Here is a 142,471-nt window from a genome sequence, read left to right on the forward strand (position 1 = left end):
AGGGAGAGAGAAAGAGGGAGGGAGGGAGGGAGAGAGAAAGAGGGAGGGAGGGAGGGAGGGATAGAGAAGGAGGGAGGGAGGGAGAGAGAAGAAGGGAGGGAGGAAGGAAGAGGGAGGGAGAGAGAAGGAGGGAGGGAGGGAGGGAGAGGGAGGGAGGGAGGGAGAGAGAAAGAGGGAGGGAGGGAGAGGGAGGGAGGGAGGGAGAGAGAAAGAGGGAGGGAGGGAGGGATAGAGGAGGGAGGGAGGGATAGAGAAGGAGGGAGGGAGGGAGAGAGAAGAAGGGAGGGAGGAAGGGAGAGGGAGGGAGAGAGAAGGAGGGAGGGAGGGAGGGAGGGAGAGAGAAAGAGGGAGGGAGGGAGGGAGGGATAGAGGAGGGAGGGAGGGAGAAGAAGGGAGGGAGGAAGGGAGAGGGAGGGAGAGAGAAGGAGGGAGGGAGGGAGGGAGAGGGAGGGAGAGAGAAGGAGGGAGGGAGGGAGGGAGAGGGAGGGAGGGAGAGAGAAGGAGGGAGGGAGGGAGGGAGAGGGAGGGAGGGAGAGAGAAGGAGGGAGGGAGGGAGGGAGAGAGAGAGAGAGGGAGAGGGAAAGGGAGAGGGAGAGGGAGAGGGAGAGGGAGAGGGGGAGGGAGGGAGGGGGAGGGAGGAAGGGAGGAGAGAGGAGGGAGGGAGGGAGGGGGAGGGAGGAAGGGAGGAAGGAAGACAGAGGGAGGGAGGGAGGGAGGGAGAAAGAGAGAGGGAGAGGGAGAGGGAGAGGGAGGGAGGGAGGGGGAGGGAGGGACAGAAACCTCATAATGACAAAAGAACAAGCAGCCCAGTAAGTGGTGATGTGGAGAACAGAAGAGGTTCTGATGGACAACAGACGTAGGTGACCAACACCTTCAGCAATTATAAAAATACAAGTCAAAACCACATTGAGATTCATGTCACCCCAATCAGAATGGTTACTATCCACAAAGCAAAGCAAAGCAAAACAACCACGAGTGCTGGTACGGGCCGTGGGTGGAAAGCAAATCAGCTCAGCCTTCCTCCTCTGGGCACAAGGCAGAGGGAGGGGGCACACGGGGACCCTGATGCCCCTGTGGATGGCGGTTCCATCGCTGCAACCAAGCACAGGTCAGCCAGGCGCCGTCCGCAGAGGCTGGATGGGAGAACGCGGCCGCCTGCACGGTGGAGTCCTGTTCAGCACAGAAGGGCTGGACCTGGTCCTGCCGTCTGCAGGGAGTTGGGTGGGATATTAAGGGCAGACAGAAAGACAAGTGCCGCCTGTTCTCATTCGTGGAACTAAAGAAAAGATGACCTGAAGGTTGAAGAGGCACTAGTAGGAAACAGAAAGAGGTGGGCAGAGAGGGTGGCCATGACTGAAGTGAGGCAGGTCCGTGCACAGAGAGCCACAGGAGCCACGTGTCTCACAATCCGTGTGCACTCATGATCACGTTTTTAAAAATATTGGAGCCAGGGCTGGGGAGAGAGCTCAGCTGGTAGAAGGCTTGCCTCGCAAGCACAAGGCCCTGAGTTCGATCCCCAGTACCGCAAAAAAAAAAAAAAAAAAAAAAAATTGGAGCCAGCTGACCAGTCAAGTGCTTGTGATGCTCAAAAAAAGGATCAGGGCCGTGGAGGGGGTGGGACGGCAGGCCAGGCCGCTGGAGGCTCCCTGCAGCAGGGGTGTGCGTGCAGCAGGGCTCTGGCCTGCGGCTGCTGACCTGTGGTGTAAAGGCTGAGTCGCAGCACGGGGGTCTCGGGCTCCCCACGTCTGCAGGACTGGTGAGCAGAGGCCCTGGGCACCCCCTTCACAGCTGCCCTGCTGGTCAGATGCAGGAGGCAGTAGGGCAGGACCACGAGAGAAAGCACTGTCCTCTGCAAGGTCTTCAGAGTGGCGGCAGCGGCGCTCGGGGGTAGGCGTGTTCCGGGGGGGCCAGAGCATGGGAGCCGTGTGGGTGAGGGGAGGCAGGACTCGGCTCTGCAGGAGGGAAGTGGGGCCTGCAGGGAGGGGGAGCGGGAGGCCCAGCTGCTGGGGGCTGCAGAGGTGAGAGGGCCTGGGTGGGACAGGTGTGCAGCGGCCCCCTGGCCAGGGGCGGCGCAGGTGCTCCCGCTCACGCCGTCACCTGTGCTCCTGGTCCCCAGCTGCACGCCCGGCCATTCACAGTGCCGCACAGACGCCCTGTGCTTGCCCACAGACCCCGAGAAGCAGAGGCTTCACTCAGTCCACAGACTGGAAACATCACGGTGGAAATCGCAGTCAGAACGCAGCGTCTCTCTGGGCGCAGCACTAACACCGCTGGGCAGTCAGCACCGGCTTCCCAGCACCGCTGTTCTCCACGAACGTGGGCCCTGGAGGGCAGCCTTGGTCCAGGCCCAAAGAGCAGGCTGTGGCCCCAGTCTGGCTAGCAGCTTTGCGCTGGTCACCAGGCACCTGCCTGCCGGCTCTGGACAGCGTGAGCTTCCAGGGCTTGTCTAGTCAAAGCCCGGTCTCCACCCAAACAGCGTGCTTGGGACAGAGCAGGTGCGCTGCAGTAACAGGTGCCGTAGACCAAGCACTTGGGCTTCCTTTCAGGCAAGAAGGGTCATCAGGAAACTCGTGCCCTCGCAGGAAGAAAAGTCAGATGACAGGAGAGGGAAGGCGCATGCAGACGTGAGAGCCTCGTCAGCAGCTGCCCACTGGGTCTCCCAGAATCTCCGTGAGAACAAGGACCCTGCGTGGCATCCACGGCCAGCAGGAGGAGAGGTGAGGTCCGAGTGGACAGAGCGAGGGAAGTGCTGGGCCCCGGCAGGACCATGAGGCTGGGACCACAGGTGAGGGGGACTTTGAGTGGATACCTCTTACAACCAAGCTTCCTTCTGGAAGCTTCTGCTGCTGAGTCTGCGTCTGCTCAGTGACCGCCAGGAGGGCCCCAATCTCACGGAGCAGCAGGCCAGGGCCCGAGAGCAGATGCCCAGCCTCCAGCCCAGCCCTTCGACCCTGTCCCCAGAAGCAAGGCAAGGTTCCAGAAGCACTGACCCCAGAGCCAAGCAGAGACCACTGGTGCCTCCGCCCCAGACACAGCAGTGGACCCCAGCATCCCAGCCACCCAGGCCAGCGCAAGGGGCAGGTAAGCTGGTCCCCATCCTCTTCCTCATGGTGCCTTCAGTGTGACTGGGGGGTTTCGTGGCAGCAGTGTGGGCTGGCTGACAGGGAACACATTGGAAAGGCCATAGCTGTCTGCCCAGGCCCTGGCCTGGCTGCTGCTGTTCCTCAGCTCACCTGGCCCAGTGGGCAGCCACTGGCCTGGGCAGGTACCCTGTGTGGCTCCTGTGTGTCTCAGCCTCACCAGGGAGCTGCCTGCTCAACACCCCGTCCTCCTGTTCCTTGGTCCCATCGGGCTCTGCAGAGGCCGTGGTCCACCCAGGAGATGGCTTCTGCTCTCCCACCCACCACTCCTCCTGGGCACTCTCCTCTCTCCAGGCCTGCAGCCTCCAGGATCAGGTCTAGGAAGGCTCAGGGTCAGATGTGGGCACTGGGAACCCTCCAACGCTTCTTGTTTCTGATGGGGTAGGACGGGGTGGGCGGATACTCTGTGTGGACAGCAGGTGCTGGAGACGCCTCTGATTCAAAGCCAGCCAGCCACATGCAGGCAGCTGGGCACCCTGGGCTCAGAGACAGCCCTGTGGGACAACAGGTCGACCTCTGCCCTACCTGGCTCTCATTTGTTGGCTCATGCCAAGCCCTGGAGGCCCTGGAGGCCCTGGAGGCCCAGGGCCCTCCTCCCCTGGCTGGGGGCTGTCGGTACTACTTCCTGGGCTTGCGGAGGAGCTGGGGGTGCATGTGTGACCAGGGCCTCCGAGTGAAGGGACAGCTGGTACCCAGCACATCGTTCTGGAAGCAGGAGTAGGAACTCCCCCCAGTCACCTCTCTCTGGGCTCTCTTGTGTCCATGGGGCCCCCTGCAGGATGGCCTGCAGTCAGACGGTCATGGGATGGCCACAGCGTAGGCCCCTCACACAGCCGCGCACTGCTGAGGGTTCTGGAGACACACTGGCCACGCTGGTCCCTCCACCTGTCCTGCCAGCGCTGCCCTGCCCTCAAGGAGACACCCCTGGGAGGGCCTCTGGGGTGGGCAGGTGAGGAGCCGCCAGCCCCTGGGGAATCTCCAGACCTGCCCTCATTTTCCTCCCTGACCTGCTGGAGTCCTTCCTACAGACCGGAATGTTAGGTGACGCTCTTTCTGGAGCCAGCTGAGGTCTTTTCAGCTGGCCCGTCCCTTTGTTTCGCCTCGCAGGGTTTTGTGTGGAATCACACTCATGGCGGCTCCTAGGTCTGTGCTGTGCGCAGACCTCCTGGGTCTCAGCACAGCAAAGTGCTCGGGCTTCTTTTCCAGCACACTGTGTTCCTTTCCTCCGCCCACCCCAGTTTAATTTTTTATTTTGGGATTTCAGTCTTCCGTCCCCTGGAGTTGATTCTGGTCAGACTCAGAGGCTGCTGTGCGGTTTCTGGGGACGCTCCTGGCGGGCCTTCGCGTGGCGGGAAGTCCCAGCGACTGCCACGGGCTCTGGTCTGGTGGGGCTGCTCCGGGCAGCCTGCGGTTTCCTCGGAGCTGTCTCACTGTCCGTGGAACCAGCTACTCTGCGGTGCGCTTTTTCTCCCAGGCTCACCCTCTGTACTTTTATTTACTTCTTCACACACAGATGTGGGCCCCATGGTCCAGGGTCATGGGTGGCTGGCCCTTGGAGGCGCAGCCGGGCTCCTGCTGTGGGTCCCCTGAGTCCTTCCTCCCTGTCTCCAGAGGCCCCTTCCCTCGGCCTTGGGCGGTCTTCTCTCCCCTCTTCTCCCAGCTGTTCTGGTGTCCAGTGCAGGGGCGGCTGGCTGGGGGTTTGCTTGGGCGGGTGTGTTCCCACTGCTCTGGTGACCACCTGGCCACCCTGGCCACTGCTGCACTGGCATCTGCGCCTGTCCCAACTGCTCATCCTGCAGGCCCGTCCCTTTGCCTTCTTCACCACTGAACCAGTGAGCACTTTCTCCTCCATGTGCACAGAGGCTGGGCTTCCTTTGCGTCAGTCTGCATCTAGTGAGTCGCCTCACTGCCCTCTGGGTGGCAGCACCGCTGTCCCCACCTCCTCTGCTCGCGAAGGCCCTCACATGCTGGGCACTTCCCAAGGTGCCGTTCAGGGTTCCCACCGCTATTTAGACATTAGAATGGGTGGGGACTTCCTTTTACGGGTCTCTTGGTGGCCATGTTATATTGGCTTCATAAAGAACTCTGGAAGCCCTCCTTCTGTCAATCAACGTCTTCCACCCCCAGCCAGGTCGCTGGGAATCGGGTCTTTCGTGGGCGTCTGTGATGATAAAGCCCAAGAGCAGGAGATGGTATTCCCGGCACATGCCGTCTGTTAACTGGAAGCAAGGTCCAGAGTTTGCAGCTCCCAGGGGACGGGCCAGCTTGGAGGGGCTCCCTCCACCCTCACTGGCCTGGCCCGCAGTAGGGGCCTTGAGGACCCTCAGTTCACCAAAGTCACATCGTCCAGCCTGGAGGACCCAGGCAGGGTGAGGGCAGAGGGGCAGTCTGCAGAGTCCATCAAACAGAGCACATTGGGAAGATGGCGGGGGTGGCCTAGGCCCAGCACTGAGGACAAGGCACTTTCTCCTGCCCCAGAGGGACGTTTAAAGCAGACCCAGCAGGATCCTGGGACCGGGACCACCAGGAGCAGAGAGGGCAAGGGCAGCCCGGGCAGGAGGTTGGGCGAACTGTCCTTTTCCCAGTGGGCTCCCTGTGACATATGGAAATGCCCATGTGCCCTGTCACTGACTCTGCCAGCACCTGGGCCCAGGATGCCTCAGGGAGACGAGCAAAGCCTGGCCTTGGCCCTGGGCCCGGTGAGCAGAGGCCAGGTGTCAGCCACAGCTGCCACAGCAGGGTGACCTGGGCCTTTCTTCGTGGGGGATGTGAACACACTTGTCTGTGATGAACCCACAAGGGCCCTGGGGTGCTGCGGGGCAGAGCCACGCTGAGCCTAGGCACAGAGGAGGGTCCCCCATGGCTGCCAACTGCGGAAGGGCAGGCGTGCATCGACCTAGACTTTGTGATATCCAGTTCCCACTCTGACAGAGAAAAGACAAAGGTTCAGTGTGACCCTGGCCTGGGTCAAGGTCTGGGTGCTACGCAGGGTCCGGGCAGCCAGGAGGCAGTTTGCCTGGACAGGTCGGCCGCTTCTTCCACCGAGCTCCAGAGCCCTTTGCAGTGGTGCAGTGCCACCCTCTATCTGCAGGAGTGAGCATGGTGCCTCCTGGCAGCTAATAAAAGCCTATCCACTCCCAGACCCAGCTCCAACCAGCATGGGGTGGACAGATGTCCCCCATGGGGCGGGACGCACAGCACGACTGTGCTCAGATGCCAGTCTGTGGTCTTGGAGTGGGACCCCTGGGGACAGGCCAGCGCCCTGCTCTCAGATTCATGGGCTGCTCCCACTCTACCTGCTGGGGTGGGGCAGAGTGGCAGGGTGGGGTGCGGAAGGAGCCAGCAGGAGTCCTGAGAATGTGGAGAAGCACCCCCCATCCCGGCCCCCAGCAGCCCTCCCAAGCCCGCCCCTGCCTGCCCCAGGCCCATTCCAGAGCACAGATAAAAGTGAAACCTGAGCAGTAAATGTTTGCAGAGCAGCAGCCAATCAAGGGCCTTGTCTCCAGGGTAACGGGCACACTTCATAGCCCTGTGAACAGATGGTCAGTGAGCAACAGGCGGCATATGTTCCCGTGAGCCTGACATGGGCACAGATGGCGGGTGGGTGGGAGGTGGCCTGGGACATAACCTGACATTTCCTTCTCTCCCCTCCCACCGGGGCGGCATTGTTGAAGAGCATGGAGATCGGCGGGGGCCTGAGGGCGCGGGGGCTGCTGGGCACCTATCACTGACACCCCAGTGCAGCTCTGATCCAGCTCCACGGGGCCCGGACCCTCGGCAGCAGCCCTATGCCTGGCGGCTCCCCCAGGCCACTGCTCTCTGTGGCTTTTTACACCAGAAGCCAAAGTTCCCTTCATGGAGCCAAGGGAGAGCCAGGTCTCCACTAAGTATTTTGAGGATGCAGTGGCAGAGACCGGGTGCTGGTGGGGCAAGGCCTCCAGCTGGTGGGACCCGGTGCCCTCAGCACCAGAGCTGCAGCTGTTCTGCACATTTGACTGGCGCTGGAAGTGGTGGCGTGGGACGTCGGCAGCATGGGCACGGCCCAGGGATCTCCGTGAGGGCACCAGTGATCACAGGCTCTCTCACAGAGCGGCCTTACCTGGGGCCCTTAGCGAACCAGCCCTGCACCCTCCACGCCTCCCCATCGATGGTCAGAGAGCGCCTGCAGTTCCTGGGCAAAGGGCCTGGCTGTGTCTGCCTGGGCTGGGGTGGAGGGCTGGGAGTGGGCTCGGAACTGGATCCACTGCCACGGAGAGGTGGCTCACGCTGGCCCTGGGTTCCTTTCTGCAGTGTCCCTGGGCTTAATCTGTCCTCAGTGGGCGGGCCCCTGGGCCCTCATTCTGTCCCCGGTCTGTCCTGAGGCCCTGCTTGTGCCCTTGACTGAACTCTGCCTAATGCAAAGCCCTGTCAGTTCCCCACTCACTGAAACCCAGCAGCAAGCGCCCTCTGACTTGGGGACCCCAGGGGGCCTCCCTGGCTCCTGCCCGGCTGCAGGAACATCAGCATCAGGTTCTTGCTCAGCTGGATGAATCCCAGTCCTGCGATGGGCTCTGCCCTTGGAGAGGCCTTCTGAATTCCGCCCCTAGATCAAATGCAAAAGAAATCCACCTGCCAGTCTGAATGTTATTAGAAGAAGCTACCTATTAGTCCTCTTCTCCATAACAATAAGGTGCCACCAAGCACCCCTGAGTGACCAGAGGGACGGACTCACTTCCTATGTACGCGAATGCCTGGCTACTGGATCTGGGATGGGGCTGACCTCTCCTGATGGCACCTCCAGTCCCTCGGAGCTGACAAACAGAACTACTCCGGACAGTGCTCGGCGTGGGATGCCGTGGAGGGCCTGGGCTTTGCTACCTCCTTTCTGCCTTTGAGTTGGTACACAGTTATGTTTTCTCCAACTTGTGTTTGTGTGGAAACACCCTGCCCCCATCGTCACCCCTGACGAGCCCAGACCCACAGGGACCAGGGTCACAGCCCCCGACCACAGGGACCAGGGTCACAGCCCCCGACCACAGGGACCAGGGTCACAGCCCCTGACCACAGGGACCAGGGTCACAGCCCCCCGGTCACAGGGACCAGGGTCATAGCCCCCGACCACGAGAAACATCCAGAGACAGCTGGACCATGCACACGGGAACATCCCGGGAGCGGCACCTGAGTGAACTGTCCAGAGGGAACGTCCAGAAACGTCGCCATTCCAATCCCAGCACTGAGAGACGGGCCGTTGCTCAGTGGGAGCCAGCAGTTCTAAAGGCCTGTGTGAGAAGAGGAGTGTGACCAGGCCACCCGAGAACCCTTGGCAGAACGGGCAACATGAGTGCCACGATGTTCAGGGAGTTAAAAGGCAAGGGACAGAGACACCTAGCAGAGAAGACTGGCAGGCCTGGTGGACTCACGCTGGCTTAGGACAGGGAGGACCCAGGTCCCAGTGACAGGAAGGTGGAGGGCGTGGCAGAGGGCAGCGCAGAGGCTGCAGGTTCCAGGGCGAAACTCGAATGGAGACTGGGGGGCCGGCCGGGCAGCACCGGGAGGGAGTTCCAGGACAGTACACAGGCCCTTCAGGCTGTTAGGAAGCCGTCTCCCTCCTGGAGAGAGGGACAGCTCGACAGGCTCACTGCTGGTTTCCTGCCTGCCTGGACCAGGCCACTCTCCACGCCCCAGGGGCGAGTCACGGGTCCCTGTGCTCCCCCAGCGCTCCCTGCACTGCTGCAGCAGGAAGGGGCCGTTGCCCAGGGCCACAATGGAGGGCCAGCGCGGGGGCTCCCCGCACTGCTCACCTGGGAGCAGGCCGCACCCACCATCCCGCCTGTGCAGCTTCCGCCAGCCCGCAAGCAGCTGAGGGCGGGCGCCTCTCAACCAGGTGGGGGGCTTCTGGCGGCAGACCTGCCTGGGAATGCCGCCAGTCAGCTCCAGGGTGGCTGCTTCCATCCAGACTGAGTGGTCAGCCCAAGAACAGGAGGTCACAAATCCCCGCCACCAGGTCTCAGGGAGGGAGCAGCCCAAGCGGCCGCTGGGCTGGCGGGCACGAGGCGGTCAGAACACACTGAAGTACGTCGGGCCCTGCAGGCTGCTTGGGGCAGGGAGGGAACGGGGTGGTCACAGCCCTGAGGTGCCACGAGGTGACACTGGGCTCACTGGGCTGAGGGAACAGGGGTGGTCACAGCCCTGAGGTGCCACGAGGTGATGCTGGGCTCACTGGGCTCAGGGAACAGGGGTGGTCACAGTCCTGAGGTGCCACGAGGTGGCGCTGGGCTCACTGGGCTGAGGGAACAGGGGTGGTCACAGTCCTGAGGTGCCACGAGGTGACGCTGGGCTCACTGGGCTGAGGGAACAGGGGTGGTCACAGCCCTGAGGTGCCACGAGGTGACGCTGGGCTCACTGGGCTGAGGGAACAGGGGTGGTCCTGCTCCTGAGGTGCCACGAGGTGACGCTGGGCTCACTGGGCTCAGGGAACAGGGGTGGTCACAGCCCTGAGGTGCCACGAGGTGACGCTGGGCTCACTGGGCTGAGGGAACAGGGGTGGTCACAGTCCTGAGGTGCCACGAGGTGATGCTGGGCTCACTGGGCTGAGGGAACAGGGGTGGTCCTGCTCCTGAGGTGCCATGAGGTGGCGCTGGGCTCACTGGGCTCAGGGAACAGGGGTGGTCACAGCCCTGAGGCGCCACGAGGTGACACTGGGCTCACTGGGCTGAGGGAACAGGGGTGGTCACAGTCCTGAGGTGCCACGAGGTGATGCTGGGCTCACTGGGCTGAGGGAACAGGGGTGGTCCTGCTCCTGAGGTGCCATGAGGTGGCGCTGGGCTCACTGGGCTCAGGGAACAGGGGTGGTCACAGCCCTGAGGCGCCACGAGGTGATGCTGGGCTCACTGGGCTGAGGTGCCACGAGGTGACGCTGGGCTCACTGGGCTGAGGGAACAGGGGTGGTCACAGTCCTGAGGTGCCACGAGGTGACGCTGGGCTCACTGGGCTCAGGGAACAGGGGTGGTCCTGCTCCTGAGGTGCCACGAGGTGACGCTGGGCTCACTGGGCTCAGGGAACAGGGGTGGTCCTGCTCCTGAGGTGCCACGAGGTGACGCTGGGCTCACTGGGCTCAGGGAACAGGGGTGGTCACAGCCCTGAGGTGCCACGAGGTGACGCTGGGCTCACTGGGCTGAGGGAACAGGGGTGGTCACAGCCCTGAGGCGCCACGAGGTGACGCTGGGCTCACTGGGCTGAGGGAACAGGGGTGGTCACAGCCCTGAGGTGCCACGAGGTGACGCTGGGCTCACTGGGCTGAGGGAACAGGGGTGGTCACAGCCCTGAGGCGCCACGAGGTGACGCTGGGCTCACTGGGCTCAGGGAACAGGGGTGGTCACAGTCCTGAGGCGCCACGAGGTGACGCTGGGCTCACTGGGCTGAGGGAACAGGGGTGGTCACAGCCCTGAGGTGCCACGAGGTGACGCTGGGCTCACTGGGCTGAGGGAACAGGGGTGGTCACAGCCCTGAGGTGCCACGAGGTGATGCTGGGCTCACTGGGCTGAGGGAACAGGGGTGGTCACAGTCCTGAGGCGCCACGAGGTGACGCTGGGCTCACCGGGCTCAGGGAACAGGGGGTGGTCACAGCCCTGAGGTGCCACGAGGTGGCGCTGGGCTCACTGGGCTGAGGGAACAGGGGTGGTCACAGTCCTGAGGCGCCACGAGGTGACGCTGGGCTCACTGGGCTCAGGGAACAGGGGGTGGTCACAGCCCTGAGGTGCCACGAGGTGGCGCTGGGCTCACTGGGCTGAGGTGCCACGAGGTGACGCTGGGCTCACTGGGCTCAGGGAACAGGGGGTGGTCATACTCATGGTGAGCAGAGTGGGGGTCCTCGGGTCCACTACGCAGAGAAGCAGGAGTTTTCACATGCATGGTGACGGGTGGGTCCATGTCCCGGGCTCCACTGGAGTTTGCTCTTCGCTGGAAGCTCTGGGTGGAAGGCTGCAGACCGGCGTGGCCTCTGCCTGGTGGAACCACGCTCCTGTGGCCTTTGCCATCTGCTCCCCAGCCGTGGGCCCCCACCACCAGCGCTGGCTGCCAAGTCTTGCTCTGGTGTTCACGAGGGTGGCCGTGAGTGGCTGTGTGGGCAGGCGGCCTGGAGTTGTGTGTGCGTGTGAGCCGACAGCCGTGCCTGTCCAGAGCCACCTGCTGCCTGCGTCTGTCCTGACGCCACGCTGCCACCCTGCGGGGCTCTGTCCTTGTCCTCACCACACGTGGCTCACCTTCCTGCTCTCCAGCTGTGCTCCGCTCTGGAGTTCAGCAGGGTTTCTGTGGAAGCTTCCACCGCCTGGTCAGGCCGCAGCGTGGGAATGCTCAGGTTACTCAGCCCTGGTCACTTCGCTCCCGAGTGAGGAAATGGGTCTCAGTCATGCCCCAAAGCACAGGCCAACAGCTGTCTCGGAAGCCCGCCAGCACTGGACCAAGTGGACAGAGTGGACGCTCAACTTGTGGCAGAGGAGGGAGAGCTCCTGGAGGCTCCCTTTGGTGGCAGCCACCGGTCCCAGGTCTGGCCGTGGTGTTCTGTGGCCTGTGGGGACTGGCCAGGCCTCCTGCCCTCGCTGGCTGTCCGAGAGGAGAAGGGAGACCCCTGCCGCACAAGGCACGTAACTGGGTCTGAGACGGGATGGGAGTTCCCGAGGGGTGGCAGGTGAGGCGTGGTCTGCACCGAGTCCCTCACCTCACAGAACGAGCGGTTTCTCCCGGGCTGTGGTCTCACGCTGGGTCAGACTGAGCAAGGCCCCGCAGGGCCGCGGTCTTCCCAGCTTCTGGGGCTGCCGCTCCGTGGCTGGAGGCAGCAGCACTGCAGACCTGCCTCTCTGCCTGCCTCTCACCAGGAGCCTGCGGATGATCCGGGTAACCTCCCCGCAGGGCCCCGAGTTCCTTGGCAGCCCCCAAGCTGATGGGAAGCACCATGCCCCTTCCCTTCCCCAGTGGGGGCTCCCAGAGCTGAGCCTGCCACGCGGGGTCGTGGGGTCGCTGGCCTAAACGGGTTGTTCCCAGCACAGCTGTGTTGGTGGCACTCATGCCCAAGATGGGCCTTGGACAACCCTGGCAAGGTCAAGGGGGTGACCCCACCACCAGAAGACGAGGCCTAAGGCAGCAAGGAGCTGGGACCACTGCCCCTGTCTTCACCCCTCACCCTGCCAGGGCCTTCCTTGTGGGAGGAAAGGAGGGCAGGGACCTGGAAGGACGCTAACCCCTGTCCAGGGGCACCTGTCAACAGCAGCAGCAGCTCCCTGGGTTATGGAGGGCCAGGTCCTCTGTGGCTGACCAGGGTCCAGGGCTGGGCCCCAGAGCTGTGCATGCAGAACTGGCCCTGAGCCCTCGGCTGGGCCCCTGGGTGTGGCTCTCTGTCACTGCGCTCTTGGCATGAAGGCTGCTTTATTCATTTCTGCATCGGGGGGTCAAGGGGCAACTGGGCCCTGGCTGTGGGTAGAGAGCGGTCAGCACTGAACTGTCACACCTAGCCTCTCACTGGAGCCTCTGTGAGGGGACACTGACGGCTTTTCAGACGAGACAGGAAGGGCCAGGAGCATGAGCAGCTGTGTTCTCCTGCCTCTCTGCCTGTCCCCGTGCCCTGGGAAGGGATGGAGATGGCGTTCTTATCCGGCACCCTTCTCCAAGAGCCGCTGGGGACGCCTCATTAACAAGTGACACGCACCGCTTGGGGGCATGTTGCACCCACCCACTGGGACCCCACGGGAGAGGCAGGACCCAGGTGGGACTCGAGGCCTGGGCACCCAGCCTGGGCTGTAGACGCCAACTCTGGACAAGCGGAGGGCCACACACTGCACACCTGGACTCAGTGCAGCGGGATGACAGGCCTGGGGCCTGAGGTCTTGCGGGTAGCTCAGGGCAGCTGTGGCCTGGGTGCGCTCACACAGGGCCAGACGTGTGAGAGGGGCAGCAGTCCCGGTCCACCTCCTGCATGCCTGTGCCGCCCACTGACCACCCTCAGCCACCTTCGGCACAGCAGGCTGCCCTCCCCGCCCAGGGGCCTCTGCCCACACTGGAAGCCTGTGTAACATGGGACTGGCTGCAGCTCATGGTCACTGAGACCAAGACAGGGTCTGGCTGAGTCGCTGAGGCTGGCCTTGAACTTGCCATCCTCCTGCCCCAGCCTCCCAAGCCGCTGCCTCCTTTTGAACTGAGCTGTTCCTGTGGGTTGCTGGCGCTCCTGCCTGCTCTGGTTATTATGCTGTGTGAAGACTTTCTTGCACTCATCCTCTTTTCATTTTCTTGCTAGAAACCTCCAATGCACAGACATTGTTAATTTTGGCAAACTCCAATTTATCTGTTTTCCTGTGTTGTTTCTGGTGCCAAACACTTGAGGTCACTGCCAGATCCCACACTGCCAAGTTTTCTTCAATGTTTTCCTACAAGAGCTTCATAGTTCTAGCTCTTGGGTCCACTGGGAGGTGATTTTTACATATGTGGGCATTCAGTTTTTCCAAGACCACTTATTGCAGACTGTCCTTCCCCCAGCAAATTGTCTTGGTGCCTTTGTTATGAATCAGTTGGTGTGCGGGTTACCACGAGGCCTCACTTCTGAGCTCTCTATTCTGTGGTTCTGTCTGCCTTACGCTAATGCCATACTACCTGATCACTGTGCCTCTGCAGGAAGTTCAAGTCTTATGATTCTTTTACTAAGACTATTTTGGCCACGAAGTCTCTGTGATGGGCTGACATATCTGACTCCATAACAGTGAACACCTTAAGTCACATTAAAATAGCCATTGTGTTTCCCTTTAAATGTCCACGTAGGACTGTTGTGACATATCTGACTCCATGGAAATGTTACAGGTCAGGCTACATGGGCAATGACTGAACAGACTCCATTCTACCCTGAGACTCCATGTCATGAGGAAATGCTTCTCCCATGGGAACACCCCACCTCTGTACCCAACAACAGTTGCTTAGCATGACATGTTTGGCAATACAAAATGACAATTCTTATATGATGAAAAATTGTTCTCTTTTTGATTGCTATTTTCCTAAGCAATGTACCATGTTCACGGTGTTTGTCTAGATGTTAGCAACCATTCTTTAATTTGTACCTAAGTGAGGTCGTTTTGACCCACGTCCCCCTCTGCTAATGATTTCAGATCTCACGAAGTTAGTTTGTAATTTTAAATCATAGCAACAGACACTAATGATTAATGTACTGACTTATGGTATAAAAACCCCTGCCACCCTATGGTCAGAGCTGTTCTCCCAATAGCCATTTTGGGGGCGTTGTGTGAGACAGTCAGCCAGTTGGTTAATAAAGATTCTCAAATTTGGACTTGTCAGTGGTGATGGGTCTGTCCTTCAGTTGCGCCCCACAACAGTCTCCTTATCATTTCTCAGGAATGTAAGGACTGGTTTTTCTATCTCTGAGAGGAGGCAGCTGGAATCTGGATGGGGTTGTGTGCATCTGTGGGTGGCTCTGGTCTTAAAGTCAAGTCTCCCTATGCGAGAACACTGGCCTCTTGCATTTACTTCCTTCAGTGGTGTGGCGTGGTTTTAGACACGTGTCTTCTAACTCTGGTTGGATTTTTCACTGTGTATTTGCTTCTTTGAGTTGTGCTGTAAACTGAACTGCTCTCTTAATGTCCTTTTCCAACTGCTCAAGGCTGGTGCCCTCGGCTTCCTGATCTTGTGTTCTGGACGGCTGGATTCTTTCATCAGACCTAGATTTCTTGTGGATCCTTCTGAGTTTTCTACACATGGGATCACAGCATCGGTGCTCATCTCCTTTCTAATCTGGACACCTTGTCTTTTCTTGCCCCTTGCCCTGCTAGGGTCTGAGTGCAGTGTGGTCCGGCAGTGGGAAAGCAGGGATCCTGTCTTGCTCATACCTTACAGGAAGCTTTTTTCTTTCACCATTCAGCATGTTAGTAGTAGGCTTTTCTTTTTCTTTTTTTTTTTTTTTTTTTTTTTTGCGATGCTGAGGATTTGAGCACTCTACTAACTGAGCTATATCCACAGCCCAGTCGTAGGCTTTTCTAAAAATGCTCTTTGCTATGCTCAGGAATTGTCTCTGTATTCCTACTTTTCTGATTTCCTTTTTAAATTTATTAAAAAGGTGTTGCATCTCATCAAATGCCTTTTCTGCATAAATTGAAATGATCATGTTTTTCTTTCTCCCTGTAGTCATGTGGCTATGAATATACCCTGAGCACTGTTTTCATTGCAGTTCGCACATTTTGTTATATTTTCATGTCTCCATTTTTAAATTTTCCTTGGGAATTTTCTTCAATCCATAGGTTGTTCAGGAGTGTGTTAATTTTCATGTATTTGTAAGTTTTTCTTTCCCTTGCTATTGAGTTTTAGCCTCATCCCATTGTGATGGGATGATACTTTTTTAAATCTACTGAAACTTGTTTTGTGATCTAACATATGGTCTATCCTCATATCCTCCATTATTGCCTACTTTTTTATTGAGCTGGGGTTTTTTTTGTGTGTGTATATGGTAACAAAAATGTTTCCTTCTCATTTCTTCCTATATATATTCTTTTAAAATTTTTTGTAATTGTTGATGGACCTTCCTTTATTTAGTAACATGTGGTGTTGAGAACTAAATCTGGTGCCTCCCACTTGCTAGGCAAGTAAGTACTCTACCACTGAGCTACAACCCCAGTCCTCTTTCTGTATAAATTCTGTAACTATTTTGTGTGGTTACTGTGGGAATTACATCTAACATCCTAAACTTGTAAAAATGTAATTTGAATTTATATCAACTTCAGTAGCTTCCGGAGTCTGTCTGTATATAGTTCTCTGTCCCCCCCTTCCCTGTTATTGATACCACAAATTCTATCTTTATATATTGAGTTGAATAATGTAGATAAATGGTTCTTATGCAATTCGAATCATGTAGAAAAAGCAAAGTTACAAACCAAAATTACAATAAAGATAGCTTTTAATAATTGCCCATGCATTTCTTTATGAGGTCTTTATTTCTTCATGTGGCTTTCAGTTACTATCTAGGGTCCTTTTGTTTCAACCTGATGTACCTTCTTTAGCATTTCTTGAGCAAGCCTAGTAGGAATGAATCCTTAGTTTGTTTATTTGGGATATTTTAACCTCTTCGCTTTTGAGTTTTGCTGAATAGAGAGTTCTCAGTTTTCAACTCTTCTCTCAGCATTGTGAATCAGCCAAAGGCTTCTATCCTCCAGGATATCTGACCAGAAATCAGTGATGATCCTATTGAGGGTCCCTTGTAATAAGTGACTGACTGCTCACTTGCTGCAGTCAAGATTCTCTTTGTCTTCTGTCCTTGACAGTTAGAATACAATGTGCCTCAGTGTAGATCTCTTTCCAAATCCTTTTATTTGTAGATTTGTCTTTTATCAATTTTTTTTTTTTAAAGAAATGTGTATTTAAATCTCTTTTCTGCCTCTTTCTCACTCTCTCCCTTTGAGAGTCCCACAATGTGTATGTAGGTTTGCTTGCTGGCGTTCCTTAAGCTGCTCACTTTTCTTCATTCTTGAATTTTTCTAAGCTTGGTAACCTTCTGTCTTCAAGTTTGCAGATCTTTTCCCTCTGCCTACTCAAATCTGTTTTTGAACTCCTCTAAGGAATTTTTCATTTCAGTTATTGTACTTTTCAGTTCCAGAATATTTTAGTTCCTTTTTGTAATTTGTATCTACTGAGTCTCATTTTGTTGCAAATTGTTTAATGGACTTTGTCCATGCCTTTCTCTAGCTCTGTGAGCATCTTGAAAATAACTGCTTTAAGAAGTCTTTCCTAGTAACTCTGATGTCTGGGTTTCTTCAGGGACAACTTAAGTCCCATGATTTTCTTCCTTTGCATGCACCGTAGTTTTGTGTGTGTGTGCCTTGTGACATTTTGTTGAAAGACATCTGAATCTTAAAATGCACCTCTGGAAATGAGATCATCTACCTCTTCAAATTTTTTTTTTTCTTTTTGTGTGTTGAACAGTGCCTCTGTGTTGGTGACCAGCCTGGAGGAACAGCTTCACATCTTCTCAGAGCCTGTTTTCCTGACCACATTGGTAGTTTTACAAACTCCTCTGATACATGGTTGCTTTTGACTGTCTTAATCCTTAAACATCTGGATCCCAAAAGAGCAAAAATAGATTTCTGAAGGCCCAGAGGTGTTGTCCTTTAATTCCCATGGCAGCCACTTTAGTCGGGTGGAACAGTGGTGGTCAGTGGTCTCCTGCCATCTGGCTCCAGCAAGCGGCGCCAGGCAGTACTCAGGACTGGTCTTCCACGGGTCGGGGGCTGAGCAGCCAAATGGATGGGATTAACCACGACTTAGCAGCCCCAAGACTCCAGACAGCCTCTGCCAGGGCAGCGGTCACCAAAGTGCATACAGACACTACTTCCCCAGCTCCACCAAGTCCAGCACACTCCCGCCTACCAATGTTTTTAAAGAGTTCTGATTTTTATTTCCTCAATATTTTAGAACAGTTAATTTCTAAGTAGAAGGATTTTTGCTTTTTAGTCCTTTTTTTTTATTTTTAAATTAATTTTATTATAAGCAGAAAATATGGCTCATAGGATTTGAGCAACTTGGCTTCTCATTATTTTGAGATTGACTTCGGAGTCTAATGTTATGAACTGTTTACTGTTTCAAAAATAAAATAAGACATTTTCTCTTAAAGCAAACTTGACCACTGACTTGTTCAAATGTCATCATTCTTTATTATTATTCTTGGTCTACCTGACACGTTGATTTCTGAGAGAAATGTGCATTAAACATTATATCTATTTCTCCTTGTATTTACTTAAAATTTTGACTTATGATTCCAGCATAAAGATTAAAAACTATGACTGTCCTCTTAAAAAACTTGTATTTTCCTACATTTTAGACACACTGTAGCATACATCTTAGTATACATCGGATCTGACAGAACCTAGCTTCTGAATAAGACAAATAGTATGCCTTTTTACCACATTACCCAGAAACACTAATCACTTTCCTTGTGACAACCTGGGACTTTGGTTTCCAATTATTTTTGCTTAATTTGCTTTTAGTTAGTAACTGCCTGGCAATAACTGTACATTTTACTGACTTTGCTTACTCCTTGCATTCTTGCTAAACGAAGAGCTCATTTTGCTAGAGTACCCGTTCCTCTCGGAAAGGTACGAGGGACGGGCTGATGGGCCACCAGCGCGAAATACAGAGAAGTGTCTGGAGCTGAGGTCACGAGGGCGGAGAGCCGAAGTCCTGAGGAGGCTGAAGGGCAGCGGCAAGGCAGGTGGGCAGCAGCGGGATGGCGCGAGATTCAGTCTGCTGCTGAGTGTGAGGGGACGACTGGGAGGCTGGCCACAGAACCTGCTCCCTGCAGCCAGTGTCGGCTTCATCTCCTGAATGTGGACAGGCCTGTTCTGATCCTAGGGGACAGGAGGGCAGGGACGAGATGCTGCGGGACTTCTGAGGCAGGATTATGTGGGTGCCGGGTCTGCTGCCGGGCTCTCCTGCTCTGGAGACACGTGTCCTGAGAATCCAGAAGCCACACTGAGAAGATGACTAACCAGCCTTTGCAGGCAGATTCCCCAGGCAGGAGCCACAGGCGGGAGCCCAGGCATGGCTGGTGGACAGAGACCACCTCAGTGGTCTCACATTCAGTTCTGGGTGACGCACAGTGACACCAGTCCAAAGGCTGCAGGAGAGTGGCAAGCACAGGTGGCTGGCCATCTGCACCCAGCAGTGACTGACAAGTGAGGACAGAGCACAAGGGCACCTCTGTGTCTGAACGTAATTTGACAGCATCAGTCAAAATTTTGGATACATATGATAACATGCCCTCTATTTACATCAATTTTCGCAAATAGACACATATGACCATGTTTTAGTCAGCTTTTTCATTGCTGTGATTAAAAGGACCCAACCAGCACAGTTATACAGGAGAAAGAGTTTATTTGAGGGCTCACGGTTTCAGAGGTCTTAGTCCACAGAAGGCTGGCTCCATTCCTCTGGGCTTGAATCATGGCGGAAGAGCGTGGCAGAGGAAGCAGCTCACATCATCAGAAAGCCGAGAAAGAGTCCACCCTCCAGATACAAAATATATACCCGAAGCCACGCCCAACCTGCCTCCAGCCACCACTCAGTTAATCCCATCAAGGACTAATTCACTGATTAGGTCAAGGCTATGAACCGGCCATTTCTCCTCCACACCTTGCATTGTGTCACATGTGAGCTTTTGGGGAACACCTCACATCCAAACCAAACACCGCCCATGCAGTGGCAGAGTGTCATTTGTGGAATATTAGGTAAAGAAATGTTTCTGAACACCTCTGGTCCTAAACAAGTTCACTTGACTCTAGAGGACACTTTCTCAATAATACAAATGCAGGAAATGCAGTCTCAGCCCACTCCAGACACACAGGCCTGTCCAGTGCCTGCACCTCCCCGGGAGGTCTGCCTGTGCCTGTCCATGGGGGCACAGGTCTCCCAAATGCCTTCCTTTCTTCACAAAGATCCTGATTAACTGGATGTTGAAATGTCTTCCAAATAAAAAAATATGAATTATGAGTAATCAAAACAATCTCTGCAATTTAAAATTGATAGATTCTATCAGAAAACTGGACTCAGAAAAAACTTATAAACAACATTAAGATTACAGAACACCTAGCGCATTGGTGTTCAAATGGAATGAGGTTCACATGAACACAACAGATAACTTAAGCTTGTGAACTGAACAAATACTTTATTGACAAGTCAGAATTTAGGTATTATGAAGGGAAATGTCTTTCTCAGAAGTCCATTCTCAGTCTAAGGGGCGAGAAATTTACTTCACAGAAACACACATAAGCAGCAAAGAAAGAGGATTTCTAGAGGCAGCTGTGGTTTCCAAGGAGCAACAGAGAACGGGCAGGAGGGGGGTACTCAGGTGTGTAGCACCCACAGAGTGGGCAACGCCCATCCCCACAGCCAGGAAGCAGAGCCGTAGATGCTGTGATGGGCTTGAGTGAAGCACAACCACCTCTGAACACCCTCAGCCGTGAGCTGGACCAAGGGGCGCCTGGGTTTTCAGACCTAAGAAGTACAGATGTGCACAGAAGTTTGGAGCCCACATCCTGCGCTGCTGAGTACAAGATAAGCAGGGCACTGAGCCCAGGGAGCTGCTGGGCAGGGTCCTCCACCAGGTGCAGAGGGGAACCTGGGGGTCAGTGTGCCTGGGGGCTTGTTTTGAGCTTAAACCCAGCAGCAATCAGAAGGGTGTGTCTTCCAGGAACCAGAAGGGAGTGTTTCCTGAGAGAATCAAGCATCTCCAGAGCTGCGCTGTGGCCTGGGAGGGACCCCGGCAGGGGCGGTCAGCTCTCAGGCCCCAGTGGAGACAGGCAGCAAGTCTGAGTTATAAGATGCTGTCTTCTCAGTCCCACCCAGGTGCTTTCCACCTCCGCTCCCCAGAGGTGAAGCTCCCAGTGTGTGGGGATCCAATTTCCAATTCTGGGGTTATCTGATAATTCTCCTGTAGAAAGGGTTACTCTGAACTTGGATTCATTTAAAAACATTTTGAAAAAACAAAAGCTCGTCACCACTCACAGGTGAAGAGCACCCAGTGTATCATCCCCCGGAGGCACTGCCCAGCTCCCCTCTGGTCACTGGGAACCAGCCTGCCCTCCCATGCACTGCTGAAAGAACTGAGAAGGCAACTTGACCATGAGCCCCACTCCTGTCCTGACCCAGCGGGAGGGCACGTGGACTTGTTCCTTCCCTTTCTTCTTTCTCTCTTTTCTTTTTTTGGTACAAATGCTGAGCCACACCTCCAGCTCCCGATTTTTAAAAAAGTCTTTTTTTTTTTTTTTTTTTAATTTTGAGACAGGGTCTCTCTAAGTTGCTGAAGCTGGCTTTGAACTCGTAATCCTCCTGCCTCAGCCTCCCGAGTTGTTGGGATTACAGGCGTGGCCACAGTGCCCAGTTGTTTCTTCCTTTCTTTCAAATATTTCCAAGAACCAAGAGAAGAAAGAGTTGGAAACCTGTCAGAATTCCAATGAGAAAACAGTTCATGAAATACCACATGCTGTTAGACACCACTTTTCCACACTGTGCGGCAATGTGGAAAGCATCCTCACAATCTAGTGTCCAATTAAAGAGCAGGGTGCACTTAAGACCCCCACTTACTGGTCACACAATGCCAAAGTGAACGATGACTGCTCTGGGCCGTGCGATCGGCACACCCGTGAGGAGACCCACAGGAGAAGCCGCTGGCAAAGGGTGTTTTCCCTTCTCAAGGAAACTCTGGCCCCACAGTCACTCCCTTCTTGCAGGTGAGGCTGGGCAGGAGCTACATCCTCCTCATTTTAACTGCAGAAGCCAAACTTGTCTTGAACTCAGGAGACAGATCCAGCAGCACATGAGCCCTGGGAAGCCTGTGCAAGACCCAGCAGCAGACGGCTTCTCCTGGCGCTTCTGGGGATGCAGACGGGGACACTAGTACCTCCTCCATTGGTCCTGCTCATGGGGTCTGCTTCCTGCACCAAACAACATGACAACCTGAGTGAGAAACAAACCTTTCCAAACAATCCAACAGAAAGCACTGCACGTTTCTGAGCACATGAGAATGGAACCATACTCTCTCTTCAGTTGTGGCCACCTGGCATTAAGTTTGTTCTACAATCATCCATTATGTGGCCAAAAGCTTAGTCCTTGTCCCTACTGCCAATCCAATAATGAGGACATGGTTTTGAGAAAAAGGAAAAAGAAGGTTTACTGCTTTGCTAGCAAAGGAGAAGCACAGGGGACTCCTGTCCCCAAGGTTGTGATTCTGTCCATCAGCAGGAACAGGGGGTTTTTAAAGAGGGATTCAGAGAAAATGAGATTAGAGAGGAGAGATTAGAGAGAGATAAGGGAGGAGAAGATCAGTGGGAAGATGATCATGGAGAAGGTGGCTAGGGAAAAGATGATCGGGGGAAGATCAAGAAAAAGAAGAAACCATGTAAGATTCAAAGTGACAAGGGATACAAAGCATCAGGTGAACCCGTTACATTTCCCCACTGTCAATTTTTAGCCTCCATTTCTGTGGAAAGTGGGCAACAACATCTCCAAGCTGCTTCCTGCTGAAAAGGGGTGAAGTTGGAGGAAGTAACCCCAAGTCCTTGTTCTCCATCAGGTGGGGAAGTGGACAGTTAACAGTTAAGGGCATTCAGCACCAGAGCAGTCCAGAGGTCCACAGTGGCAGATGGCAGGTGACTGGACAAGGTACACACAGGGCAGGGATCATGCTCAGACAACAATAAAGACAACAAAGCTTTACTGTTTTGTAAATAATTAGCACAAAAACAATTAGTATCTTGGCCAGTCTCTGACAACTGTGAGGACAGTCTCATAATCTTATCAATGAAAAACAGACCAAGTTCATCCATGTAGGAGGTTAGAAGACTTGTAGGTCTCAGATCCAAGATGGCAGACTAGAGGGAGGCTGCGTTCCTTGTCGCTCTGTAACTTGGGTTTCAAGCAGAGGATATCTGTTTCTTGGTGAGGCAGTTTTTGCTGCCTATTGATCCCCTGCTGTTTACCCCATTTGTCTACGGTGATCACCCGCAGTCTGCCAGCATACCGACGCGTTTTTTGAGTGCAGATTGCTCACTGTCAGGTGCCTATCATCCGCCATTTGCCTGCCTCTTGCCTGTCCATCGCCTGCCTTACACCTATCCATCACCCACTGCACAAGGTTCACCACCCGATTGTCCAACAATAGTCAGCAAACTGATCACCGACCACCCAATGGAGCGCCAGCTGCCTGCTGTTGCCTGGAAGTTCACTGTTACAGTACCTGCAGGTTTGATTACACGTGGCTGCGCCATTTTGAGACAACAGCCAGGTCCCGTAGGACCCCTGGTCAGACTGACTGAGTCCCGTCTCCAGGACCCTTCAGCCCGACCAATCACTCCCTGCCTCCAGGGCCCTCACACCGACTGACTACTCCATGCTGCCAGGACCCCCAGACCGACTAACTGCGCCCTATCACCAGGACCCAAGACCGACTGATTGCACCCCGCCTCCAGGATCCCACAACCACACCAAACACACCCCACCTCTAGGACCCCTGCCTGACCAACTGCACCCTGCCTCCAGGACCTCCAGCCGACCACGTCTACACCCGAGCTGCAGCTCCCCATTTGCCAACACACTTGGAAGCCAGAGCGCTCATCTTGGATAATCCTGGAAGCTGGAGCTCCAATCTTTTTGTGGGGCAAATCCTGGCCTGATGGAGACTTGAAGCTCATTGCCAGGTACCTCTCATGCATCAGGCTACTGAACCCTGGGAGGTTTCGTTACTATATGACTGTTATAGTGTAGATTTTCTTTTTTCTCCTTATCGAACAATTTTAAGATTTTATTTCTTTACTTTTCTTGCCCTCTTTTCCTTTTGGTTACCTGTTCCCTCAGTCTCTCCCTTTTTGCATGCTAACATCCAATTTCTTTTGATTATACTCTCACCCTTTCTATTATCTAGAACTTCTGTATATTCTTTTCTTATTCCATTAACAGCTACATCCTACATCCGTCTGCATCCTCTTTGTCCTCCATTAGAAACTGCAGACCTTATTGCAAATCTGTTTGTTATACTGAAGATAATAATTGAACTCATTCTGTTTATTATGACAATATTGTTAATGTCCTCATAGGGGCTATTTGGTCTAGGATTGCATAGTGTCTGAATTGGGCACTGCTAATATTGATCTCCCCTTAAAGGAAAGGTTTTTGAAACCTATAGGGCCACTATAAGCCTAGAGCGGGGAATCTGCAATACTCCAGATCTGCACTACTAGAGGGGAAGATACATGAACAACATGAAAAAACAAGGGAAGCAAATGATCCAAACAAATCTAGATTCTATATTAATAGAATCCAATGACAGTATGTTAGAAGAAATGTCAGAAAAGGACTTTAGATTATACATGATTAAGATGATTCGCGAAGCAAAGGATGAGATAAGAGAGCAAATGCAGGCAATGAATGATAATACCAATAAGTAGTTGAAAGAGCAACTGCAGGAAGCGAAAGATCACTTCAACAAAGAGACAGAGATTCTCAAAAAAGACCAAACGGAAATCCCTGAAATGAAGGAAACAATAAACCAAATAAAAAACTCAATGGAAAGCATCACCAAAAGACTAGACCACTTGGAAGACAGAACCTCAATGAAGACAAAATATGTAATCTTGAAAATAAAGTTGCCCAAACAGCGAAGATGGTAAGAAATCATGAACAGAATCTCCAAGAACTATGGGACATCATGAAAACACCAAATTTAAGAATGACTGGGATTGAGGAAGGCACAGAGATACAAACCAAAGGAATGAACAACCTATTCAATGAAATAATATCAGAAAATCTCCCAAAACTGAAGAATGAAATGGAAAATCAAATACAAGAGGCTTACAGAACACCAAATGTACAAAATCACAATGGATCCACACCATGGCACATTATAATGAAAAGGCCTAACATTCAAAATAAAGATAGGATTTTGAAGACTGTGAGAGAAAAGCATCAGATTACATATGGGGGAAACCAATATGGATATCAGTAGATTTCTCAGTCCAGACTCTAAAAGCTAGAAGGGCCTGGAACAACATATTTCAAGCTCTGAAAGAACATGGTTGCCAACCAAGAATCCTATACCCAGCAAAACTAACCTTCAGATTTGAAGATGAAATAGAATCCTTCCATGATAAACAAAAGTTAAAAGAATTTACAAATAGAAAGCCTGCGCTACAGAATGTTTTCAACAAAATATTCCAAGAGGAGGAAATGAAAAAAAACAATGTAGGTCAGCAAAGGGAGGAACTACCTTAGAGAAAAATCCACTCAAAGGAGAAACCAAGTCAAGTTAAAAACCGAAAATAAGCCCAAATGACTGGGAATACAAATCATATCTCAATAATAACCCTGAACGTTAATGGCCTAAACTCGTCAATCAAAAGACATAGACTGGCAGAATGGATTAAAAAGAAAGACCCAACAATATGCTGCCTGCAAGAGACTCATCTCGTAGAAAAAGACATCCACAGACTAAAGGTGAAAGGATGGGGAAAAATCCTACCATGCACATGGACTCAGTAAAAAAGCAGGGGTTTCCATCCTTATATCAGATAAAGTGGACTTCAAGCCAAAGTTAGTCAGAAGGGATAAAGAAGGACATTTCATACTGCTTAAGGGAACCATAAATCAGGAAGACATAATGATCACAAATATTTATGCCCCAAACAATGGTGCATCCCTGTACATCAAACAAATCCTTCTCAATTTCAGGAATCACATAGACCACAACACAATAATTCTGGGTGACTTTAACATACCACTGTCACCACTGGATAGATCTTCCAAACAAAAAACAAACCAAGAAACCATAGAACTCAATAACACAATCAATAACCTAGACTTAATGGACACATATAGAATATTCCATCCATCAATGAGTGAATTCACTTTCTTCTCAGCAGTACATGGAACCTTCTTGAAAATAGACCATATGTTATGCCACAAAGCAGCCCTTAGGAAATGCAAAAAAATTCAGGTACTGCCTTGTGTTCTATCAGATCATAATGGAATGAGAGTAGAAATCAATGACAAAATAAAAACCAGAAATCACTCCAACATCTGGAGACTAAATAATATGCTATTGAATGAAACATGGATAACAGAAAACATCAGGGAGGAGATAAAAAAATTCTTAGAGGTAAATGAGAATGATGATACAACATATCAAAATCTCTGGGACACTATGAAAGCTGTACTAAGAGGAAAATTCATTGCATGGAGCACATTCCAGAAAAGAATGAAAAGTCAACAACTAAATGACCTAACATTACAGCTCAAAGCCCTGGAAAAAGAAGAACAGAATAATAGCAAAAGTAGTAGAAGACAGGAAATAATTAAAATCAGAGCTGAAATCAATGAAATTGAAACAAAAGAAACAATTCAAACAATTGACAAAACAAAAAGTTGGTTCTCTGAAAAAGTAAACAAAATAGACAAATCCTTAGCCACACTAACAAAGAGAAGGAGAGAGAAAACTCAAAATTCATGATGAAAAAGGAAATATCACGACAGACACCACTGAGATACATTAACATAATGAGAAGCTACTTTGGAAAATCTATATTCCAACAAAATAGAAACTACCGAAGATGTTGACAAATTTCTAGAGACACATGCTCCTCCCAAACTGAACCAGGACATACACAATTTAAACAGATCAATATCAAGCAAAGAAATAGAAGAAGGCATTAAAAACCTACCATCCAAGAAAAGCCCAGGACCAGATGGATTCTCAGCCTAGTTCTACGAGACCTTCAAAGAAGAACTCATTCCAATACTTCTCAAAGTATTCCAAGAAATAGAAAAGGAGGGTACTCTATCAAACTCATTCTATGAAGCTAATATCACCCTCATACCCAAACCAGGAAAAGACACATCAAGGAAAGAAAATTTTAGACCAATATCTTTGATGAATATACATGCAAAGATCCTTAACAAAATATTGGCAAACCGTATCCAAAAACATATTAAAAAAATCGTGCACCACGATCAAGTGGGGTTCATCCCTGGAATGCAAGGATGGTTTAAAATCCGTAAATCAATAAACGTAATCCATCATGTCAACAGACTTAAGGATAAGAATCATATGGTTATTTCAATTGACGCAGAAAAAGCATTCAACAAAATACAACACCCCTTCATGCACAAAACACTAGAAAAAATAGGGATAGTAGGAACATACCTGAACATTGTAGAGGCTATTTATGCTAAGCCCACAGCCAACATCATTCTTAATGGAGAAAAACTGAAAGCATTCCCTTTAAAAACAGGAACAAGGCAGGGATGCCCTCTTTCACCACTTCTATTCAACATCGTCCTTGAAATACTAGCCAGAGCAATTAGACAGACTAAAGAAATTAAAGGGATATGAACAGGAAAAGAGGAACTTAAGCTGTCACTATTTGCTGATGACACGATTCTCTATCTAGAGGATCCAAAAAACTCCTCCAGAAACCTTCTAGACCTCATCAATGAATTCAGCAAAATAGCAGGCTATAAAATCAACACACATAAATCTCAAACATTTTTATACACAAGCAATGAAACACCTGAAATGGAAATGAGGAAAACAACTCCATTTGCAATAGCCTCAAAAAAAAAAAAACCCGGGAATCAATCTAACCAAAGAGGTAAAAGATCTCTACAATAAAAACTACAAACCATTGAAGAAAGAAATTGAGGAAGACCTCAGAAGATGGAAAGATCTCCCATGTCCTTGGATAGGCAGATTAATATTGTCAAAATGGCCATACTACCAAAAGTGCTATACAGATTCAATGCAATTCCAATTAAAACCCCAATGAACCTTATAGAAATAGAGCAAGCAATCATGAAATTCATCTGGAAGAATAAGAAACCCAGAATAGCTAAAGCAATCCTTAGCAGGAAGAGTTAAGCAGGGGGTACTGCAATACCAGAACTTCAACTATACTACAAAGCAACAGTAACAAAAACGGCATGGTACTGGTACCAAAATAGACAGGTAGATCAATGGTATAGAACAGAGGACATGGACACAAACCCGATAAATACAATTTTCTCATAGTAGACAAAGTTGCCAAAAACATGCAATAGAGAAAAGACAGCCTCTTCAACAAATGGTGCTGGGAAAACTGGAAATCCATATGCAGCAGAATGAAACTAAACCCCTATCTCTCACCCCGCACAAAAATCAACTCACAATGGATCAAGGACCTCGGAATCAGAACAGAGACCCTTTATCTTACAGAAGAAAAAGTAGGTCCAAATCTTCAACATGTTGGCTTAGATCGGACTTCCTTAACAGGACTCCCATAGCACAAGAAATAAAAGCAAGAATCAACAACTGGGATAGATTCAAACTAAAAAGCTTTCTCTCAGCAAAGGAAACTATCAGCAATGTGAAGAGAGAACAGATCAGAAGGGAGTACACGTCCCTAGGTTCTCGAGTCCCGCTTACCCGTGACTCCTACACCACTGGCGCCACAGATGTCCCCAGAAAGAGGGACCAGATGTTCCCACAGAGGAACCAGGTGTGGAATCAAGGGTCTTGGCGTGCACCGGCAGGGATTGGGGGGACTTACCGAATGGTCAAGGGTGTCGTGACTTTTCTGAGTTTCTCAAACTAGAGCAACTGAAGGAGCAACTTGTACAGTTCGGGGAGAGAAGGAGGGAGTTCCCTGAAGCAAAAGGAGCTTCAGCAGCTGCTGGGACAGTCCCTCAGTCCCTCCCTTCACTCACAGGAAAGGCTGCTCTGGTTCAGTCCAAGGCAAACTCACAGTCTCCCAATTTCTCCAGCAGTCAGCTCTCGACAAACTCACCAGCCACCTTGTGTCCTCAGCACGGAAGTGGAGCTCCTTGGAGAACCAGACCTGCCCAAGAAAGCTGGAGCGGGGCTGCTCTCGGGTCCCACCTGAGTGCCAAATTTGTTGCCAAAATCTCGGTCTATGTCCCTGATGCCAATCCAATAACGAGGACATGGTTTTGAGAAAAGGGAAGAAGGTTTACTGCTTTGCTAGCAAAGGAGAAGCACAGGGGACTCCTGTCCCAAAGGCTGTGATTCTGTCCATCAGCAGGAACAAGGGCTTTTAAAGAGGGATTCAGATAAAATGAGATTAGGGAGGAGAGATCAGGGAAGAGGTTAGGGTTAAAAGAAGATAAGGAAGAAGGTCAGGGAAAAGGTTGGAAAAAAGAAAAAAAATGTAAGATTCAAAGCGACAAGAGATACAGTCGAAGCCCAAGCTGAGATGATGTGGACGTGATCCCCTGGGAGGTCGTGCTTACTGGAAGCTGTCAGAACTGCCCCTGAACACCAGGTCCGCCCGCGGCTGCAATGACTCAGCTACAAACAGACTCACAAACCATAGGGCTCACAGGAGACTCTCTGCCACAACAGAGAGAGTGTGTGGCTGCTGAGCCCAAGGCTCCTGTCCCTAACCCACAGTGCGCGGGCTGCTTTCTGACATTCTGAGAGGGAATGCTGGGAAGAGACCTGGGGCAGAACCACCCTCCTGGTAAAAAAGATCAAAGTTTTCATATCTTAAAAATAACAATGAGCAAGAAAATTCCAGGACCAGACACTTTCAGTTAAGTTCTATAAGACCTTCAAAGGAAAACTAACACCAATACTTCTCAAATTATACCACGAAATAGAAAAGGAGGGAACTCTTCCAAACTCATTCTATGAGGCTAGTATCACTCTGATACCAAAACCAGACAAAGACACATCAAGGAAAGAAAAACTTCAGACTAACATCCCGGATGAACACAGATACAAAAAATCCTCAATAAAGTTCTAGCAAACTGCATACAGAAACATATTAAAAAGACAGAGCACCATGATCAAGTGGGGTTCACCTCAAGGACACAAGGTTGGTTCAACATATGAAAATCAATAAATCTAATTCATCGATCAATAGACTTAAAGAATCATATGAACATCTCAACAGATGCAGAGAAAGCATCTGACAAAACACAGCACTTCTTCATGTTCGAAACACCAGAAAAATAGGGATAGTAGGAACGTACCTCAACATCATAAAGGCTATCTACGCTAAGCCCAAGGCCAACATCATTCTAAATTGAGAAAAACTAAAAGCATTCCCTCTAAAAACTGGAACAAGACAAGCATGCCCTCTTTCACCACCTGTATTCATCATCCTTGAAACTCTAGCCAGAGCAATTTGATAGGAGAAAGAAATTAAAGGGATACAAATAGGAAAAGAAGAATTCAAACTATCCCTATTTGCCAAGGATTCTATATTTAGAAGATCCAAAAAATTCCACCAGAAACATCCCAGAACTAACAAATGAATTCAGCAAAGTAGAGGATATAAAATCGATACCCATAGATCAAATGCATTTCTATACATCAGTGATGAAATCAGGAAAACTAACTCATTCACAGTAGCCTCAAAAAAAGAAAAGACAAGACAAAAAAACCCACAAAACAAAAAAACTTGGGAATGAAATCTAACAAAAGAAGTGAAAGAGCTCTACAATGAAAACTACAGAACACTACAGAAAGAAACTGAAGAAAATTTTAGAAGATGGAAAGATCTCCCAAGCTCTTGAATAGGCAGAATTAATATTGTCAAAATACTACCAAAAGCACTATACAGATTTAATGCAATTCCCATTAAAATTCCAATGACATTCTTGAATCATGAAATTCATTTGGAAAAATAGGAGACCCAGAACAGTCAAAGTAATCTCAAGCAAGAAAAATGAAGCAGGAGGCATCACAATACCAGACCTCAAACTATACTACAGAGCCATAGTAATAAAAACGGCATGGTATTGGCACCAAAACAGACACGTAGACCAATGGTACAGAATAGAAGACACAGAGACAACCCAACCTAAATACAGTTATCTCATACAAGACAAAGGTGCCAAAAACACACACTGGAGAAAAGACAATCTCTTCAACAAATGGTCTATATGTAGCAAAATGAAATTAAACCCCTATCTCTCACCCTGCACAAAAATCAACTCAAAGTGGATCAAAGACTTACGTACTAGAACAGAGACCCTGCAACTAGTAGAAGAAAAAGTAGGTCCAAATCTCTACCATGTCAGTTTAGGAACTGACTTCCTTAGTAACATTCCTGAAGTGCAAGAAGTAAAATCAAGAATCAATAAATAGACTGGGCACAGTGATGCACTCCTGTAATCCCAGCGGCTCAGGAGGCTAAGGCAGGAGAATCTTGGGTTCAAACCCAGCCTCAGCAACAGTGAGGCGCTAAGCAACTCAGTGAGACCCTGAATAAAATAGGGCTGGGGATATGGCTCAGTCGTTGAGGGCCCCTGAGTTCAATCCCTGGTACCCCCCCACACCCCCTAAAAAATCAATAAATGGGATGGAATCAAACTAAAAAGCTTCTTTTCAGCAAAGGAAACGATCTATGACATCAAGAGAGAGCCTACAGAGTGGGAGAAAATCTTTACCACATGCACCTCAGGAAGAGCACTAAACTCCAGGATATATAAAGAACTCAGAAAATTTAACACCAAAAAAACAACCCAATCAATAAATGGGCTAAGGAACTGAACAGCACTTCACAGAAGAAATACAATCAACAAATATATGAAAAAATGTTCAATATGTCTTGCGATTAGAGAAATGCAAATCAAAACTACACTGAGATTCCGTCTCACTCCAGGCAGAATGGCAATGATCAAGAACACAAGCAACAATAAATGTTGGCGAGGACGTGGGGAAAAGGTACACTCATTCACTGCTGGTGGGAATGCAAATTGGTGCAACCACTGTGGAAGCACTATGGAGATTCCTCAGAAAATTTGGAATGGAACCACCATCTGACCTGGTCATCCCACTCCTCAGTTTATACCCAAGACTTAAAACCAGCATACTACAGTGACACAGCCACATCAATGCTTATAGCACCTCAACTCACAATAGCTAAATTATGGAACCAACCTAGGTGTCCTTCAACAGATGAATGGATAAAGAACTGTGGTATAGATACACAACAGAATATTACTCAGCCTTAAAGAAGAATGAAATGATGGCAATTGACAGTAAACGGATGGAAGTGGAGAATATCTAAGCGAAATGAGCCAATCCCCCAAACCCAAAGGCTGAATGTTTTCTCTGATATGTGGATACTGATTCACAATGAGAGGGTTAGGGGAGAATAGAGGTATTCTGGACTAGGCAGAGGGAAGTGAAGGGAGGGGAAGGGGCATAGGGGAAGGAAGGACAGAATAATGGGACATTACCCTGTGTGCATATATGATTACACGCCTGGTGTGACTCTACATCATGTACAACCAGACAAATGAGAAGTTATACTCCATTTATGTATGATGTGTTAAGATGCATTCTACTGTTGTGTTTCACTAATTAGAACAAATTTAAAAATATATCAAAAAAGGAAAAAAAGAAACCTAACCATGAACTTCTTGCCTGCTCTTAACTTTCTTCTGGCACGAGGAAGTATGGCCCCACGGCCACCCTGATGACCCCAATGAGGACTCTGGCTCCAGGACGAGGCTGGCAGCTGGGGTGGGTGCCAGAGGGCATGGTTCTCCCTCATCGCCTGGATAAGCCGAGCCTCCTTCAGATCAGCCCAGAGAGAGAAGGTGCAGACGCAGGCACCTCACAGCTCCTGGCTGGGTTCTGACACGTGGGCCTCTGCTGGCGGGCTGAGCAGGGTGAGGGGAGGAAGAATCTGCTCTGGGGACACTTGTTCTCAGGGTGGTGGGGCTGGGCCCCAGGCTTTCACGCTGGCCCCTCTAGGTACACCTCCGGTCTCCCAGAAGGCCTTCTACACCTCCAGTCTTCCAGAGGCCTTCCCTGCCAAGAGCCTGGGGCCTCAGCTCCACCCAGCGCACAGCGGTCAGGCCACAGTCAGATGCTGGAAACCTGTCAACTCTGGTGGTAACTGGACACTTTCGGCATGAGGCACTCGGTGTTTTTTCCTAACACAAAGACTTTTGCCAGCTGACACTGTCCTGGACATACTGGCAACTTTCTACTTAGACTACTTGAGTATTTCCAAGAAATACAAAAATGGGAGTTCAAGGTGGGCAAAACATAGCAATTACCATGAAAATCTAGACCCCAGCCCCAAGACGGACTTGGCAGCAGCATCTCTCACAGAAGCTCTGAGAGCAGAAGACACCATGGCCAGCCTGGGGACTCTGCCATGCATGGCCAGGTGCAAACACACAAGCTGCCTCGAGGAGGGTCTGAGGTCAGGCCTGAGCCTCCACCTGACACTCACCCAGCACGTGGTCTCAGGGACCCCAGACCGGTTGCCCATCTATGCCTCACTGCCCACACTCTGCCTCTGCTCCTTTCTGGGTCAGGAAGAACTATACACCATTTCCAGTTACCTGACTTTATATATATGCCTGGAACCCCAAGGCAACATATATCAGAACTGAAATGTGAACTAATGCGTACACGTTGGAATTAAAGCCAGTACCTCGGGCACTTGACGGTGAGCTGGCTCTGACGACAGCATCCAACAAGAGCCAAAACTGCTACCTGGGCACTGAGACCGAGCTTAGGAACATGTGTGTCCCACACATGTGATAAAAGCAGGGTGCCAACCACTGAGCCTCTGCTTCACTGAGTCAGTGCACACTCAGTTCCTGTAAGATACACATCTGGTGTGGAATGGCAACAGGGCCTGCAGCCCAGGGAGGACCAACTCCTGAGGGAGGAAGGGACACTGCAGGCAGAAGGAAGAGCGTTTCCACAGGCCAGCTGAGGTGGAAGCTGGAGCCCAAGGAGAGGGATGTGAAGGCTGCAGGACTGGGTGTGACCCTGGGTCTTGTGCCAGGTTTCCAGCGCCCCATGGGGCACAGACTGTCAGAAAGCAGTATGGGGAATGACCTCTTGTGAGCCCCTCCCACCTCCCCATGGGACCACCAGGAGCCCGTCCCACCTGGGCCCACACCTGCCTGACCTCCACAGAGCCAGCCTGCTGGCTCCTTGCCTCTCTGGACCCCACTCACAGAGCCTGTCTTCTCCTGGCCATCCCACGTGATGAGTCCCCTTGGGTCCAGGTCCTGTGAAACTGCCGCCCTGGTGGGTGCTCAGAGCTACCCTCACCCCAAGCCTGTGCTGCAATGTCACAAGCCAGAACAGTTGCCCACAAGTGGGGCCTGTGAAAACTCCCAAGGGACCGGCAGGTGCTTGGGCTGGGACAAGCCAGCATGCACGTAGAGGCCAAAGGAGGCACTGCCCTGGCGCAGGCTCCAGGCTGGACACTTCCTCGGGTCCAAACCAGGGGGAAGGGAGACACCTGCTCTCTGTCCTAGGGAAGGCCTCTGCTGTCCACACTGCCTGAGGAGGAGAGGTTTCCAGATGCTCTTGTATTATCTGCTAACCAAGTGGAAGAAACCAACTGTTTCCTACCAATGCAAGGAAGAGAGGTTTCCACCAGACTCAGCCATGCTGAGTTCCTCTGCAAGTGCCCAAGGGAAAGAGAACATGCGAAATGCTCTCCAGGGCACACGCCGCCTGATGGCCCTGCCCTGGTCCATCCTGGCGCCTGGAAGACAGCTGCTCATGGGGGTCCAGGCTGCTGTCAAGCTTTGGTGGGGTTTCTTGCTGTATTATTTTTAAAGCAAATATACTAAGGTAAAATGGACTATTTTGTTTTTGACAGGAAAATAAAATATCCCTTAATGAAACAGTTCAACATACATGAGAGAAAGCACTGCAATCAAGCCAGGAAAGCAACACTGGAAATGCTGTGGGATGAGGCTCAGAATGGTGATGGCAACCCCCAGGCAGTGCTGGAGGCACAGCGCTGGGCCAGGGACCCTGCCTGCTGGCCACGGCCTGAGGACTGGGCAGTCTATGCAGCTGGGGCCAAGGATGTGGTGAGCCAGCTTGGAGAGGGAAGCCTGTGTGGCTACTCTGGAGAGGGCAGTAGGTGAGGAAGCCTGCAACTCTCCCCATGCCATGGGCAGCAGGTCCAGCACAGAACTGGGGCTGGCCTTTGATGGCCACTCTGTAATAACCATCCCAACCTTTCTATATTTGTCCCTTTGGTGTTACTATTGATTATTGGCTCACCCACCATGAAAAATCAGGATCAAAGAGGCACAGACTTGCAGAGCCACAGGGACAAAGAGGCAGTCTAGGTCAGCTTCCTGTAAAGTCCAAGGAACCTGGGAGGTCACCCAAGACATCGTCCCTCCCAGGAGATGTGGTGACTTCCAAGCAGGGCTGCACTCTCCTAACGCATGCTGACCCCACTGCAGCACACAGCCTCTTCCCTGCCCTGTAGGTCCAGTTGCCACCTGTCCTCACCTAGATTCTAGTCAGTGCAGGAAGGAGACAATCTGAAGCCAAAAGTGTAAGTGCAAAGTCACCATTGTCAGCACTCTTAGGCAATGGTGGGTACTGCTAATGGGAAAGGCTGGAAGCAGGGCAGCTTCTCACCTGGCTGGAGAAGTAATCGTGGCTTCTGCAGGGGAGATCCAGTCATGCCCTGTCAGATCAGTGCCTTAAAGTGAGGCCACCAGCTCCTGCCCCAGCCCAGTCCACGCAACTGGCTTCATCCAGGGACCAAAGCCTCAGTGCACAGCCCTGACCTTCATTGGGTGCCCGATGTCAGGGTGCATGCTGCTCAAACCTATCTAGGGTGGGACAGGCACATGGATGGTCAAGGACCACACCTCACCCAAGTGGCTACTCCAAGCTAGCCCTTTGCTTGTGTTTCACGCCATCATGGATCATGGCCAGCCTAACACAGCAGGTCTGCAGCACTGGTCACTAAGGCCAAATGTCCCTCTGCAGTCAGTTCCAAGCACCACATCCTTTCCTCCCACAGCCACACATACTTCCTGCTGCCTGCTGGCCGTCCTCTCTCTGCCCCATGTCCCTCACACACCTGGCAGCTGCTCTCACCCCCATCAAGGCTTACACATCACTAGCCAGGAGCAGGGGCAGGTCTGCCCATGAGGTCTGCATTTCTCTTAGCACCCAGCTCATGGGAACCCTATTGACCTTACAGAACGGGAAGCCAGAATGCTGCACTTTTTTCAAGCAGCCCACACATGCTCTGTGCCGCAGAGTCCACAGGCCAGTGCCAGCTGGTCCACCTGCCCTGCAGCAGAACCCAGGGCTACCCAGGGGTCGCACCACTGGGTTCTAGGCAACTCTAAGGCTCCTGGTCATTTCCAGGCTCCCTGTTTGTGGTTTAGTCCAGTGAACTGTAGTACCTCCTAAATTAAGAGCAACCTCAAGTCTGCTGAACACTGCTCAGGCAGATGAGCAGATGGCTTAACTGGCAGTGACCCTCATGCGTGTGATGCACTGGAGACCATGAGGGAAGGCATGTGACTGAGGAGGTTCACTTGGCCAGGGAGGCCCAGGTGGTAGGCAGGATATGGAGGAGCAGAGTCTGCAGGTTTGAGCTCTAGGACACGTCCAAAGCAACCTAAGTCTGCACTGGCAGAGCACTCCTCTCCTGCCCAGGGGTGGGCATTGCAAAGACACTCATCAGCTCTGATGTTTGCTAAATGAGCAAACAAGGACAAGAGGGCAGGACTCAGCACCGGACAGGACTGCTGCTCATAGCCCTGAGGCAAACACCTATGTAAGCTGTTCCCAGATGTGAGACAGTGCCACACATGACAACTGAGTAATACTCAAGACCTGCTGTACCTTGGACAGTAAGCTGAGCAATGAGAGAAGTTGCCACACAATGTAGAGGTTAGAAGCATAAAAAATACCATGAATATGTGTTTGAAAGAATAAGATGAAAAATTTTAGCTAATTCTAAAGTATATAAAGTTCGATTCTTGAAACTAAGGAATCTGAGCTTAAATAATGATGAGGTTCTCTATGTTTTAAGTAAAATTATTGTGTACTAAATTCAGCAAAATATGAGCTTTAGATGCCTGTACCACATGTCTAAGAAGTCAAGGGTAAGACTCATCTCCCACACCATGCTGTGTGTCCATATAAGCCCTGAGGTGTGTGACTCTTGACAGGGAAACGACCAGAACCCTTTTGTGGGCACCTTATTTTCCATTAAAAGAATGAACTTTCTGCATGTAATCTCTGTAAAAGCCTTCCATTAGGTAAACTGCAAAAACTGGGTACTCAGCTGATGAATGAACTGACAGAAAATGAAGTGGCCAGAGCAGACAGACCAGCAGCAAGCAGGGACTGCCCACAGGGGGCTGAGCAGTGAGACGGATGCCCACGCGCCTGGTTCCAGCAGTGAGCAGCACCGTGGGACAGGAGCAGTAAGCCTGCTGCACAGCAGGGTGGCACGGAGGCTGGCACACTGCACATGGCCTCTTACCTGGACCCTGGTCCCTCCACGGCTGTCCTTGCCCAGAATGGCCGCACGCAGAGCTTGTCCTGTGGGAGCCGGAGCCCTGCCTTCCCCACCTCCCTGCGGGAATATGGTCAGCACGTCAGCATGGCACAGTTGTTCTGCCCCAAGTCCAACAGCATGGCAGGTGGCACAGGGTCAGCAGTCCCTGCACGTTCAGTGGGCTCACAATGGGAGGACGCTGTGCGTGCGCAGCCAGGACGGCAACACAGGACCTGCCACAGGGAATCTCCCTGGTGCCAAAGACTGAGGGCAACAGACAGGATGCCTCACCACATTCCTTCCAAAGGTGGTCGCCCCCCGAGTGATGGGGCCAGGAGCTCCACCCCTGAAAGGAGGCATGGGTCCACCTCTGATGCCCCTGACCAACTCGTCCTTAGGGGACGTTCTACCTGGGACTTCAGGAGCTCCTCAAACTCATGAACACATGCTTCACAGTGTAAATTTTCATGAATTCCCAAACCCTGCTTCCTTGTGCCATCTGTCTCCACTAGAAGACCTGACTCAGTATGATTTCTTTCAGCATCTTGGTATTCCACCTACAAAGAGAGGTCAAGACACAGGTGCCGTGCTGCAGACATGTGTCCCTGAGTACAGCCCTGCGCCATGTGCGCTGGGTAGCATGGCCTTGACCAGTGTTCCCTGGTGTCTCAGGCACAGCCCCTCTTCTGCATGGAGCCACTGTGGACACAAGAACAGGGACCTGCTCAGTAGGTCCAGATCACGGCCCTTTGGGTTCTAATCACAAGAAGGGGAGAGGACTGAGGTGCACTCCAGGGTGCAAGCACATGCCACCAGGGTCATCTTGGCTCCTTTTCCAGCACCACTTGTGAGGGCCCAGGACCGCTCCAGCCTGGGCCTCATCCCCATTCTCCTCTGCTGACGGTGCAGATATGCTCCTAAGTGGTATTTCTTTTTGTTGATACTAGGGATTGAATACGAGGGGCACTCTACTATTGAGTTATATCCCCCAGCTGTTTTTGTTTTTTATTTTGTGACAGGGGGTTTGGTAAATTGCTAAGGCTGGTCTCAAACTTGTGATCCTCCTGCCTCAGTCTCTCCCAAGTCACTGGGATTATAGGTGTGCATCAATGCACCCAGCTTACAGTGGTATTTCTGACTACATCGCTTTAAAAGCCTTCAAAAGCTCTCCAATCTGCAGATGATAAAAATGTCAACTCTTAAACTTGGCATTCAACAGCCTCCTGTATCCAGCTCCTACTAACCTTTCCTGGCTCTTCTCCCACTGTGGTGATGTACCCAAATCCAACCACTAACCTTCCACCCCCACTAGGTTTCCTGCCATGGCTCCAATGCTGGGCTCTCTTGGGTGGCCCTGTGACTGCCTCCCTTACTGCTGGACCAGCTATCTGTAATGTGCCCACTGTATCCAGCCACTGCATCACATCTCCGGCTCTGGAGGCTTCTGTGTGGGCAACACTGGATCCATGCTGGTGCACTGAGCTGCATGTGACCCTGTGTTCATGGCTGTTGGCTCCAGAAGCCAACTCAAGGGAGGTGTGCTCCACAGTCCGCTATGCAACTGCATGAGCAGGCAGCAATGTAGCACTGTGGTGTTTTCTCCTCACGGCACACATGGCAGCATGACCAGGAGTCTGGGCATGCAAGGTCCAGTGATGGCGGCCACCTCAAAACACCTGGCACGTAGCCATCAGCAAGGCTCTCTGCCATCTCTCCCACTCTCGAGCGATCTAAATTAGAAAAGCATGCACACGGTAGGCTGAGACCCAGGCTGCCAACCACCACGAGAACAGCAATGCAGGAGGTGGTGGCACAATTACTCTGTGATGCTTGGGGTCTCATATTCTACCCACCTGCAGCTGCTAGGCTAAAGCTAGAAGACGGAGGAAAGGTTAGCAACTGGGAAAAAGATATGCCCTCTCCTGGTCTGGGGCACCTCCTCACCCAGCTGCTCTCCCTAATGGGTCAACACCCAAAGCCAGGAGGACTGGACACCTGAAAGGCTGGGTCATACACAGTCTCTGAGGTGAAGTCTACAGGGCTGGTGCCAATCAAGACTCCTAGAGGAAGCCAGGTGGGCAGGGGCCTGGGGTAAGCTCTCACTCCATCAGGAGGAACATCGGGCTGCGAAGGCTACAGTTCAGACACCAAGCAAACAAGGATGGGAGGAGGAGGATGAGACCCCCAGCCCCAAGCAAGCAGTGGGGTGTCCAGCCCCATGAAACACCGAAACACCCAATCAATGAGATACTTCTGCACCTATCAGATGAATGACAAGGAATGAATCCTTAAGTGCTGTTGAGCAGGTGACCTAAGACCCTTAACCACTGCTGGTGAAGGTGCGAAGGATAAAATGGACTTGAGAACACATGCTGGCCACACTTTCCTGAAATTCAACTGCACTTGACCTACAATTCTGTTAAGGAAACAACAAACACAGAAGCACTCTGAACCATGAGAAAGATGGAAACAGCTTTAAAGCTGAAGGGGCAAGTGGAAAGCCTGTGTTCAACTCAGGGCAACACGTTAGGTGCTACATGGAAAAGCAGAGGCAAAGCCACATGGAGAGTGAACTGCAAGGCTGAAGCACAGGAAAAGCACACAGCAAACAGTCTGCAACGCCTGCCCCTTAGGGTGAGAGTGTGAGGCTTTCGCACTTTACTTCCTTTCGCACTTTCTTCATACTCTCAAATTTTTCTACTATGTCTCTGTTTTGTAAACACTCGCCAGTGACCCCTGTCCCTGGAGAATGTGGAAGGCAGGACTTTCACCAGAGAGAGCACTTCATCACTTGAGAACAAGCAGCTTCCTTCTGAACACTGTTTTCTCAATGGGACTAAATATAAACCAGTGGGCAGAGTCCTATCCCATCAATGTTAACTTGCATTTCTATCCACCTCTTCTTAAATCACAGAAGCAGCTGGGTCTATCCTGGGCCCAGAACACCCAGTGCCAGTGTGCTGCAGTGCCCGCCCTTGCCCACCTGTGTGGTGTGAGCTCCAGTGCCCTCTGCCCACAATGCGTCGGTTCTCCTTCATGCAGGCCTTGCAGACCACTGCCTTCAGGTTGTGGAATTTAGTGAGCCAAGATCTCTGTGAACAGATTAGATGCAAATGAGACCTGGCTGGGTCCTGTGAAGAGCAAGGTCACTCCCACACGGGGCCCTGCACCCAAGGACGCTGCACCAGCCAAGATGGAGCTCTGCTTCCTTAGAAGACAAGAGGGCTTGGAAGGCTGCTCCCCCACCTCCCCTGGCAGAGCATCAGCTCACAGCTGTGCCTGTTTGTCTTCTGTAGGTTAAACCAATTCACAGCACTGCTACAACCATCTGGGTGACTGCCACAGTCTGTGCATTCAACAGACCTCACTTCTTCTCCGTGGAAGAGCACTTAGTGGGGAGGCGAGGTCACAGACAGCAGCAGATGGGGAGGAAGTCGCTCTCCTTCAGCCTACTCTTACTAGAGAGCACTCTGTCCCGTATGCCTGAATCCTTTTCAAATCTCTGGGCTGGTCAGAGATCAGATACAAGAAAGAGGCCCGGGATAGGCTCCCAGAAGCACCCTCAGGCTGTCTCCTTTCACCTCTGTGGCAGTGATGCCCAAATCTGAGGCGTGCTTTTCCTCTTACTCTCTTTTGCCTTTCTGCTCATAATTTAGGCTGTTCCCAAGTTCTGAAGACTTATGCCACCCTGGACACTTATGCCAGCTCTATGCCACCCTGGACACTTTTTCTTCTTTTGTTGAGATATGGTGGTGGCAACACATCACCAAATATTTCCCCTGAAACTTCAAGTGAGCCTGGTGGATCCCTACTTGGAAGTCTTGCAGGTATTGGCAGCAATGGTGCACAGAAATCTGGAGAGGCACATGACCCCAACAACATGGGAAGACTCAGGAGTGTCCAGGGTCCCAGGCTGGCCTGGTGTCTGTGGGCCCCTCTGCAGGGAGAGTGAACTGCAGTTCATGTCTGGTGCTATGGAGTAGCTCCAGCCCCCATCAGGACAGCAGTCATGGAAACAGCCATTGACCTAAGGTCAGTTGAAAGACTCCTCCGTGCCTGGGAGGAGGGAAGGTTTCTGGGGAGCACATTTGCTTTCCTAAAGCTACATGCCCATTAGGACTGACAGTCCAGTTGGTCTTCCAATGTCAACTCTAGGACTCTGCAATTTCAGGTTGCTGGATCTGTTTCTGAATGTACAAAAAAACCAGAACTCACATTTTGTTCCAAAAGAGCCTCCACAGAATATCCCTTTTCAGACTGTAGGTACTTCTGATGGAAAAGCTTCCCATCAAACACATTCCAGGGCATGAACTCACTTGTCTTCCAAGGGAAGCCACACGCACTATTGACCAGGGCCACAGTGGTGAGGCCTCGGACCAGGAGGGACCCCAGCTGCACAGCTCGGGGGCTGATGTACTCAAGCTGCAGAGACAGAGAGCATGGAACAGCAGTCAACACCAGGGCAGTCTCAGCACCAGGATGCTAACTCCTCAGAGCAGATGCCCAGCAATGGGCACCAGGTCAGGCCTCATGGGCTCTGCTGTCTTCACCATGAATAGGACTTAATTTAATCATATGCTTTTAGGACTCCATTAATGTAACTACTTTTTCTTTATTTTCCCATTTACTGTGTTGAGAAAGTGAACCATGGGGCTTGCCTAGCACGTATGAGGCACGGGTTTGATTCTCAGCACCACATATAAATAAGTAAATGAAATAAAGATCCATCAACAACTAACAAAAATATTTTTTTTTTAAAAAAGTGAACCATGGTAATCTTCAAGTGTTAAATCAATCTTAGATTCCAAAAATAAACCCACTTGCCCATCAAGTACTATAAGCTTTACATATTACTAGATTCAACTTGCTAAATTTGTTTTGGAAGGTTGAATCATTTTTCATGAAACAGGCCTAAAATGTTCATTTCCCATGATGCTGCTGTTCAATTTTGGTATCAAGGTTCTGCTGAATTCATAAAAAGTGCACAGTCTTCCCTTACCCAGGCTACTCCTCAGGAGTCTGGGAAACTCCTCTGACCTGGAGGTCTCTGTGGGGCCAATTTATTATATACAACAGCTCAGGGGGCCTGATTCCTCATGTGTCACTGGTACCAGGTACAACACTCAAGGACAGGGTCCAACTGACTTGAGCTCTCCCTGTACCAACAGGAAGTTCTCTCATTGCATCTTTATGTGAGTAGCATGCTGTGTACACGCCTTCTACTGGCAACCACACTGCTCTAATTCTTACTACATTTTCAAAGGGTACTGATGTTATTCATCTTTTCAAAAAATAAATTCCTTAGAAGGTGCAGAGATTTCCCACATATCCTGAAACCACATGGCAAAGCCACCCTGCTATCAACACCCCACCAGGGAGGGTCTGTCAAAAGCAATGGGTCTACTAACTCACCAACTAACGTCAACAGTTTACACGAGGGCTCACTCTGTGCTGTAGACTCCATGGTTCTAACAAATGCATATGATATAATCTCACCAAGAAGTGTCACACAGAGCTGCTCCCTGCTCTAGAAGTCCTATGTCACCCTAATCCTCCTCCACCCTGAATCCACCATGCAGGGTCACACAAAGCATTTCATTCAGCTTCAGTTTTAGGCCATGCCAGCCTGCAGTGGTGAACAACCACAAAAGGTGGCGGGGTTGAAAAACACCAGCCCTTGTCTTTTCTATCTCAGCCCCAAAGAACTGGAAAGGACAGTCTGGCAGGAACACTGAGCACCCATCCACCCTTGTTCTATTAGCCATATTTCTTCACGTTTCTGCTGTGCTCATGGGTCCACGGAGAGACACAGACAGACAGACAGACAGACAGACACACACTGTGCTCATGGGTCCACGGAGAGACACAGACAGACAGGCAGACACACACACACTGTGCTCATGGGTCCATGGAGAAACACAGACAGACAGACACACACACACACACACTGTGCTCATGGGTCCATGGAGAGACACAGACAGACAGACACACACACACACACACTGTGCTCATGGGTCCATGGAGAGACACAGACAGGCAGACACACACACACACTGTGCTCATGGGTCCATGGAGAGACACAGACAGACAGGCACAGACACACACAGACACACACACACACACACACACACACACCTATATTTTTTCCCTCATTTTTAGCATTTTTATGATAATTATTTTTCCTTGTCTTTTGAGGGTTAGGGTTTTTATTTTGCATTTTTTTCCTTGCTTTTTTTTCTCTCTTCTATCATCAAATTCTCTTATTCATTCTCTTCATTTACTTTTTCAAATATATTTTTTCCTCCTACTTTATAATCATCACTTGCCACACCTCTTCTACATTCTCTGTTCACATTCTGAACACTCTAAACTCTTTTACCTTCTTACCACATTTTCTTTGCTCTTAATGAACTTTTTTTTTTATAATCTTTTAGAACTATTTGGTTTATGTGACACCTGCCCCCACCATTCATGTTGTTGCACTTATTAGTGCTGTGGAAGACATGGCTGATACCTGCTGTTTATTTTAATGCTAGATCTAGTTCACGGTTATTTAATGTTTTGGTTGCTAGTAACTGTTAACCCACCATTCCTATTTTTGTGGTACTTAGTGTTGTAGATATCATAGTAGCAGCAGGTTTTTATTTAAAAGTTGTATGTTATTTGCTTTGGTTGTTGCTCTTGTTTGTTCCCCTTCTCCGTGAGATGCTGGGAATCCACTGGGACACTACAAGTTCAAAGGGTAGAGACTCTGATACTGTGTTAAAGAGTCAAAAAACAGCCCACCTTGCTCCACACACAAATGACATTCAAAATTCAGTTACACTTTAATCCAAAAAAAAAAAAAAAGAGAGAGAGAGAGAGGGAGAAAAAAACAAACCCCAAACATAATCATGCTGGGGTAGGGGAGCCCTCTGGTGCCACTCATGGACATCTACTACTACAACAAAAACAGAAATAACACAAAGGCTGTGGATACCACACCTATGAAGGGGTCTCAGTCTACAGCATGTGAAGACACACTGGCAAAAAAAGGCTGTGTCCTAAAAAGGCCCACATCTAAGAGAGGAAGAGAGTGTATTCTGACAGATGCCTAAAACCCAGCACAGAAATTCAAGAGACGAAAATACAAGGTAACATGACACCTCCTAAAGTTCACAATTCACCAGAAAGTGACTCCAAAGATATTGAAGTGAATGCAATACCAGATAAAGAATTCAAAAAAATGCTCATGTAAATGATCAATAAATTCCCAGAAAAAACACACATGTACACACTACACACATACCTGAATGAATCAAGTCAGTATAGAGTATGGATAAGAAATTCAATAAGGAGACAGAGATACTGAAAAAGAACCAATCAGAAATCTTGAAAATGAAAGAAAATAAATCAAATGAAATGTTTAAAGTCTAACAGAGTAGATCATGCTAAAGTCAGAATCTCAGAGCTAGAAAACAAAGCAGTCAACCTTGAATATTCAGACAGTATTAAAGAAAATGAGTAACCATGACCAGATTATGCAAGAACTCTAAGACATTAAGAGACCACACTTAAGAATCATTGGAAGTAAAGAAGATCGAGACGCAGGCTAATGGCGTGGATAACCTCTTCAGGGAAATATTAGCAGAAAAAAATTTAAACCTTGAGAATGAGATGGACATCCAGATAGAGGAAGCACTCAGAACCCCAAACAGACATGATCAAAAAAGAACCTCTCCGTGATACATTATAACATACAGAACAAGGATAGAATTTTAAAGGCCTCAAGAGAAAAACATCAAATCATATTTAGAGGCAAGCCAAGCAGAAGTATTTCCGATTTCTCAGTAAAAACTTAAGAGTGAGGAGGGCTTGGAATGATATATTCAAAGTCCTGAAAGAAAATAACTGTCAACCAACATTGCTACATCCAGCAAAACTATCCTTCAGAACTGAGGAGAAATAAAAATCTTCCATGATAACAGAAACTAAAAGAATTCCTCACTACTAAGCCAAAGCCAGCACTACAGAACTTATTTTAAAAAACACTTCACACAGAAGAAATAAAAAATTCCAGAGCTCATAAATGACAAATCTCATTTGAAGAGTAGTTAAGCAAATGAGAAACAAAACCAAATTGAACATTAGACATGAATCAAAATGACAGGTATTAATACAAATCTCTCTATAATAAAACTGAATGTAAATGTCTCAATTCTCCAATTAAAAAACATGCTGGCAGATGGGATTAAAGAACAAGAAGCAACTATGCATTGTTTGTAAGAGATGTACCTTACAGGCAAAGACAGCCACAGGCTAAAATTAAAAGAATAGAAATTGACATACCATGCAAATGGAGCCCCAAACCAAGCAGGAGTTACTCTCATATCTGACAAAGTAAACTTAAAGTCAAAATTTCTCAGAAGAGACAAAAAAAGGTCACTTCATACTGATAAAGGGAACAATCCAACAAAAAGATAACAATATTTATGCCCCAAACATTGGTGCACCTAATTACATAGAACATTACTCAAATTTAAAAACTCAGACAGACTCTAGTACAATAATACTGGGTGATTTCAACACATCTTTCTCACTGAAAGATAGGTCATCCAACCATAAACTCATTAAAGAATCTTCAGACTTGAAAAAAATATTACAAATTTGACTGAACAGATGTTAACATCTGTTAACAGATAGGAAATCCCAAATAACAGCCAAATACACTTTCCTCTCAGGTGCTCCATGGAAACTTCTCCAAAATAGACCACACATTAGGCCACAAAACAACAATTTTTACATAATTCCTTGCATCTTATCTGATCACAATGGAATGAAATTAGAACAACACACACACACAAACCCTGCAGACTATATAAACACATGGGAGTTTGAACACACTTTTGAATGATAGTGGGTGATATAAAAAATTGAGAAAAATTAAAAGTTCTTAGAATCAAACAAGAACATCTAGGAAACTCTGAAGGTGGTTCTAAGAAGAAAGTCTGAGTGCCTACATAAGAAAATCAGATCTCAAATAAACAACCTAATGATTCACCTCAAGGCTCTTGAAAAACAAGAACAAAACCAATTCCAAAATTAGTAGAAGGAACAAAATAATTTAAGATCAGAGTTGAATTCAATGAAATTGAGAAAATAAACAATATAAAGGATCAATGAAATGAAGACTTGATTCTTTGAAACGATGAATAAGACTGATAATCCTTTAGCCAAATTAACCAAAAGAAAAAAAAAGCGAAGACCTGAATTCATAAAATTAGAGATAAAAAAGGAGAAATTACCACAGACATCACAGAAATCCAAAGGATCATTAGGGACTATTTTGAAGACTTATACTCCAAGAAATTTGAAAACCTAAAAGAAATGGATACATTTATAGACTCATATGAACTGCCAAAATCGAACCAAGAGGACACAGAAAACCTGAACAATAACTAGTAATGAGATAGAAGCAGTAATAAAAAAGACTTCCAACAAAAGTCCAGGACCGGATGGATTCTCAGCTAAATTCTATTAGACCTTTAAAAAAGAACAAATGTCAATGTTCCCATGGAATAGAAACTTCAAAATTCATTCAAGAAACACTTTCAAATTCATTCTGTGGTGTCAGTATCACACTCATACCAAAACCAGATAAGGACACATCAAGAAAAAAAAAAAAACACTACAAACCAATATTCCTGATGAACTCATATGCAAATTCCTGAATAAAGTATTAGCAAATTATATTCAAGAACATATTAAGAAGACTGAACACCAAAACCAAGTTGATTTTAACCTAGGAATGCAAGGATGATTTACCATATGCAAATTAATAAACACAATGCATCACATAAATAGAATTAAGGACAAAAATCAGTTACCTCAAATTCAGCATCCACACATGATAAAAACATTGAAATAACTGGGGATAGAAGAAACTTACCTCAACTTCATAAAGGCTATATACGACAAACCCAAAGCCAACATCATAGTGAATGGGGGTAAAACTAAAAGCATTTCCTTTAAAATCTGGAATAAAACAAGGATGTCCACTCTCACCATTCCTATTCAATATAGTACTAAAAGTTCTAGCCAGAGCAATTAGGCAAGAGAAGGGGGGTAAAAGGGCTAAAAACTGAAAAAGAAGTAGTTATATCATCACCATTTGCAGATAACGTGATCTGATAATTATAAGATCGAAAAAGTTCTACCAGAAGACTGTCAGAGCAATAAATTTAGCAAAGGAGCAAGTTACAAAATCAATATACAAAAAAAAAATCAATAGCTTTCCTATATACAAATAATGAATCTGCTGAGAAACAAACCAGGAAAATAATCCCATTCACAACAGCCTCAAAAAACAAAACAAAACAAAAAAAAACAAAACCTAGGAATAAATCTAACCAAGTAGGTCAAAGACTTCTACAATGAAAACTATAGAAAATTGAAGAATGAAATTAAAACATAAGACCGAAAGACCTCCCATGTTCATGGATAGAAGAATCAATATTGTTAAAACTGCCAGACTACCAAAAACAATATATAGATTCAATGCAATCCCCTTCAAATACCAAGGACACTTTTCACAGAACCGGTGGGGGGGGGGATGGGGGCGGGCACGGATGGGGGAGGACCTAAAAATCTTTTGGAAAAATAAAAGACTCAGAATAGCTGGCCAAAAAAATTCTAAGCCAAAAGAACAATAATGAAGGCATCATAATACCTGATTTTAATTTATACTACACAGCTAATAGTAATGAAAAGTGCATGTCATTGGCTTAAAAAGATACACAGACCAATGATACAAAATAAAAGACACAGAAACAAATCCATACAGATATGGTCATTTGATCCTTGTCAAAGGAGCCAAAAACATACACTGGAGAACAGCCTTTTAACAAATGGTGCTGGGAACACTGGTGAGCCTTATGTAGAAGAAAGAGAATAGATCCTTATCTCTCACGCTGCACCAAAATCAACCCAAAATGGATCAAAGACTTTTGTATTATAACAAGAAACTATGCAACTCCCAGAAGAAAACAAAGGGTCAACATTCCTACATATCTGTGCATGCAACAATGTTCCTGATATAAATCCCTAAAGCTCAAGAAATAATGTTGAGTCAATAAGCTGTGCGCGGTGGCACACGCCTGTAATTCCAGCGGCTCCCAAGGCTGAGGCAGGAGGATTGGGAGTTCAAAGCCAGCCTCAGCAAAAGTGAGGTGCTAAGCAACTCAGTGAGACCCTGTCTCTATAAAATACAAAATAGGGCTGGGGATGTGACTCAGGGGTTAAGTGGCCCTAAGTTCAAACCCTGGTACCAAAAAAAAAAAAAAAATTTGAGTCAAATAAAAAAGCTTCTGCATAAGCAAAGGAAACAATTAAGACTGTGAAGACAGAACCTACAGAGAAGGAGAAAATCTTTGCTATTTTTCCAACAGGACTAATATCCAGAATAGATAAGAAACTCCAAAAAAAAAAAAAAAAAAAAAAAGTCCTCCATGAGCATTGGCTGAAGAAAGGGGTGGCAGGGAGTCCCCTTGTCACAGGGGCCAAGCCCTGAGGTAACCTCTGCTGGAGAGCAGCCAAGTGCTCTGAGGGCAGTTCTATAGATGTGGGCATTCATGGAGGCTCTCTGGGTCACGAACTACCAAGCTTTAAAATGAACTTGAACCACAAAAAAGCCATTAGGCTGGAAAGTCTGATAGGTCCAGTAACCGCCATTCTAAGATTTCACTACTAGCCTGAAGGCAGTGCTCCCCCAGGTACAGGAGGATGGAAAAGCCAACCAAAAGCTACTATGGCTCCCCCTGTTCCCACCCAACTCAAGGCCCCTGCACCGTCCCAAGTGCCCCTGAAACACTAGGCAGCGGCACTCTGCCCCATGACATCTGAGGACACTAAGTTCCTGGCATCCTCTGCACCCCTGAAAGCCCTGTCCATCCAATTCTATTTCCAATGCCAAACTGTCTTTGTATATCCAAGTTTCTGGAGACAGAAACCCCACACGGGCCCCTCGCCAACCCAAACACATCCTCAACTCTTCTTAAGTTCACCCACCTCAGACACAGAAATGAGAGAATGGGGGCCAACCTGCGCCCTGCCCTCCACCTCACACCAGCCATGACTGGGGACTGACAAGGGGGGATGGATACTGGGGATTGAACAGGGGGCAGGGAGTGTTCAACCACTGACCTACAGCCCCAGCCCTTCTTGGTTTTTGAGATAGGGTCTCACTGAATAGCAGAGGTTTCGATCCTCCTGCCTCAGCCTCCCAAGTTACTGAGATTACAGATGGACACCACTGCCGACTGACAATTTTGTCAACACTTGCTAGCCCTCTCCAACTCATACTCCGACTCCACAGCCCCAGTGCAAGTCCTCATAGGCCCCTGCTTGCCCAGCCTGGCCCCACACACAGTCCAGAGCGCTCTCACTTTCCTGCCTGAAGTCCTCAACAAGCTCTGCTCTTCCACATGCCAGCAGCCCCCAGAGCCTGAGTCTTCTTCACAGCAACCTGAACACACAATGTACTACTCAGGGTCGCCCACCTGTGGCTCCCCACCCTCCACGGAGTTTCTCTGCCCTGTTTTCTGAAACATCCCTCTGACTCCCTGGGCACTGCCTACCTTCAGAGCAAGGCAGAAGCCGTGGCCCTGCAGCACCTCCCAGATGCCCACTCGGTCAAGGGAGGTGCCCTGCTCCTGTATGTAATGCATGCAGTTCTCACTGACGCACACTCCCCCAGAAGACAGAGTCTGTCTCCTCTTTGCAAACCTTGACGGATTTGGCACAGGGCAAGCATTTACACGTCTACTCAGCAATGAATCAACTAGGGTCAAAACATGGCGCCTGCATGCTCCATCAACTGCTGCTGCTCTGCGAATGAATGAGCCATTCTGCAAAAAGATGGACCTGGGCTCCGGCACAAGGCACATCCATAAGGATGCCACTGATGCTCGCCGATACTCCCTGACCTAACCACTTCATCCTGAGGCTTCACCCACCCGCTCCAGCCACCCATGTCACAACAGAAGACCCCAGGGCTGGAGGGGACCCTCGCCACCAAGCCAGGTAGCTGAGCCAGCCACACTACGTCTAAGACTTTCCACTGGCATCCGTGCACAGAGGGATGGTTCGTGGACCATGCTGACAGCTCCCCCAGCCAGTCGAAGAGGCTCAGGCCAGATGGGAACATGGACGCCCTGCCCTGGAGAAACAAAATTTTGTGCAAATAATCCACTGACATCCTCAACAGCTCTTCAACACAAAGCTTGTCTGAAGAACAAAACTGCTGTGTGCCACAGCAAGCACAGGCAGAACTACTTACTCAGGGTGTGTTAACTGGGTGCCGGCCCGTTAGGAGAGGAAGTGGGGCTGTGACAGTTCAGAACCTGTCGGATCAGCTCCTACAGATACCGAAATGGAGTCTCACTGGGGCAAAGCAATGGCTGGGATGGGCGTCAGGCCCATCCATCACCTGCCCTTCCTGCAGGCTCACCTGAGTTCAAAGTAATCTGAACTCCTCTATTCCCATCTCACAGTTTACAAATAATTTATACCTTATTCCTCTACCCTGAAGAACTAAGCATAGAATCAAATCCAACATAGGTCAAGTAAGTGCAGGATGAGGGCTGCAGTTTGTGATGAGAACTCAGAGGTCCACCCAGACTAGCAGAGCGACATCAGAACTTCAGTTAATTAGAACTTAGACATTAATTCAGTTTCCTAAGTACAGCATTGTTTTGACTCTGCTCTAATCATAAGTGGTGGTAAGAATCCAGACTGAAGAGAACTACAAATTCTGCTGGCAGCTTCTTCACCCAGGAATGAAGTAGGACCCAGTGGTCCTGGGACCCCTCTGCTGCTCTGGCATCGCCACTCCGGTCTGGTTCCACGTGCACTTCACGCACCACATGCTACATCTCAGGGTGTGTTAACTGGGTGCCGGCCCTGTTTGCCCTGTGCTCTTATTTTCCTGACCACAGTTTCAGACTCAAAAGCAGATCCAACCTGGGCTCTTCAGTAAGCTCTAAGAGAGCTGGTGGCCAACGCCTGTTCAAACCACTCATCAGAGAACCAGGGTTCCAGGGGCAACAGAAAAGGTATACAGCGTTCTCCTCCTGCATGCCCTGGAACTCAGAGACACACAGAAGCCCAGAGCAGCACAGCAAAGGATGGTTACAAGGTATGGCCTTCAGCTTGTCCAACTCAGCAAATGAAACTAACAAGAGCAGCCTGTATTTTGAAAACAGGATTTAAGGTGATTTGGAAACCATCCTGAGGAGGTAATGTGGAGTGGGTGGACACTGAGAAGCCAGGAAAACCAGTTCTTAATATTCCAAATGCCCACAGTAAGTGTTTAACTGTGGGTATCTACATACCAAGGAATCTCATCTGCTCATGTGCTGGGTTTATGGGCAGTGATGGGAAATGACACCCGCATGAAACAAAACTGCTATTTCTAAGCTTTCGACACTGCTTCTCATGTATGATTTTTCTCTAAGTGGGCAGAACATCACAAACGCACATTATTATTTATCAACAAACAAAACAGCAAAACCAAACTGGCCTTCTTTGGTCCAGAAGTCCTGGACTGATTTTGGAGGTGCAGAACAGAAGCCTGATCCTGACTGCAGTAGGCAGTGCAGGGGCAGGGGCCACGCTGCTTCCCCATCAGATGGCAGGAGGAACATGGCTTCTCAGGAGTGTTGCAGTGGTTCCAGGGTTGAGACCTCTCGTACTGGCCCTGCCCACTCAGAGCTCCGGCCACAGCTGACCCATCCTTCTGTGATCATGCTGCCCACAGTCCTGGTACTTTTCACTCTGAAAAGAAGGCCCTACTTGCTGAGGAGCACTGTGAGGCATGGCCATGTGAGTCATGCCTCCAGTCCCAGGACCCAAGTCCTCAGCAGGGGTTGTATGCTGCAGACCCCAAACACCCTGGCTGCAAACAAACCCCATCTTCTGTTCCCTAGGTGTACCACGCATGTCAACCCCCCAGATGGCTCACAAGTCAAGTGCCCCTGGGTTCAATCCTTGGCACCAAAAAAACCCAAGAAGGACAAGAACACAAGAGCAGTGGACGCTGAGCCACCAGGCACGGAGCCCTGCTGCAGCCCCTTCGAGTCATGGTCCCACCACTGGTGGTCTCAGTTAGCCGAGCAGGCTTCCCGGCTCCTGCACGCATGCTCTCACCCAACGACTTCTGTCCCTATTTTCAATCTTCCAACCAGGCGAAAGTGAGCCGCATTGCAATGCATTTCTAGAACTTTTACTGACATCAAGAACACAAGGGGCCAACCAGCAGGTGCTGCCAGGCAAACTCAGGGGCTTGGTCCAGGATGCAGCCAGGCCGTGGTCTCTGGACTGTGGCCAGAGTGCCCCCGAGAGCAGAACAGCGCAGGCTTCTGCACTTGGCACAGGGAAACTGTTGTCCCCGGGCCTCAGCAGCCACCTCCGCACCCCACACACTCTGGGTGCTCAGGCGGAGGGCATGGCCAGCCCAGGTACAGCCCTGCACCACCTGTGGGTCCCAATACCACCCTTACCTAGTTCTACGGCTCAGAGCTGGTGCCAGACAATACAGAGGAAACCAATTCTCTTCTGTTTTCAGATAGTCTCTGGAAAGGACCCACAAATAATGGAGAGAAAGGGCAGCTTAGTGTGAAGAACAGAGTAAACACGAAAGACTGTGTGAGAAGAGGAAATGGGCAGCAGAGTCCGAGGCCTGCAGAGTCCCTGGCACCCGACTCCAGAACTGCCGTCCTGTAGACCCATGGCTCTAAACCTGAATGCTCTCAAGCTTCCACCTGACTCCCTCCTCCATCATGCTGCCCGGGGGCTGCACTGCCCTGCAGGGCTGCTGCCAGAATGGCCTGTCTGGAGTCCACACCTTAATGCCCTCCCAGGCTGGCCAGGAATGGGGGCCCTGAGCCTTGCCTTCGACGAAGCTGGGGGACCTGGGAGCAGCAAGTTGCCCCACTGCCCAGGGAGAGTCAGGGAGGTGGGCAGACAAGGGGCACAAAGGAAAGGACTACAGTGGCAGCTGGGCAGATGGGGCTCTGAGTGCTTAGCCCTGCTCCATGGTGAGTGGGCAAGGCACATGGAGCAGGACAGGGACGTGCTGGGTGTGCACCATTGGGAATGGTAGTAGTTGAGGACTCAGCCCTCCATCTTCACCCCCATGTGGAGTTAAGTTTCTGTCGGTTTGCAGAACGGGGGCTGGGAAGAAACTAAGCTGCCTAGGCAAAGGGAGGGCAGGTTTCAGGCGAAACTGAGATCACACTCAGATTTGTTTCTGCTCTAGAAAGAGACCTGCATTTGAAAAGACTAATGTTTGTGAAAAGACGACTCCGGCACCAACACTGCGCCTGTCTGCAGCACCAGAGACATGAAGCGTGGTGGCCAACGGGCACCACAGACATCAAGCACGGCAGTTGAGCAGCATTGCAAGCAAGTGTCCTCAGTGACTACCCATAGCACATCCCTAAGATGGGACCCCTCCAGGAGCTGAGCGCTCTAATTCCCAGGATCACGTGCCTCCTTAAGACTCCCCAGGCCATGAGTAATGTCCAGATGGGAGGCAGGAGAGGAAGGTGCTAGATGCCAGTCACCTACAGACAGCGTGCTTCAGAAGGGCGGCCTCTATATCCTGAGTGCACCTTCTAGCTTTTAAGCCTCTGTAAATGACATTCTGAATTCTCCATTCCTGTCTTGCTTACTTACAGAGATCCTACTATCACAACTGGGCTTCAGGATTGGTGATGTGGTTCATGGACCTCTGGTTAAGAGGACAAGCTGGCATGACCCTGCCAAAGCCAGGAGGCAGGCACCCATAGTGGGTGCCAGAAGTCCTCTCCAGGTCAGTGCTACTCACCCTTTCCTCCTGCCTGAAGTCGCCCAAGGACGCTGCCTATGGGAGCTATGCATAAGCCCTGCAGTCACACGTGGAGATAAGGAGAGGTACATGCATTAAGAAAATCAAGCACCAGAGGAAGAGGTAGGACTGCGGTGGGGGTGGGGGTGGTGCGAAACAAGAAGACTCAGCAGGGGGTGGGGGGCAGCAGGCCTGTAATTCCAGCAGCATGGGAGGCTATGGCAGGAGGATCTTGAGTTCAAAGCCAGTCTCAGCAATTTTGACCCGGCCTCAAAATAAAAAAATGGTTGGGGATGTGGCTTAGTGGTTAAGCATCCCTGGGTTCACTCCCTGGGACAAATAATTAAATTAAAAAAAAAAAAAAAGAAAAAGAAAACTGAAGTCAAAGACCATAAGAGATGAGCAAAACCTTATAGTGTGAAGCACACTAAAGACTGAGGACCTATTAATGATGATTTTGGATGGGGTCTCCCCCAAAATTATTTACTAATGGAGGATTATGCTAAAGGTCATAGCAGTAAAACGGAAAAAAGCCTTCCAAAGCAAAAGCTAACTCCAGAGAACTATGGAAACACCCCCAGAGAGGACCATATGCTGTTTCCAGCAATCATATGTATGTAAAAACCTGATTCAGAGTCAACCCAAGTGGATTCATGACAACGCAAAAATAAGAGAGACGGCTGTCGGATAGACTTACTGGCAATTCAGACAAGTGGAGAGTTCAAACCTGGACCTGGAATCTCATCCTAAGTGGTCAAGGAAAGATGCCTTCCAGGAACACTAGGTAGCTACCAGTATCAGGATGGGAGAGGCTGCATTAAGCCCTGACAAGCCAGAGACCATGGATGGAGGTGGGGGTGGGAGTCCTGGCGACGAGCTCCACTTCATAAAGCCACATCATCAATGTCCTGTTCTTTCTCATCTAAGTAAATGTTATCATTTTCAGCAATGAACCTCCATTTTTTTCAAAGTTTCTGCTATCAGAAGTGGTTAGTTATTTAATATGATTATTTTAAGTCTATAATCATGGTATCTGGGCAACTCCAACACATTTCATATACTGGTCCTTTCTAAAGTTTACCTTGCCAGGGATGGTGGCACATGCCTGTAATTCCAGCATTTTATAATTCCAACTTAGCAAGACTTTGTCCCAAACTTAAAAAAAAAAAGAAAAAAAAGAAAAAGAGCTGAGGAAATGGTTCAGTGGTAAAGCAACCCTGGGTTCAATCACCAATACCAAAAAGAAGTTTCCCTTAAGGCTCATTTTAGTGAACAAATTTTTGTACAGTAAAAACTATATTCTTTAAAGAAGAGTGATTACACCATAATTTCTAAGTAATGCATATATTTGTTTTCAAAATTGTTTATAATTCTGTATTTAAATAATATACATGTCCATAACATATGTGACAGAATATAAAACTTAAAAATTTTTTTAAAAGATTGAACGTAAAAGCAAACAAAAAACCCCCAAACTAATTATTGTTTTATCTTTGTCATCTGCTCACCTAATCTGAGTAGGGATCCACTGGTCATCTTCTCTGCTCACACAACTATTTAAAAGTCCTGTCACTTTCAAGGCATTCTGCTTCTGTCAGCATGGACTATGAGTTCCCTGGTAAAACCTGATCCCAATGGACCACCCCTCTGAGGAGAGGACGTCCACCCTATGCCACCAGTCACTCACCCACGCAGTCAGTCTGTGGGAGCCTCACCTGTGCCCTCCCACTCCTGCAGGTTCCAGCGAGGCCACCACCCATCCCCCAGGTCACATCCTTTCTCCATCGTCCCCTCCCTGGGAGCAAGTGAGACAGTGTGGCAGACGCCGTCTCACCTCACAAAGCTGCTCTGGAGCTACCCCTACCTGATTCCCAGCAGCTGCAATGCAGTGTCCCTTGTAACCAATGGAGAGAGACTTCAGCGTATCTCCAAGTCTGGACTCTGGACCTCACCGAAAGGGTGCATTCCACATTATTTATTTCTTTCTCCTTAATAGATTTAGCCCCCAAGGAAGTTCACCCAGAGATGAAGAAACACATCACTGCCTCTCTACTGGAAGCAGATCTCTGACTGGGCAGCATGCAGTTATTCTCCCATGGGGACCAAGTCTACCCCAATCAGTCCACCTGAAGTACTAAATGGCCATACTTCTATAATCCTGCTGGGCTTGAAAAAGCCTGTCTCCTTTTCATGGTTCCAGCTGGGGAAGAGCCAGCTCCAGTGTTTTGCAAATAACTCTTGGAGATAATTCCTTCTGAGAAAGAATCTGTCCCACAAGTGGACCCCCGCGTTCACAGTGCAGCACCTGTATCACTGAAAACACTGCTTACAATTTCTTTTTTCAGATGCTACTTGAAAACAGGGACAAAATCTAAGGGTGAGGTCCAAGACCCACCTATAGTTTTAAAAGGCCAAGGTTGCATGATCCAGACCACCACAGATGCCCAACTGCCAAGACAAGGACACTGTGAGACCAGGCAGCAGATGGACACAGAGGTCAATGTTCACTGGCAGTGTATTGGATACTGGAAATAATGAGGAGCAAAATATGGGCCCCTTCCTTCCAAAAGGTCACAGTCTGGCAGAGGAGAGGACCATGAAAACCACAAGTGAGCATTCAGCTCACTCGGCACCTTGAAAAAGCCCCAGGTGCTATCTGCAATCCTTCCTTGACTCGCTGGCACAGCTGTTCAGACCCATGCCTCCCAAGGCTTTATGACATTTGGTCTCAAAATCCAAACGGCCTCAAAGTGCTCACAGTTTCTTTCACACGAAGGTGTTGAAATTAGTATGGAAGCCAACAGGTGGGAACCGTAGGACATGGGCAGAATGCAGTTGCTCAACTAACACGAGTCCGGGCAACAGGGATGTAGCATGGTCTTCTCCCTCAGGATCCCATCAAGCAATCCCAAAATTATTCCAGTGATCCACACCCACATGTGCAAAGGGGCTCCTGGCTTTACTAAGAGTCGACAGGCCTGCAACATTTCCATGCAATGGAGTGAGCAATTCGAGGAAGGACGGGCACTCTCCACTGATTTTGCTGAGATTCCAGGGTCACTGCCACACCCCACAATCAGTTCTTCCCAGGTACTGCTGGGAACCCAGAGGGAAGGTCAAGGGGACATTTGCAAAGGCAGCTTCATGCAGCACTGCAAGTAATCACACAGTCACATGACTGGACCAGAGGGACAATGCCCATCTCAGCAATTGCTGATGTACCTTTCAGTTGCAGAGGTCAATGATCTTTAGCAGTGTACTGGGTACTGGAAATAATGAGGAGCAAAATATGGGCCCCTTCCTTCCAAAAGGACACAGTCTGGCAGAGGAGTGGACCATGAAAACCACAAGTGGGCATTCAGCTCACTCAGCGTCTTGCCCTCAGACCCCACAGAACAACCAGTCCAGGACATGCTCCAAACCCACCTGGCCTCAGGAGGTGTCGAGGGGGGCCAGTTGGCACCCTCAGACCAAGATTAACAGAGAAGTAGAAAGAGCACAGGCTCAGTGGAAGAAACCCCAGAGGTGCAGCAGACTGGGCGTCCACTGGAGGGGCACTGGAGGGGCACCGAAGGGGCTTTTAACTTCTGCTCAGTAATTCTGTGCAAGGGGAAGCAGGATCCTCACTGGGAGGGGCTGCAGGAGGAATGAAGGAGGGGAGAATATACACCCATGTCATAAGGCTTGCCTGAAGACCAGAGAGGGTCCAGGAGCGGAAGCACTGCTGGAGGAGAGCACCGTCCTAGGTTGAAGGCACCAGAGATCCCCCGGCAGGGGCGGAACCAGCAAAACAGATGAAGTCAGGATGAACACAGGAAGCTGCAGGAGGGGCTGAGCCCCAGGGCCTTGATCAGAGGATTGAGAGCCCTTGATCAAGGGTTGAGAGCAGCCCTGACACTTTGTAGCGAATAGTGAAGATGACACATTTTAAGTGATCTTCCAAATCATTCCTAGATTCTTTACAGCCCAAATTGTCAGAGTGTGAAAGTTTCGAATGTGTGTGAATCATGGAGATTCACGGATTGTTAGAAACTTGAAGCTACCAGGAGGCAGTCTCAATTCACCTAACAGAGATCACAACAAGAAGTTTCAAGAGTTAGTGCAGGCTGTGAGAAAGCCAGGTTCAGATGGCTGCAAAGTGTCACAGCAAAGCTGGTGTCAGATGACTGCTGAGCCCTAGTGTGAGGCCCGCAGAACTAGAGCTAGTGCTGTGCCAGCCTGGACATGTCAGTGCCCAGCTCCCTGTTCTCCATGTTCCTCTTTGCCCTTCAAAATGCCCAGGGTTGAAGGGACTCTGCTCCACACACATCAGCACCAGGGTGCTGCCTGTGCTCCAGAACCGCCTTCCTTGCAGAAGAAGCCCATCCATGCCCATAGGTCGCTTTCCACTGGGCACAACTCTGGTTTTGTGACAGGATTTCTCTGAACATCAACTAGTGTTCTTTTCCTTTTAATTCTGCAGTCAAAATGCCACCTAGAACGTCTTGATGGGTGGCCACGCAAAGAAGGCTGGCCTCTCCCTGGAGACCCCAGCTCACTGAGCTCTCAGTGTGAAGAGAAGGATCCAGAAGTTTTCCGTGTGGGGAGTCTTCCACCTGGAAAGAAGCGGGGGACAAAACTGCAGGGGTAGGGCGTTCTTGTACAGAGACCAGTGGCAGGCAGAGAAAGCTAGAGGAGCTCTGCTGGTCTTCCCGGGGGGTGGGGGGAAGGGAATTTTAGATGGTCACTGCACACTGGGCACTGGAGTGCAGGCACCAGGGCTGACCAAATGAGGCTATAGCACGTGTCACACCTAACAACCACAAACCTGTTTTACAGAGGAATTTATTCTGATCAAACATCAGATCACTACGAAGTACTGTGGGGTGGATAAGGTAGCTATCACTCCCTTTTTAATTCTGAGACAGCAGGCAGCTCACCTGAGTTAGAAGTTACAGAGCACAGGCAGAACCCTGAACCAGCACTCATGACTCCTCCAGCTTCACAAAGGCAGGGTTAGGGAAGTGAGCAATAAACACCAGTGTCCAGAATACATGGATCAGGGCACGCTAAGACACTGCCCAGCCAGGGCACCAGAGTCAGTCACTCCTTGGCCCTGGCAGAGGCCCCTCAGAGGCCACGATGCAAGCACCTGTCCCCCAGGCATCTGAAGAGGGGAGAGTTCCTGGTGTGTTACAACTCTGTGCTTGAGTACGCAACTTACTTACTTTGAGTAAAGGTAATCACTCGAACCTTAAACATGCCTGAGTGTGTGTGTGTGTGTGCGCATGTGTGTTTTCACACAGACTATGATCCACCACATTAGCATGACTCTACTTCAAGGGCGAAAAGCAGGCATGTTCCCAGAATCATGGCCGGAAGCCCATGCAGCCAGTCACACTGAACCTGCAGACCAGGGAAGACGTGCCTGGCTTTCCAGGGCAAACTCATGCTCCTCTCAGGTCCAGCTGCAGTGCCCAGCACGCACAGGACTGTCCTTCGCACAGCACAGAGCCAGGTTCTGATCTCTGCTAACTGGAAGTACCCTTTTCTCTTCCTTTCTTCCCATTCTCCTTATATAATTACTGCAGTTCAGGGCTTGTATTTCTTTATTTCCTATCCTGGGTGATTCTATGTGTGTAAACAAATGGATGAATAACCATCCTTCACCACCTGCAGGGCACTGGCTCTAGGGCTCCCTGGACACCAACAGCCCGTGGATGCTCAGGTTCATGTTTGAGATTATGGAACACTTCTATATGTTCCATACTTGTGCCCTTGCCCCTGTGTGCTTTAAATCCTTTCTGGACTACATGTAACATCTAACACAGTATAAACACTATAAAAATAGTTGCTGCACTGCATTAATAAATAATGACAAGAAAAAGCATGCACGTGTTCAGTCCACACATGTGTACACGCAGTATGTACACAGATGCACAGAACAGGTGCTACTTCCCCATGCCAGTAATGCTGACCAAGAGCCCAGTGAGCTCTTCTCCAAAACCGTGAGACCACCAAGCTGGGGCCCATTCCAGAGTCATGCAGCAGGTGAAGACAAGCTGCTGCTTCGTGACAGCCTCAGCGTACACAATTCCTGAAGCTGTCCATTGGAATACCACTGAAAGGGGAAGGGATGGAAGCACATGGCATCTGGTCACAGAGCAACCATCTCAGGACCACGACACCTGGCTGGTACAGTCTGTACCTGCAGGTCCATGAGCTGCGCAGCCGATTTTCCCTGGAGGCACAAGGCCTGGGCAACAAAGGCATGCAGATCCTCCAGGCAGAGTGTGTCCACCTGAAAGGAACAGAAAGGCCAGCATTAGGTCACAAGAAAAATCCAAGACTTCTGTAAGTAAATCTCAATCTCTGAACGTGGGCATGCACACACATGCATTGAAAGACATGTAGTCATACACATGGGTGCACAACGCAAAATACGCTGGGGCAGTATTAAGGCCCGCTTGCAGGAAAGCAGAGTTGCTCTGCTTTCCATCCACAACCCCTGGCTCAAAGCTCTCTGGTGTCCTCAGCTGCGCACACAACTCAGGTCAAGCCGGACAGGGGAACCTGGATTCACAGTAAGGCTTGGCTCCTCTCCAGCCAGGAAAAAAAAAGCCCAGAATGTCTGGGAGTGATCAGGAGGTGCCAACCAGGTCAAATCAAGAACAACATGGCAAGCACCTTGGGCCACACCAAACAGACCACGCAAGGCTCTGCAGACAGCACCACAGCTAGGCTGAGCAGGGGCAGCAGGAGGGAGCACATCCAACTCTGACAACCTGGAGAGAGCTGTATTCTTGGGTCCCAGTTTAAAGTAAACCAGAGTCCCAGAGCATGAGCCCTCCCATTTTGTGGGTTCAAAAGGTCAGACAAAAGTGTAAAGAAGAGACAGAGAAACCAGGGAAAGAGAGAGAGAGAGTGGGAAAGCTGGGTCTCAAGTGAGCCATGGTGATGAGAAGGCCCGAAGAGCAGAGAGATGGTGCCTCTGCATCTCTCCTACCTGACACACACCTGAGACCGCCCTGTCCTCGTGCAGCTGCACTACCCAGTTACCGAGTGACTCCACTACTACACAAGAACGCAAGGGCGCTTTTCAGATGGAGAGGAGCACGCTGTGGCAAGCACAGGCTTGGGGAAAGAAGCACAACAGTGAACAAGGAGACCCATGTCCCTGATCCTTCCTGAGTAATAAATGCGGGCATGTCCACTCCCAGCAAAGTGGCCCACATAACTTTGAGAGACCCCAGCCATGGCACAACACTGGAAAGACCACACAGAGCTTCCGGCATGTGCCACCCCACCAGGCAGATGGGCTGTTGCTGAGATCTAGGCATGTTGAATGCTTACTCCAAAGTAGTGTCACCTTTACACTAAGAACAGTAATATAATTATTTCAGAGAAACAGCTGCAAATGTACGGTATTCATGACCAAGAAAAAGGATGTCAATCTTAGAAGAAAGGCCAAGCACGAGCTCCACCTCTCTGCTCAGACTGAGGCTAGCTCATGAGCAACTCCACCTCTGGCCATCGTCACTCTGACAGGCTCATCTTGCACCAGCAGACTCTGAGAAGGGCACTGCTCTGCCAAGTGTGAGACTCCCCACAGTCAGGCGGCAAGTCCAACCTCCAGACTGGCAACAGTGGTTCTCACTGGACAGCACACCTTATGAGGCATCTGTTCTACTACGGACTGCCTAGAACAGGTAGCAAGTCTGCTGCTTCCTCAGATGAGTCCTGGGTCTTCTGTCATTGCTGTTAACTGGAAGACCTGCCCAAACGAGAGGTCTTAGTTTGAACTTTCTGCAGCTTCCATACAATGCACATCAAAATACCTAACTGAAGTGTAATTACACGAAACTAATATTTTCACAAATGTACCTTTTAGCCTCCTAGTCTGAGAGTCATCATCCTTATGACTAGAAGCACAGCACCTTCCCACCATCAAAAGGACACCCCGTGTCTTTCTGCTGGTTTCTAGCTATGGAAAGTTCTGACTCAGCCCCTCTCTTGCAGTCAAGCTGCCACATCCACTTGCTGGTGAGAAGTCCTGGTCTGGACAGGGTGGAATCCTTCTCCTCCTGCTGCCTTGCTTCAGGTATCAATGAAGTGTGACGTGAGGCTCCGCTCTGGGATGCTGGACTCTTTCTGCCTGCACGATGAAGGGCAGAGCAGGATGACCAGCAATGGGTCAAAAAGCCACCTCCACTGTGGAGGAGGCAGCTCGACGCGCTCATCTCCACTGCGCCCAGCACCGAGAGCAAAGCACTCACTGCACAGGTGAGGAAGGTCCATCCCTGGCTCTCTGCTGTTTCCTAGTCCTCACCATGGCTCAAGATGAATGAAAACTGGATAGTAAAAAGTAAACAATAATATACGGATGGACAGTTAACAAGCATACCAAAAGAAATGTTTTAACACTTAAATATTACAAAATCCTGACATCTACATTAATTCATGCTTTACTAAGTCTTATACAAAGATGTGTTCTACTCAACATAGTAACAAAAACTAAAGTTTTTACTAGTATATGCTATAAAACCAGTAACAGAGGAGCTGTTTAACCATATCATGTTTTTACAAAAAGGTAGCTACAAGATGGGCAGAGTCAAGAGGACACTTCAAAAGGAAAGTTGGTGTACAGGTAGAACCCCACAATAGGGAAGCTTCTCAAAAACAACCAATAACTGCTAGACATTCCACTCTAGACAACGGAAGTTGATCGGTGCATGCCAGGGCAGACCTACCCCGGAGGAAGGGTGTCAGGGACGGGGGGCCTGACAGGTTCCACGGGGCTGGTGACAGTCTTAACAGCTGCACAAGGGACATGCACCACAAGCAGGAATATGTTTCTGAAGACAAGTGCCGGAAGGAGACACCTTTGCCAAGGCGTCTAACATGATCACAAGGGAAAAAACAACGAGGAAAAACCTTTTAATTGGCTTTTATGATTTTCTTAAATAGATTAAGTGTAAAACTACTGAAGAAGAAATAGACCAACTTGCTGAGTGACACTAAGGTGAAGGATCTGGCCAAGGCCACACAAGTTCCTTAGGGCAGGAGAACATTAGTGACAAGGATAAGCACTGACATCAGTGGACATCTTACTGGCACTTCTACAAAACATTTCACATACTCTAGAATGTGGCTGCCCAATAACGCCAGAAAGCAGCTCTTGCTATTATCTCATCTGCAGACTGGAAAAGGAAGGTACGTACTCAGGAAACATGTTTGGATAAAGAAAAGGACCTGGGGAAGCTGCAGGAACTGCCCAGAAGCAGAGAGACCAAGGGAGAAGCCAGACACTTCCCACCCTCCACTCTATGCGACCCAGGAGCAGAAACCACCTGCCAAACACAGGAGGACCAGAGGCAGGTGTGACAGCCTGAGACAGTCTAACCAAAGCATCTCACCCTTTCTAAAGCCTCTGACTTACACGCACCACGACCCTTAAGTTTAGAGCAGAGAGGGCCCTTGGTTCCAACTGACCACAGAGCTTTCTTGTTCTGTGAGCAACTCAAAAGACTAACAGTGTCACATGGAAGAGACACTGGGGAAAGATACCCCAGGGACAGCCAGAGCACCCCAGGAAAGACAGGCCGGAGTGAAGAACAGCTACAGCTAGAGAAACAAAACAGCATTACCTGGACAAAGAGGTAGATCAAGAGGCAGCACAGAGCTCTCAGTGGGCTTTCAATGGCCTGCAGCTCTTCTCTTGAGGAGGAGAGGTTGAAGCACGCTAGGAGTGTATCCAAACGCCGGGCCTGCACTGCCGGCTCTTGGTTCAGCCACAGGAATTTCAGACTGGGTGTTCCCCCTAAAAAAAAAAAAAAAAAAAAAAAAAAAAAGAAGAAAAAAGCATACTTACTCTTCTTGTTTGCAGTACCAAACCACAACACGTTTCCTCTGGAAACACAGCAAGTGCAAACATCTCTTCCTTCCTTATATACCTGGGGCCTCAAAGTTTAAAAGAAACTGGAATTCAAATAGGAACACAGGTTCCCAGTTTTAAAAGAAAACAAAACCTGAAGGGCCGGCACACGTACTTCACTGAAAACCTTCTTCCGTGGGAAGCTGGGACCCTGGCTCCCACTGCTAGAGGCACTGCTTCTGAGAAGACTCCAACCCCATGCGGCTCCAGGGAGGCAAGGGCTGGGTGTGCTGTGCGAAGTGCCACGGAACTGGCTGCAGCACTGCGAGACACGCTTTCCTGGGATCTGTGTGGCATTCTGCTTGGGGGCAGCACGTGGGAGTCTGCAAGCCAGCATGCGGGCATCTTAACGCCACTCTTTAGAAAACCCCTGCCCTGAACTCCCAGACACACGAATTCCTACAATGTAATTTTTAGTGTTTCATTTCTATACTGTACACATACATTTATTTAAAAGTCAAAAGAAATCCTTACTCGTCTACTTAAATCAGGACAAGCAGTAGTGAATGTAGGTGAGACACAGTGGACACGGGCAGCTGTGTCCACCCTGAGCAAACAGGAAGGTGCCGGTGAGAAATCACGATGCCCAGCAGTCGTGACATCCTGTCAGGGCCACTGCTGCACAAGGTCCCCCGTGTTTACCAAGAAACAAAAGTGTTAACCAAATGGCTCCAGAGCCCAGGGTCTCAGAAGGAAGACCTAGCTCTCTTTTGTCCCTTGCACTGTCCAGTGTTCTCACGGGCCCTCTCCCATCCTCAGAAGTGAGGCACTCAGCAAATCGCTTGCATTTCTTTTTCCTCCTGTGGTGTTGGGATCAAACTCAGGGCCTCACAAACGCTAGGCAAACAACCTACCACCACGCACACCTGAATCTAGGCCACTGTATTTCTGAAAAGCCTTAAGTGTCTCCTCCACCAGAAAAGCTTTTTTGCCATTTATTTTGGAGAGAAAAAACATTCTCCTCTTGTGAGAAAAAAATGCTAAAGATAATTAAGGCATGTTTGGCACTTGTACTTAAGAGTGAGTATTCCAAGGTGTCCGCAAGCACACCTCAGGATCACATTCCCAGGGGTCACCTTCCTCTAGGACAGGCTGCTGCCCCTGGGTCAAATCCACTTGCTATCTCTTTTCATACATCTGCAAGCCAAAAGTTGTTTCCACGGTTTCAAATGGTTGGTAAACTGGTGGGGGTGGGGGACAGCCAGGTGCAGTGGTGCACACCTATAATCCCAGTGGCTCAGGAGGCTGAGACAGGAAGATTTCAAGTTCAAAGTCAGCCTCAGCAACTTAGCAAGGCCCCAAGCAAATTACTGAGACCCTGTCTCAAAATAAAAAATAAAAAGGGTTGGGGAATGTGACTCAGTGGTGAAGTGCCCCTGGGTTCAATCCCTGGTACCAAGCAGGTGGGGATCAAAGGAAACTAATACTTCCTAACACAACGAAATGTCATGTAATTCCAATTTCGACGTGCTCATCCCTGTGCACTGTGCAGAGCTACTTCTGCATTTCCATGACAGGGCAAGAAGAGGAGACAGCGACCCAAGGGACCTAACACATTTGCTACCTGACCCACTACACAAAGGCAGGAGAGTCTCTACTATCACAGCTATTGAATGTACACTACTTAGAAAACGTTTTTTCTTATTACAAAAGTCAGACATCGTAAACATTCTTTGAAAACAAAAAACATAAAGAAGAAAATAAAAATAACCTCCTACCCAGATGCCACCAGATTTGGGAACACTGCTTCAGACCTCCTTCAAGTATATAAAATACCTGGGAGCACAGCTGTGTGCCAAGTCAGATCGGAGCAGAGATGGGGACACCACCTTTTGTTTTTTTTGTTAGACACAGGCATTGAACACAAAACCTAGTGGAAGTGATGGATGACCATGAGTGACAGCACTCACTCAGCCCTTTATTCACTCCCTCCAGGACAAAACTCCAAGAGATGGCCTTGAATATTAAGGTAAAGATTTCCAAATGTCTAGTGAAAGGAGACAAAGAAATACAAACCAGTCCATTTTTTTACCTGCTTTTTCCCACCCCCACCTGTTGTCACGAGAGTCTCTGTGAAGGCTGAGTCCTTCGGGTGCCGCAGACGGCTGGGAACAAGACTCTGTGACGACCTCAGAGGCTCAGTCCAGAGGAGCCAGGAGTCAGCCAAATAATCACACTAACCAACTGTGGTGAGGTTGCCACCAAGAAGCAAGCAAGCAGAGACTGAAGACAGAAGTGCTGAGTGGGAAGGGAACCGGGTCCGCAACGGGAAGCAACTGAGGATAAGCCCCAAGGAACACCATCTTCAGGTCTGGGCTTTGAAAGAGGACTCTGGCTGCAGTGGGAGCTGACTGCAGGAGCGGGGAGAGGGACACCGTGAGGCAGAGCAGCCCAGGTGGGCACAGGAAAGGTGTGCAGGAGCAAGAGGCTGCATGTGCGTCTGTACCTGCATCACAGGGGAGGCAGTGGCACTCACCACAGCCCAACGTGTGACCCTCAGGGGCACTCGGGAACTCACAGGGAACCCAGAACTCAGGGTCATGAGCTCGCTTCTTTAGCTCTCAGCCTTCAGAGGCTGTGAACAAAAAAGCTGGTAAACAACTTAAGGAATTGAGGGGTTCTGTTTTCCTCTCCCCAGCTTTTTATGAGAACAATAGCCACAGCAGGGAACACCAGGAACTCATGTGAAAAGGTGGGGCTTCATCCCATTGTCCATCATTAGAAACGCAGGGATCGAGAGCAATGGTGTTTTAAAAAGGGGCCAGAAGATTCTGAAACTAAGTCTAAAAGCCACTCAACACCCTTCACCCTTTAGAAAAGCTAAAGATCATTTACATAGACAAAAAAAAGGGTAGCTTCCTCATAATAAACTAGTCTTCAATGAAGTGGAGAACGTACAAATTTCTTAATATCAGAGGATTGCCATGCCATGTTCAATCAATTGCCTGCTTGGTCAGGAAACAAGGAATGACTCTGTACAGATGAATGTCAGAGACAAGACCTCTCCATCGCCTCCTCTAGGAGTCCTGGGTCTCTAGGAGGACCTCAAATACTCCCTGGTCCCCACCGTCTGATGCCACAGACAGAACATCTCCACAACACATGGTACCCTCTGATGACTCTGCAAACAGGCCTACTTACAAGTACACGTGTCTTCTTCAATGCAGTAAGCTGGTTCAACCTACTGCACAGAATTATTTCTTTGACAGCTTTCTAGTTATCATCTAGGGTAGGGTATGCATTTTTTTGATGACCATTTAGATGACTTCTCTTCCAGAGAAAGCTACTCTAGAAAAATGGTTCACTCTGGCCAACCTCTGGATGACTTGCAATCACCAACCTCGCTGAGACTACCACTGAACGGAAACACAGTTCTAGTTTAGAAGAAGCAAACTTTGATCAGAATTGGAAGGCTGATCAACTCAGTAGAGTACTGCACACATGTACTCTCAGACATACACGCACTCTGATGTGCACACATGCCTGGAAATGGTCACACTCACTCCTCATGTAACCTGGTGAGAGTTCCAGTGCAAACACAAGCACAGAGAGCCTCTCAGGAGGGATGCAGACCCAGAGGCTGTGGGAGAGACACTGCTGGGACTCCATCAGGGAGGCTTATGGCATGACAACACTGAGCTTCCACAGAAACAGCACTGCTGTGCTGTGGAAGGAACTGCCTCTGAAGCTGGTTCTTAGCCATCTTATGATCTTTCGGCTATTCCCACACATACTCCTAGGTATGTTCACTCAGGATGCAAGACTGAAACTCCTAGAACTTTCGTCTCTCTCATATCTTAATTTCATGTGTGGAAGTTTAATTGAACTCACAAGTTCAATTAAAATTAATATTCACTCTATCTTTGTGGAGAGAGCATATCTGGCCATAATAAATTAAATAAAACCCCTTAACTAGTCACATGCAAAGTGAATCTTTACTCAACCAGATGAACCGCATCAGCCTACTTAGAACAAGCAAAATAATTGATTCAGATATAAACAGTCAACTGCTAGCACCTCAATGTCCCTGAACTCTGTGCTTACATGAGTAAGCTGTCTAATTTCATGCTATACTGCCTCTACCTAACGCCTTCAAAACAGTGGCTGTGGCTAGAAATAGTGCATGACACAAAATGCAGCCTTGCCTTAGGCTCTGATATATCTGTAACACATTTATTCGATAAAGCATCATGCTATTTTTATAAATGGGAGAGAAACAACTACTGAGACTCTAAGACTCCTCCAAGCGAGGGAGTTCCAGAGACTGGCCACCACACTAGCATGCCTCAGCAAGCGCACACACTCATAGGAGTCCCCAAGACCTAATAAGACTTCTTTTTTTTTTTTTTTTGCGGTGCTGGGGATTGAACCCAGGGCCTACCAACTGAACTATGTTCCCAGCCCAAGACTGTCTTGACTGCATGCAATAAACATCAGGTCGAAAACATTCAGAAACAGGCCAACATAAGAAAACAGCACTGTGATCTTTGATCATAAATGAGAATGAGACAAATATTGCACCTCATTTCACTTTGTAACAATCTTCTCAGACATTCTGCAAGAAAACAGGCATTAAACCATAGGTGCTGCTTCAACAGCATGGTGTGGACTTCCTGAGAAGTGCAGTGCTTAACGAGATTACCTCAAGGACAGGAACCTGTTCAGATCTGAGGGGAGCACTGCCGCCTGCCTGGCTTGGCCATGAGCAGAGCCTGAGGCAAAGCACCTTGCAAGCTCTCCTGACAGGGAAGGAGAGGTCAGTGTACAGGATCCCACCACTGCTACCCAGCACCACACAGGCAAGAACGCTTGTGATGGGGAATGAACACTGCCTGCCCCTCTAGAACAAGACCATTCCACAACATTCTGCATCCCCACTGAAAAGCATTTAGATGTTGAGATCTTGTCTTTTTATTGATCATATCAACATCAACATAAACCGTCATTCATCTAAGTCACCTGCCACAGAAGTTCAAAGTCCTATTTTTAGCTTTCTAACTATGGGGTATGCAGGTATCTGAGCCAAGGCCTTCTGGAGCAGTGGTAGCTTTCTAACTGGGGTATGCAGGTGTTTGATCCAAGCCTTCTGGGGCAGCCGTGGTCCAAGGCACTGCACACATCATATGCAGCTCTAGGCAACAAGCAGAATGCCTTCAAGAACACCAAAAGGAATTTCTCTGATACTTACCTGACTTCTAGAGTCAAGGTGGACTTTAAAATTAACTCAAGATACGATGAACAAACATTCTAATTCAAACCATGAGGAAAACCGTAATAAATTCATTTCCACGTAACTTTTGGAAAGATACTATAAGATGGAAATTACATGCATAACAAAGCACTTTGGAAAATCATTTTGGCTACCGTGTAAAAAATTCTCCTTGCTGTACAAACAAATGTCAAGGTGCTTTAATCTACTTTTGTTATAATTTCTTTTTTAGAGTTGAGTCCATCAAGTCTAGAACAAGGAAATATGCCTTACAATAACTTTTCTCAATGTTTGTCCCAGTGTAATTTCGCTTATTAAAAAACTACTTGGAAGGCTCAGATCCATATTTGGTAAAACACACTATCATAGAATGTAAAGTGGTGATGCCAGAGAATTTGATAAATACCCAAATAGAGTATCAAAATCTTAGAAAAAAAATTTTTTTTTCTGAAATAATGACATGGGCCACCCTTCCTCCTCCAGGGCTGTCAATACACAGGACACAGCCCAACTGCTGGGTGCCCTGACCATGTTCAGATACAGAGACGTGTGTGGAGAAAGGCTGCCCTTTGGACTCACTTCAGCTGATTTTTCATGACCTTTGTTTTTCCTTCCCTTTCACTATGCTGTGAGGTACTGGTCATGAAAAGAAAACTTACTTTTCCAGATCCAATAAGCCTCCTTGATCCCCTCCGATCCCCCCTTTCTAGTACTACCCCTCATCAAAATATGGCTCTGAAGACAAAAGCTTATTCAAGCAGAATGTCAGGAACTCTACCCTGTAAATTCAGGGGCACTTGCTGAGGGGCACCTGTGAGGTAGTCAGGGCACCGGGCAGCAGTGGCCCCATGTCTTCTCTTTCACTGCTCTAGATCTTGAGCAGAAAGAGGGAAAAGCAAAGCCCACAACAGACGGGGCCAGCACCCTGCCCTCTAGTGCTTGGATACCTTACCAGTGTGACATGCCCATCTCAGGCGGAGGGCTGGAAGGAACACCAGTGTGTGTGCAGCACCACAGACCCATTCCTGACTTGCATCCCACAGTGAACAGACCAAGGCTATCGATACCTGGAATGGTCATCGGCAGAGGCCTGACGAGGTCCGGGTGCCGCAGCGGGTTCCCAGGGTACACGAACCACTCCTTGACAGCCGGGCTAGCGCTGGTGTCATCTGAGGAGAGACAGCAGGTCAGAGGGGCAGAAGGCCAACCTGGTCTGTGGACACGTGTCTGCCCCATGAGTGGTCCTCTCACTTAGGGGACCTGGCATGGCCGAGGCATCAACAGCTGCTTCCTTCCTCGGCCTGAGGGTAGCCCTCATTTCAAGGATAGCCAGAACCTAGGGAGCGAACTTGCCAGGTCCCTTCCCGCTTTACTCAGATGGCAGAAAAACTGAGAGAAAACTGCTGGGAGAGGAGAGTTCTTTCGATCTTTAATAGACTGCAAAAAGTTGATGCAATAAGCCAGGCACAATGGCTCCAACTTGTAATCCCAGCAACTCAGGAGGCTGAGGTGGGAGGATTACAAGTTTGAGACTAGCCTCAGCAACTTTAGTGAGAACCTGTCTCAAAAAACAAAATATGCTGGGGACGTAGCTCAGGGGTAGAGCACCTCTGGTTCCATTCCCAGTACCAAAAAAAAAAAAAAAATTGGTACAACAATCCAGAACAAAGGGGTTTATGTACAACAGAAGAAGAACTGCAGGAAAATTTGGCTTGACCTCACTTAGCATGCCAACATGAAGGGCACTTTCTACTCAGTACCCCTGCCTGTCTCGAAACCCTCAGGTGCAGAGGATGGGGCTCTCCACAGTAACCGGATCAGCCTGTGGCACTTGCATGGCGCCTCCCTCCTGCCCCCAGGGCTGCTGGCTCCCTCACTCAGTGCAGGGTCTGTTCCTATCTCCAGGGCCTCTCCCCTGAGCTCCTCACGTCTCTGAGTCCCTGTGTCCCTCTGGGGTCACCGCTTCCCGCTGGCCTGGGAAGGCGACACCTTGATCACTGCCCTCACAACCTCAGTCCAGCTTCGCCCCACTCTGCTTACTGAAATGGTGCTGCGGTGGCACCCAGTGGATGCTGTGTTCCTTACGATTCCACTCTCTGCATCTGTCGCTGCCCATCAACACCTACCTCCCTCCTGGGCTCCTTCCCACTTCAGCTCCTCCACTGTAAAGCTGCTCTCTTCCTGACCATTCCTAAAGCTGGGGTCCTCGGGGTTTGGTCCTGCCCTGGTACAGACCTAGGCCTCCAGGTGTGCCTCTAGCCCATGCCTCCTTGAGCTCCAGACATCAGCTGGCCCTCATTGGCCTCACAGCAGACACACATCCTGCACTTCTTCATGGAGTCCTTACAACCTCATAACAGGTAAATCACACAAGAGGAACAAAAGGCCAGGGCAGCATCTGGGTAGAAGAGGAGGAAATGTTAGCCCTGTGGGCATCTACAAAGAATGAGCTTGTGTGGACAATGTTCTCATCTAGCCTGACTCTTTGGATAACAGTATTTTCAATCCCAAGTCCAGAGTCACACCTATGAACTCTGCCTAGACCACATGCACACACGAGTTCTTAAGTATCAGCTCCCTGTCCTCACTGGCAAGATCGAGTAGGGGAAGGGTGCACTGGGCAGAGGCAAAGAGAAGGAGCAACAAGTCATCCCTTCATGACTGGGATGTTCCAATTGGTAATAATCTCCCAACTTTTCAAAAAAACTGTATTTGTCCTTATGGTTCTATGACATTTTTATATTATTGCCTTAGTCTATGATCATGTATGGCCTCAGTTCTTATGCTATTTTTTGCACATATCTGAAAAGTCACCTGTTGAGTAGATATTTAGAACGGGCTGTACTCAAAAGCAACTGCATCCATGTATGGGGCACTGGGTAGTGCCAGACTGACTGGGAGAGGAAAGCAATGCTGAACCAACAATTCCCTTGTTTCTGACAGAGGCAGTGTCCAGACAACAGCCTCCTGGGTGTGCAGGTCCAGCTATTTCCCTGGGACCTCCAAGATGGAGCACCAGGGAGCATGCAACACAGCAGGCATCCTCGAGGCAAGCTGAGAACAGGACTATTTGCACCCCAGGCAAGAGCCACCAGGAGCTGGCCAACCTGTGACTGACAGCAGCACTCCCTGTGGCCAACTCCCCAGAAGCTCAGGTGATCATCCAGGAAGGCCCTGCCTGAAGAACAAGGTGATACTACCAGCTCTATGGCAGAAACTTCCAAGAACTGGAAAATTAACTGCTAACAGAACAGACCTCAACAGCCATTCTAGCACCTAAACACTCCAGCATGCCATCCAAAGATGCTGATGACAGAGTAAGCAGATGAAAAGTCAAAAGACAGCCTTGAGGAAGCTGTGAAGGGGGCTGAGTCACAAGCAAATCTTGATGAAAGGAGGTTAAATTTCTTTCAAAAAAAGACAGGAAATAAAAGCCCACAGATCCAAGGAGCTCAAGAAACCCACAGGGGAACAGAAAGTCAAACATTGCAAATCTCTTCTTCATCAAACTGCTGAAACCAGAGACCAGGAGAAAGCTCTTATGGGCAGCTCAAGGAAAGATGAAGGACAGGGAAATAGCAATGGAAGGGACCTCTGACATTCTACGAGAGACACACCAGGACCTCTTCAACATGCTGAACACAAAACAACACGCCTGAAGTTCCACATGCAGCAAACCAAACCTCAAAAACAAAGATGAAAACAACGAATTTTCGGGAAAAGCACTCAGGAGATCTGAGGCTGCACCATCAACAATGTGGCACAAATTCTTCAGATGAAGGAAGGCAGCACTGCTGGAACCCTGGAGCTGTGCAGAGGACAGCAGAGAATTTCTCGTGTATTGATTTCTTTAAACGCAGCTGTTCAGAACAGGACTGGAAAGCTACATTCAGGCCACACCTGGCCTGTTTGTTTTCATTCAGCCTGAAAGCTAATAATGCACTTTATAAGGTTAAGGGGCTAGAGCCGGATGTGGGGGCACATGCCTGTAATCCCAGCAATTTGGGAAGCTGAGGCCCCATGCAACTTAGAAAGACCCCATCTCAAAATAAAAAATAAAAAGGGTTGGGGATGTGGCTCAGAGGTTGAGTTCCCCTGGGTTCAATCCCTAGTACCAAAAAAATAAGTAAAGAAAGAAATTGGTTGGGAAAAAGGAGAGTACTTTATGACTCTGGAATGTCATAAAATTCAAGGTGTATCCCTAGAGAGGGATCTGCTGGTGTGCAGTCACACTTACACATCCACATCCCGGTGGCCTCTCATACTGCAGCAGCAGACCTAGGCTGCAGAGAGAGATGGTGGTCCTCAGAGCCTGAACACTTTTCTGCCCTTCAGAGAAAAAGACTGCCTGGCTTAAACTAACAGCAACAATTATGTATTATGGGGTCCAACCCTGTGTGCAACCTCCAAAGGTTACATACCACAGAATTCTTTCCACTGTATTCTTGAACAGAAACAGGAGACAGAGAGCAGCACGGCGGCCACAGGGGAGGGGTGCTAAGGGTCTGCGAATGCTCTGCTCCTCGCCTGTGGAAGGGTTCACAGGAACCCTTGCATGGGGAAAGCTGTGTGAAACTGTACCTGTGCATACTGCAGGGTTAGTGTGAGGCTTGGGGTGCTGGCAATGTGACTGCAGCAGGTCACTTTCTAGTTTTGATGTGTATAGTCAAAAAAGGACGAAGCCAGGTGAAGGTGCACAGAAATCTCTATGCTACCTCTACAACTTCCTGTGAGTCTACGATTATTCCAAATTTGTTTTTAAAAACATATAGAAGATATGAAACAGCAGTAAAAATACTGGGCAGAAAAAAAAGACTATGGTAAGTTTTTACTTCACATAGAAGGTACAAGGTACTACGTGAAATTACAGTGTAATGTTAAAGATACAGATGGTAAACCCTAGCACAACCACTAAAAATAAGAGAAAAGTCAAATCTAATAATCCATACGAGAGCATAAAACAAAACACTAAAAATCATCCAACGAATCCTAAGGAAGTCAAGAAAGGAGAAAATAAGGGGAAAAGTACAGAGCGAAAAACAAAGTGGAAGGCAACACTAGAACATCGGCAATCACACTAGCGCAAACAGACTGACTGTTCTAATCAAAGGTGAAGATTGTTAGGCTGGTTATGCTGTGTACAAAAGATGCACTTTAAATATAAAGAAATACCTTAAAAATAAAATGACAGAAAAAAGATACTACACAGTGACAAAAGTTGAGCGCACACAGTGATATCAGACAAAGACAACTTCAGAACACACTATTCCAGATTAAAAAATAAGATAAAATCCAATTTTCAATTTTTCACAAGGGTCAATTCATTAAGAAACGTAACAATCCTCAATGTATATGCACCAAACAACACAGCTTTAAAATACTTCATATTAGAAACCAGGGGACTGGATGACAGAACTAAAGGGAAAAACAGACAAATCCATGGTAATAGCTGGAGATTTTATTAGCCCTTTTCTCTCAGCAACTGAGAATGAGTAAACAGGAAATCAGTATATCACTGACATTCACAGAACACTTCACTCAGCAACTAGAACACACAGAACCTTCAGGTACACATGGAAGATAACTCAAGCCAGGCAAAAAACTCAGAGCACACTCCACTGTTACCACCATAGATAAATCCACAGCATTTTATTTCCATATTCTAAGAAAGTACACTTCATGTACAAATCCACAAAGTTGAGGGGGAAAAGAATATCACTAATCAAACAGTCTGAAAGTAATACCTAGTAAATATTATACTACAATGTATTTTTTCCTGAGAAGATATTTTTTAATCACTTGAGTGTATAATCATTCAGGTTAAGAAAGAATATGGGCAGAGAGCCACATAAAAAATAGAAAAAAAAAATCCAATTTCTAACATTTGCTCCTAGAGTTTATTTCTGTGCTTAAGCACCTTTCTTGTGTCTGCACAGCACATAGGAGGAGGCAGTGCATGCTTGGTGGTGCTAGGGTCTACTGGGAAGAACCCTACTGCTCCCTCCCAAAGGAAGGACAGGAGGATGTGGGTCAGTGGTAGAGCGCTTGCCTAGCATGCACCAGAAACCAAAACCAAAAGAATGATAAGCTATTTCACCTGGAAATTACATCAGTACCTTTAGATGATACAAATATCTACCTTGTGGAATAATAGATTAATCTTAATAATATTGGTATGTCTGGAAATAATGGTGCTTAGTCAGGTAAACGGGCCCCAGGCATCCTTTCACTGGTATCCTAGTTTTGAACGATGCTCTTTCCAAAGCCCTGTTCAATTAGACCATAAAGTACCTGCCCAAAGTCTCCTTCTTGATGAGCAAGGCTTCACACAAGAACTAAAAACATTACGCATCCCTGGTTTCTAACGCGGGGCTCTTCCACACTCCTGACTCCTTCAAACATAACATAACAATCCTCATCGTATATGCACTATTCCTAATAGTGAGTTATGGAACCAATTAACTTAATACTTGGTGTTACAAGTCCTCTCATTTTTACCATTCTGGACATTGATCAATGACTAAGTACTCAATGGATATAAGATATAGGAGAGAACATAAACTTAATTGTAAAAACTCTAAGGGTTTATATTTTAAAATGACATATTAGATAGCATACGATTATTTTATGAAAAATCAGTTTGAGTGGCATCTAAGTAGACACTACCTTATATTAATGTATTTGTAGTCCTTAGATAAGAAAGAGTTCATTTTTCAAAAAACACAAGTCCTTTCAAGGCATAGAAACAATGCATTCTTCATTAATAAGTGCTGATTCAGTTTGCTAATTAAATTTAGATGTCCCCTGGCACTGGTCCTTAATTATTTACAGGTGTATTATTCTCAATCAACATTTTACTGAGAAACAAAACCTACTTAATTGTCTGATTGTCCTGGAAAAATGCACTTCACTTTCTCAGCTCCCAGTGGAACTGTAACTGAGAGACCCTCCAGCTCTCACCTCTGCAGCCACCCAGCAGGAGAGCATAGACACGCTGGCGGACAGGGCGGTACACGAAGGCCTGGCTGGGCAGGGCCTGGTCGAGCTCGTCCTCCAGGGTGCTGCTGCACTCGACCTCGCCACGACTGATGATGCTGTACACCAGGTAGCTTTCTGCCTGGACGTGATGCATCCTGGCCACCTGTTCAAAATTCAGATACAATGAATTTCTCCTTAAAAACAGTGGCCTTCAAACAGAAAGTCAATAGCTTTCATTTTATGCCAGTTTTGGGAAGGAACTCAGGAATGAGTGCCACTCAAACTCATGACATCAAGTGGCACTTGCTTTCTTTCCTTTGAACTACCAAGTTCAAAACTCTATTTATATCACTTTTCCTCTACTTGTCTCACTCCGTCCACCAGTCTTCCTACATTACCTCTGCAGTGGATTGTTGCTTTGTCCACTCAAGACCTTCCAGGAGCCATGTGCTCACTATTTTCCACCAGGGCCACAGAACCTCCTGCCTGCCAACACTTCCCTTGGAGGACCTACTCCACCTTCCTGTGTCTAGCCCAGTCCTTTTTCATTCATGAAGCACTTACAAATGCTTCCAAGTAAAAGTTGTCATTTTCTTCTCTTAAATCCGTATACTTTTCCACTATAACTCTCTTAAAGAATGAGTACAACATAGCACTTCTGAGCAAATGACCTCCAACTTGTAAGAAAAAAGAAGAGTTCACATCAAGGAGGAGAGGGGCAGGGAGCTTACGGGAGGGAGGAGGACGCGTGCAAGACTGTGACACTACAGAGCTGAAGGAGAGAGGATGTCAGCAAGACACAAAGCCAGTGTCATGGCAGCAGCCAGATGCCAGTGAACTGTGGCCACATTCAAGCCACTGGCTTTTGTCCTAAGAATTACAAAGTGCAAATAAAGGGCTTTATTTCTACATATAGCACGACAAATGGATTGGAAGGGGTAAAGCTGCTCAGGAAATGTTCCTAAAGGTCATGATAGTCATCCAGACAAGAAGTAGCTAGAACTTAGGTGGTAGAAAAGGACACTGCACAAATTCCCACCTCATTTCACAGGTAAAAGAATAGCAAGTCATGAAGACTGACTATGAAAAGTGAGAGAATTCCCTGACTATGAAAAGTGAGGGAATTCCCAGGTCTGTAGCTGTGTAACCAATGAAAAATGGTAATTCTCAGATGCTGTGAGCAATTAAAGGTTGTGGGTAAGTTTAGGTTGTTTCTGAACTTGCTGAGATGCCTCTGCACTTTCAAGTGGACAAGTACCTTATCTGCGAAACCAGGGTAGTGGTGAGGGTGATGCTCAGAGGCTCGGGGGTAGAGCACATGCCTGGCATGTGCAAGGCCCTGGGTTCAATCCCCAGCACTGGAGGTGGGGAGAAAGGTAATGCTTAACTCACAGGGCTGGGGAGAAAAGATAAGCAAAGACCTTCATATAAACAGATACTTATTAGTGGCCCTCCATCAGAACTCTTCAAAGGGGCTAGGGATATAGCTCAGTTGGTAGAGTGCTGGGTTCAATCCCCAGCATGGCGGGGGGGGGGGCAGTGTGTGAAAATAAAAAATAAAATAAATAAAAAACTCTTCAAAGGTTCTACATCACATCCAGATTTAGTGCAAACTCCTGGTGTCTGTCTGTATTCCACCTTCCCCAGTCCTCCCTCCCTTCACACTCATCCTGCCGTAACAGATTCCAAACACCACATGATTTAGAGTTCCCACAACCCCAAGTTCTGTCTACTCAAAGCAAATGCTGGCCTCATGGAGGTCTGGATCTGGTTCCACCTCTTTGGGGAATTTATCCCTTTACCTTAACCCAAAACAGTCTCTCTCCTTAGAATTCCCACAGTTCTTGCCTGTCGTGTTCATGTGACAATATCAAGTATACATGATGTCTGCCTTGCTACTCCCATTGTCCCTTCCCAAGTCCTTAACTGCTGCAGCAATCACTAAATATTTATTAACAAATCCATAATATATACTTCCAATTATGACATCTTAGATTGGAGCAGGCCTACCTTTAGGATTTCAGGGTCTGAAACCAAGGTTATTTCTTGTTTTGTTCCAGCATCCATATCCATGGAGTCATCTTCTTTAATTTCAGGATGGGTATACACAGGTACTTCTAGATTAAAGTCAGGGTCTGTTTCTCTGGGTAATTTTTGTTTGACTTCAGGGTGTATGTATGTAGGAACTTCTTGCTTACATTCAGGCTCTGTACACATGGAAATTTCTTGTTTGGATTCAGGCTCTGTACACACAGGAACTTCTTGTTTGGATTGAGGATCTGTACACACGGGAACTTCTTGCTTGGATTGAGGATCTGTACACATGGGAACTTCTTGCTTGGATTCAGGCTCTGTACACACAGGAATGTCTTGTTTGGATTCAGGCTCCATACTTATGGGAAGCCCCTGCTTGGATTCAGGGTCCGAACTCATGGAAATTACTTGCTTGTCCAACATTATTACACCTTTGGGTTTTTGGAAAAACCATGGTGAGCTCTGTCCTGGCAAGAGATATGATGCCACTCCTTTATAAAAAAGAGCCCTGTTTGGTCCCAAAGGCAACATCTCTTCTAATTTTTTCTCACCTTGATGCAAATGAAGAACTTTGGATATATGATCTGACACAGCTAAGATAATATTCCCTTTTTTGTCAAAGTTCTCTTTAACAGAAGTGTAGGAAGACAAGCACTTGAACCGAAAGCTTTCAAACATGCCCTCTGGGATTATGTCATTGCCGAGTAGGCAGGCCAGCAGGGGAAGGTCTGCCACACAGAGGCCCAGACTCTCACAGAGCTTCTCTCGACAGAGCATGATGGTCTCGAGGCTCTCCAAACAGAGCTCACTAATTGAAAAGTAGGGGCAAGTGTCATAAATTAAGTAATCAGTGTCTTCTCCGAGAATCCCTAGACAATTGTGCTGGAGACCATAGGAAGCCACCTCATAGTCTGCCTCCTGCAATGAACACAAAGTTTCCTGACCCAGTGTCTTCAGAGCAAACCGTGTAAATATAGCCAACCCTGAAGGGATGAAGAACATGTTTCTGCCTGGTTGCTCCCTGTGTGACCTGATGTAATGGAAAATCCTAGAGATTTCCCTGTTGTTTTTAAGTCTTCGTTTCACCCACTCATTTCTCTTACCCTGTTCCACCATACCATCAAAAAAGAATACCAACTTGATGCCAACAGCTGCAAAAGAGTCGACAAAATCTCGTAAAGCAGAAAAGTATTCTTGCCACTGGCCCCCACAGACCCAAGACTCTGGAGTGTACCAGTAGCGGAGACAACACATGGCATCTACCACGACAGTAGGAGCACTTCCAGGGTGCCTGCTTCGGTGGCGCTCCGCCAGCTCTTTGAAATTGACGACTGTGCATATATGTGGGCAGGTACTTCCCACAAACCCCTGCAAACCTCTCACACCCATAACTGGACTCTGGGAAAGGATCTGCAAAGAAAAATAAATCCATGATTAGCAACTATGACATTATCACTAGACATATGGCACTTTTCAAAGCAAACACAAGGCAATATTTAATATTCCAAAAGACTTGTGTCACCAAACATGACATGCTGGCTAGGAGCCTAAAGAGTGTTCAATTAAAACACAAGGCGCTTTATCTAAGCATACATTAACTACAGGAGCTTCACAAGGACAACACATGTAGCAATCTTTTAAATGTTTGCTGTTATTCAAGATACTTCCCAACCACATTCAAACAAAGGTCAACGGTTTCCAAAAAAGTAATTACTACCCACCTAGAAACTGAAATAGTATTTTAAAAGTCTAGAACACACATTACAATATGAAAAATGAATAATTTTCAAAATACTTTTGCTGACAAAAAAGAACATACACATGACTCAACTGGTTAAAGTTCTAGCTCACTGTAAGCTAGGACAGTCTGTAATGACAGAAAGCAGAGCGGTGGTGTCCACCATATGGGGACCAAAGCAGAAGGAATTCCCAAGGGGATACATCATGGTGATGAACAGGTGTACTACTTTGTGCTGAGAGTTTCACCAGGGCATAAAACATGTCACAAAACTTATCAAACTGTACATGGAAAAACTGTTATCAAGCAGATCTCAATAAATGTATTGAAAAGAAAACTTCATACAAATTTGCCATATTAAACATGGTACTACTTGAATTTGTGATTGATGAAAAACAACCCCTTCTAAAAGCTAAAATCAAATACAAAATACTTAAAGAATTAACACTAAAACTTTGTAAAAATAAAATTTAACAAAATACATTTACACCATATGATGTCCTCCTTTAGGCAAGGAAAAGAGTCATCGATGCTCAGAAAAAATCACGAGGACCTCCTGGATCTCAATGTCCACTTATTCACTACGGTTTCCTCTGAGTCATCAGGTCCCATGTCTAAGCACACATTCACCATGGTTTCCTCTGAGCCATGAGGGTCACATCCAAGCACACATTCACCATGGTTTCCTCTGAGCCATGAGGGTCACACCAAGCACACACTCACTATGGTTTCCTCTGAGCCATCAGGTCCCATGTCTAAGCACACATTCACTGTGTTTCCTCTGAGCCATGAGGGTCACATCCAAGCACACACTCACCATGGTTTCCTCTGAGCCATGAGGGTCACATCCAAGCACACACTCACTATGGTTTCCTCTGAGCCATGAGGGTCACATCCAAGCACACATTCACCATGGTTTCCTCTGAGCCATGAGGGTCACATCCAAGCACACATTCACCATGGTTTCCTCTGAGCCATGAGGGTTACATCCAAGCACACATTCACTATGGTTTCCTCTGAGCCATCAGGTCCCATGTCTAAGCACACATTCACTGTGTTTCCTCTGAGCCATGAGGGTCACATCCAAGCACACACTCACTATGGTTTCCTCTGAGCCATGAGGGTCACATCCAAGCACACATTCACCATGGTTTCCTCTGAGCCATGAGGGTCACATTCAAGCACACATTCACCATGGTTTCCTCTGAGCCATGAGGGTCACATCCAAGCACACATTCACTATGGTTTCCTCTGAGCCATCAGGTCCCATGTCTAAGCACACATTCACTATGGTTTCCTCTGAGCCATCAGGTCCCATGTCTAAGCACACATTCACTGTGTTTACTCTGAGCCATGAGGGTCACATCCAAGCACACACTCACTATGGTTTCCTCTGAGCCATGAGGGTCACATCCAAGCACATACTCACTATGATTTCCTCTGAGTCATCAGCATGTCCAAGCACATATCAGCAGCCCTCACTTTCCAGTGCACTTACCAGCCACCATGCTGAATGGGGCATTTACACACACAAACTTTAATCTGTAAGGCAACTCTAATTAAACCCTTGAAGAAATCAAAAGTTCTAATTCACAAGTGAAGACACTATAAAGAAATTACTGTGATGACAATAGGTACCCTTGCAAGACTATCTTAAAGAATATACTTATTGCTACTGGACACTGACCTGTAATGGTCTAATCTGAAGTTATCTGTTCAATAGTCATTAAAAATGAAGATATATATCAGCAGATATAAATATCATCCATTATATATGGAACTCATCAAAGTCCTGCTCATTATGAAGGGACTACATGAATACATATGCTTCATATCATACTGCACTATCACAGGTATGGAGTTTGCTATGGAAACAGAGTCAAGGTGTTGAGCTACTACAGTAGGAACTGGACCTCGTAACATAGATTTTTCTCAGCTATTGGGGTTCTGTTGGATCCATGGCCATGGATCTTTTCTCCACAATGGTTATCTGTTTTTTTCATATGTTGGGGATATAATATATGGCCTCACGGGTGCTAGGCAAGAGCTCTACCACAGAGATACATGCCCAGCTCCTAAAGGTTTCCCTCAATGTTGTTACAACATAGTAGGCAGGGGAAAAGCTTTGGAAAGGAAATACAATATAAATGTTGGTCATGATGAATAGAAAACAACATTTAACTCTAGACTATTATTCTATGCCTTGCTTTGAATTAAGCAGGTCAAAGGTAAATCTTACGAATCAGAGACTAACTCAGTTTCTATGTCCTTATGGATCTGTACTGGGTGCTGGGATCACACATGGCTAGTCCCTGTAGATTCCTTTCCCACAAGCCCTCAGTTCAGATAGCTCCTGGAGGTTCTGGCTGGGCAACTCAAGACGAAGGAGACACCAAGCTACGAGAGGAGCAGAGAAACCCCACCAATCACCTTCCAGAGTGATGCCCTCACCTGCACAGCAGCTTTTGTCACATTTGAGCTTGCCTGCCTTTCCTTGACATTAAAAATTTTTTTTTCTTCAATCATTTTCTACTAAGACTGTAAATGACAACAACCAATTTCTCAAAATAACCTCTTTATTTCGCAAGAAGTCAGGCTCTGCTTTGATTTTATTCAGATACTTCTGCCCCTTTCTAATGCCAGCAGTGAAAAGTCCACTTTCACCTGAGCAAGCACAGGTTCTTCCTGTCTTTCATACTGCCAATTTCTCATATTTTGAGTCACAGATAAACCTCAGGTATGTGACATGACAAAGTGTTCTACTTTGGCATTTACAAAAAAGAACCCGAGTAGGAAAGGACTTGGGAATACATGAAGCTGGAGGAGGCCTTCCCCGTATGTCCATGAATTCAAATTCTAAATACTTACCACACCCACTTGCTAGAGCAGCATCCAGCTGGCCAGGGCCTGCAGCATCCCCCAAGCACAAATGCAGTCAACGTGAGGAGGTACAAGTGTCCAAAAGGACAGAAAACTGTGGTTATCACCTCAAACAATTTTTTGTTTTCCCTTTACTGAAGAGAGCATATATGGAAGCTTTTCTTTCTGTAAAAGCAGTTATTACAGAAGGACTGAATAATTTAGAAATAAAAGCAGTTATTACAGAAGGACTGAATAATTTAGATATCAATTAATTCTCCCTGCAATATTTCAATCACTGTCATTTAGAAAGAAAGCAGAAATCTTGTCTCATTAGGTAGGAGTCTTACTGCCCCAAAAACAGCCTGGGACACTGGGAATCACTACCATGAAGGTGGGCCATTCGAGGCAATGACATGGTTATCTGTCACACCCCAACTTGAAGCACAATGTCTCATGTGAGGGGCCCAAAATCTACTTGAAATAATAGATAAATGCAAGAGCAAATGCTAAAGAGAATCAGAAACCCACAAGTTTACAGACTTCAACTGCATACTAGGATAGAGTACAAAGAAATGCTGTCCTCCAGTAGCCCAACACAGGGCTTGGAAAATCAACACCAACAATGAAGTTCCAAGAAGCTACAAGGAGAGTTGCAGGCACAGGGCAGCTAGAGGCTGCTGCTCCAGGCTGGGCTGAACTTCCCTCTGACAGCCAAGTCTGTTCCAACTGTTGGCTACCAACACACATGAAGTGGGAAGAGGAATGACAAACCCAGGAACTTCTTTACTCTTTCCTACCTTTCAACTTATAAACACCTGTGGAAACTGACAGAGCAGCACACTTCCGCCTAACCCTACCTGATGCTGACCTATGCCAAGGTTCATCTAGGTCACATGGACAAATGGATGATGGACTCATGAACAGTCCACATGTGCCTGACCCCTGCACAAGCACAACTGTACTCGGCAGCCCAATCAAATTCCCACACTCACTAGGTAAATGACTAAGGAATATTTACCACACTCCAGAGCCCAACTAGGACTGTGGATAAAGCACAAACCAGCCCTAATCCAAGACTAGATGGTGGCTCCTGAAGAAAGAAAATCTGGAGGTGTGCACAAGTCAAAATGTAACCAATGGGACACTTTAAATATGTGCGATTTATTTCAAAAGCCCCATGGCAGATGTGCCCCCTAGCCCCACTGGCCAGGATTAGACCTATGGGTTTTGTTCAGTCTCTTCTGTCAAAGACACATTTCAGCAAAGAGCAGTGCAGGGTAGTTGTAGGGAGGAAATCGACAGTGTGTGCTAGGCGAAACCAACCACCTGCCTAAGGCCACAGACAGTAACTAACATGAATGGCAAGATCCAAGCCCACCAATCTCAAAAGCCTGTCTTCCTTTCCTTAGGCCTCACCCCTCCCCTTACACAGCTGCACCTGAGGGTGACCTGGTCACTGCACACCAGGAGGGCCTACAGCCTCCTGCCCACAGAGGCTTCCCAGTCACTCCACGGGCCCTCACAGGATGGTAGTGACAAGAGGGTCTCTGGCTTTTCCCAGCAGTGCTTTGCCTTTCCCTACCCAACTGTAGTTCTACAAATCTTCTTACAAGCTGAGGAAACTGTGAAAACAATGTCACTTAACACAAAAATGTGAGCATACCTACTGATACTTATGACCCGTAACTTATCCAGGATTCAGAATAAGAACTGGCATATATTGGAGTCTACAAATAAAAGTTAAAACAAATTTTTCATGAGAAACTCCCTCAGGCTCTTATCAGCTACAGACTATTTTTCTACTCAGTTCTAACAATCGGTTCCTGAACCCAAAGTAGCAAGTAGAGAAGAATACGAAAGGGCAACTTTAGGCAGGTATACTGACAGCAGCAAGAAGTGCGACTAGATGACACAGAGAAACCAAAGGAAAAAACAAGAATTAAAACAAAAACAAAAAAACACCCCACTAAAAAAAAGCAATGACCTAAAAACTCCAGGAAAGAGCTGCATATGCCCCAATGAGCCTAGGAACATCACTGTTTACGTCTCAACATTAAAAAATTACATTTAAATATTCATTTGAAAACCATTGAGGAATGTTTATATCACACTCAGCAGAAAAAGATATTATAGAACAATTCCCATCCTAAATGGGTTATCTTGGTGCTTAATGAGCAAAAACCTAAATTGCCCCAAAACATCTATTCAGGAAGTTGCTTCTGTTTAAGTTGGCCACCATTATACTGTAAATGACTTTGTAACAATTTGCAAGAATTTGCATTGAGTTAAATTTCTGTTCCTAATGCAACAGTATTAATACTGCCCACTTTTACAGAACCTAGCATACATAATCGGATGTGTACATACAGATACACTAAAGGACATAATGTGGACCACTTTTTGTTAAAAGTTCTACAATAAAAATTGATTTAGGTAGTCTTCCTCACTGAGCAACACTGTGTTCATCAACGGTGCTCATGGGCTGTTTTTTTTTTTTGGCTAACAAAGGCAGATTTACTGTATGAATGAAGGCAAATCTATGTACTCACTGATTACTTGTAAAAATAATATTTTCACCTCTTAAATCTGGTAGACTTTAAACTACTAAAAACTCCTCTAGAAACACCTTAGGTATTATTTATTTTAATAATCTAAATTTTAAATGACCTTTTTTCAGTGGATTTTAATAGTTTATTATTTTTATTTATTTTTATTTATCTGCTTTTTATTTGTACAGACTGCATTTTGATTCATTGTACACAAATGGGGTACAACTTTTCATTTCTATGGTTGTGCACAATGAAGATTCATACCATTCATGTGCCATATGTACACAGGGTAATGATACCTGTCTTATTCCATCTCCTTTCATACCCCTGCCCCCTCATCCCTCATTTCCCTCTAGTAAATGATGTTTTAAATCCCTTAAGATTTTTCCAACAAACACCTTACAAAGAAATATGTCATAAAGCAAACTAAAATACAATTATTTATTATTATGCTTTATAAAAATAACTGGGACGTTTTCTAAGTAATAAAAGTTGCAATAAATTCCTCTGAATGAATTCCCAGTGGATAACTTCAGTTTCCATTGAGGTAAGAGTTGCTTTCATGACCTCCCTCAGCTAAGTGGATCACTATGCTTTTTTACCATCAACCTTTTCTCAAAGGAGGTAGTAACTCAGCAGGGAAATAAATCTAACAATACCTTGCAAGGCAGGAGTTACAAGGTTCTACCCAATGAGATGAGTTAGCTCATGATTGGCTCCCTTCTTCCATACAAGCACCCTTAGAAAGTGAAGGAGCAGGAGTTAGGGAGGGGAAGGTCAGAAAGACAAGAGTGCAAATCTCAAGGCAGCAGGACATGACAAACGACGAACTGTATGGGGAAACGAAACGCACAACGTGGGGTGGTTCTTTGTAAACAGATTACAAATTATTAGCTTCATTAGCTTTCAGTAAATGTGCCCCATAAATGATACCCAGATTCCGGTTCAGGGATGGCGTAGAATCTCGGACTGCTATAAAACCGCAAGGGACCTCAGATGTCACCTACTGTAGTCTTCTCCGTGGGCCAGAGGTTTGGAAGACTAAGTGGTCAGAAAAACTAGGAGGTAAGGGGCCTAGAAGAGCAGCGAACGACCTGACACGGCTGTGCTGGTGGCGCTTCCCAAGAACTCAACCCGCAAAGAGCACAGCTATAGCTCCCAGACTAAAGGAACGGCAGGGCCAGGGGAACCACTGGCGGTGGCGGGAGAAGGGGAAAGGATGAGAAAATCAAAACAGAAGGCGTGAAGGCTGCGAGCGTGGCAAAAAGGGGCCAACAGCACGCCCAAAGACCAGGCGGTCCGAGAACGTGCGCAGAGCAGGCGTCAAAACCGAAAGGCTCGGCGCACCGCTGCAGACGACCCCCCCTCGCTCTCCCGGCTCTGCACTCCCCGAACCCGCGCGAGCCTCTGTCGCCACCCGCGACGGTCCTGGTCACGGCCCGGGCCACCGCAGAGGTGCCCTCGTTCCTACCTCCGCCATCCCCCCGAGGCCTCGCCACCTCCCGGGCGGCCCACAGACCTGGGTCGGGACCCAAGGCCCGCCCTACCTTAAGAGGCGAAGAACAGCAGCAGACACAACCACCGCGTCCTCTGCCCCTCCGCCCCTGTGGCATTCATTTCCGTTTCCGTCCGAGCACTTCCGCCCGGCCATGGTGGGGGGCGGGGCCTGGACGACCCGGCCCCAGAGGCGCGGAAAAGAGGGCGGCGAGGTGCGCTGTGCGCAGGCGCAGGGGCAGGCCTCAGCGCGAGATGCGCGTGCGCATGAGCTGGGTGGGCCGCGAGGTGCACGTGCGCAGGCGCCTTGTGGGGGACGCCTCGGCCTGTTGCCCCGGCTACCACGCGGCTTCCGGCCTAACTTCCTCAGTCGTTCAGTGGATCCCGCCATTTTTTCCTTCCTGCCCTACAGACGGAGCGTTCTGCGAGTCGAGTGGCGGCTTGGCGCGGGCAGTTTGTCCTGCGTAGCCCTGGGTCTCACTGCGAATGTCCGGAAGCCTGTCTCCTGCTGGCATCACCAAGTCCACGCCCCGCAGCTCGGATCCTGCGTCGGCAGCGGGCCCCGGCTCTTCGCTGCCCCACGCTGCTCCGGGCGAGGACTGCACGCTGGCGCTTCGGAGGACCGAGTGGCCGCTGTGCCCGGTCACCGCGTCGGGTGGAGCGTGGGGGCCGGGGCGGCGCTCTCCCGGGACGACCCCAGACCCGGGTGGGGAACCGCACCCTGGAGGAGGCCCCTGGTTTCTGTTCCACTCTTCTCTGCAGTCAGGAGGATGTTTGCGCCTCCACGTGTATGACAGAACCGTGAAACGACGTGATTCATTCTCACTGGCAAACGCCTGTTAACATGCCAAGTTTCTTAGGGTGTTTATCAGACTTACTGGACACATTCTGTGTCTTAGTAGGACTGCTCTAAGCCCTGGCAGGCGAAGGAGGCCTCTATCAGGGAAATAAGATGTTCAGATACCATTCTGGGATGGAGGTTTCGTGATTTCCTTCAGAATCTCTGGCAAAGCACTTGATAGAGGACTCAAAATGTATTACCTAATTGAAGTGACACGATAGATGCATTGAAGGATTTAGGAAGGAATCTCTAGCTACAAGGCTTTGGCTTCCTAGTGATTTTTTTTTTTTTTTTCTTATAAGTAAAGCGAACAGTGACGAGCACCTACTGCAGATTGAGGATGGTGACATTCTACTAAAAAGCAGGCCTCCAATCTTAAGGAGTACAGATTGTGGTAGGACACACAAACTGATGGGTGAAATGTTAGAAAACAAGTGAGACATACAAGGGCCATCATGTTTGTGTCCACACAGAATTCATATGTTGAAATTTAATTCCCACGGTGATGGCACTGGAGGTGAGGCTTTAGGAGATGATTGGACCATGAGGGTGTAGCCTTGGGGAATAAGGCAAGGTGCCCTCTTGCCTTCTTTCCACCAGATAAAGACACAATGAGAAGACAGCCTGCAACCCAAATGGGGGCCCTCAGCAGAATCAGCCATACTGGTTCTAGTCTCCAGCCCCAGGACTGTGAGAAACCTATTATTTCTAAGTCACCCTCTATGATACTTTGCATGAGCAGCCCCAGTAGACCAGGAGGGAATGAGAAACCCCACGGAGGTGAAAAAAGAAGTGGGTTAGGAATGACCTAAAGCAGAAGGTGCAAACCTAGGAGAGAGGGGTAAAAACCCAAGTGCTGTGGCCTGGCAACTAGGGTGACCAAGCTCCCAAGAAACAGGCTCATTCAGCAGTGACACTGTGTCAAGGATGATCAGAAGGCAGGCCCCACCACATTGCAATTCTTAGGCACCACAAAGTGAGCACTGCCTCACTCCTGAATGTACTCAGATGACACAGATCAACAATTACTGGAGGAACAGAAAAATATAAAAGTGGTAGGGAAAAAAAATTCAAAAAGGAAAAACGTTATAAAATGCTTTATTGTTGGCAGTCTCTGAAGATACTACATTTTTAGATGGAAGAGAAGGACATCTAGAGAACAAGAAAGACTGCCCCAAAATTAAATAAGCAGTGAATTAGTAGAAGACAGATTCAACAACATCTCTCAGATGATAAAACAAAAAGATGGAGAAAGAAATCACAAGAAAATTAGAAGATAAACGCAAGGGGTCTGACATCTGAAAAGTAGGAACTACATGAAAAGAAAATAGAGAAAATTATAAGAAATGAAGAAATGATGTGAGAAAACTTCCTAGACCTTGAAGACATGTTCTCATGGAAAGTAACCACCAAAGACCCAGCACAAAATTTATTTTTAAAAGATCCACACCAAGGCATATCATTACAAAACTTCAAAACACCAGAGAGAAAATTTTTTAAAGCCCTGTAAGGGGAAATAAAAAAGTTCACATTTAAGGAATTTGAAGTCACAATGGCATGGAAATTCTCTTTAGAATCCCAGGAAGCTGAGTTGGGCACTTTGGTGCATACCTCTAATCCCAGCTATTTTGGAGGCTAAGGAATGAGATCTCGTTTCCGGCCAGCCTGGGCAACTTAGGGAACCCTGTCTCAAAAAATAAAAAAGTCTGGGGATGTAGCTGAGTAGTAAAGAGTGGTTCAATCCCCAGTGCAAAAAAAGAAAAAGAAAATCCCAGAAAGCCAAACTATGGTGGACTTCAAAATTCTGAAGAAAATATGCCATCAAAATCTCAAGATTTGGATAGAATAAAGATACTTTAAGATGTGCAAGCTCAAAAATTTGTCTACCAAATACCTTATCTCAGAAAGCTGCTGGAGGATATTCTCCAAAATTAAGAAGTCAAGAAGAAGAGCATTGAGGACCTACAAAACTGAGGAGAAGGGGAGACCCAGGATGAAAGCTTAGAGGTTACAGGCCTCCGGGCAATAACAAATTGATCCTCTCAGTATACTTATTTAGTGATAGTTTTATTTAGAGGCTGAACTGAATTTCTGTGAATGTAACAGTCACATATGTCCTAAATTTTATTTGACTTAACAGTTAACCTGGGAAAGAAGAAAAACCACAACTGAAAATATGGTTGGTGCACATTACATGTTACTGGAGAGTTTCATTGCTGATGAAAGTTGGCATCTAGGAGGAAAATGGTCATTCCTCTGTGTAAGACTCCAGGACCTTGGCAGACTTCCCATACTTGGGAATGGAGCCTATAGCACAGACCACAGAGGAAGGGACTTGAACCTGGTGGAGCCACTCTGTTACCCACCCTCAGACCTCTCCGACCTCATGAAATGTTTTGCCTTGTGAGAACTAGGGTTTTCTGTTACTTGGAGTCAAACGTATCTTACCTGTTTCAGTTTCCACCCAAAAAAGGAGTAATTTCTATGGTAGATTTCTATAGAAATCGTTCATAACTTTATAAACAACTAGAAAACTTGACAAGTGTGAAATTACTGTTTTCAGATGATAGAAAATAAGAAGTGAAGGTGATTGTTCACAGGAAGAAAACACAAGTGAGTCTAATGACTGCCCTAATTTCTGCCTAGGACAGCAGAGAAAATGGACCTGTTCTTTGACAAGGTCCTCCAAAAAACTGGCTACACTGACCATGATACTGAGACAGTGCAGGACCTGTTCCTACAGATGTCACCACAGTAGAGTGGTCAAAGGATAACTGAACAACTTCAGATGAAAAAATTCCTGGAACCATGCAAATTACCAGACCTAACCAAAGAAGAAATAGAAAAATTGAGCAATCTTGTATTTATTAAAGAAATTGTAAGCAAAAACCTTCCCACAAAGAATCTCAGTCATTGATGCCTCCTTAGCGAATTCCTAATCCTTTTAAGGAAAAGTCTTAATCTTGCACAAGCCCTTTCAAGAAATGGAAAGGCAGAAGGGCCATCTCCAAGACATTTTATCATTTCTATGGTGGCAGACTGCAGGTCCAATCTCACATTGGTCCCCAGCCCTGTGATCAGTGAGGGAATGCAGAAGAGGAGCCAAAGGAGCAATCTTCTTCCTGCCATGTCTGGTCACACCCCTTGCTGAGTCATGTGTGGCTTCCCATTTACCTGGAGAGTGGCTGTTCCCTCCATGACCTTGACATCATGAGGTCCCCCAAGAAGTGAGGGAGCACCTGGTGGCAGGTGATGGGATGGTTCCTACCAACACGCCCAAGGCCTTGGACCTTCACAACTGGAAAGCAGCAGCCTTTCTCACCTCAGACCGTTCACCAGCAGGAATAGCCCCAGACATCCATGTGTGACTGTTCCTGAGGGTCAGACTCAGTGTTCCTGCTGCCTAGCAATGGCCCAGTGCCTCCTGAAAGCACATGCGGCCTGTGTCATTAGAATGACTGATAAGCATGCCCAGGCCCATGTTCCTAAAAAGAAGAAAGAACATATTGCACTTTGAAAACAAATGTTGAGGGTGACCCAGTGCTGCCCCCAGGTTTCCTGATGGACGCAGTGGAGGGAGGGGTACAAATTTAAAAGAGGAGCAGGAAGGAGGTTGAAGTGTAAGGTATACAAGGTTAGCAAGTGTTTTTTATTATGAGTTTAAGAAATGTGTTGACTTGAGGTGTGAAAAAAGGTGCCTAAATGTGTCCCCTGCTTTTCCTCTCCAGTACTCAGGCTATTTATTGGGGTCCCTTTCTCCCAGCCCATTTACTGGAGCAGGGCTTTGCAAAGCTGGTCTCCTAGCAGCCAATGCAGAAGGCCCATTCATAGGACAATGGATGGAAAGGAAAGAAAGAGCTTGGTTTGTTTAAACTGCCTCTGTCTTCATTCACAGCCTGATGTCCATGTACATTGTGACGTCCACAATGGCACTAAAGGACTCATTGTGGCTGGAAACAAATCAAAATAAAATAAGGGATGCTAAGATAAAAGAGTCCTGCAACAAAATTGCTAAAAAAAAGTCTAAGTCTTACTTCTGAGATTTATGTTACCTTTTGGCTGTGTGGCCTATTGACCAGTGTTTATAATAACCACGAGGGTTTAATAAACAAAAAGATAAATGGGAACTTTATATACATTTTTTAAAGGCACTCACAGAAAGGGTGAGTATGCTGGGTTGCTTTGGAAGCTGTTCAATAATTATTGTTCTTTGTTTGCACAACATTTGGGGAGCCACACTCCACACTTGGTGTTTATTTTCCTTCTGATAAACACGCCCTGGCCATGCCCATGTGGCAGGCAGCTCCCCACACGGTGCCCTCCCCCACCGCTCCCCCCCTCCCCCAACCAGCCTTGGATGTTGCGGTGACCCAGCCCAATTCAGGCAACAGGTGGAAAGTTGAATAACTTCACACGTTTTTCGGTAGAGGGGGTGGGCGGGAGGCAAGGCTTTTGGGAGCCGATTTAAGGATTAGATCAGATGTTATTGCTAGTGAAAAATTAAACAGCCCGTGCTCCGGGGAGTACAGATTAATATATTTAGTGACTCTCTGCACACAAAGGCCGCTCATTGTAGCCACGTCTGAATGCCTGTGAATAGGACGGAACATATGCAGCCTGTCACCGCAGGTGCCCACATCTGTTCTTCCCCGGGCAGATGCTCACAGAAAAGGGGAGGTGGGGGAGGCCAGGGAAGGATAGCGCACTCGAAAGCGTCCCGGGCGCCTTGGCGGGGCTCCTCGGTAGGCCTTGGGCGATGTGGGCCCAGTGGGGACACTCGTGGGAGGCCGAGAGGAAACTGAAACGCATGTGCGGGGCCATCCCTGCCTAGGGAGCGTCCCAGAGGATTCCCAGGGGCCCAGTTAGGCCCTGTGGCGCGCGCCACACTCTTGAGGTTATTGTTTTAGGTCCTCTGTGAGCCTGGCCCCATCCCCCATCCCCAGAGAGAAGAGTACAGCGTGGGAGATTGACGGACCGCTCAGGGAATGGGTGCGACAGGTGCCCGCGACCTCCCCAGGGTAGGGGCCTTTTCCTTTCTTGGCGTCCCCTTTTTACAAGGTCACAGGCTTGAGCTTTTCAGGTGCGAGGCCACGACCCTTGATGGAGCAGTGAAAGGGGACTGCCACGCTTCCCACAGATGCCCAGGCCGGGGTCGGGCCATGCTGGTCAGGGCTAGGAGCCCACCCCCGGGGCATCCGCAGCACTCCAGGAGTCTGTCCCTCTGGGGCGCGTGGCTTGCCCGGAGACGCACCCGGGGCGCCAGGTCGCCGGCGTTTGCCACCCTGCCGTCTCAGCGGACCCTCCCCGGAGCCGCGGTGAGGGGCGGCGAGCGCTGCGGAGCATCCTCCTGCCCGGAGGCACCGGCCCTTGCGCGTGCGCAACCCCCTTCGGTGTCCAGGGGTGACGAAGGCCTGAGCCTCGGCTTCCGCACTGGCGCCCTCCCAGCGCCCGCCCGGCGCCTGCGCCTCCGCCTCCGCCAGGAAGCCCACCGGGGCGTGGGCTCGCCGTCGGAGGCTCCGGGTCCCGCAGTACCGAACCGAAAGCAGTCTCTGCCGGGCCACGGGGCCACCCGACGCCCCAACGGCCCCGCACGCTCGGCGACAGAGTTCGCTGGAGTCGTGCGGCCTCGCGCGGGAGGCTGCGCGCAGCTGCCGCGGTAATCTGATCCCAGGACAAAGGCGCGCCCGCCGGTGCCGCGGCCGCAGGTAAACACGCGCTTTGTCATGGAGATGAGGCAGGACAGCCCGGAGCAGATGACCCGCGGTTCCGAGGAAGGAGCGGCGGGCGCGCCCGGAGGGGCTGCGGGCGGGGGCGATCTGTCGTCTGCGCCGGGCCGCCCGCGGAGCCACGCGACTCGCCCTTTCTCATGCAGATCAGCACATGCCTTTGCAACTTCCGCGGACCTGCGCCCCACTCGCGGCCCACGCACGCAGAGTGGGAGTCCCCGGACCTCTGCGCAGTCCGCGGGCCTCTGTGAAAACCAAACCACCCAGGGGTTGGACGTTCCTTCCTTTCACAATTCAGCCGCCTCTCCCATTAAAAAAGAAAAGGTCGTGACATGCCGTGACCCTGCCGCACAGGGGAAGTTGGCAGTTGACCCACTCCAGGGCCCGCCACCGAACCCCTCCAAACGCGGCCTCAGAGGGCCACAGAGGTTTGAGGCCAGCCTCACCTACCCCTGAGGATCAGCGCCTGACTCAACAGACCGGGAGCCCTGTTGGGTTAGAAGGCAAGGGCCAGACAGAACTGCAGTCACGTGGGTATACACATGCGGGTAGGTGTGGTGGTTAAGGAGACGCCAGAAGTGTGTCCAAAGATGCCTAAGGATAAGGAGTTGGGCACTACCCAGAGCGCTGTGCGGGGGAGAGTTTGCCACCAGGCCCGCTGCCTGCCAGTGTCTCAGGCATGCAGGGGAAGTCCTTCGCTATTTTAACTGCTTTCGGATTCCACAACTGTGGCTGAGGGAGAATGGGCAGAAGGGGTGCCGGTGAGATGTGACACTAATGCTAATTAATAAACAGGCTCCCCTCCTCCTCCTCCTCCTCCTGCTCCTCTTCCTCCTTTTCCTCCTCCTCCTCTTCTTTCAGGCAAGCTGGAATGTTTGATCAACACCAGATTTGCTGCCTGGAAGTTTTTTTTATCTTGTTTTGAACAAGGACCCTGGTTCTTCTTAGGAATAAGAGAACCTCTCTGTTGGGTATACAGCATCCACTCGGTTGGAGAAAACACAAACCCCACTCAAGTCTCCAGATCTGTCTACACAGAACACTGAACCTGCACTGGTATGGAATCTGAGGCTGTTTGGGATGCTGTTCCTTGCCATCTGCCCAGGCCCTGGGCACATACCTTGGGAGTTAAGCCTTTCTTTGGGTGAAGGGGACTGGAATAGGATTGAATGACCACAGTTTTAGGTCACACACTGCTGAGGATGGGCACATCTAATTGGATAAAATGGTGGCCAGGGATTTTTATTCCCAAGGCAAGGAAAATAATCCCTATGAAACAGAACTGAGGTGTGTTGTGGCCACAGTTCTGACTGGCACCCAACCCAGCCTCTCCTCCACACTGGAGTTTTTCAGACCGCAGGACCCCCACCAAGCAGCAGAGTGTCCCTTGGTCCCCGTGTCTGATATAAGTCCTAATGAGCTCACTTTGTACAGTAAATTTGCTGAGACATCAAAAAGTATTTAAAAGGAAGTTTCCTGCATTCTCCTAACAAGCAAGGTGAGGATTTATGGTGTGTGGGGGGAGGGAATCTGGTGGCAAGTCTGTTTAACACACTTAAGCTTAAGTTCCCTCCTGCATTTGGGGGTTTCGGAGTATTTGGGTTGTGGGAGTACAGAGACATGCAGTTAGGGAGTGAAAAAACGCCATTTGGTTTGGAGCAGATGGCTGGCTAGGGGGCTGATGGCGTCTAAAGGCGTGTCATCCCCCTCCAGCTCGAATCCCTAAGGGCTCCCCTTGTCTTCCCAATCAATGAAAATTAAAGTGCAAAGAAAGGATGAATAGTTGGACCTCGAGTCTCTCCTTTGTTCACCCCAGCTACTGGTGCGCAGGAGTTAAACTACAACAGGCTCCTATAGAAACGCTGAAGTTAAACAGTCTCCCCGTTAGCTCAGCCTTTGAAAGAGGGAAAGAGGAACCAATTTGGGTTTGGGGACAGAAAAAAGGGGGAGAAGAAGAGAGGATGAAGGAGGAAGAAGAAGAGGAGGAAAGGGAAAAAGAAAAAGAGGAAAAAGAAAAAGAAAAGGGAGAAGAAGAGGAGGAGGAGGAGGGAGGAGAAGAAAAGGGCTTTCTGCTTGATTTCCTCAATACAGAATCGCGTGGCATAAATTAAGTTGGGAAAGAATGAACGCTTTGGGCAGGATTCTGATGGATTTTACGATGCCTTTCAGTTCCGCTTTGCCGCTGTAATCGAGAAATCTGTGCCATGTCAATTTAACAAATACTTGATACTAAGGGGGGTTTGTTAAAGATTTGGGGCAAGTCTTTTCTCCCTCAAGGTTTAAGCCCTTGCGCGTGGAACTTTTTATTTCCAGTTTTCTAAACAGGCATTCAAATGAGCCTGTTTTCCACTTCCATTTTCTAATTAAAAGGTTCCTGATATTTCATTTCTTCCTAAGATCTGTGCTCAGCCCTCCAAGCATCCAAGATTCTGCATTCTGATCTCGAATTCCTTTCTTGGTTTGCATCTCCCCTGCTCTAGGAATTCTCTCACCTACTTAAGCCCCCCTACCCCCCACACACCCAGAATAGGGAACAGCTTCTGAGCCCCAGGGAGCAGAGATCTCAGAAAGCAGCTTTCTGAGGAAATATCAACCTAGTGAGAAAGGGATGCTGACACTAGGTGGCAAGATTAAATTAGGATTCGAGCTGGCCCAGCCCTGTGATGATGTAGCAAGTCCCTACAGAGTTTGCAGAGGACAGGAACAAGGTTTGCCTCTGTCCTGGGGGTGGCAGTATCTTTTGAAGCTTCCATTTGTTCTACATCACACAGTAGGAGATTCTTAGTGGGGCCCAAGCCTGCCTTTCTCACCTCAGCCTTAAATACCCTGTGTACATGGTTCTTGGTTAACTCTGGTTTTCCACGAGGCAGAGATAAAAGTATAAAGTGAAATCTCTGTTGATCCTGAAATTTTACAGGTACTTGGGAAACAAGGTAGCCAGGACAGGCTGGGTGACTTGAAGAGAATGACTCTAGCTGCCTGACAGCCAAAGGAACAGACCATTCAGTCCTGTTGCCAGTGGCTCTGTGGGGCTTTGGAGGACTCCCTTTCTGTATTTTTGCGATGGACACTTCAGCCTGAATGACAGGGAAACTGCCAGGACAGTGCAGGTTCTCACCATGGGGCTGTAACACCTATAGCAGGACACTGCCCAGCCATACAATCAGAGACAGTCACTCCAGCACTTCCCCGCGAAGGAGCAGTCAGGAAGAAAAAGAGTGGCAACGTGCCTGGCCAGCAGAAAACCTGAAAAGTCTCCAAAGAAGGAGTCTATGCCTCCACTTACTCCTGCTTAGCTCCTGTAGGAGAGTAGTTTAGGTAATTCATTGTGATACGTGTGTTCTCGGCCCTCCCAATAAACTCATTTCCCTTAAAAAAAAAAAAAAAAAGAAAAGAAAACAAAAGTTCTAGTGTCTGATGGACGTGTAAAAACCTAATAAGGTGACGGTTGTGTAAAGGTTGTGGGCTGGGGGGCCGGGCTGGAGGGGCCTTTGGAACATGTGCCGGACATTGTTGCAGAGGCCGCGGCGCGCGCGGAGGGGAGCTCTTTCTCTCGTATTGTGCAGGGAGCAGGTGCTGTCTGCATTACCATACAGCTGAGCGCACAAAGAGCCACTGATTCAGCCTCGCACAATAACAGACTGCCTTAATGACAGCCACGCGAACGACACACACCAAACTCACTTTTACCAAGCGGAGGGAGGCTGAGGGGGGAATACCCAGGAGAGAGGGGCCCAAGATCCAGGGAAGGTGGTGGCGCCCGAAAATCGACCGGGGGAGGATGTGTGTGATTGGGGAGAGGGTGGTTTAAGGCTTCAGGTTCTCCGGGCTCCGGGGAAGCGCGGCCGGGACAGTGACCCTCATCCTAGTTGTAGCGGACAACGTGTAGACCCCAGGGGGCGGGGACGCCGGGGTGCCTGGGGGTGCGCCAGCCCTGCGTGCGGGATCTAGGTTTCCCGAGGCGCAGTAGCCAGCTCCACCCGGAGGTGTATCGGTGTCTGACCTCCCAAACTTCCCGAAACTGCCGCCGCGCTCCCGCAACCCTCGGCCCCCAGCTGCGCCCGCCCCTTTCCTACAGTGCCCCCTCCCCTGCCCCCGCCCCGCTCCGCCCCGAAGACTCCTCCTTAGGAAGCGCCTGCCGCGAAGGAAGGGCGGCCCGCCGAGGACGCAGGACTCCAGCCTCGTTCCCTGCGCCCTCAGAGCCCCCCGGGTGCAGCAGGCCCAGGAGGCTGGGCGGCGGGCGCCGCGGAGCGTTTCCGAGGCTGTGGCCAGCGCACTAGGCGGGTGGTTGGCGGCGGGCGGGCGGCCCAGGCCGCCCCCGCGGGCCGCCGAGGGTCTGCGCGTCTGCGGCCTGGAGGGTGCTGAAGGGGACCGGGCGGCGGCACCAGCTCCGGGAGCAGAGGGGATTCTTGCCGCGAACATTTTGCAGGAATGTAAATGAGTGCGTTTTGTGCTGTGAGGAAGGAAGGCGGAGGGGCCTGGGGGCGGGGGCAGGGAAGGACTGGGGTGGGGGGAAGGTGGGGGCGGGGAGGAGGGTTGCACATTTTACAGCTCACTGACCATTTGGCGATCCATTGAGAGGAGGGTTTGGAAAAGTGGCTCCTTTGTGACAGCTCTCGCCAGATTGGGGGGCCGTTCATTTGCATCTCATTAGCCATGCGGGCGGCCGGCGGAATATAAGGACGGCAGGCGCCGGCCAGAGCCAGATCCTCGGCGCGCACTCGCGGAGAACCGGCCCAGCCGAGGGCAGGTCGCCTGGAGAGGACTGGCAGCCGCAAGGAGCCTCCCACACCCCGGGCCTCGGTTTCTGCGCGCGTTTACTTGGATGGCATTGGCTGGATTCCTCGGGAAGCAACGAGTCTTTGCGGTGGCGCAGGAGATACGGGTCCAGGGCACTCCCGGAGCGACCGCCGCTGCCGAGTGACACCCGGCAGCGAACGCAGGGCGCGCGCCGCGCACCCGCCCGCCACCGCTGACCGTCTGCTCCGCGCGCCCTGCGGGGCCCCGGATTATCGCCTCGCTCGTGGGATTTCCAGACCGCCTCTTTCTAATCGGCCTCCGAAGGAAGCCTCTGCAGCTCTCTTGGGAATTAAGCTGAATATCTGGACGCTTCCCTTCTCTCTCTCTCTTTCTCTCGTTCTCTCCATCTCTCTTTCATTCCTGCGAAGAGGATTAAGACAAAATCAGGAAGCAGGCGACCCTCACCTACTCGTGGATTGGAAGAAAGGAGAAAAGCGAAAGTTGCGGCTCCAGCAGCAGTCTCGACAGGGAGCCCTTTCTCTCGCGCACCGCGGAGCTGCCGGCAGCCATCGAGGGCGGATCTACAGAACCGCCGCCTCCGAAAGAGCAGCGAACACCGCTGAAGCAAGGAGTCTTGGTAGTCCCAACTGAAGCAAAGCGGGGCGTTTTCCTGCCCGCGCTCCTTGGACACAGTGGCCCTCCTGGCACTCCCTGCCCTTTGAAGAAGAGGAGACTTGAAGGGCGAGGGCGTCCAGCGGGACCATGGGCCGTCGAAGCGCGCTGGCCCTAGCTGTCGTGTCCGCCCTGCTGTGTCAGGTAGGCAGTCGGGCGGGGCCGCAGCGTGGTGGAGGGCGGGGAGCTGGACGAACGGCATCTGGCTGCCTAAAGTGAGCCCGGTGAGCGAGCGCGGTTCCTCGCGGACGCGCGGGGCCCGGCGCTCCAGCCCGGCGCCGAGGCGCGCTAGCCTCCGCTCCCAGGCCGCCACCGCTGGCCGCGTCCTCAAGCCCTCCCCCTCGCAGGTCTGGAGCTCTGGCGTCTTCGAGCTGAAGCTGCAGGAGTTCGTCAACAAGAAGGGGCTGCTGGGGAACCGCAATTGCTGCCGCGGGGGCGCGGGCCCGCCATGCGCTTGCAGGACCTTCTTCCGCGTGTGCCTCAAGCACTACCAAGCCAGCGTGTCCCCCGAGCCGCCCTGCACCTACGGCAGCGCAGTCACGCCGGTACTGGGCGTTGATTCCTTCAGCTTGCCCGACGGCGAGGACGCGGGAGCTGACGCTGCTTTCAGTAACCCCATCCGCTTCCCCTTCGGCTTCACCTGGCCGGTGAGTGCCACACCTGCGCTAGGGACTGCCTGGATGGAGGGAGGAGCGGGCGGACGAAGGCTCAGCCATGGGCAGTGGCCACGCTTGTGGCCTAGACTCCTCGCCTGCAATGGCGCAGTAGCGGTGGAGGGTGTCACCCTGCTGGACGAGCAGGGAAGATCCGAGGACCACAACCATTTTCAAGCCCCGGACATTTTGCATGACCCATCTCGCCAGTGGAACGAGCCCCTTAACAGTGGGAAAATTCTGGTGTCCCGTCCCAGGAGTGCTAGTTGTCATTACCCACTCAGTAACAGCCCCCACTCGACAAGGTCCCCTCCCCGGAAGCCGACTGACAGCTGCCCTCCGGCCTGGTCCACACCCCGCCTGCCTGCTCACACACTCTTTTTTTAAACATAATATCCTGTACTAACAGGCTGAAAAAATGCATCAGGAAACAACTCTTTAAAAAGTTCTTTCATTTCCTCAAGGAAAGTGAGAGCAGGCAGAGATGTGGAGACCTCCCCTGAGCACCCCACATAGACAGGGGCCATCAGGCCTCTTCCCTGACCTGCTTGTCTGGAATGACTTTGATTAGAAAAAAAAAATCTGGTTTACCTTGTCCCTCTCCTTTTCCCAGGGGACCTTCTCTCTGATCATTGAAGCCCTGCACACAGACTCTCCTGATGACCTAGCAACAGGTAAGAACAAAACCCAGACCCCAAAGCTCCAGATGCTTCCTCTGCTTGATATGTGTTTGACACCTACCCCCCACCTCTGATGACTTTCCTTCTACAAGTGCCCCAGAGTGCAGGGTGGAGGGTCCTAGTCTTCCCATGCTGAGCACCTCTACCCTTTCTCTTTGGTCTCAAGCTTCTTTTTGGGTTCGTGGTCAGAACTGACAGAAGCATCTTCTCCCCCAGAAAACCCAGAAAGGCTCATCAGCCGCCTGGCCACACAGAGGCACCTGACGGTGGGTGAAGAGTGGTCTCAGGACCTGCACAGCAGTGGCCGCACGGATCTCAAGTACTCCTACCGCTTCGTGTGCGATGAGCACTATTATGGGGAAGGCTGCTCTGTGTTTTGCCGCCCCCGGGACGATGCCTTCGGCCACTTCACCTGCGGGGAGAGAGGGGAGAAGGTGTGCAACCCCGGCTGGAAGGGCCAGTACTGCACAGAACGTGAGTCCTCCAGGAGGCCATTTCCCCTACTGGTCCACCTGCAGGGACTGCTCATGAACCTCCAGAATCTTGGATTTAGAGGGAACTGTAGAGATGTTCTGGTGGGAAAACTGAGGCCCAGGGGCAGAAGTGCCTTGCTAAGGTCACACAGCCAGTCAGGGTCAACTCAGGCAGTTTAACATCCAAGACAGTGTTTACCCCCCACGGGAAGCTGCCTTTCTTCTGAGGGAGGAGCTGGAGACAGGGCCAGGGGTCAGGAAGCAAGGCTGTACTCCCCCAGGGTGTGTGCGCTGGAGAGGGAGGGGAGGAAGGAAGGGAGGAACAGAGAGCAAGTTGGTTGGGCATGCTTTCCACCAAGCCCTCCTTGCCGTGACAGCCAGCGTCTCGGTGGGAAGTGCCCTTCCTCCCTGGAGTTGGAGTGCTTGACCTATGTACAGAGCAAGCCCTCTGCAAAGACCCCCATACTCATACCGTCCATACTGTACAAAGGGGTCTTTACTCCTGTGACCTGGGACAGTGGGGGAGTGTGACTGAGGCTGGCCTGCCAGGCTTCATAAGTGAGGGCTGTCTGTGCCCTGTCTTATCTGAGTGCTCCCAGCATCCTGCTTGCAAAAAATATGTAGGTACTGATGTCCCGTGTGCCCTGGCAGGCAGGGGGCCAGGGCCATGGTGGGGACCCCTTGTCCCTGGTTCTGGTTCATCTGGACCTCAGTGGACCTCTCTTCAGCTCTGAGAACACTTCTGGGGCAGACCACCCCAGCTCATTGACATGTGAGCTGCCCAGATCACCCACCTCTTGAACTTTCATTCTCCTGCCCTAAAGCAAACGAACTTTGGACTCTGAGGCCCAGAACTCTTGGGGAGTGGAAGGGAGAGTGCAGTTTCTCATCTTTGGTTTGTGCCTAAAGTGGGGGGTGTTCAGTCGGTGCCCACATGTCCCTGTTGCTTAGTTTCCCATCTCCTAAAGAGTTCCTGAACTCCTTTTAAGCCCCGCCTTGGCCCGAGCTGGATCTGTTTTCTTAAGAACTGGCAGAGCTGCTCATTAATGAGTTTCATAACTGGGGAATCGAGCCAGCTCCAAGCCTCAGCCCACCCCGCCTCGGGTGCCTCTGACCTCCTGGACTGCCTCCCACCCTAGCTTCCTCTCTCTTCCTTAGTGGTTCTGGGGGAGCCAAAAACCTAAACTTTTTTCTTATTCAAACACTGGAGTCTCCCTGCCACCTCACGCGTGCCACAGATTAGATTTCCTTGGGGATGGGCAGCAGGGACTCTGCCTACTCCCATTGGTAGAGGTGTGTGTGTGTGTGTGTGTGTGTGTGTGCGCACAGCACCCGCGTGCACATGCTAGGACTGTGGGGGGGCACGGGCGGGGGGCGGCATTGTTGCACTGGGGCAGCTGCCGGGAGGGCAGAGACAATGGAGCAGCTGTTCTGCCCTGGCACCCTGCACACCAGCTGTCCACTCTTATCTGCACACACACTTTCTGGGATATTAAGAGGTGGAGCTTTGTGCATAGAATTGGGAAGTGGGGGAGGAGGAGGGGGAAGACTTCTGACCCTCTCTTAGAAGAAAAGGGGATGGGGTGGGGGTGGGGGCTTCCGAGACCCTTTTGTCCTCCAGCCACTGTGTTAAGAAGAATGCTCATCCCAGGGCTAAGTAAAGTCCAAAGCAGCCAGCCAGGATGGGCCAGTGTTCCACAGCCTGGGACCTGCAGATAGGGCCCTGGCCTTTCCACCCAACCTGCAGTGATGCCATGGAGGCCTATGGGGAACTCAGCCTGTGCTCTTATCTGCCTGCAGCAATCTGCCTGCCGGGGTGCGATGAGCAGCATGGATTTTGTGACAAGCCAGGGGAATGCAAGTAAGTTGCAGAAGTCATTTCTCACTTTTTCTTTTGCCACTTTAGACCTGGAGTATTTGAAAAGCATCCCTGGGTGGTTGTTTGAAAATTGGTAAGATGAGTTGAGTAGGGGGCTGTTATTTGGAGTTGTTATCTAACAAAGTTTTGAGAATGTTTAAGGGAAGAGATTTGCCATTCACTAAGCTTCTCATCATTATGACAGTGTACAGGCAGCGGTTTAAAATGAGTTGATGTAGAAATGAGAGTTTACATCCACTCTCCTTAGACCTTGCTGTCTGTTAGACTCACCTAGGGAGCTTTAAGATGCCAGTGCTGGGAACCCTGTGCCTTTCCTCAGAACTCTGAGGCAGGACCAGCTCAGGGTGCCAAGCTGCCAGGTGGCCCCATTGAGAACCAGGAACTTATTGGCACTCCAGAGATGGTTTCTAGTGTGTGTCATTATGAACCCAGGAATGGCTGGTATCCATCTGACTGCATTGTGCTTCTTTTCAAGGTGTAGGGTAGGCTGGCAGGGCCGGTACTGCGACCAATGCATCAGATACCCAGGCTGTCTCCATGGCACCTGCCAGCAGCCCTGGCAGTGTAACTGCCAGGAAGGCTGGGGGGGTCTTTTCTGCAACCAGGGTAAGTCCCCTCTCCCCAGGGCTGCGTGGTCCCCTCCAGAGCAGCCCTGGACTTGCCTGGCTCTTTGGCCACTGGAAAAATAACGTCTTCCTGCTTTTGACGCTGGGCTTCCTCTCCCCGCCTTTTCCTGTCTCGCCTCTGGCAGACCTGAACTACTGCACACACCACAAGCCCTGCAAGAATGGGGCCACCTGCACCAACACAGGCCAGGGGAGTTACACGTGTTCCTGTCGACCTGGGTACGTGGGTGCCACTTGTGAGCTGGAGGTGGACGAATGTGACCCCAGCCCCTGCAAGAACGGAGGGAGCTGCGTGGTGAGTGGGCACCGTGGTGTCCTACCTGAAGCTGGGAGCCCTGGTTTGAAACAGAGTGTGAGTTCCTTGGAGCAGCTTTGAAAAGCCCCCTCTGCCCTCCCTCGTGCAGGACCTTGAGAACGGCTACTCCTGCACCTGCCCTCCTGGCTTCTACGGCAGAATCTGTGAGCTGAGTGCTATGACCTGTGCAGATGGGCCCTGCTTCAACGGGGGTCGTTGCTCAGACCACCCTGAAGGAGGCTACACCTGCCGCTGCCCTGGGGGCTACTCTGGCTTCAACTGTGAGAAGAAGATGGATCACTGCACCTCTTCACCCTGCTCTAACGGTGAGGGCGACCATGGTGACTCGGCCTGTCCTGCACTGCACTGACAGTACTTAGGAAACACCTGTGTGCCTCATTTCAAACGGCCACACCGCCCTGTGAGTCCCCCTGAGCTTGTGGAGCCTGCCCTGATCCAGACACCCTCAGCAGAAGTGGCTCTTGCGTTTATCCTCTGGGGAAAGCCTGGGCTGTAGGAGGCTGCTCTCCCAGGGTCGGCCCTGCTCAGGGGTGGGGACTGTCCCCAGAGCAGCAGGTCATGCTCCTGGAAGCACAGCAGTTCTGCTTTTGGAGGGGAGTCCAGCTCCCCTGTCACAGCAGGGACAGTGTGAGGAGGGCTGTTCTGTGGACCTAGAGCCTGTGACTGTGAGCAGCAGGATGCCTGAGGCAGACTCAGAGCCAACTCGGGCCCCAGGGTGCCTCTCCCTCCACCTTCCCTCCCTGTCTTCTTCCCTTCTTTCCTCCTTCCTCCCTATCCCTTCCCTCCTTTCTCCTTTCTCCTCCTTGCCTTCTCTCTCCTTCCTCCCTCCCTCCTTCCTCTCCTTCCTCCTTCCTCTCCCCCTCCTCCTCTCTGTTCCTCCCCACCTCAGTCCTGCACTGACAGCGTAGCTATGGGCAGCCTTGGTGCCCTCTTTAAGCCTGGTTTCCCCATGAGTGACCTGGCTCCAGTGTGTCCCTTGTGAGGCTCAGTGAAGGTCAGTGCAGTAGCCAGCAACTTCTAGGGTATGGCGTTTGCCTTGGATTCTTCCCCTTGGGCCCTAGACTGTGTTGCCATGAACTTAGGGCTCATGTGGCCCAAGTGGTCTGTTTCTCTGCCATCTTTCGGTGCGTCTTGTCCTTGTGGGCACGGACATGACACTCCCTATGTTCCAGGTGCCAAGTGTGTGGACCTCGGGGATGCCTATCTGTGCCGCTGTCACGTGGGCTTTTCCGGGAGGCACTGCGAGGACAACGTGGACGACTGCGCCTCCTCCCCGTGCGCGCACGGGGGCACTTGCCGGGACGGCGTGAATGACTACTCCTGCACCTGCCCCCCTGGCTACACGGGCAGGAACTGCAGCGCCCCTGTGAGCAGGTGCGAGCACATGCCCTGCCACAACGGGGCCACCTGCCACGAGAGGGGTCTGCGCTATGTGTGCGAGTGTGCCCGGGGCTACGGGGGCCCCAACTGCCAGTTCCTGCTCCCTGAGCCACCCGGCCCCGTGGTGGTGGACCTCACTGAGAAGTACGTGGAGGGCCACGGCGGGCCCTTCCCCTGGGTGGCCGTGTGTGCCGGCGTGGTCCTGGTCCTCATGCTGCTGCTGGGCTGTGCTGCCGTGGTGGTCTGCGTGCGGCTGAGGCTGCAGAAGCAGAGGCCCCCGGCTGACCCCTGCCGTGGGGAGACGGAGACCATGAACAACCTGGCCAGCTGCCAGCGCGAGAAGGACGTCTCGGTCAGCGTCATCGGGGCCACGCAGATCAAGAACACCAACAAGAAGGCCGACTTCCAGGGGGACGGCGCCGACAGGACCGGCTTCAAGGCCCGGTACCCCGCGGTGGACTATAACCTCGTGCAGGACCTCAAGGGCGACGAGGCCGCGGGCAGGGACGTGCACAGCAAGCGAGACGCCCAGGGCCCGCCACAGGGCTCCGCCGGGGAGAAGGGCACAGCGGCCACACTTAGGGGGTGCGTGCTGCGGCCGGCGGAGGGCGGGTGGCCGCCCCAGCCTGTCCCCGCCCATCGTCACTGGTCCGCGGTTTCCCTTTCAGGGGAGAAGCACCTGAGAGGAAAAGGCCGGAGTCTCTCCACTCCACCTCCAAGGACACCAAGTACCAGTCTGTGTACGTCATCTCGGACGAGAAGGACGAGTGCGTCATCGCCACCGAGGTGAGTGCGGCGCGGGCCGAGGGGCGGGGCCGGCGCGCCTCCACCTGGGCTCACCTCTTGCGGCCCTAGGTGTGAGCTGGAAGTGCCGGCGGTCGTTCCTCCCGGAGGCTCCGAGGATGTATGCCCCACGAATGCTGCTGAAGAGGAGTCCGCGCCTGCAGAGGCGAGCCCGCCGGCTGCCGCCGGCTCTTGCACTGCCGTCCGGGCCTTTCCGTTGCACTATGGACAGTTGCTTTTAAAGAGAGTATATTTAAGAAGCGGACTCAGTCCCCGCTGAGAAGCATGCACTGCCGCGTGTAGGTCTGGGGTTCTTATGAGCCGGTCTGATCCTGACTAGAAACACAAACTGCCTTTACTGTACTTTTTGATACTGAAATGTGTTTTTTCTAGATGGAAAAAAAATGTGTGTTATTTTTTTGGATTTGTAAAAATATTTTTCACAATATCTGTAAAGCTTGAGTATTTTGTGATGTTTGTTTTTTATAATTTAAATTTTGGTAAATATGTACAGAGGCACTTCGGGTCTATGTGACTATATTTTTTGTATATAAATGTATTTATGGAATATTGTGCAAATGTTATTTGAGTTTTTTTACTGTTTTGTTAATGAAGAAATTCCTTTTTAAAATATTTTTCCAAAATAAACGCTATGAATCACAATGTGCAGGTGTGGGTCCGCTGTTGCCTGTCTGGGGCTGCTCCTCAGGTGCTCACTGCATGGGGCCCCAGAAGGAGACCCCTGGGTCTCTTGTAGAGGCCCTGCCTGGCCTCCGTCCCTGGAGAGCCTATTTTCTGCCTCCACCTGGGGCTCTTGCAGCCCGGGCCTGGGGCAGCTGCACATGCTCCCCTGTGCCATTTGGTCAGTACTGAGGGATTTCTGAGACTTGGCTATTTCCTCTGAGTCTTATATTTTTAAAAATGAGCAAGACCTCGTTTGGGGTCCAGCAGCCACAAGGCACTTTTATATTGCCATGGCAGGACTTTATGTCTTATGTGTGACTTTAGTTGCCTCTAAAAGTTGGTTGCTTTCTACCAAAGTGCTGTCACAGTGCAGCAAATAGCAATAAACCCACTCTTTCCTGAGCACCTTCTGTGTGCCAGGTCCCTATCAGCCCAGTGACTGATCTTGCCTGCGGTGTCACTGTACCAGGTCACCAGGGAGTGTCTAGGCTCCGAGGGGAGTTCCTGGCCGGGTTTGTAAATGAGTGTCAACACAGATTAGGCAGTCCAGGCCAGACCCCCATTTAACCATCATTTGTCAGGAATTCAGCTTCTCAGTGCCAACAAGATCTGGAGATTTGACAGACTTAACGCTGATGTGACTTTGGGACCCAGAGCTTGGTATGCACTGTTGACTCTCAGACAACCAGTCCACACTGGGGCTTATTTCTGGTGTCCTAAGTGGGATGGCACCTTGCCAGCCTTATCAGTGGAATGGAAAAGGAAGCCAGCCCACATCCCCCCCTCTGTACTGAACGGCCCTCTCAGGGCCCAGGAGAGTTGATGCCAACAAAACCCAGCATCAGCGAGGAACTGAGCCCAGCATGCAGCCCAAAGCATCCATGCTGCTTCTGTTTCCAAGCTGTACCCCAGTCCGTCCTGACGCTGTGACCAGCACGGGCTGTATTCAGGAGGAATGCTCAGTGTCGAGGACCTCTGGTGATTGGCTTTGCCCTCCCAAGAAGCAGGGGCAGGGCCTGGGACCCCATCTTTGGTCCCTCCCTTGCTCACTTCTGACACAGGTCGACCTGCCCAGGAAAGTTCCCACTTGCCACCCCAGAGTCACTGACAGCCCGCTTTCCCCTTGGGGAGTGGTCAGACAGGGGTAAGAGTGCAAGGTTCATCTGTGTCAGGAGCACATGCCACGCGGGGTCTCCCGAAGCTCATTCCATGAAAGGTTGCTCTCACTTTCCTCTTCCTGACCTTGTCCTGCGGTCAGGGAAAGACTTGTCTCTCATCTGGGAAGCTGGACACAGCACCTTTTCTCTTCCTAAGTCAGCATTTCACTCAGAGCTCAGTGGGGAATTCAGGGACCCTGGTAGAAACAGTCACCTGGAAGCACAGACGTGTGTGGGCCCGTGGTGACTCGCTGGGCCGAGACACCCAGCAGCGACTTGCCTCTGGCTCCCTCTGCAAGGCAGGCATCTCCCCAGGCATGTGGTAGGAATGAGGAAGGGGGAGCACAGGTGCACCTAGGCGGCGGCCAGGCAGCAGGAGGTGGAAAGAGCAGGTCCTCGCCCCTGAGTGAGCTTGGGCCCAAGCAAGAGAGACCTTCACCCACTGACCTGGGACAGGCAGGCCACGGGCGTCCAGGCCCACTCCCACCAGCCAGTGGGGCCTGGAGAGACAAAGGCCACAGCACAGGAGCAGCTGGCCTCGGGTTTTCCCCTTTTGCTTTTCACTGGTGCATGATTTTGCACTTCCAGAAGTTGCAAGAGTGGTACAAAGACGCTCGTTTAGAATGTGGCTGGGTGCAGCCCTCCACACGTGCTCCTTTGCTTTCCACGGTGAGGACAAGCACCCGGTTTCGCTGTCCATTCATGAAGCGTGGTCTCCCAGGCAGCCCAGACGTGGCAGGTGACCATCTCCATCTCGAAGCTCAGCCATCAGATAGGGCGGCAAACCCTGGCAGCTGGCCTCTCTGGAGGTGGCCACTTGCACTCCTGACCCTCACTACCATCTGACTCGCAAGCTCTTGTGTTCCCATCAAGCTGGGTTTCTTTTGGTGAAGAGCAGCAGCAATGGATTTTTTTTTTTTTTTTCCAGAATTGGGAATTGAACCCAAGGCCAATTTACCACTGAACCACATCCACAGCCCTTTGTATTTTTAATTTTGAGACATGGTCTCACTACTGCTCAGGCTGGCCTCCAACTTGCCATCCTCCTGCTTCAGCTCCCAAGTCCCTGGAATTATAGGTGTGTGGCCACGTGCAGCTCAACAATTGCAGTTAAAATGTTGTGAACTTGAGGCTGGAAGCAGTGATGACCATCCAGTTCTAAGTGGGGCAGGCATGCGAAGCCCACTCACCTGCCACCTGGACTGCTGGGTCCCCCAGGCTGTGTGCTAATTGAGTCAGCATTGGATACAGCACCAGAGGAGAGGTGAGGTTTCCCCACCTTCAGACGGAACCTGCACACAGTCACTGCTCCTGTCTCATACCTGTCACTGGACAGGGGCTGGGGACATCCCAAAGGACATCAGGGGCTACTCAGCAGAGTCCTGGGAGCCTGCAGGTCAGATCACCTGCCAGGACAAAAAGAAAAAGATGGAGAGGACCTACGGATAGGTAAAGTGAGATGCATCAGCCAGCACAGTGCCAAGACTGGTCCCTGCTTCAAGCACTTCAAAACTTTATGGACCAACTGGAGAAATTCAGACACTCATTGGACCTGTTCATGGTCTCAGTTGCACTCTGACTGTACACCTTGAAGGTCTCACAGTGTATTTGCGGGTCAGTGTTGTGGACGCGATGTGTTGTTACTACTGAGTTAGATAGGAAACGAGACCTTGTCTTTTAGAGAGAACTCTGGACTGACCATGGAGGAGACATTGGGAGGCATGGGGTTTACTTCAAGTCCCCCGAGCCCCAAGGCAGGAGGGGCTGCACTGGTGGACAAAGCAGGGCAGTAGATACATGGGGTTATGTACATGGTTCTCTTGTGCGTTTGGAACTTTCTGGAAGCAGAAACACTGAGACAAACTGTGGTGGACACACGTGTGCAGTAACCCACAGGTGGTCCAAGGTGCTGTCTGTTAGGTGGCACAGTGTGGTGACCATCAGGAGGTTTTCTGCCTTTGTACATGCACATTTCAGATGAGGAGGCTGTGAGAAGCAAACGAAGATAGAGATGGGCAGTCTGTCCAGAACTTTGATACCAGAGCCTCGGGTCCAAAGCTGGCTCTGCTGTGTGTTGGCTTTGCACTTGAAGGGGCCACTGCTGAGCCTGGGGCAGGACGATGGCACCATGGCCACCGTGTTTGTCATGCTGTGTGAGGGTGGCTTCTGAAGCACAGATTTGAGCGCACGCTCAGTTCACCCTGCTCATGGCTTCCAGCTGCCTTCAGCCAGTTTGGGATACTTAAGCTGGCTCCCGGCTGTCTCTGCAGCCTCCTGTCACATTATCCTCCTCTTGACCCTTTAGCTCTTGGCTCCAGCCACCCTGGCTGTGGGCAGCATGGTCTTTTGCCCGCTTTCCTGCCCTGGACTTTGCACATGACCCTCCACCCTCACGGAATGCTGTGTTCTGCTGTCACTCTGGTCCACCCCTCCATGAAAATGTCCTGCTGCCCGGAAACTGCCTTTGTGTATGTGTGTATGGGTTAGTGGAAACTGACCCCAGGAGTGCTCTCCCACTGAACCACACCCCCAGTGCCTTGTATGTTTTATTTTGAGACAGTTTTATGATTTAGATATAAGGTATCCCCAAAAGCTCACATGTGAGACAGTGCAAGAAGGTTCAGAGGAGAAATGACTGGGTTGTGAGAGTCTTAACCAATCAGTGATTAGTCCCCATATAAGGATTAACTAACTGAAGTGGTGGGATGTGGCTGGAGGAGGTGGAAATTGGGTATGGCTTTGGGCATATATTTGTATATAGCAAGAGGAGTCTCTCTCTGCTTCCTGATGATGCAAGCTGCTTCCCTCTGCCACGCTCTTCCCCTATGATGTTCTGCCTCACCTCAAGCCCCAAGGAATGGAGCCAGCCTTCTATGGACTAAGATCTCTGAAACCGTGAGTGCTCAAATAAACTCTTCTGCCTCTATAATTGTGCTGGTTGGGTCCTTTTAGTCATAGCAGTGAACAAGCTGACTAAAACAAAAATTGGTACTGAGAGTGGGGTTGTTGCTGTGACTAACCTGACCATGTGGTTCAAAAACTTTTTGAGATTTTTTGAATTGGTGGGAGGAATTTTGAGATGTCTATCAGTGCAACCTGGAAATGCTTTAGATTGTTTTAAGTGGAGATTAATGGCCGATTCTGGTGGGAGTTCAGATGACCAGAATGGCAATAGGACCATGTTCAGTGAAGACCCAGTCCAAGAGGGTTCAGAAAAGGAGGACTCTTGGAATTTAGAGCAGAGGCCATTCATGTTATGTTTTGGCTTAGAAGTTGTCCGTATTTTGCCTGTGTCCACTTTCTGTGAGGCTGATTTTAGAAGCAATGGACTTCTTAATCTGGTGGAAGAAATGTCTAGGCAGCATATTGGTCAGGCAGTGGCATGGATATTGCTAGTGACTTTTAGTCAAATTTATTGTGATAATCAGGAGCAGAAAGTAGAGCAGAAAGATTTGGAAAAAGTGTACTTGAAAGGCCAGAGTAAAACTAGGGTTAAGGAAGTTGCAGTTGTTAGAGTCATTACTGCCACTGAGGAAATGCTAAAGACTGTGTCTGGAGACATGACAAAGATGGCTTGAAGGCATCTCAGGACCTGGTGAGACCACACCCATCTCAAGCTCAAGGGAATAAAGCTGAAAATTCTCTTGAAAAGAGATCAGTGGGGTATCCTTCTTGTACCATGGGGCCTAGAAAGTTTTTTCAACATGCTCAACCACCCAAACACTCAGAGGCTGTAGGAAGAGTCTCTGGAGGCTTGGCTATGGCAAGCCTCGAGATGGCAGCAGACCTTGGCATCAACCACGTGGTGCTGGTTCTGCAGGAATGCAGGATGCCGGAGTTAGGGGGTCATGGAGGCTTCCACCAAGGTTTCAAAGGAAGGCCTTGGAAGCCAGGCAAAGTGCATCAGGGTCGGAGTCCCTGCAGTCAGCTCCTGAGAAGGTGAGGTGTGGAGATGTGAGGAGAAGCCGAAGCTGCAGTGGAGACCCCTGAGATTAAGAAATGCCAGTAATGTGGGACATGGTCCTAGGAAAGCTGCAGGAATCGAGCAGAGACAAGCCAACAGAAAGGCCACTTGAGCTGCAACCAACAAGGCCGCAGGGGTGGAGCTACACATGCCCTTTGGAGAGAACCTCAAGGTGTCACGTGCCTCAGATGCTGGACGTGGAGCGGCAGGACTCATTTGCCCAGCTGGGTTTGGGTTTTGCTTGGGTTCCATCCCTTCTTTTTATGCCCCTAATTTTGTGAATGGAAATGTTTTCTCTGTGCCTTTATATGTTGGATATTTGTAAATTGTTTTTTATTTTACAGGAGCTCACAATGTGAGATTGCCTTGAGCCTCGGAGTAGACTTTTGACTTGAACTTTGAGCAATTTCAAAACTCTTGAGACTATGGGGACCCTTGGAAATGGACTAATTGTATTTTGCATTGTCAGATGAGTGTGATCTTTGGGGACCAGGGGTGGAATGCTATGGTTTGGGTTATGAGGTGTCTCCCTAAAGCTGACATGTGAGGCAATGCAAGAAGGTTCAGAGAGAAATGATTGGGTTGTGAGAGTCTTAACCCAATCAGTGAATTAATCCCTAATAGGACTAACTGACTGGTAACTGAAGTGGTAGGTATGACTAGAAGAGGTGGGAATTGGACATGGCTTTGGGGTATATATTTGTGTATGGCAAGTGGAGTCTCTCTCTGCTTCCTGATTGTGTGAGCTGCTTCCCTCTGCTCTACTCTTTCCCCATGATGTTCTGCCTCACCTCAAGCCCTGAGGAATGGGGCTGGCCTTCTATGGACTAAGATCTCTGAAACCATGAGCCCTCAAGTAGACTCTTCCTCCTCTACAATTGTTCTGGTCAGATCCTTTTAGTCACAGCAGCAAAAAAGTTGACTAAAACAGACAGGGTCTCACTAAGTAGCCTGGGATGGCCTCAAACTCACAATCCTACTGCTTTAGACTCTTGAGAGACTGGATTACAGGTATGTGCTACCATGCCGGGTCCATGAGAATCTTCTATGGACTTTGACCATGAGGAACGTCACTAGCAGTTCTGAATTGTGTGCCAGAGATCACCCAAGAGGGTGATCACAGTATGTTGCTCTTAGTCTAGTGACAGTTCACCTAGACATAAGCCTTGGTGAAAGTGCCTTCCCTTGGTGACCTGGGAACAGAGATCTTTTATTTTTTTGACTGGGGGTCCCACATCCCTGTATTTCTTTGGTTTTCCAACTTCACTATTTGGTAATGCAAATTCAGTCTCCCACCTACGTAGCCACTTTGCTGACCCTCACTGAGGATGGAGCTTGGGCTCTGAGAGGAGGATCAGTGGAAAGGCAGGGCACCCCATAGCAAGCCAGGGTGGCAGAGGCAGAGGGGCCCTCAGCAGACAGACCAGGCCTGCCTCCTACCCCCTCTCACTCCTGCATGAGCCAGGCCACACCTCAGCGGCCTTAGGTGCCTTAGGAGTCCCTCACTCCTGACCCTTGCAGAGGGTCAGTGAAGATCGATGCTGGAAAGTGCAGATGGGGCTGCGTCTGATGCCGGGGGCTCACACGCAGATGTACAGCGTGTCCCACCACAAGTGTGACACATCCAAAGTGCTTTGAAATTTCAGTGTGTGTCATTTGGAAGCAATGCAGGGATGTTTTCAAGAGACACGTGTCAGGGAAGAATGCTAGCACTTCCTTCCAGAATAGCTTTGGTACAAAGGAACTATTGACGGTTTCAAGGAGACCGAAGGACCTCTCTCCGCACTTGTCCCCCCGGAGGTGTGGGTGCCAGCGACAAGCCTGGCTCACACGCCTTGAGAGCTACACGCTCCGTCTTGTGTTCCTCCTGTCCCTTAGTGAACATGTGCTGCTCCCCATCTGGCCTTGGCGATCCATGTTCCAGAGATTTCAATTTTGATAGAAGTGAGAGCGGACACAGGACGGGGCGTGACAGGCGCACATCAGGCCCTGTCTTTTTGGAGGCACAGGGAGCAGTCGCTGATCACATCCTTGAAGGAGACACGGAGGTCTGCACAGAGGAGGGTGCGCAGTTGCAGGCCGCCGCCTGGCGAGGACAGAGCGACCTACCCCGTCTGGGCTGGCGTCTGACTCCTGCTTGCTGAGGGCAGGCTCCTCAGAGCTGAGACTCGGCAGGCAGCTCCAGACTTGGTGTTCACCTCTCACGGTGAAATCAACTCTGACACAAAGTTTGCTGAGTCTTTAAGTCTACTTGAGCTTTTATTTTTATTAATTTTTATTTGTTCTAATTAGTTGTACATGACAGTGGAATGCATTTATGCATCTTGATAAATCATACATAAATGGAGTATAACTTCTCATTTTTCTGATTGTACATGTGTTAGGATCACATTGGTCATGCAGTCGTACATGCACATAAGTAATAATGTCTGTTTCACTCTACTGTTCTTCCTACACCCATGCCCCTTCCCCATCCTTCACTCACCTCTACCTGATATAAAGTAACTCTATTCTTACCTATCCCTTGCTTATTGTGAATTAACTTCCACATATCAGAGAAATTTGGATTTGGTTTATTTCACTTAGCATGATATTCTCCAACTCCATCCAATTATCAGCAAATGCCAGAATTTCATTCTTCTTTAACACTGAGTAATATTCCATTGTGTATATGTACCACATTTTCTTTACCCATTCATCTGTTGAAAAGGGCATCTAGGTTGATTCCATAGTTTAGCTATTGTGAGTTGAGCTGCTATAAACATTGATGTGGCTGTGTCACTGTTGTATACTGATTTTAACTCCTTTGTGTATAGACCGAGGAGTGGGATAGCTGGGTCACATGGTGGTTCCATTCCAGGTTTTCTGGGGAGCCTCCGCCCTGCTTTCCAAAGTGGTTGCACAGATCTGCAGTCCCACCAGCAGTGCATGAGAGGACCTTTCCCTGCATCCTCAGGACTGCTCATTCCACTCGAGCTTTAGTGCTGAACTGTCTGCCTTGAGGCCCCGGGGTCTTTCTCCATCAGCAGGTGCAGGAAGCTTGGTGGGTGAGATTGCTTTTCAGCCTGGGTCAGCAGTGGGACTTGTGCCGTGGCCTACCAGGCTGACCTGGTGACTCAGCAGTGCAGGTGTGGGTGCTCTTCTGGGTGCTCAGGGTCGCCCTCATAGTGAAGGAAGTGGGAGTCTTTGACGGGACTCGCAGGCTTCCCATTTCCACTCTTGCTGCACCCTGTCCTGAGCAGCGCAAGGGAGGGAGCGTGGGGCCTCTGCTCCCCTGTGGTCACTTCCTGTGTGGCCTGTTCATGCAGTTAGCAAGTCTCATTTCTTTAAGAATCAGAGTGAGTTTTTGATGTTGTGGATTTTAGCCTTTCCTTAGAAGATTAGGGGAAGTCTTGGTGTGAAAGGCCCAAGTTACAGGCAGTACTCAAAGGGTGCACTGTAGGGAGGGCTCTGGGCTTGGTATTCTTGTTACATAAGTACAGCATGAGACCCTTTTGCCTCCAGGTCGCACGCTGTATGCAGGAAGGCGGGAGGAGGGAGATCCACATGCGGCTGCACACGAGGAAGAGGGCGTTCTTAGTCCTGCGTACCAGTGAAGGACAGGTGTGGGGAGCATGCTGGGACCCACTGAGGCTGGTGGCAGGACTGTCAAAGGTGGGTTTGATGGCAGGACCACAGGGGAGGTACAGCTGGCTCTCTAGTTGCTGCCTTGGCCTCAGCACTCAGCCCTCCCCTCTGTGTGGTGCAGCTTGCCCACACGTGGAAGGGAGCAGGAGGCTCTCTGGCGGCCATGGTGTCCTGTGCTCGTTGGCATGGCAACTCTGCCCCAGAGGACAAACTCACTTCAACAAATTGACCAGGCAGAACTGCCTGGTGTTTCTCTCCCAGGACCAGGCATGGCTTCTGCAAGCGCGGGCTTTGGAATCTGCCTGCCTGCACCCTCAGCAGCCCCGGACGTACCTGTGAGTGGGGACGGAAGGTGCTGGGAGCTGCCAGTCCTCGACTCTGTGCTTGCTCTCTCTCCTGGGGTTCCCAGGGAAGGATTCTCCCCTCCTGGGAGAGGGCCCGAGAGTAGAGTTAGGACTGTGACCAAAGCAGAGGGCTCCAGGGAATGGTTCCCACGGAATGCTTGGCCAGAGCTTGGTTTCTGGACCTGGCTGTGCAGAGCAGACTGGATGAGTTACACTCACTGTGCAGGGGAGGAGTGTGCTCCTGCCTGGGCTTCTCTCATTCCTAAGGTGGTGACTGATGGCCTCATGGCAGACCGATGAATGCCTTCAGGCATGTGTGTATGTGTGTGCATACATGCACGCTATGTACATACATATGTGTTATATGTCTTCCTGGGAGCCTGTTGGTCACATTTGTGTGTGATAAGTGCACGTGTATGTTTGCACATGTGTCTGCAGCATGTAACACAAATGTGTACATGGTGTGTACATGTGCATGCACGTACTGATGTATATGGTGTGGATGCCTATGTGCATGCACACATATGTATGAGCATGCTTGCATTTGAGCATGTATATGCATGCATGTATTGGGTTAGTATGTGTATATGCAGACATGTGTGATATGTGTGTCTGCATTTCAGCATGTGTTTGCATTCACATGTGTATGTGGAGATGTGTCTGTATGTGTTTGAGCACACATGTGTGCAGTGATTGTGTGAGGAGTACATGTGTGTACCCACACACCCATGTGTGTGCTGCGTGTGCTGGTAGATTTGGAGGAAAGATCTGCACTGCCCCTCCTGGTCATCTTTTTCTCCTCCCATCCTGATGAGCATTTGGGTAACAAATGCCCCTCAGTGACCGGGTACTTTGACCCGAGACAAGTGAAATGCACTTAGGACCAAGGTCTGGGCTGCCTGCCTCTACAGGTCTGTCCTTCTGCTGTGTGTTCTCTGGTCCCAGTGCACACTCTGAGCACTTCCCCCTAACCACACTGGTCTGCATGACAGGGAGGTGTCGAGAGTGAATGAATGGGGAAGATGGTGCACATGATGTCCACCAGGTTCAGTTCTTCCTCCTGGGGAGCAAGAGACCTGCAGCTCCCCAGTCTTGGAGTTGTGTGTGACCATGTGGTTGTTGAGGCCAAGGACCTGGGAGTGTGAGAGACAGGTGCCCTGGGCTGGAGCAGCACACGCAGGGTCAGACCTCTGGGCTCTCTGCCTCCTGAGAACTGAGGCACCTCTTGAGATCCTTTGTTTCGGGACTGCACCAAGTCCTTCAAAAAGAACTTGACTTCAAAATTTGATGTTTGAATCCACCAACCAATAAACAGAAGGACCCAGTGTTTACAATGTGATGGCAAAATCTTGGTTGGAGGAAGCTTGAGATCTGCTTTTTTAACGGTACCCTTGCACATTTTAATCCTTCCCCTGTTGAGATGTTCAGGCTATTTCCAAATACTGACAGCCTAATAACATTTCATTGAACTTACTTGCACTTCAGTCATGGATGGTCTCTTATTTTTAATTATAATAAATTTCTAGAAATGGAATTATTCCAAGGCCAACCAGGCCCTGAACAGTTCCTCATGGAGGACTGTTGGTTTTGCTGGGACTTCCCCTCCACAGACCCTTATTCAGAGAACACCTCTGTGTTTGGGACTTTTTAATTTTGTGGTTTTAGTTTCATCTTTTTTTTACGATCAACATAATTTGAGCCACGCCTTACGTGCAGTAAAACACACCATGTTAAGTACATGGGCGGATGCGTTTAAGGCTGGAAAGCTGACTGAAGCCTGTGGGCAGGGCCCTGCTGTCCACTGGCCCTGGTCTGCCCCACATCACAGCTGTGGAGGCTCACGGATGGTGAGGGGTCTCTGGGTGTTTCTGAGCTGTGTGCTGCTGGGTGTCAGTGGAGAATCTGGTGGAGTTGCTCCCTGCACACCAGTGGGCAGGGCGGGCAGTGGGCAGCTCTCTCCTTTCCCGTGCCCATGTGGGAAGCACAGGCCTGGCTCCCAGGCATAGGTCGTCCCCTGTGGGCCCTCAAGCAGCTGTGGTTTCTGCTGAGGCAATGGACACCCTGGGCTGATGGTCTTGGTCCTCACCCTCCCTTCTTGAGCCCAGCCTCTTGGGCTGTTGAGACTTTAAGGCAGCTGCCATGAACTGGCAGAAGGTCCCAGGCTGCCCGCCCACACGTGGGTTCCTCTAGAAGGTTCAGAGGCCAAGGCTGGCCCTGCTGGGAGTTGCTGCCCAAACAGCAGGACACCAGGTAGGGTCAGGGGCCCTGCATGGAAACCACCGTCAGGCAGACCATGCAGGCTGCTCAGCTGCTCCCGGGCACCCGCCTTCCTGATTGCTGTCTTAGAAAGACAGATTCTGGATGAAAACATGGTTTTTTACTTCAGCACAAAACAGCAGCAGTTCTGGGCACAGCTTCTAGCACATTCCTCCTCCCCTGCCACTCCTCCCTTCCTGGCCTGCTCCTTTATCTCTGCACATGCAAGTCATAAATACACCTGTGCACAAAGACCATCTGGCTGAAGAAACAGGAGTTAGGCCCTGATTCATTTTCACACTAATTAAGTCAGCAGGCATGCTCACTCTTCTTCTTCAGCTCTGTCACCCCTGGGGACGTTCCAAGCACCTCACTGGTGGAGTCAGAGTGAACGGGAGCCAGGAGGGGATCTGGGGGCTGCTTGGAGTCCTCATGGCCCATTCTGCAGCCTCCACGGCAGTGCAGTAGGGTCAGACTGAGTTGGGCAGAGGCACCACCTCCTCCTGTGGCCCTGGACTTGGGCCCTGGGGACGGCCAGTGGAGCTCTGACCTGGGGGCCTTGCTGAGAGGAGCTTTCATCCTGAGCTGGCTCCTCCCAGCAGCCGTCCAGCCAGGCCTGTCTCCTTTGACCTGAAGTCAAGGGACAGATGGAGGGCCACCTGAACTCAACCTCTGGAGCGTTTAGGGACTTCTGCTGATGAAGAGACACAGGTGCACGAAGTCTCCCCAGCAAGCAGACAGTGCCCTTGCCAGACGAAGGGAGGTGACATGAGGAAATTGGGGGCCAGACCTGCCCCCAGAAGGGCCAGGACAGAGCTTGTCCAATGCCCATGTGACCTGCTCACCTGCCCTCATGAGAGCTGTGGTGCTGTCCTGGTCAGCACTGGGCAGGAAGGGGCCCACAACAGGAGACAAGACCCCTCCAGGAGGAGGCTGAGCCTCCTCCAGGCTCGGGAGGAGCTCAAGGGCACAGGCTGGGGGATTTGACATGCTTGGCACAAGCCAGCTCGTCAGGCCAGAGCCAGAGTGGCCCATCCGTTCCCACCCACTGAGCACATGGCCCAAAACTGAACCCTGATCTCAAGCCCTTCCCCCACCCTGTGTAAGTGAGAAAGGGTTTGGGGCTTCTCCACTTAACCTGGAGTGTTTTAAATGATTTGGAACCTGACTCAGTAACGCGTTTGAGGGACTGGGCCCTACAGGTTCACTTACATGCTGCTACAAATCCTCCTGGATCACGCTGCAGCGGCGTGGAGACTGTGTCCTCAAGACGGGAGAGTCTGGAAGCACGAATGGAAACGTGCAGGTCCTTGGGTGCCACTGTCAGAGGGAAAGGGGTTTCAGAAACTGCGGGACCCAAGAGGGCCTGGGGCCAGGGTCCCTCCTGCGAGGAGCTCAGGAGGCCAGAGCGGTGGGCTTCGCAGCCTCTCTAGCTGCCCTCACCCCAGCTTCCTCAGGGGACCCTGCCCAGAGGTGGTGCTCAGGGCAGCCCAGTCAGGCCCAGTGGGAAGCAGGGCTTGATTCCTTTCTGTGGGCCCAGCGGACCTTCGCGCCTCACCAGGGCCTGCACTCAGGGAGCTCCTGCCGGCCGTGCTGCTGAGCCACAGCTCGTTCGACCTCATCTTCAGGTGGACCCAAGTGACGTGGCCAGCAGAGTGAGGGAAGGAACCCCTTGCTGGCCACTCATCCCATCCTCGGGAGTCCTGAAACATTCCCACCTAGTGAAGGGGCGGGCGGCACAGATGACGGAAGCTGTCAGCCGCGGTGCCGATGGAGCCGGCCCAGTCGCCAGCCCTAACCCTGGACCTGCAACATTCGCCTTGCGTGGCAACAGGACCTGCCATGTTACTAAGCTGAGGACCTTGAGGTGGGGGTCTCCTCGACTACTGGCCGCTCTTCGTAGTCACAAGGGTCCTCCCAAGGGGCAGCGGGAGGCACGAGGGCCAGAGTGGAGGAGAAGGCCAGAGAACAGAAGTGAACCAAGTCAGAGGGAGGAGGATGCTGGGGTGAAGCAGGTACCAGGAGCTCATGCCTCCAGAGCAGAAGAGGCAGAGGCAGGTCCTCCCAGAGCCTCATGAGGGCCAGCCCTGCCAATACCTGACGCCATGCAGTGCGGCCCTGCAGACCTGCAGAAGCCCAATGAGACAATGTGTGTTGTCTAGGACGTGGCATGTGTTGTCAAGGGGAAGGTGTGTGTTGTCTAGGACGTGGCATGTGTTGTCAAGGGGAAGGCGTGTGTTGTCAAGGACGTGGCGTGTGTTGTCTAGGACGTGGTGCGTGTTGTCTAGGATGTGGTGTGTGTTGTCAAGGGGAAGGCGTGTGTTGTCAAGGATGTGGCGTGTGTTGTGTAGTACGTGGTGCGTATTGTCTAGGACGTGGTGTGTGTTGTCTAGGACGTGGTGTGTGTTGTCTAGGATGTGGTGTGTGTTGTCAAGGGGAAGGTGTGTGTTGTCAAGGACGTGGCGTGTGTTGTCTAGGACGTGGTGTGTGTTGTCTAGGACGTGGTGTGTGTTGTCTAGGATGTGGTGTGTGTTGTCTAGGACGTGGTGTGTGTTGTCTAGGACGTGGTGTGTGTTGTCAAGGGGAAGGCGTGTGTTGTCAAGGACGTGGCGTGTATTGTCTAGGACGTGGTGCGTGTTGTCTAGGACGTGGCGCGTGTTGTCTAGGACGTGGTGTGTGTTGTTAAGGACGTGGCGTGTGTTGTCTAGGACGTGGTGTGTGTTGTCTAGGACGTGGTGCATGTTGTCTAGGACGTGGTGCGTGTTGTATAGGACGTGGTGTGTGTTGTCAAGGGGAAGGTGTGTGTTGTCTAGGACGTGGTGTGTGTTGTCTAGGACGTGGCGTGTGTTGTCAAGGGGAAGGTGTGTGTTGTCTAGGACGTGGTGTGTGTTGTCTAGGATATGGTGTGTGTTGTCTAGGACATGGCGTGTGTTGTCTAGGACGTGGTGCGTGTTGTCTAGGACGTGGTGTGTGTTGTCTAGGACATGGCGTGTGTTGTCAAGGGGAAGGTGTGTGTTGTCAAGGACGTGGCGTGTGTTGTCAAGGATGTGGCATGTGTTGTCAAGGGGAAGGTGTGTGTTGTCTAGGACGTGGCGTGTGTTGTCTAGGACGTGGCGTGTGTTGTTAAGGGGAAGGTGTGTGTTGTCTAGGACATGGCGTGTGTTGTCTAGGACATGGCGTGTGTTGTCTAGGACGTGGTGCGTGTTGTCTAGGACGTGGTGTGTGTTGTCTAGGACGTGGTGTGTGTTGTCAAGGGGAAGGTGTGTGTTGTCTAGGACGTGGCGTGTGTTGTCTAGGACGTGGCGTGTGTTGTCAAGGGGAAGGTGTGTGTTGTCTAGGACATGGCGTGTGTTGTCTAGGACATGGCGTGTGTTGTCTAGGACGTGGTGCGTGTTGTCTAGGACGTGGTGTGTGTTGTCTAGGACGTGGTGTGTGTTGTCAAGGGGAAGGTGTGTGTTGTCTAGGACGTGGTGTGTGTTGTCAAGGACATGGTGTGTGTTGTCAAGGGGAAGGTGTGTGTTGTCTAGGACGTGGTGTGTGTTGTCAAGGACATGGTGTGTGTTGTCTAGGACGTGGTGTGTGTTGTCAAGGGGAAGGTGTGTGTTGTCTAGGACGTGGCGTGTGTTGTCTAGGACGTGGCGTGTGTTGTCAAGGGGAAGGTGTGTGTTGTCTAGGACATGGCGTGTGTTGTCTAGGACATGGCGTGTGTTGTCTAGGACGTGGTGCGTGTTGTCTAGGACGTGGTGTGTGTTGTCTAGAACGTGGTGTGTGTTGTCAAGGGGAAGGTGTGTGTTGTCTAGGACGTGGTGTGTGTTGTCAAGGACATGGTGTGTGTTGTCTAGGACGTGGTGTGTGTTGTCTAGGACGTGATGTGTGTTGTCAAGGGGAAGGCGTGTGTTGTCTAGGACGTAGTGTGTGTTGTCAAGGACATGGTGTGTGTTGTCAAGGGGAAGATGTGTGTTGTCTAGGACGTGGTGTGTGTTGTCAAGGATGTGGCATGTGTTGTCAAGGGGAAGGTGTGTGTTGTCTAGGACGTGGCGTGTGTTGTCTAGGACGTGGCGTGTGTTGTTAAGGGGAAGGTGTGTGTTGTCTAGGACATGGCGTGTGTTGTCTAGGACATGGCGTGTGTTGTCTAGGACGTGGTGCGTGTTGTCTAGGACGTGGTGTGTGTTGTCAAGGACATGGTGTGTGTTGTCAAGGGGAAGATGTGTGTTGTCTAGGACGTGGTGTGTGTTGTCAAGGATGTGGCATGTGTTGTCAAGGGGAAGGTGTGTGTTGTCTAGGACGTGGCGTGTGTTGTCTAGGACGTGGCGTGTGTTGTTAAGGGGAAGGTGTGTGTTGTCTAGGACATGGCGTGTGTTGTCTAGGACATGGCGTGTGTTGTCTAGGACGTGGCGTGTGTTGTCTAGGACGTGGTGTGTGTTGTCTAGGACGTGGTGTGTGTTGTCTAGGGGAAGGCATGTGTTGTCTAGGACGTGGCGTGTGTTGTCAAGGGGAAGGTGTGTGTTGTCTAGGACATGGCGTGTGTTGTCTAGGACGTGGTGTGTGTTGTCAAGGGGAAGGTGTGTGTTGTCTAGGACGTGGTGTGTGTTGTCTAGGACGTGGCGTGTGTTGTCTAGGACGTGGCGTGTGTTGTCTAGGGGAAGGCGTGTGTTGTCTAGGACGTGGCGTGTGTTGTCAAGGGGAAGGCGTGTGTTGTCTAGGACATGGCATGTGTTGTCAAGGGGAAGGCGTGTGTTGTCTAGGACGTGGTGTGTGTTGTCTAGGATGTGGTGTGTGTTGTCTAGGACCTGGTGTGTGTTGTCAGAGTCACTGTTGTGATGCTGTCAAGGCAGTGAGGGGTGTGAAGCGCAGCCCCTGGGGAGAGCCACAGGTGGGCGGGGAGAGGGCAGGGTGGTCCTCACCTAGGTCGCGCAGCCTGCGGCTAGTGTCAGAGCTCCCTCATCATGGTCTCTCCTGTACCATGAGGACTCTGGTTCCAGCTTCCATGCAAGTGGAATTCGGTGGAGATCCCCACACCCTCCTGTCCCACCCGCTGTCCTGGCAGAGGCGGGCACAAGGCAGACAGGGCGGAGGGAGGGTGCAGGGCCTGCACCTCCCAGAGCCTTTCGTCTCAGTCAACGGTGTGCCCAGAACCAGGGTACTTCTCTGGGAAAACGCTCAGTGCTTTCCCAGACGCCATAGGATGTCAGCAACGGGAGTGCAGAACAGGTGCCGGGAGCAGCTGCCGCTGACTCACGGTCCTCTTCTTTCAAGCGTGCTCTCTGTGGGGAGGTCGAGGGCTTCGGCAGCATCTGCTCTGAAGGCGCGGGGCTTGTTTCTCGCCTTTCTTGCTGCAGCAACACTCTTGGTGTTTGTAAGCTGAGTCAAGAGGCGAGGGACTGGGAGGTGGTAGGCTGGGGGAAGAACCTCATCTCTAACCCTGCAGTGGCTCAAAATAGCATTTGATTCTCTGCCGACATCATTTTGAGATGGAACCGATGGCTGTGTGCAAACCTAGGCTGTGGCAGACTCTGAGTCCACATCCTATGGCTATCACATGGGCAGCAGGGGCAGTGAGGCCCGCAACAGGTCTCCACTGATGGGCGGCCTGGCCTCTGGACCTGCTGCCATGACTTCTCCTGTGGACAGGCCAGAAGCACTGGAGCCCCTGGGGGCTCACACCACACACTCCACAAATGCTCCCTGAGCTCCCCCATGCTTGGTGTGCTGCCCACTGGGGCATCTATGGCCACGAGGCAGATGTGCAGGTGTCGATTCCCGCAGAGACCGGCGAGGTGAGGCGAGGCCTGCCATGGACTCTCCTCTGTCAGCAGTGCTCCACGGCCTGCATGATCCAGACCCGCAGCTGCCCAACACCACAGTGTCCACTCTGGGCTTCCAGTCATGCTCTGCATCTCCAGGACTTGGGCCGCAGTGGGCTGTTTCTTTGGTCTGGTGGTTGCAAAAGCCCCTGCTCGCCGTTGCTGGCCCCTGGGGCAGAGAGGTCCATTTAGGGCTGGGAGGCTCAACACAGCAGCAGGGGTTTCAGAATTAAGGGAAGGACAGCTCCTTCAAGAAACAAGAGCTCACCCACCCAGGCGTCCTCTGGGCCTCGGCTGCAAGTCCATCCCTGGTGCCGGTTCCCGGCAAGACGCCTCTCACGGGGACACAGTCTGCACATGTCTCCAAATGCACAGGGCTCCATCTGGGTAACCAGGACAGCCTGACTGAACTCGGGACAGGATCGCCTCATTCTCGGGCAGTGGGAAGGCCTAGTCTCTGCCTTTTCCTACAGTTCCCTGACCCACTGTGAAGGGGGAGAATCCAATCTGAGCAACACGTCCAGATTTGGAGCTTGGGTTTTCTATCTTGTGGACTGATCCCTGTCTTCTTGCCTCTGCCTCCTGTGGCCTTCCCATGTCCCCTGTGTGACTCTTCTCTCCTTAGTGGGACACCAGCTTCTACTAATGTGACCTCTCCCAGCCTTAACTGCAGCAAAGACCCTGTTCCAGCGCAGGCATGTGAAGGGCACTGAATGGACGTGAGACTTGGGGTGCAGAGAGACTTTCTTTACTAAGAATCCAAGGTGCTGCTCAAACACACACCATTGTCCGTTTCTTCTCAGCACTTTCTGGTCTCTGTTTGTTCAAAGCATCCAGGAAGAAGAAAGAAGGTAGAAATGGTGTTCCTATAACTGGAGTTGCCAACAGGATTCCTGGACCAGCAGGTGTTCCAGGATGGACCATGTGCATGGGTGGGTACTAGAGAATGTTCTTGACCGGAATCCACATGCTGGCAGGATGCAGGAGTCGTGGGCTCCTGGGTTGTGAGGGGTTGGGTTGTGCCAATCGGATGCAGCTATAGGAGCTGCCCTCTGTTGCGGAGGAGGAGTGGGGGAGGGCGGCAGTGGCATTGGATATGGTGACAGGAGCAGTTTTTCTGACTGTTTCAAGAAACACATCCTCACCTGGCCCTTCAGCCCAACTTCAACCTCTTTGACAAACAAAACAGAAAGTTAGTAAGCGTCCACAGCACCTGGGGGCTGAATTGTGGCTGCTTTGGCCACAGGGCCTTCAGCTCTGTGGCCCAAGGCCTGCAAGCGGGAGCCAGGAAGCCTGCCAGTCTCCTCCCCAGGCCCAGCAGTTCCTCCTCTCCTGACTACCTGCACCTGGGTTAGGGTTCAGATCTTTAAAATAACGGCAGGCGGACGTGCTCAGCAATATGCTCAGCACTGTGAATGAAATGCCCCGACATACCTGGTCTTTATTGTCTGATTGCCCCCCCCCAGATGCTCACGGCATCGACCAACTCTAGACAGGAAGTGGGGACACCCTTTCCACTGGGATACCCTGCTGGGTGGCGTGGGGGGATAGGGAGAGGGCTCAGACTCTCTGGTCCCTCTGATCTTGCATGTAGAGGCCTTTTACTGGGCACCAGCTCTTTGTGGGCCGGTCCAGGGTCTGTGAAGCTTCCTGCAGACCAAATAGACCCTGGGGCACGTGCTTGTCCATCTGCTCTAGAAAGATCAGTGCCCACCCTGGGCACCTGTGCTGAGAATAGCACTCCCTACCACACCAGGATGGAGGGACCCCTGGGCTGGGTTTTGCAGGAGGGGAAACTGAGGCCATGACCATGTCACCAGGTCCCCTGACTTCAGTGGCACCCTGGTCACCTGGTTGATAGCATTGCTCCTGTCTCCAGAGGGTGCTGGGAGGATGCATCCAAGCACTCTGCAGCCCTGGGCTTCTGGCACCAGGTGCAGGAGGCGTTCTGTTGCAGAGGGAATTCCTCCCACCTCTAGGTTGGGTCTTTCCATGGAAGCACACGGCATAGTGAAGTCCTAGAATGGAAATACGGGAAACTAGTTCTTCCCTGGGGTCAGCACAAGGCAGGTCGGCAGTTACTTTAATAAACAGAGCACAGAAGACATGAATCTCAGCACAAATCCACTTCAAAGTTCTGATCTTAAGGGAGGGAAATGTCAAAGATGCCAAAGGCCCAAGCCGCAGCGGCCATTCTACCTGGGGAGGCAGGGCTTGGCCCCTGGGCTGCACACACGGTGTCTGGCTGTGAGTCTGACATCTGTCCAGATCAGGTATTGAGTGAAAGCTGTTTTATGGGTGTGTGAATGCATGTGGACGGTTGTTGAGGATGTGTGCATGTGTGTTGTGGGGTTTGTGCACAGATATTGTGGAGGTGTCTGCAGGTATGTGGGTATATGCGTACGTGTTATGGGTGCATAGGTGTGGGCAGGTGTGTGGGAAGGTGTTGAAGTGTGCATGGGTGTTGTGTGTGTGTGTGTGTGTGTGTGGGTGGGTGGGTGTTGTGGGTGTGTCATTGTTAATTTGAATTGTCAACTTGATTGGATTAAGAGATGCCAATGATTAAGAGGATTCTGGGTGTGTCAATGAGGGCTTGTCTCGGAATGATTGGCATGTGGGATAGAGAACTGAAGTGGAGACCTCCCTAAGTGTGTGCAGCACTGCCCAATAGAATGGTGGCTTGGATGGAATAAAAGCTGGAAGAGCAAGGAAGAAGATGGAGATGCTAGCTATCAGACTCTCGCTCCTTCCCTCTTCCAAATCAGACTCTGCCAGTGGTTCTCCAGGGACTTTCTAGAAGCCTTGGTCTTGGACTAGGGCAGCACCATTGGTCCCTCTTGTTCTGAGGCTTCAGCTTCTTGAACTACGCAGCTCCTGACTTCTCCAGTTCTCCAGTCTGCAATGGTCATTGTGGACTACCCAGCTTCTGGATGTGTAAGCCGATGGCATAAGTTCCCTTTTTATAACCATGCTTCCTGTCGATTCTGCTTCTCTAGAGAGCCCTGACTAATACAGGTTGTGTGTGCAAGTGCGTGGCTGTTGAGTCATTAGACACCCCAAGAAAATTCCAGTTCCTCCTCACCACAGAGCATTGGGGTAGCAAGGACAGGGCAGCAGCTGAGTCTCAGAGATGCCCCGGGCCTGCTTGAGGCCTCGCAGCAGTGAGGGTGCTGGGGCCACACCCAGGTCCCCGCCTGCCCCTCTGCATGTGTTTCCCTGGGTATCACTAACATTTACGAATAGCCTTACACACCGAGACCAGGATTCCACCACAAGTTCCTGCCCCATGCTGTGTGGGAGCTGTGTGTGTCTGTCTGTCCGCTGGCACTGAGGGTCTGCTATTCAGTGCTCAGGAGTGCACAAGGTTTGATGCAGTCTACACTGCGGTTTTGAAAGTCCACGGTGTGGACTTGGAGCAACTGTGAAGATATGCCGTCCTGTGGGAGGGACTGTGGGGCACACTCAGGGTGCCTGGAGCCAGGTCGAGGCTGGGAGGAGCGTCTTGTTTTTAGGAAGGGCAGTGGGGGCCTTGCCCCCGGAGACAGAAGGTTCTGGATCCCACACATTCTCCTCCACCTTGGGTGTCCCGTGACTCAGGGGGCATTTGGAGGAGACACTGGGGCCTGCCCACACCTGGAGCATCTGAGCCCAGCTCACCTCTGCAGCACTGCGGCTCCCTGGGCTGGAAAGGGGCACTTACCATGACAGCCTGGTCTTCCTGCTGGTCTCAGCAGGTTCTGCTGTGGCAGGAGAACCACAGTCTTGCAGCTCTAGGTCCACAGCCTTGCGGCTCTTGCTGCCGTCCCGACCAAGCCCGAGCCAGGTGGAATCCTGAGGGGTGTCCACCCTGCCCTTCCTCACCTGGGCTCTCGACGGTGTGGTGAGAACCCAGGCTCCTGGGTGAGATGAGGTGGGCCTGACAGGAGGGCGGCCGTCTCCCAAGAGTGTCAAGCCACCACACTTTCTGAGGACTGAGGATTGATGCATTTTTACAAGGTTCCTGCTTGTCTAGTCCTTTCTCCATGCCCAACTCTGGCCTGGCACTGACCTTGCTTCTCGCTGACCCCACCCTCCTCCGTCTAAGGTCGACCCCTTCCAGGAAACAGAGCTGGGTCTTTTTGGGGTTCGGATGGTCCTGTGTGGTTAGGGCTTACTCTCCAAATCGCATAGATTGGGATGCCTATTAAGACAGCAACAGCCACAATATAGTCTTGCTGCATGTTTCAAAAATCATGTCTGCTATCTTCTGTCAGCTCAACAAAAACCACAGTCTCAAGTTCAGAAAGGGCTGCATGGGGCATACGCGCATGGAGAAATACTGTTAAGGCCTATCTTCAGGCTTGAGCTAGAGCATTTGAGAGTGTATAGAAAGATTTGCACATTTTGTTTATCATTGTCAATGTGAAGTGTTGCTATTTTATGGAGTGAAATAAATTTGGAAAAAGGTTTTTTTAACTTTCTATCTTTTTTTTTTTTTTGGTACTGAGGATTAAATCCAGGGTCTGTTCCACTGAGCCACATCCCCAGCTCTTTTTATTTTGTTTGAGACAGGATCTTGCAAACTTGCTGAGGCTGGCCTCAAACTTGTGACTCTCCTGGCTCGGATTCCTGAGAGTTAGGATTACAGTTGTGTGCACTGTGCCAGACAAAAAAAGGGTTAAGGTTTGAGAAACATGCTACAGAGAGTTCAGATCTGAGTCACGCACCTGAGGCCAGTGTGGAGGACAGGCTGGACTGTGATTTGGCGCTGTTACTCTTAGGTCACAGACCTCCCAGTGCCCACCAGGCCATGCAGTCCTGCTGCCGTGTTCTCGAGGGCCTGGACCAGGAAAGGAGTCCTGAGGAGGCCTGGGGCTCTGCTCACACCACCAAGAGGACAACTCGAGCTCTTCTCTGCTGTAGAAGTAAATTTAGTGTCAGACTCCTTATTGATGGAACTGTCGCAAGCTGCCACACACGTCCTGCTTCTCTTTCCTACATGAACACTTACAGAGCCGTGGCATGGCAGATGAGCAATCTCCGCCTCCCTGTGACGGATGCCTGCGTTGCCTCCTGGCCTCGCAAGCCACAAGGCGCACAGCCTGCCTCATCCTCCTGGGCCATCCATCTCCTGCGCTGTTCCTCGCCACCATGAAGGACGCCAGTGGCCGCGTCCCTCCACGTGCACCCACCGCCTGGTCCCAGGACACCAACATGGGTTTGCTTCCCTACACATGTGGCCAGATCCCCCCAAACACTGCACCAATGTCAGCACTACTGCCCGCGTGTAAGGGGCCCTGCTTCACCAGCGTCTTCGTGGGCATTTCTGTGACATGCGAAAAGGAATTGTTTTAATCACACTGTTGGACCATGAGCAAGTTTGAGGACGCACACTTTTTCTTTCACCTTTATCTAATAAGATATTCATGGTTTGTTTGCTCTTCTTCCATAATAAATCATTCCTTTCCAGTGTTGCTGTAACTTCTTTCAAATTCTCTAGGATTATCAGAAAGCATCAAGAACATCCAGGGCCCTTTCCATTATTTTCCTCATAAAATGTCTGGTTTTACTTTAATATGTGTTACTGTTTGTGGATCCAGGACAAATTTATCTGCCAAAGAGAGCAGCTGCTGATACTCGCCAGCCAGCGCGCCGGCCAGATCTGAGGCGACCCCAGTCAGACCCAGAGGCCCTGGCTGGCTCACCTGCCGCAGCAGCTGGGGTCTCACAGCTCCTGCCTGGACGTGCGACCTGGCACCCTGCTCGCAGAGCCAGCTCGGCCGCCTGCTCCTCTTGGTCTCTTGGTTCTGTTTCCTGGAAGTTGAGTGCAGACAGGGGGAATTCTGCTGTCCTCTGACCAGCTGGCTGTGAGGCAGGAGGAGCCTTGGGCACCAGGTCACATCGGCACTCTGAACCCTGGGAACCCATGGAAATTCCCAAACAATCTTTCTGTCTCCAAAGCACTGACAGAGTGGGGCCAGGGAAATCCAAGGCCAGTTGCTGTCCCCGGCTGTGCCTGGTGGCCATGTCGTGCCTGTGCACTTGGTCTGTGTCCCTTCCTGTAACTCCGAGTGCTGGTCCCTTTGCTGCAGGCTGTAGGGTCCCAGACTTCACAAGGCAAGAGATGTCCTCCCTGGCCCCGATCCATCTGACTGTGCCTCTTGCTGTGAGTTGGCTGCACAGAGGAGCCTGGGCCCGGTTCCCACCCATGCAGCCCCGGAATTTTGTTGCAGGTGATGGTTGGCCCAAGGCTCTGGGCCATGCTTGGATTTTGTGTGTTTCAGAGAACTTGTCTAGGGATACATTTTTTTTTTTTTGTAATTAAAAGATATTTAGCAATAACTATGTATCAGAAACACCCCCAAAACCTGGTAGAGAATGACTTGTTTCTCCAAGCAACGGTGGCCACGGCTCAGGCAGAAGGAGTGCCCTGCCCCTCAGTTTCCTCTGCTGGGCGGTGGGTAATGGTGCCAGCCCTGAAGTCATGGTGGAGGTGCACGCCCTCTCCCTGGGGTGCCAGCCTTGGGAGCAGGGCAAGGAGCCGGGAGTGTGACGTCTCCTTGGTTCTGTGACACCCACGGGCCTGGCCCACGGCAGCCAAAAGCTTCTGTTCCATTCCTTGGACCTGGACCCACACCCCTAGACTCTTCCTGACTGTGGGGGCAGAGGGCTGGATGGTGGTGGGCACTGCGCCTGGGCCAGAGTTGGCTTGGCGGCACCGTTCTCTTCAGGCTTCTGCATTAGCTCCTTCCTAGGCACTTGAGATCCTGTGGACCTGTTTCCTGAACCTGAAAGTCCTTCTCGGTGCTGCCGTGAGGGATCAGTGGCATGTCTGTGACAGTGCTTGGTGGAGCCATGCTCAGTACTACCTTCTCCGCGTACCCACTGGGCCCCGAGGAAATGGCCATCGGCTGCCCAGCGGGTCTTACATGCCTCAGGCCACAATGAGTTTATAAGGAAACTGACGGAAGCCAAGGCAGAACACACTTCCCTTCGGATCGTGACCTTCCGAGGTCATGCTTGGTTCCTGTCAGCCGGCAGGTGTCTGGGCAGCGCAGTATTGTGGTGCATGCTGCCCAGCTGGTCAACTCTTTGAGGGCAGGAGCCGCGTGCTGAAGAGCCAGAGAGTCCACAGGTTCTCACACAGGGCTGGTGAGCCGGCGACTGGTGGCAGCAGTCGGTTGGTGGGTGCTGCCTCCTAGGGCTGAGCCGCAGGCCTCTGCAGCTCCGTGTGGCCTGACGGGGGTGGGATCAAGTGTTCCCACACCTCAGCCAACTCCCAAGATAGGTCTCTGCGTGAAGCAATGAACCAGAAAAAGAAGCTCTATTCTGATTTGGTCATCTACTGGCAGGAAGTCTTATTTTTGCCCCAGGGTGGTCATGCAGACATGCTGGTTTGTGCTGGCCGCAGCTGCAGGAGGCCCTGGTGGTGCTGCGTACTTGGACCAACTGCAGCAGTTGACTGTGCAAGGCCAGCCTTGGTCTGCAGGGAGAAGCCCTTGGAAGCCACCAGCTGTGGCCAGCGTCCTTACCTTCTGCAGGTAACTGGCTGGGGGTGTGGTCACACTGCATGCCGTTATGTGAAGAAAAACAAAGGAGAAGAAAGAGACCGGAGGGTCAGGAACGAGGGGTGACTCCTGGCCCCGCCTGCTCGTCCTGTGTCCTCATGTTGGCATCAGTGAGGGTGGCTCTAGAGCAGGGTGGACTCAGTCAAGGCTCCTGGCACACTCACAGGGCACAGAAACACGGCAGCCCCTTCAGATGCCTCCACGCCACTGGCGTCCTCAAGAAGCCTCGGCACAGGAGTCTGCGGGTGCTTCTGGCAGGGTCCTTGTTGGGGTGCTCGAGGTCTTGGCTGTGTCTGCACGCTCAGGTAGATGCTCCCGGGGCCAGCACGGCCTCGCTGTGCCCTCCACGTAGGGCCAGAGCAGGTCCTCTCAGCCTTCACACGGGCTCCTAGAGCAGCTTGGCATCCTGCTCTCAGAGGCCCGGGACGGTGGAGGCTGAGGATGTGCTTAGGTTCAGTACAGGGGAGTGCGTTGCAGGCCCTGTGAGGCAGAGCTGCCCCTCCCAGAGACTCTGGCCTGGCCAGTGAGCGTGCATGCCCCGGGCCACAGTATCACCTCCTCATGGCCCATATCACCCCCAGTGCCTGCAAGACAACAGGTCCCCCGGCAGAGCGCGTGCTCTCGACGACAGCCTCACAGGGACATGCGTGCAGTCAGCAGGCAGAGGGCACAGGAGGGTTTAATTGCACAGCACTGCAGGGCAGTTGGAGGTCCACGGAGGGCAGAGGGCCCATGACTGACAGGCGGGCAGGCAGGAACGGCAACCAGAGCTGTCTTCACTGCCTCACCCCTGACTTTCCAGAGAGGTGTCCTATGGTGCATCCTCACGAGCCCCCAGCATGGTGCCCTGGGAAGGACGGGCAGTGGTTACCGTGGTCCTGATATTATGACCCCAACAGAACTCTTCCTCATGGATGCTGGTGATGGAAGGAAGCCTGTGTTTTGCTTATTGTTCTTTAGGCAAGTGTGGAGAACTAATGGACCCTGGTTTCTCCATGGACGCAGAGATGGGTGTTCCACTGAGATGGCCACCCAGCTGTCCATGAATGTGGCGTGGGGAGGTGCCTGCCCACTGGCGTTTGCAGGCTGTGAGTGTCATGGAGCAGGAGCACTGTCTTCATAGCTGGGTGTGGTGCTGCCTTGGCTAGGAGCTTCCTGTCCATGTGGCCACACAAAGCACTGCCCACCTCATCTGCCCAGGCATGGGTGGGGTCTCCCCACTACTCAGATGGGCAAGGAGGTCCGAGGGAGACTTCTTCCTCCACAGGGAGGCCGCTCTTCACAGTGACACAGGCCAACCTCACGGCACTTGCCAGTGACTCTGAAGCCTGGGACAGTCGGAGGAGAGAGACACAGAGAAAGAGGAGAGAAGCAGAGACACAGGGAAGAGATGGAAAGAGACAGGGAGAGAGAGACAGAGACACAGAGACAGAGAAGAAGAGGGGGAGCAATAACTGAAAACCAGAGACGGACCCTGGCATGGCCCACTGGAAGGGCCCCAGCCCTGCCCTGGGCCAGGCCCTCCCCTGCTACTGGGAACCCTCTGACTGTGTCTTTTGCACTTACCTCTGGCTGACTGGGCAAATCCTGGGGTGGACAAGGGGCTCTCCTGGGGCAGGTGGCAGCCCTCCCTTGCCTGGGTGGCTTCTGCTCCTTTTGGAGTCGGGCCCCAGCTTCTCCTGTGCTGCATCCCCAGCATGCACAGCTCTTGCTTTGGTCTGCTGGTTGCACACTCCCGTTCGCGCTGTCAGTACAGGAGCTCTGGGAGAAATACCTGCCCAGGGTCCACTGCTTCCACACAGCCCTGTCCAGAAACCCCAGGAGACCGCGGCCTAAGCTGGCCTGCGAGGCCCGGGGGCTGCGTCCAGGAGGAAGGGTGGCCGAGCCCTCCCCGTCAGAGTGGTTGCTCTGGGGGACTGGGCTCGCTTTGCTTTCTATTTCACATCTTGCTCTGCACTGTGGGTGGCGTGTAGTGGGTGTCGTGGGTGCTGGTTAGCGCCTATGAACCAGAGGCTCTCCCGAAGGGCGCTGGGCAGGCCCCTCCTCCACCCCTGTATTCTAGTCTCATCTGCTCTGACAAAGCGGCAGGGCCTGGCCTCGCTGTGGTGGGAAGTGGGGGGGCCCCAGAGGTCCTGAGAGAGCTCAGGCAGGCTGGCGGGACCCCTCGATGGCCCAGAGACTCCTGTTCCAAAGCTGAGGCTCCGAAGGCACCTTTCTCCAGTCAGCGCTCTGGCCCGGTGTCTGCCTGGCGCTGTGCTTCTTGCACACAGCACAGCAAGATCTGTGCTGCTGGGCAGGCGGGAAAGGTTGTGGAAAATAGCAAAAAGCTAATAAATGACAAAATATTTCCAAGGAAATGCAGTTTACTGTTTCAGGTATGACAAGAAGCAAGGTCACAGGGAAGATTAAGAAAATCTGTGTTGGTTCCAAAGTCTGTGCTTTAATGAACACAGTTGTGGCATTTGGGACCTCGTGTGTGGCTCAGGCTCCTGCAGACTGGTACTGGCCTGATCCCACAGCCTTCTCCTTTGCAGGGGACATCTGGAAGCAAGGTCCACCACATCCCACCCACCCTGCTTCCACCCTGGAGAAGCCCTGTCCCTTGCTCCCTTGGCTTCTGGAGACTCTTTCCACCCTGTTCCTAGGAAGATCCTGGTCAACCACAGCACAAGCTCACATCCAGATGGCACATCACGTCACAGCCACGGAGGCTGAGCTTGGCCCCATTGCACAGTGTCCTTGCCTCCCTTTCCTCCGAGTCTAGCGCAGCGTGGCATGTACTTGGTCCTTGTTGGATGCATGGTCAACTGATTTAAAAGATGAGAAGCACCGAATTAGCATGTGTCTCTTTTTTCTGTATCGTGTTCCTGAGACCCGTGACCTCCATCATGTGCAGAGGCGGCAGAGCTTCTCTGTGCCCCCAGGCCAGCGCTCCTGCCGGCTGCTGGCACTCCCATCCCATGAGTTATCATCGGGCTGCTTGGTTAGATGGTAGGTCCACCTGGTTCTCAGCAGTATCCGTCCTGCTTCAGAAGAGTGAGTGGCTGACTCCTGTGACTTTTCAAGGGTAATTGCGCACTGTCTGCTTGCCAGCCATGGCCGGCCGTGCTCATGGCTGGAGACCAGGTGCGCCTGAAGCGTACAGCTGACACAGCATCTCGACTCTGTGGCTCCTTGCATAACACTGAGGATGCAGCAGACAGGTAGGTGACAGTGTACGTTGGTTTTCGTGGAAACTTCAACTAAGAATCTGTGATTGTGTTGTACGGAGCATGCTGGGTCAAGGATTTGAAACCTTGCTTTGGGTGATGGGAAAGGCAGAGCTGGTTTCTGGCCGTGCTTGGAGGGTGCCCCACACACAGCTCGACAGTGACGTGGCTGGCCACCCCAGTGAGCATGGGGCATGGAGCATGCAAGTGCCTCCTGGGTTGCTCTGCCTCCTCTGGGAGCTGCGTTCACATCCGGGCCCATTCTTGGTCTTACCAGGTGTCTGTCAGAGCTGACTGCAGGTGGCCTGTGAGGCCTGCAGGGGCCTGTGCTGCCCCCCATGGTGTTCCCTGGTCAGGACCGCTCTGTGCAGGTGGGTGGAGGACAGGTTGAGAACATCTGCATCTGCAGCCTGGCTGGAGAGGAAAGCAGTGCTCAGGAGAGGGGAGGTTCAGCAGCATCACACGCTGGGTTCTGGGCAAGTTGAGTCCAGCACACACCTGGCCAGCAGCTCTGGAGGGTGTGCAATGTCCCAAAGCCAGTTTTCTAGACTCACATCAAGGTTTCCACCTTGACTTAGGACTTAGTACTGAGAATTCAAGCACCACACATCCTGGTAAGCACAGAACCACAGGGAGACAAGGGTGGGCAGGGAGACTGTGGCCTGGCACCCTCAGCTTCTGGGAGAGTTGCCTGACCTGGGCATTTGACCTGTCCTGGGCCCTCTTTGGAGAAAGTTAGGGAAGGGTGCTCTGAACTTGCTGAGACTCCCTTCCTGGTGGGACCACAGACAAGACCACCAGACCTCTCTCCTTCCCTTGGCTTGAAGTTTCATTTGCTGCCACTTGAGCTTGTTGCTAGTGGCATGGGTGGATGTGGGCTGCAGACCACATCTTAAATGAGTCAGTAGAGGTCTTGCAGGCATCTTAATGAAAATTTGGTGCATGGTCTTGACCTGGTGGTGTGGTTTTGAGATGCTGAAGTTGCCATGGTTGGGACAAAGGAGGAGAAAGGCCATCTCGAAGTGTGTGTGTCAGATCCATTGAGGGTCCTGGACTGGGCTGAGCTCTGTCTGCTCCTGTGGCTGTGTGGACTTAGCTGGACTTCCCCTCTGAGTGGGACTTAGGTTCCTCCCTGGAATGGTATTGTGAGGTTTGAAGACAACGGTGCTCAGCACGTGCCCATAGCCAGTTCTGCTCCACTGCCCTGCCAGCCTCAATGGACCAACTAGGATGATTGCGTCCCCAGGCCTTGGGTAGCTCCTCGAAGCCTACTAGTTGTGTCACATGGCTTTCAGAGTAGGAGACTGCTGGGAACACCATCTTCCTGTGCAACCCAGGAGGAGTCAGCTCTGCACCCAGGGGAGAATTGTGGTCTGGGGTCTGGGGTCTGGGCTCTGCAGCTTCGCCCACATCATGCCTGCTGGGTACCAGGTCTCCTGAGCATCATCACCAACCTCGGGGCCCAGGCACAAGGCCACCCCTGCAGACTGATTCCTCAGGACAGGGCCTCCTCACCAGACCCGAGGCAGTAAGACCTGTCAAGACCAGGTGGCTTTGGGCTGACCTGGCAGTGTCCTGGGGCAGTCTGGGAGAGGCACTGGTCTACATACTGCTCTGACCTCACCATCTAAGAAGAGGTCATGCGTCTACCTCCCGTCAGCCCCAGAAAAGGGTTCAAGCATGGCTTGGAAACCTCTGGCATTTCTGGGGTCTTCGGTTGATCCTGAATGGGGGAGCATGCCCTGCCAGGGGGAGCACGCCCTGCCAGGGGGAGCACATCTCTGCCTGGGGGAGCACATCCCTGCCTGGGGGAGCACATCTCTGCCAGGGGGAGCACGCCCTGCCAGGGGGAGCACATCTCTGCCTGGGGGAGCACGCCGTGCCGGGGGAGCACATCCCTGCCTGGGGGAGCATGCCCTGCCTGGGAGAGTACGCCCTGCCAGGGGGGACCCACCCTGCCATCCCAGAATGTTTGACAGATGGCCTTGTTTCATCCCCGGAAAGGACCACAGGTCAGGAGGCAGTGTCCTCCATGCCTGCTCTATGCAGGGTTTCATCATCTTTGCCCTTGGATTTCCACCTCGACTTCAAGTGAATGCGTCCACTGAGGTTGTGGCACAGCCCAGGCACTGTGGGTGAGGGGAGAAGCTACAGAGAGCACCTGGACCCTCTACGCACGGCTCCTCCTGGGTGAGGTCTCCACGCTTCTGCTTCTGTTCCATTTGACACAGAAGGGCTGCTACTGCTGAGTTAGTTCCACTCACGTCTGACCTGCTACCCACCCCCTTAAACTAGGCAGATCAGCTGTCTACTTCCCACCTGTGGGCACAGGGTCATTCAGGAACTCTTGAGTTCAGAATGGATGTCTGCCCTTTGAGAGTCCACAGGCGGGAGCTGCGAGCCGGTCGTGAGAATCCAGACTCTCTCCTTTCCACCTTGGACTTTCCAGCCCATCGAAATAACTGACACAGCGTGACCACCCTAGTTGGCAAGACCAGTCCCTCTTGTGGGTGCTGCAGCAGGGGCCCAGCAGCAGGCAGAGGAGCCGCGGGCCCCAGTGAAGGACAGCAAGGGAGGCTCTCTTCCAAATTCGATCCTCTGGCTCTCCACCTGCACCTCAGAAAGCCCTTTCCCATGCCTCTGTTTAAACCCTGGTTTTAAGGTCATTCTTCTCACATCCCCAGGAGGCAGCGAGGATGAATCAGGCCATTTCTGCAACCAGCTCAGAGTGTACAGAGAAGGTGAGCCACTGTGTGGTGCTTGCCTGGCCTCCACGGTATAGGATGTCTGGCCACCTGGCCTCTGCAGGCCATCACACAGGCCTGCTGACCCCTGTGGCCAATCAGAACCTTGGGCTGACCAGCCCCAAGTCAGTCTTCCAAGAAGAAAACGCATCTCGCAGGAACCTTAACAAGTCACATGAATAAAAACTGCTTTCAAAGATACACGTCGAGAAGCCTGAGGAAAAGGAACAAACTCTGCGCCCAGCACTGCCCCTCGGGGCTGACGGGGCAGCGATGGGCTTCCTCTTGAGGAAGCTGGCCCCCAGCCTCTGTGCCTTCTTGGAGCTGTGGGAATCCGCTCCCTCCTGACTCCCTGAGGACTCATGTGAGGCTCGGGCTTCTGTGGCCTGGGCGAGACTCGCTGGCAGGTCTCCCCGCAGCAGGAGAGGCCCTGGGAAGGGCAGGGTGATGAGGACACTCCGTAGGAGGCCCTAGGGGGCTCTGCAGGAGGGGAGAGGAGGGCACAGAGAAACAGGCCAGACCCGGGGCGCGGTGCTGTAACGCCGGGATGAGCCCCCGAGGCACAACTACTGACTTCAGGCGCCAGGGCAACTGGAGTGAGGGACAGCCCACATCTGGCCAGGCCTGTGACCTCGTGCAGGCGGCCCTCCTGGTGTGGCCACCCTGGGCACCGTGCTGTCCAGCCCTGGCCCCGGCTTCCCCACCTGGTTGCCTCTCCCAGCAGCAGGGGAGTCCCCTGCCGACACCCAGGGCTCAATCTCTCCAGCTCTGAGGCCCTCCTCACCTGGCCATTTGCTAGGCCATTTGCTCCTGGGAGGTGTGAGGTGCCATTCCCAGGGCCTTTCCTGGGGAGCTCACTGGAGCTGCCCCTCCTCTCTCCCTCCTGCTGTTTCTCCCCCTGTGGCCCCGCAGGGCATCCCCCTTAGACCAGCTCTAGGAGGTGGACAGACACTGCCACTCGGCTCCGATGGTGAGTGGGGGTCCTGTGTGCCCCAGCAGCTGGACCGCAGCCCATCAGCCGAGGTGTTTAAAGCCCAGACTTGAATAATGGCATTCGCAAGACATCTCCTTGCAGAGCTGAGCAGCCAGATCAAGACTGGAGAAAACAGTGTGTTTTAAGTTAAAGTGCGTTCTAGGCTAAAGCAGAAGAACGGGGAGGGGAGGGGGCCCTGCCCGCACCGCTCTGCCTCCCTGGAAGGCAGCTCTGCTTCTGGCAGCACTTGCTGGTGGCTGCAGTTTGGATCCAGCCTCCTGGGCGCAGGCACCTCCCACCAGACCGGCCTCTCTGGGGAGCCTCCCCGGGAGAGGGCTGAGGGAGGACCCAGTCACACAGTGTCCTGGACCACAGACGGCAGCCAGTGGAACCCGCGTGGGAACAGGCGGGGCGACGGTGTCGGGAGTGACGGCGTGTGGGGAGGCCACCTTTGGGAGAACCGCATCGCACAGCAGGCTGGGGAGAGTGAGAGATGGGAGCAGATGGCGGCAGCCGGGGGCAGCGAGGTCGGGGCTGGGTGTGGCAAACCTCACAGCTTCCATCGCGCTGCCCGCCAGGTGTCCAGGCCTCGGCGATCCTCCGCTGGCCACTTCTGCCACCCCCGAGGGCCTCCCCAGAGCTGCTGCCCACAGCTTGCTCCCCTTCAGCCCTGACCTGCAGATCAGCTTTTGCAAGTTTCAGCCCAGGTTGGCGTTAGGGTTAGAGGTTAAAGAGACGTGGGCTGAGCATTTGGATTCGATTTGCGCTTCAGTCCTTGATGCTGGCCTGCGCCACGTGTGCAGTCTGAAGAGCCTGGAGAGCCTGCCTGGACTGCCAGCCACCTGCTGCCTGGGGTGCCTCGTTCTCACGGGACAACCCTTGGTCTGGGCGCCCCGGCTCCCCTCTGCCTTCTGGTCTTTGCGAAGGGTGTCAGCCCACAGAGCCCCTCTCGACGTAAACTGCAGGGAGAGGGGAGGGCCTTGCCCTCACCGCCGCAGGAATGGGAACTCCACCCGCAACTCTCTTAGGTGGACCTTCTTCCTTCATTAAAGGCAACGTCTCTGGGGAGGACCCCAGAGTGGGAGGAGACTGGTCTTGTAGACCATGTCTGGCTGTGCCGATATGTTGGAGTGTCTGAGTGTTATGGTGTGTTGGTGTGCGTTTCTGACTCTGGGTGTTGTGGTAGGTGGGCATACGTCTCTGACTCTGGGTGTTGGGGTACGCGGGCGTGCGTTTCTGACTCCGGGTATTGTGGTACGCGGGTGTGTGTCTCTGACTCTGGGTGTTGTGGTACACTGGTGTGTGTCTCTGACTCTGGGTGTTGTGGTACACTGGTGTGTGTCTCTGACTCTGGGTGTTGTGGTACACTGGTGTGCGGTTCTGACTCTGGGTGTTGTGGTACACTGGTGTGCGTTCTGACTCTGGGTGTTGTGGTACACTGTTGTGAGTTTCTGACTCTGGGTGTTGTGGTACACTGGTGTGTGTCTCTGACTCTGGGTGTTGTGGTACACTGGTGTGTGTCTCTGACTCTGGTTGTTGTGGTACACTGGTGTGTGTTTCTGACTCTGGGTGTTGTGGTACACTGGTGTGCGTTTCTGACTCTGGGTGTTGTGGTACACTGTTGTGAGTTTCTGACTCTGGGTGTTGTGGTACACTGGTGTGTGTCTCTGACTCTGGGTGTTGTGGTACACTGGTGTGTGTCTCTGACTCTGGGTGTTGTGGTACACTGGTGTGAGTTTCTGACTCTGGGTGTTGTGGTACACTGGTGTGAGTTTCTGACTCTGGGTGTTGTGGTATGCTGTTGTGCGTTTCTGACTCTGGGTGTTGTGGTACTCTGGTGTGTGTCTCTGACTCTGGGTGTTGTGGTACACTGGTGTGAGTCTCTGACTCTGGGTGTTGTGGTACACTGGTGTGCGTTTCTGACTCTGGGTGTTGTGGTACACTGGTGTGTGTTTCTGACTCTGGGTGTTGTGTTATGCTGTTGTGCGTCTCTGACTCTGGGTGTTGTGGTACACTGGTGTGAGTCTCTGACTCTGGGTGTTGTGGTATGCTTGCCTGTCTGGGGTAGGAGATCTGTGGTGTGTTGTGCCTGATGGCAGCTGGTGTGTGTCTGGGCGTGTCTTCCCACACGTGCGCGGCAGGTGTTTCTGTGTGTGTGGGCCTCCTGTGAGCAGATGGATTCCCTCAGTGTGGAGCCTGGGGCATGCTGTGTTCAGAGCTGTGGCCGGGAGTTGCGAGGCCTTGCCGCTGGCCCCAGGGGCAGGCCACCTGCTTCCTCAGTGCTCACCGTAGGGGACCTGCCTCCTCTAGGCAGTGGTTTCCAGGCTGGCGACTCCCAGGTAGCCCGGGGCTGGCATGACTGGGGCTCAGAGACCATGCTGTGGCCCAAGGAGCAGGGGACAAACACCAGGCCTCGACGCCCTTGACCTCAGAACACCTCGCTCCTGAAGGGAGCAAAACCTCGCCCCATTTCTACACTTATGAAGGAAGTTTATTTACCAGCTCCCTCTGGGAAATCAGTGATGGAAAACCCATCACTGTCCACCTCCTCCTAGGTCAGCATCAGGAACGCCCATCACTGTCCACCTCCTCCTAGGTCAGCCTCAGGAACACCCCATCTCTGTCCACCTCCTCCTAGGTCAGCCTTAGGAACACCCATCTCTGTCCACCTCCTCCTAGGTCAGCATCAGGAACGCCCATCACTGTCCACCTCCTCCTAGGTCAGCATCAGGAACACCCCATCTCTGTCCACCTCCTCCTAGGTCAGCCTTAGGAACACCCCATCTCTGTCCACGTCCTCCTAGGTCAGCCTTAGGATCACCCCATCTCTGTCCACCTCCTCCTAGGTCAGCCTTAGGAACACCCCATCTCTGTCCACCTCCTCCTAGGTCAGCCTTAGGAACACCCCATCTCTGTCCACCTCCTCCTAGGTCAGCCTTAGGAACACCCCATCTCTGTCCACCTCCTCCTAGGTCAGCCTTAGGAACACCCCATCTCTGTCCACCTCCTCCTAGGTCAGCCTTAGGAACACCCCATCACTGTCCACCTCCTCCTAGGTCAGCATCAGGAACACCCCATCCCTGTCCACCTCCTCCTAGGTCAGCCTTAGGAACACCCCATCTCTGTCCACCTCCTCCTAGGTCAGCCTTAGGAACATCCCATCACTGTCCACCTCCTCCTAGGTCAGCCTTAGGAACACCCCATCTCTGTCCACCTCCTCCTAGGTCAGCCTTAGGAACACCCCATCACTGTCCACGTCCTCCTAGGTCAGCATCAGTGACACCCCATCACTGTCCACCTCCTTTTAGGTCAGCCTTAGGAACACCCCATCTCTGTCCACCTCCTCCTAGGTCAGCCTTAGGAACACCCCATCTCTGTCCACCTCCTTTTAGGTAGCATCGAGGACATACCATCTCTGTCCACCTCTTTCCGGGCCAGGGTCAGGAACCTTCTCCTCTGGTTGTGGTCCGTGAGGTCCATGGCCAGGGTTTTATTAAAGGGGGCAACACCCACAGGCATGAGTGGCCTACGGGTCCATGTGCAGGGCCTTGTCTTTCCAGCCCAGGTGCGCTGCAGGCACCCTCAGCCTTGCCTTGCTGTGCTGTGAGTATCTCTAGTCTTCTGGCTAATTTGCAGAGGCTGACCTTGAACTTGGGATCCTCTTTCCTCAGCTTCCAGAGTCACTGGGATTGCAGGTGTGCACAACTACGCCAGGCCTGGAGGTAACTTTTTAAGATAAACTTTGGAAGCTGGTTCCCTGGTGGAAACAGCAGACAACCCTATCTTTCCCAGGCTCTTCTTTAATGTTGTTTTATTTTTTATTTCCTCGGTGCTGGGGATGTAACGCAGGGCTTCACATACGCCAGTCAGGTGCTCCTCCTCATACGACACCCAGAGCCCTCAAGGTTCCTACTCATGTGCTACATTGTGCTTCAAAATCTGAACAGGCGGGTTCCCTGCAGCAGTGTCTTTTATCTCTGCCAGAACTAAGTTTAGATACTTGAATTTTTTTTTCAAACGTGATACAATGTATTTTCATTGTTGGGTGCACGTCCTCTTGGTGAACTCCGGAGCCTGCTTAGAGTCTTGCTACCTGAAGAACTGCTTTTCTGGTGCGGAGACACTGGGAAAGAAGTTTGAGAGCTCTTCTAGGACAGCGAGTGTGGGGGACACATGCTGTGGGGGTCCTTGTGGGCTGGTGCCTCCCTGGGCAACCTCTCCGCAAAGGAGACAGCTTTGCCTCCCACGGCCTCTCAGGACATGACCCGACTCCTGGCTTGTCAAGGAATACCTACCTGGATGACCTGCAGAGCCGGGCAGCGGCACCCCTCTGAGCCACACCTGGACTGCCAGGTCCTGTGCTTGGGCACCTGAATCTGCACTGGTGTGTTTTCAGGAACAAGGACGAGTTGTCACAGAGACCTGTGATCCTATCCAAGGTCAAATCCCCTTCATGCTGGATGCGACCTGCAGTGGCCACCTGCCCCAAGACTTGACCCTGCCCACATACTTCTGTCACAGCGGACACCAGGAGTTCCGAGGGGTTGCAGAAGGTCCCACCCTCCACAGGCTCCACCTCAAGCTACTACTGCCACGTCCTCTTGGACCAGGGTCCCTTGGTAGACCAGGCAGGCAGCCACTGTGTGCCCACACCTGGAGGTCGCAGGAGGTCAGGTGGTGGGGACAGGAGGCTTGTTGGCTAGGGGCGAGGAACCCCAGTTTTAAGTCAACCTGAAAGATGGATCTCACTTAACAGAAGAGGAGCCGTGTCAGGACAGCGCTTGCCTTGGGTTC

The 142,471-nt window shown here is 50.8% G+C and overlaps 2 protein-coding genes across 7 annotated transcripts; one reads left to right on the top strand and one right to left on the bottom strand.

Annotated features, from left to right (window-relative positions):
* Window positions 1-17,763: 17,763 nt before the first annotated feature.
* Window positions 17,764-98,201, bottom strand: Fam120b (family with sequence similarity 120B). Of its 5 annotated transcripts, XR_007109395.1 has the most exons (11): window positions 86,653-86,792; window positions 77,933-79,366; window positions 75,905-76,085; window positions 70,012-70,113; window positions 63,449-63,621; window positions 60,010-60,102; window positions 41,174-41,380; window positions 39,942-40,050; window positions 36,944-37,036; window positions 21,237-21,586; window positions 17,764-21,091 (listed from the first exon to the last, which is right to left on the bottom strand). XR_007109395.1 is itself a non-coding variant. In XM_047557549.1 (10 exons), exons 1-10 carry the CDS (start codon window positions 97,739-97,741, stop codon window positions 21,546-21,548), a joined length of 2,448 nt encoding a protein of 815 aa, XP_047413505.1. In that variant the 5' UTR covers window positions 97,742-98,201; the 3' UTR covers window positions 17,765-21,545. The 5 variants fall into 5 exon arrangements, 4 of the variants coding, with proteins under 4 accessions (XP_047413505.1, XP_047413504.1, XP_047413506.1 ...); XM_047557549.1 differs by lacking the exon at window positions 86,653-86,792 and adding an exon at window positions 97,727-98,201 and having other exon boundaries at window positions 17,765-21,586; XM_047557548.1 differs by having other exon boundaries at window positions 17,765-21,586.
* Window positions 98,202-98,579: 378 nt separating this feature from the next.
* Window positions 98,580-106,025, top strand: Dll1 (delta like canonical Notch ligand 1). 2 transcript variants are annotated; one of them, XM_047557553.1, is made up of 11 exons: window positions 98,580-98,722; window positions 98,926-99,225; window positions 99,845-99,905; window positions 100,128-100,385; window positions 102,185-102,245; window positions 102,739-102,869; window positions 103,015-103,184; window positions 103,294-103,510; window positions 104,378-105,170; window positions 105,254-105,371; window positions 105,441-106,025. In XM_047557553.1, exons 1-11 carry the CDS (start codon window positions 98,669-98,671, stop codon window positions 105,444-105,446), a joined length of 2,169 nt encoding a protein of 722 aa, XP_047413509.1. In that variant the 5' UTR covers window positions 98,580-98,668; the 3' UTR covers window positions 105,447-106,025. The 2 variants fall into 2 exon arrangements, with proteins under 2 accessions (XP_047413509.1, XP_047413508.1); XM_047557552.1 differs by having other exon boundaries at window positions 105,254-106,025.
* The last annotated feature ends 36,446 nt before the right edge of the window (window positions 106,026-142,471 follow it).

Source organism: Sciurus carolinensis, chromosome 7, assembly GCF_902686445.1.
Source record: "Sciurus carolinensis chromosome 7, mSciCar1.2, whole genome shotgun sequence".
NCBI lineage: Eukaryota > Metazoa > Chordata > Mammalia > Rodentia > Sciuridae > Sciurus > Sciurus carolinensis.

Excerpts from the sequence above, each read along its gene's own strand:
- Fam120b (XM_047557548.1), bottom strand. The coding sequence starts at position 86,718 with ATGCCACAGGGGCGGAGGGGCAGAGGACGCGGTGGTTGTGTCTGCTGC. Across the intron at positions 79,367-86,652 it reads GCTGTTCTTCGCCTCTTAAG|ATCCTTTCCCAGAGTCCAGT; the intron begins GTAGGGCGGGCC and ends TTTTCTTTGCAG. Across the intron at positions 70,114-75,904 it reads CCTGCTGGGTGGCTGCAGAG|ATGACACCAGCGCTAGCCCG; the intron begins GTGAGAGCTGGA and ends GTCTCTCCTCAG.
- Dll1 (XM_047557552.1), top strand. The coding sequence starts at position 98,669 with ATGGGCCGTCGAAGCGCGCTGGCCCTAGCTGTCGTGTCCGCCCTGCTG. Across the intron at positions 102,870-103,014 it reads GGGTCTTTTCTGCAACCAGG|ACCTGAACTACTGCACACAC; the intron begins GTAAGTCCCCTC and ends CGCCTCTGGCAG. Across the intron at positions 103,511-104,377 it reads CTCTTCACCCTGCTCTAACG|GTGCCAAGTGTGTGGACCTC; the intron begins GTGAGGGCGACC and ends CCTATGTTCCAG.